This window comes from Haliotis cracherodii, unplaced genomic scaffold (genome assembly GCF_022045235.1).
Source record: "Haliotis cracherodii isolate W230 unplaced genomic scaffold, xgHalCrac1.p SCAF_1, whole genome shotgun sequence".
Lineage (NCBI taxonomy): Eukaryota > Metazoa > Mollusca > Gastropoda > Lepetellida > Haliotidae > Haliotis > Haliotis cracherodii.
Window position 1 is genome coordinate 48,013,893 of NW_027266264.1, and position 134,992 is coordinate 48,148,884.

The following is a 134,992-nucleotide window of genomic DNA, read 5'->3' on the forward strand; positions in this document are numbered from 1 at the left end:
TACCGCATCCGTGGTATAGTGGATAGAATGGTTCGATCTTGGCCTGTTGAAACAACCTGTTAAAATATGGTACCTATTGTTACCCTTCCTGCCGCATGGAATTAGTCCGAATTAGTAAGAACAGGCACACATTTCTATAATCGCGATGAATTGGTTAATTGTATGAATTTCTGTCAGCATCACTAGTCCACACGTTCTTATGGTATAGTCGGAATCCTGCAACTGACTCACCTCTTCCCGGACACCTGGTGTCATCACTTTTTGATAGTGATTCATGCAATCATGGAATTTTCGAATCGTACAATGGGCTCATCTTTTTAAAAAAAAATCACATGATGGTGGAAGGTTTTTTGTCGTTGTTATCTCTATGGTGTTAACCTCTGTTCACAATGGCACCATTGATCAGAACAGATGTAATGAAAAACACTTATATATCAAAACCACACTACATTGAGAGAAAAATATCCATTAGCACCATAATTTCTAATAATATTGATTATAGAAATTAAGCATTTCGACTACTTTTAAGCATTTTCACTTGTATCAGAAAAGAATCTTGGGAATATTTAATCACAATGAGTTATTTATATAACCATGTGTACCTGCCTTTCTCATGTCCAGAGTTTTGATTGCTTGTTATAAAAAATAATTCTTATATCATGGCAGACCTATATGACAAGAATAGGGTAAGAGGAATGCATTTCTACACCGTAATGATCAAAGAAACGTAATGCGGATTACACCAAAATTAGGTCGGTCAGATCTACGTTACATATTTTAAGAGAACTCTGAATGTGCATTGTTTTCAACGTATGCAAATACACACTATACGTAGGCGTCCATTATATAATCAGCATGTTCTCAGGCATGCGACAAACAACGTATAAGTTTTGAAAAAAATCAGGTTTGCAGCAGGTTAATATGGCCACTTGGCATGGACAAGACTGGATTAGCAATGGTCAGAATTAGCTTGCGCTGTGAAGTAAATTTCCCGTTTAGCATTGGCAGCTATCTGAAGAACAGAGCTATTTAAAGTCGTTGTTCGAAGAGCGATTACCGCTATATTCTATTTAGTCGTAATGGCAGGTCGTATGTGAACAGAACGAGTGTGTAAAGAAAATAGCTCTTTCCAGTTAAGATTTACAAATCCCACGATAAGAGGATGAAGCTTTAAAGCAAATCTCCCGTATCTACTTGAGCCAAGAAAAATAAGCACATTTCCTCGCAACATTCGGGATACTCGCCATCACGTAAGCTTCGATACAAAGAACTCATCAGTCTTTTATGTTGATGTTTTTAACGTCGAGATTTTATTGAGATGAATATATTCAGTTACAGATGCAACAATTAAGGTTTTAATCATATGAGGTCTTTTTCAATGATTTTATTCGTTTTCACAGGAATATAATCACATGCACTTAATTTAAAAACACACATGGCTGCAAAATGTTGAGTGTAATATTGGTTCTGCGTATGCTTAATGCAATGGAATATTGATATCCAAGATACAAATATGCAGTGGACATGAGGAAATAACAGTGATATAAGTGTAGCATACATCTGCATGATTATATGCAAAACAGAATAGTTAGAAGGTATAGGATGTTTGAACCAACAAATGTCATATAGAAAGTGTGCATGGATCAAAAGCAAACGTGACCTTAACACAATGCCTTTATTCATGATACTGACATTTAAATAAAGACTGGAATATTGCTACAAAGATTGAAAAACAGTGAAAACTCACTTATTCGTCTTCATCGGCATGCCCCCCATGAAAACCCGGGTAGAGAATAGGGCTTCAGCAACACAGGCTTGCCGTACGGGGAGACTATGCTTGCGTAAGAGGCGACAAACGGGATCGGTTGGTCAGGCTCGGTGGCTTGGTTGATGCATGTCATCGTATCCTTATTGCCTTGATTGATGCTCATGATGTCAAACACTGGATTATCTGTTCCCGACTCAAATATTTACAGAACGCTGTCATAAAGGTGGAATATAACTGAGTGTGGCGTTAAACAACAAAAAACAAATCATTGGCCTGGTCATCACAAGGTGCATTTAACAAGATTCTGACAATGCTTTGTCCTGTGTGAGTAACAACGTTAGGTCACATTAGATATAAGATTAATAAAAATCTCTTCATTATTTCCACATTTCACTTTTAGAGAATATTATATATCTGCAAGAAAAAAATATCTGGTTTTAAATGAATAATTTATGATTGAAAGCAAGTATATTGACCTCCATACGTAGATTAATACTTGCAGGTTGGAATTTATGGTCTTGGGGTTAGCCAGTGAAATGAGCACAAACGTTTATTTGTGAACATGACATACCTGTAGAATAGCCTCTGTGCCAAAATAATTATGATATCAAAGTTTGATGAAGTATTGGGTGTTTGGAAACACCTCTCTCTCCACTCAGATGTCCCTTGAACAAATGTATATTATATATAGATGCCATATTCGCATAGAAACATAGAGGATAGAAGATGCAAGCCCTGAACCGATTGTACATTGGCGCTAAGGAAAACAGAATTAGAAAGAAGCAATAAAAGTGGTATTTGATATCTCTATCGACATCTGTGGGTCCCGTACCCATGTCGATTCTGGTAATAATATGTGTCCCAGCAACCTGCAATACTTATTACCTGTTTTAAAAAATTAGACAAAGCGGATTGATAGCCCTCTACTTACCTATGAATATACTCTGTCACTCAGAACATGGTGTGTCTACCAACAAAGTCGAACTGGTAATCTCCAAAATGCTCAATTTCAATCTGCCACACCAAGCGTTAAGCGTTAACAAGCAGTTATGCAGGTGTTGATAAACCAGACTGACGCAATGAAGTAAGTAAATACTTGTCAAAGGAAAATACTAAGCTTGTATATATTCCATATTAAACAAATACATTCTGGTTTGATGCGGGTATGCATGGCCCGAGGTCACACAAAGTTTTGACAGGATGATTGCTTTGAACCTTGTATATTTTTCGCAATCAATATAATCGTTTAAAGATTCTAGCATGCTTGGGGCCATACCAAAGGCGCCTTCTAAGCATGTATTAGATAACACTAGTGATATCTGTTGCCTCGTGAAACACCGCCTCAGCCATGAAACACCGCCTAACCCATCCCAAACCCGTCGGTAAGAAAACGCGCAGTGTAAATTTCACAATTACTAGTGAAATTATCCATAATAAATTTGATAAATTAACAAACAACGCTACACAACAAGCAAACAAATTATCGCTTAATCATTTTAAGAATCAACATTGGAATCTTACACACCCAGCCTGTGATATTTTTATTAATCTATTTATCTCATGTGACTGAACGTTGTTATTCATGCGGGACAAATAAGTGTCAAAATCTTGAAAGATGCACCTTGTGTTGACCAGGCCAATGATTTGTTTGTTTGTTTGTTTTTACCGCAACACATAACAATATTCCAACGATCTGTAAATAATCGCGTCGAGACCAGACAATCCAGTGATTGATATCACGAGAATCGATCTACGCTAGGAGCCTGACCACCCGATCCCGTCAGTCGGCTCTTACCGCAAGCATAGGTCGCTGAAGACCTATTTAACCCGGATCTTCACGGGTATACTATAAGTATGTATAGGATAACTTTGGATAACTTTTTCTGATGTATTTTATCACTGTTACTCAAATTTTAAACGTACATTCACTGTTATCACTGATTCATCTGTGCGGAATCATAACTTGTGTGATTCTTACCCCCATCAAATGATGATGATATCCAGCAATTGTTACTGTAACATCACACCTTTCACTTCTTTCTGTAATTGTGCTGGACCAATTCATTTCTTTATTACAAGGAATGAGGTCTGGTTAATGGCGCGCTCGACGGTCGGTTAAGTTGAAGATATTTATCTTTTCTATCGGTATGTTTGACGGGGACCACTTATACTATATATTCATGATAATCACTATTATACTCGTTCTTACTTCTTACTCCTGCTTACTTCACATTCATGAGAAGCACTATTATTTCCATTCTTACTTCTTATACCTTCATACTATACATTCATGATAATCACTATTATTCACATTCTTACTTCTTATACCTGCATACAATATATTCATGACAATCACTATCATTCACTTTCTTACTTCTTATACCTGCATACAATACATTCATGATAATCCCTATTATTCTCATTCTTACTTCTTACACCTACAAACTATACATTCATGATAATCACTATTACTCTCATTCTTACTTTTTACACCTACAAACTATACATTCATGATAATCACTATTACTCTCATTCTTACTTTTTACACCTGCATACTAAACATTCATGATAATCACTATTACTCTCATTCTTACTCCTTACACCTACAAACTATACATTCATGATAATCACTATTACTCTCATTCTTACTTTTTACACCTACAAACTATACATTCATGATAATCACTATTATTCACATTCTTACTTCTTATACCTGCATACAATATATTCATGATAATCACTATTACTCTCATTCTTACTTTTTACACCTACAAACTATACATTCATGATAATCACTATTACTCTCATTCTTACTTCTTACACCTACAAACTATACATTCATGATAATCACTATTACTCTCATTCTTACTTTTTACACCTACAAACTATACATTCATGATAATCACTATTACTCTCATTCTTACTTCTTACACCTACAAACTATACATTCATGATAATCACTATTACTCTCATTCTTACTTTTTACACCTACAAACTATACATTCATGATAATCACTATTACTCTCATTCTTACTTTTTACACCTACAAACTATACATTCATGATAATCACTATTACTCTCATTCTTACTTTTTACACCTACAAACTATACATTCATGATAATCACTATTACTCTCATTCTTACTTTTTACACCTGCATACTATACATTCATGATAATCACTATTATTCTCATTCTTACTTCTTACACCTACAAACTATACATTCATGATAATCACTATTACTCTCATTCTTACTTTTTACACCTACAAACTATACATTCATGATAATCACCATTACTCTCATTCTTACTTTTTACACCTGCATACTAAACATTCATGATAATCACTATTACTCTCATTCTTACTTCTTACACCTACAAACTATACATTCATGATAATCACTATTACTCTCATTCTTACTTTTTACACCTACAAACCATACATTCATGATAATCACTATTACTCTCATTCTTACTTTTTACACCTACAAACTATACATTCATGATAATCACTATTACTCTCATTCTTACTTTTTACACCTGCATACTATACATTCATGATAATCACTATTATTCTCATTCTTACTTCTTACACCTACAAACTATACATTCATGATAATCACTATTACTCTCATTCTTACTTTTTACACCTACAAACTATACATTCATGATAATCACTATTACTCTCATTCTTACTTTTTACACCTGCATACTAAACATTCATGATATTCACTATTACTCTCATTCTTACTTCTTACACCTACAAACTATACATTCATGATAATCACTATTACTCTCATTCTTACTTTTTACACCTACAAACCATACATTCATGATAATCACTATTACTCTCATTCTTACTTTTTACACCTACAAACTATACATTCATGATAATCACTATTACTCTCATTCTTACTTCTTACACCTACAAACTATACATTCATGATAATCACTATTATTCTCATTCTTACTTTTTACACCTGCATAATAAACATTCATGATAATCACTATTACTCTCATTCTTACTTCTTACACCTACAAACTATACATTCATGATAATCACTATTACTCTCATTCTTACTTTTTACACCTACAAACTATACATTCATGATAATCATTATTACTCTCATTCTTACTTCTTACACCTACAAACTATACATTCATGATAATCACTATTACTCTCATTCTTACTTTTTACACCTACAAACTATACATTCATGATAATCACTATTACTCTCATTCTTACTTCTTACACCTACAAACTATACATTCATGATAATCACCATTACTCTCATTCTTACTTTTTACACCTACAAACTATACATTCATGATAATCACCATTACTCTCATTCTTACTTTTTACACCTACAAACTATACATTCATGATAATCACTATTATTCACATTCTTACTTCTTATACCTGCATACAATATATTCATGATAATCACTATAACTCTCATTCTTACTTCTTACACCTGCATACTACACATTTATGATTATCACTATTACTCTCATTCTCACTTCTTGCACGTGCAGTCTACACATTCACACACTCATGATAATCACTATTGTTCTCATTCTTACACCTGCACACTTTACATTCATGATAATCAGTCTCTCTCTCTCTCTCTCTCTCTCTCTCTCTCTCTCTCTCTCTCTCTCATTCTCTCTCTACCATTTTCATTCTCACTTCTTGCACGTGTACACTATACATTCATGATAATCACTACTATTCTCATTCTTACTTCTTATACCTGCATACTATACATTCAGGATAATTACTATTATTCTCATTCTTACTTCTTATACCTGCATACTGTACATTTATGATAGTCACGTCTATTCTCATTCTTACTTCTTAGACCTGCAAGCTATGCATTTATGATAATCACTATTATTCTCATTCTCATTTCTTATACCTAAATATTATACATTCATGATAATCACTCATATTCTCATTCCTAATTCGGTCGAGCACGCATTCGGCACTTAAGCCTTTTCAAATGCAAATAATTACAATAATCACACAATACAAACATAGTGGCCGATAAAACTGATAATAATGTGTTAATGTATAATCTACACGTCAAGGAGTGGAGTAGTATTGTGTTTAAAATCAAAATATGAATCAAGAAACACATATAAAATCCATAGACCGCGTTTAAACGTTAAGGAATATGAACCAACTTACCATCTCACACAACACTTGTGCAGACACCCGGGGGCCATATCATATAGCTAATATAGTCCCATAGTTACGAAGCCCAAAGACGTATATAGATACCAAAACATAACGCAGAAATGTTACACAATTCCCCGTAGTTTCTCCGGAGGCCCCGTGGGAATTTAGTGAAATATAATGAAATAAGTGTAGATATATCGATATTGACACATGTAGCAACGTTTGCTGTTTAACTGTATATATTGGTTTTGCGCCCTATAATTAAGTGCACCAATGCACTGATTGAGAACTGTTTCCATCAAATTCAAAAAGTAGTTTGATTTTCGAATACATTCTGGTCAAAGGGGAACAACTCAGCTGAAATGGCAAGTGGACAAAACTGTCATGCTACCGCCTTAAAACGTCAGTAAAATGTCAAGTTGTCAATCAGTTTTTATGAGAGTATCCCACGCACACATGAATGATATTATAGCTCGATGGTATAGTTATTTGACCATCTACCAGAAAAAGCGGTGGTTCGATGCCCTGCCCACGTGGTACACTCCCTTTATGACTATACCCACTAAAACGAAGGGGGCAAAAAGAGCCTACCTGTAGGATAATGGACTGCTCCAGTCGCCATCTGTATCCAGCCAATATATAAATGAACAATGTCTAGATGTCTCTGAGTTGGTATTATGGGATAAAACTAGGTCTGGTCGGCTCGAAAGTCAGTATACTGTGCCTGAGTGTGTTATCATGATAAACTGCGGTACAGTATCTATTTGGGATTGCTCTATGAAAACTTCAAAAGACTTAAACCATATAAGTTTAAGCGTTACTGATTTTTCGAAAAATAAATATCTTACTATCACAAGGATAGATTAGAATGTAGACATACCAATAACAATATCATTACCCTAGTGTGTGTACCAGATGTAGTGTGCACCTTCTGATCATTACACTGACAAACATCACGCATGACAACAAAAGCATACAGATATAGAGCTTTACATTATTCACGGCAACAGTCATGTCTCCAGTTGTCTCTGAAGCAAATGAAACACACCCTTGGATAACAAAATGGCACACTGGTACAGAGAAAAACAATCTCGTACTTCAAGTTATGACACGCTTCGTTTGATATGAACTAGCGCCCGACCTGTGAAAGAATAATCAGGAATACCCGGACGTTTTGTTTCATTAAGCGTGTCACACTCAGGTGCAAGTGCCAATAACAGTCGAATGTCTGCGAATGTCTGTTTTCCACTCGGTTGAACAGCCATTGTTTTTCCCTGATCGCCAATGCTCCCATGGGTATTGTGACGTCCGCGGTTACGTTTATTGCAGCTTGGTGCGAGAAGGGAGTAGGAAAAATAGAAAAAAAGGAGTATATATAACATGTAACAAATGTTATATTTGGGATAACACTTTCTTAGTAAAGTACAGATTCTCGTACTTTTTTTGGGTACAAAAAACATGTTCAACACATAAATGTACAGGTTAACTTTTCCATTACTATTAGCACTTGGTGGATAATTCTAGTTCGTGAAAAATATTTACTAAGCTCAAGAAAAGAAACAGGATGAGACAGTGAAGTTTGTTTGGTGGCTCTCCTACATTTATTTGCCACTGGTAGGTATATTTATCTACAACATCGAGTGGTGATTGTGGTCCATTTTTTATTGTGCTTATCAATAACATGTCTTCCGCTAATAGTCTAGCTGGAGTATACTCTTGCTCGAACACCTGAACACGTTTCAGATGATCTGGACGGTGGATAGGGTCTATTATATACAAAAGGAACGTCCGCTTAGAGGATTCCACAATGTCCAACTTCTTGTTTGACACGGAGTACAGAACTTGTATCGCAATTACAAACAGGCAAGTCCTGATATGAGTGTTTGATCAAGTACCATGCTAGACCATGAACGCCCAGATTAAACAGTTTAAACAAATGGCCATTGTGCCAGATTTGTCAAAGGCTTTTTCAGTATCTAGCAATCCAACTTAAACACTCCCGTTCAGTGCAATATGCAATTGCCCCTTTAAGTACATTACTATTGTTGCAGCGTGTTCTGTTCTTTATCTACACTGCAGTGTGTGTGGGGAAAAAGGATTTATCGATTTCAGGTATGGTTCATGATCAGTCTTGTCAAACGGTATCCTTTCGAATATTTTTTTTATCAAAAGTAGACGTCTGAGTGATGCTTCTTGAACTAGTAAGAACTGAGTTTTTGTCTTTATATATTGTTATATAATTGTGACAAATCTGTTTGTTTCAAGCGTACAGCACGTTTTATTATCGAGTTGATGGCTTAATGTTAGTACAGGTACATCCCAGCATATCGAATATGTTCACGTGTAACAAGATCTGGTCCTGGACCTTTTTAGAAACATTTTCCATGTCGGCAGCGGTTACATCATCAGCCACTATAGGATCTCTGTTATGGTTCTGGTTTGCTCTATTTCTTGCTCTTAACTTTTGAAACTCTCGACAAAATAACTATCAAAGCGTGATGTTTCGAAAGGAAATCACAATAATACTTTGCCCACAGATTACAAGTCTCTGAAGGATTCGACACACATTTATCGTTAAACACTATATGAAACTGCATCGAAGCCTTGTTACTGATTGGTTGTATTTTCACAGTTTTATAGAATTCGGAAAGCTGCGTTAATTTCTAAACACTTTTATTTATACTTTCTTCCAATGTCGTACTTTGCAGAATTGTAACATTTGTAGGAGTAGTTGAGTTTACCTCTTAGGTTTTCATTGTCTCATTTGATAACGAGAAACCTAGGTTTGAAGCTTTCCAATATGGTTTCATGTAGGATCTGTTTACCTTGTGACATAAACAGTGCTCTTGTGTATACAAGTTCATATTACAAATATGTCCCCTGTGGCGATTGAGTTTCTGCATGTGAGGTTACAATTACATACTAGCAAAGTAGACTACAATTCAATACGTAACAGAAATTCAGTCAAGAAGTCTCTTGGATAAAATAACACACAGTGTACATATGCATTGATTTTATGTCGCTGTAAATTACAAACGCAAGCAGCCGATATGAAAATTGTTTTATTGCTGTTGTTGTATCCACAGCTTGCCGGGGAAGTGGAGCTTGAACTGAACCATGAAAGTTAACAGTATGAGATTTACGTGTCTGTATTTCACCTCAACACAAGAAGTGTACGCAAAAATAACCTTTACAGTATTGTTTTGACTTTCATGTTGTTCGTTTCACTGAAACTCCCAAGATGATAAAATCAATAACGATTTTGCGATCGCAAGACTAACATGATCCTACAAAGAAAACGTACAAATGCATGAGACATGAGACGTTAGGATATAAAAGAATGACTGTATGAGAAAATGTTCATGATGAAACTCTATATCTCTACCTAAGAAATCAATAATATTGCGTGTTGTGTGCGTTATACAGACCCGAGTAAAATAAGAATTATTCCTGGAATCGCCAAGACGACAGTATTGATGATGCGTTCGATATTGCATTAATTTAGTGGTTGTCGGAGATATTAGTGACAAAATCTTGTGACAACTGAAAATGACTGACTTGTTAATGATATGTAAGACAGGAAAAATGTAGGGAATTTGATAAATGAACCAACGCGCATTTCTGAAGCAACGAGCACTTTACTAGATTTGATAACTGTAAGTGAAGATGTTTCTGTCGATGAATCTGGAATGACTGATTTGATTATTGACTATTGAGGCACGTATATATTAATGAAAACACATTTATCAACCGAATCATCATTTACTGGAAATGTATGGTGTTATATGGAAGAGCTGAATAAGATCAATTGGACTGATCCATTTAAAAAATGTTTAGGTATATATTGATGAATATATTGAATGTCTTTACTCAAAATTTAAATATAAAAAATGTAAGTTACAATACGACCAAACGATAAACCATGGTGTGATTGTGAATTACGGTGAGAAATGAGGAAAAGGAATAAGGTACTTAAAATTGCCGGATAAACAAACCAAAAAAGGACAGAGACAGAACATAGCGCAAAAAACATAGACATAATAAAAACATAGTAAATAATATGAAATATTATGCAAGGGTGATGTATTCTTCCACTTGAGAGAACTCTGCTTAGAAAATATATCTTCGTATTGAAAATTGTTTGATGTTTAGTGAAGAATTCAGATAAGACATAATCTATTCCCCCTCTGCGCAGGTATGATAAAGACGAAAGTCCAAATATATGCTCAGATTTAGAGAAGCATCTATTTTCATCGGTAGCAGATGGTGATGACGAGATTGCCAAATGTAAAATATCGTACAGCTGAACTATTTAGCCAAATGAGAATATACAAATATGTCAATTAAATACATTAGTTATGTGTACAGAAAAGTGAAGTCAACGGTAATTTAAATAAGTCTAACATTGTAGTAAAGGGGGGTAGGTTATCATCAAGAAATGTTTGGTACGATATGGGGAAATGCATGAAAGTTTTATGAAATAGTAAAATTTTGGCTTTCTGTTTCTGTTGGAAAAAGGCTCTCTTTGACCTCTCATTACGTGGAAGGAAAGCACGAATGGAGATAACTGTAAAACAGCCTGGTACAACCAATCCTCGTGTATGCTTCGGAAGTTTGGGGATTCGAAAGATTTGTTAGTATTGAGATAATACACCTGACATCATGTATACTTAAAGGTTGGACAACGAACATCGAATGCAATAGCGTATGGTGAATGCAGCCGTTTTCCAATTTATATAAAGTTATCTGCCTGCAGCATCAAATATTGGCTAAAACTTTTGTCAATGCACGAAAAGCTTATAATGTGTTATTACATATGGGCAATGCTGGACAGCTTCCGAAATCTGACATTTACTTTTCTCGTATGGATTTGGGTTTGTTCGGCTGTCACAGACTGTTGGAATTCCGTATATGTTACTAATATTTTAAAGATACGCACAATAGTTATTTTTTATATCAAAATTGGAGATCGATACTTGAAGGGAGTTCAAGCTATAGTTTATATAGGAAACTTAAAATCTTGCATGCACCCGAGAAATACCTAAATGTTATTGTTTACGTCAAGCTTCGAAAAATATTAGTTCAATTCAGAGAAGGGCTACGACAAAGATAAACGAAAGTGGGTGGCAAAAATTGACATTTCCCTGAGAATATGTCCATAATTATGTAAAATCGGTGTAGAAGATGAATTTCATTTCAACATTTACATGTTAATATTCTTAATTTTAAGAAACTTCTTCTCACAAATGATATCTATAATGTGAAAATGTTGTGCCTATATATTTACCATGCTTGCGAAAAGAGATGTAAATCCCTATGTGATAACAGGATTGTAAAGATTGCTACGTGTCAACTAAGTTATATAATATATTATCTCACTTTCAATAAAGCTTCAGATCGCATAAGTAGTACAATTTAAAACATACAGTAGCAAGTAAAGTCATATGTTAATATTTAACTGATAACGGGTACCTAAATTCAAGTGTACCACATAGTTCGGTTTTAGTTTTTTTCCTGTGTTTGTGTGTACATCAATGATATAACTGATAAACTGACCCGTTTAACAAGACAATGTGGTGACGATACATCCCCGGGCATATAATTTAAAACTACTACGAATAGTAATCTAAACAAAATTAACGAATGGGCTCCAGACAGGCTAATTCTTAATAATCTCAGCAAAACAAAATCGAATTCTGTTTTCCACAAAAGGACTGCATCGAACTCCAAATTATTTTTTTGGATGAAGAAAAAACTAAAAATGTAAAAACACACAAACACCTGGGTGTTATTTTGTCGTCATCAGGCAAGTGGTCATGTCATATTGATTCAGTCATTAAAACTACACCAAAGATGCTAAATCTACAGTCCCATCGTGTTTCTCATATGGTCTCAGAAAAATATTCATTATACTTTGTACATACACAATAATTATTAAGACATGGTGATATTGAATTAAACATGATTAATTAAGATAAGTTTAAACGAGGATCCAAACCGTCGATGTGGCTGCCCTGGGAAATGTCTATTTTTTTAAAAATTACCTGGAAACGATTTTATTCACTCACTTTCGTTAATTGTGAAATATACTTGTGATGTCAATATTAATTTCATGCTAGTTGACAATGCAGATTTACCTAATCATGTCATCGAAAACATCTTTAGGAATGTACATATATATTTAAAGAAAAAAAAAAGTTTATCTATTTCTCTTTTCCCTTTCTGTCATTAATGTATGAGTTGTTAAAAAGCATACTTGTAAATCTATAGGAGAAGGCGATCTAATGAAGTAGTCATAACTTGTGCCCAAGTTAGATATGTTTAAACTAAAACCAAGAGGCGGCTTTGGTGACAATTGTGTGAGCACAAAATGTGAAGTGGCTCATTGTGTCATTCTACATTGACTGCATTAGTGGGCTGTTTACCTACAGACCACAGAAAAAAGGTTAGAATATTGTTAAACACATTCATTCACACAGTCACAATGTCACAACTGAACGTGAAAACTGTTGATTGTATAACAATTACTATTTACATATAGTGAACATATATAGAAGCACAGTATTTTACATTATACATCACAGTCAAGAGGCATTTTCGTCTGGTGAAGGTAGATAATATGCATTTTCGTCTGGTGAAGGTAGATTATTCACTTTTTTCATATTGTTTACTCACATAGTAAAGTAGGTGTTCCAAATCTGAATATATAGTTACGTATTTGATGCTTTGTGAATTCAGTAACAGTGGGTGGCTCTACGTTAAGATCAAACAAATACAGGATTCCTCAACAAAACCTAATTCCCTCTTATGTTTTGTCCTTACCGAGCCCACTTGTCAATCCTCTTCCACCGACTGAAACTAACATAAGCCGTCCAATATATCACAATGTTAATAAATGCATTCAGGTTGCATACATAAAAGTGGTGGGGAATTAATCAAGGTACGTGTTGGACTTTCGAGTGTGTCGCTTCGATTTGACTTCGCAATGTTCCTACTCTTGGGACAAATATGAACGTTTGCATGAAAGGTTTAACTTCCTGGAATCACAGCTTTATCATCCTCATCATCATGATGTGTATCAGATAACGCAAGCACCAAGAGGAAATTCTCTTGTTGATAAGGAGTTTCTCCTTATTATCGAAGTCAGTCAACATTATCTTGCTCGGTTATGATCACATCTCGTTGTTGGCTCTGTAACTTATCAAACATATTTGGGATGAGTATGGTTTGTTGTTTTCCTTCGTCCTCTCTTCGACACCATTTTCAATCTTTGTTGGCTCTATCTTGTTCTGGTTGTTTACCCTATCCGATGCCTTCACCTCGATCATCTGACGGTTGCTTCCTATATTGTGTTCCACGAAGTCCGCTCCTAACAGTTCGTCCTCTGGGGACAGTCGGAGTCCCACTGTGAGATCAATGATCTTCAGGAACACAAACGAAATAAACGCCGACCACGCCACTAGTGTTAATAGCGCTAAAAGTTGTACTCCAAGGAGGTAGAACCCTCCGCCCTGAAAAAGTAAGAGAAGATATTCAATAGAGATCAAAATCTTTTGAAATTGCCTAATATTGGACATTTGACAACATTGAAAACGCATGTTACATTTTTTGCACCGTCGATATGTACGATGTCAATATTTATATGAAAGAATGGTTGTGTGTAAACATTTTTTCCACCAGTAAGTTGTCTTGTGTTTTGTCAGTAAATGTTCCAATTAACCTTCTGGTAATGGTGGAACGTAAAGAAAACCGCGGTTAGAATAAGCCCTAGGCCAATCAACAACACGGTAAACTAGTACTTGGTCAGTCCATTGGTGAAGATGTGCTGAGAACAGTAAACGGATTCTGAACATCTGAGCCCACACGTAGCATTTGAGAACGCGGTATCTTATATTACCAAGAAAAAAGTCTAAGACAATGCAACCTCCCTTAACAGATCGCCCAATGCCATCGATCTCCTTAAATAATTGCCGTCATACATCGTTTCCGATGTTGTCAAGTTGTACTTCCACTGACTGCATTAAGTTGCGATAGAATTATAGAAACATTAATAATCCTAAATCCAGATACTTTTAGACAAAATAGAATAATAAAATTTGATGGATGTATAGTCGGAATTAAATCAGGAATAAAGAAATAGACATGGTGGATGAAACCAGACAACAAGCAGAAACTTGATTTCTCTCTAATATGACGCTAGAATGGAAAATTGTACTGGGATATAAATCAGATCATTCTGCGGTTACATTATATTAATCTATTCAAATACACTTAGTCAAGAAAGAGGAAATAGTTACCCGCAATCTAACACTTCGAATGCTTTCTATCTTGAAAGACACTAAAGATGAATACTCAGATAAAAAAAGACTCAACTTGCTGAAACAAATAACTTAGACATTAAACTTGACATTAATGAATTTATATTTTTAGAAACTTTATTTGGGGTGCAAAATTGGACGTAGAACAATATACTTTTCATCATACTTAATAACAAAATTAAAACGACTGAGAAGATTCCTTAAGAATAAAATACCAAAAATATAGACGAAAAGTAACTAGCAGAATTATCGAAACACAGAATGTTAATCATTAAAGAATGTAAGAAGTATAGCAATCACAAATAAAATTAATCATATGAAGAAGGTTAAATACTGCTGCCATCAAGAAAACAGGACATTAGAAAGATGTTTAAAGGCACAATTACAGACACAGGTGCTGACATTACAGATGGTACATTGACAGCGAATGAATTTGCGAACTACTACAATTATGTTTATACTGCAGATAAACCTGGCTTAAACGATGTAGATGCCGAAATATAGTAATTATGCAAGAAAAAAACGAGAAAAAGAAACAGATCTTGAAGAAATTGTATTCGCAGTAAAATTCTTTACATTTTTGCCCCGAAAAGAAACAAAATAATGTTTGCGGTATTATCCTGTTATTATTTTCGTATTTTAGTGTTCATGACATAAAGTAGGTTCTTACCCGTACTAAACCGTTGCGCTTTGAAAACGACATAGTTATCCTGTCCTCGTGTGCAAAGAATCCAGGTGCGAGTAATCCCCATGCCCCGCAAACTCCATGAACCGGAAATGCTCCCACTGGGTCATCGATGTGCAAACGGTGTAAGAGAGCTTCAGCTGCGCAGGCTAACAAGGCACCGATGGCTCCGATGATGAGGGATTCCCATGTGCCAGTCACCGCGCAGATAGCTGCAGTACAAGGTAGTTTGAAAACATATATATACATAATATTGGTTAAGTACCAAGAGAACATGATATAATGTATATATATATCACAATACATAAGAATAAGGTACATGTATAAATTGAGAATGTGCGGTACGAACAGTGCCTCACCCATTTCTACATACACCCCCCCCCCCCCCTACACATACACACATACATACATACGATAAACAAGTAAAACAGTGTTGACTTATGGAATGACAGCTTCGAACATCAAACGTCAAGTCAAAATCCACAGATGCTCTCGGCCATCACGTGCTCGAGCGTCACACCGCACCCTTGCATCCCGTGCATGCCCATATGTTTACCACGAAGTGATAGCTACCAAACGATCGATAAACAATCCTATTTGATTTTATCCCAGTCAACAAATCATTAATCATATACATTTGTACGTGTACACAACTGTCTTGTCGCTGCCATCAAAAGTATTACTTCTTCAAACCGAATTCTAAGGTGTTAATTTGTGGTCATGTTGTTATTGATTATATTCATCAACGTGTAAAGATATTGCACGTGTTCTAGCCTGACAATCATGTAAGACACTTTCATTTAAACGTTGTCGTTTCTCTTAAAAAGAAATTGCAATACATACAATTTGTCTGAAAATGTTGAACATTCACGTGTTCATTTAAGTTTTAAAATCTTGCATCACATGAATGGTTAAACTACATGTATACGACGTACTTCTCGTGGATCGGCCATTAAATTCCATATTGAATAAATCTAAACATTCCGAAATATCTTCGTAAATATTCTTATCAAAATGCATAAATTGGATACATGAGTCGTTCCTATTAAATTAATAAAGGCTCGTCTTTAGGACACTAGAATCCAATCGTTATAATAAAAACTCACCCGTTATTGAGACCAAGGCACCCAACACTCCATTCACAATGTAGCCGATTTCAAAAATCCTCTTGTTGACAATAAAACTGAAAATAATTGTTTGGACAATTTATACAAATATTTCTCGAACAGAAACTGCCACAATTATGAAAGAAATGAATTTGCTCTCATGCACTTGTGAATCATTTGCATTGAAATCGTTGGAATTTCTGTTTGCGATTAATAATATGTTGCTGAAAAATCATTACTTTTCTTAACATTTTATAGAAAGATTTGAGCAGTAGTAAACATTCTCGTAGGATATTGTTTACGCTTGTACAGATAACCGATAAAGGTGGATTGCCGTGGAACTATTGATTCACGTTTTAGACTTATTAGTCAGCTCGGAAATACATTCTGGATAAAGATTCACCAGGAGTCATGAATACCATACCATGTTGTGAGACAATCTATCACAAAAGATTGACTGTCGTTATGGCACTGATAGCTCTGACAAAGACTAACAAAATACTAATTTACCTGGCGATGAATGCCGTTATACCACCACCCGAGGCAGACATTAGGGTAGTGGCAGCACTCCTGAAAAAAAGATCTTATTGGTAAATTATTTGTGAACGTGTAGTTATGTGAAATGATTTTGAAAATGATTTGGGGTTTAACGTCGTTCAACATTATTGGACTTTAAAAGTGCAAGTGTGTGTGTGTGTGTGTGTGTGTGTGTGTGTGTGTGTTGGTGCTTGTATTGATCTGGATTCATGCCGGTTTTATAGTGCCTGCCAAGTGAGTTACCATACCGCAGTTTACCATTAATAACCATTCATATACATAATACAGACTTCGAGACGACCAGTCCTTGTTTTTCGTGTATTGTTGGCAAAACACCAAGAAAAAGACACACGTAATATAAAGTTAAAGATTACAGGAAGGTGAATACATTGTTCTTTAAAACTGTGTGTTAGTTACCTGGCAGCGATTTTCCATTTGCCATCACTTATGCCATATGTGCTCCCACAGTTAAACGCAAGCCATCCCCACCTGAAAATAATAATTCATTAGGCGTTAAACCATTATGAAAGTAGGGTTTCCACGGCGAACACAAACTATCGTTTGCGCTGAGAAAAAGGTGTGTAAAGTTATTCAGGGCAAAATCAGCAGAATCACAGCCATACAATGGCCAAGACGGTCTGTTGTCTGAATCAGGCAATCCGATGACAGCGCGAGTAAAGATCCATGTCGTCGAACCACGATGAACACAACCAGTCAATTCATACATTGTGACACTTGTTCCTCTTTAGTCTCCTCTTACAAGTATGGTGAGCTACGCGGGGACATATTCTCACACAGAATCCTCGCGTGTAATTCCGTTTGCATATGAACATATTTTGTTATGTTAATGAGTAGACGCATATACTAAATATTATCCTTTAAATCCTACTTGATATTATGATTGTCCAAAAGCTCGAAAAAATTCGAGACAACACAACTTTGTTTTCAACAAGATTGTATGCTTCATCTCAGAGCATAGATCAAACATATATACCTACCATAACATGAATGTTCCTAATAAAGCATTTGTTGGGTTCCCCATGCGATGGTTGTTCTTGCTTGTGAATCTGTCCACCCTGGGTTTGATCATGATAGCCGCCACTAGGGCCGTGGTGCCACCCACCACATGGACAGGCCCGTCCCCAGCTACATCGACGACGTCTAAATTCTTCAGGAATCCTGTCTCCGCCCACACCCAATGCGCCGGGAAGCAATACACAAATGTGTTGAAAAAGGAAAATATAATGTACGCTGTAAATTTGGTTCTTTCCGCCATAGCTCCTGAAACAGTGAGTGAGTTGGGTTTATACGCCCCTTCGAACAGTATTCCAGTTATATCACGGCGTGTCAACTTGATGTGGGAGGAAAGCCCAAAATGTTGCAGGTTTTAGACGTGTTTTTTAAATTCAAGTAAAAACATTTTCTCACTTACCTGAAACAATTGTTGTAGCTGTTGTAGCAAATGAAGCTTGAAATACGAACCGAGAGTACTCCTCGCCCATTACAGAGTCATCTATAAATACAATAACAATACATGCAACAACAACAATAGCAACAACAATATAAATATAATAATAATAATAATAATAATAATAATAATAATAATAATAATAATAATAATCCTGTTTACCTGGGGAAGGAGTTTTTGACTATCTCGTGGAAGGTCAGGCCCATGCGTACTTAGGGATGCAGATTAAGGAAAACTCCAGAATGCCCATATCAAGGACAAACTCGAATTCGGGCAGAGTACAAATGTAGGCTTAAGAAAATCAGAGCTGAAGTCAGAGCTGAAGTTAAAGCCATATGCTGTACCCGTATTTTTTGTGTGTGGTTGAATTGACGAAACAAGAAATTCAGGGTTTTGACATCCTCACACGAAGAATCATGTCAGACAATAGAACCCACCACCCTCGTTTTTCCCTCAATCGCTTATCATATTTACCAACTATACTGGGAGGGTGTGGTTTGATTAACGTGGAGGCTCTTCGTGATAGATTGTATTGTGCAATTTTGTACACATTTTGTTGTCTTTTCATCTTGTGAAGCATGTCAAGAATTATGATGAAAACAAGGAATTCCATAGTTTTGTTAAACGAGCCAAGGATGTGGGACATAATCTGAATGTCAATGGTGATTTTGTTGATGGTTCTGTACTGCTGGACGGTACACACATGAGTGTCAAACAAGCGAAGTGCCATATCAACTCGGCCCAGACTCAGTGTTTCAAGGAGAGGCTATCTAAACGACCACTGCATCGAGTTTATGTGCAGTGTGTTGAGAAGATCAGCAACCATGCAGAGTCCTTCCCTTGGATGAAGTCGGGTGGCCTGAAAAGTGACACATAAGGTACTCTGTTTGCTGCTCAGGACCAGTCTCTTCTCGCTCGAAACCGTTAATGTGTGATTTTGCATCAAAATGTTAGTATGTAATGTAGATTATGCAATGAATTTAATGAGACTGTCCAACACATTGTCAGTGGATGCCCAGCTTTGGCACAAAAACAGTATCTTAAGCGACATGATGGAGTGGCTCGATCATTTTATTACCGTAATTCGCAATGCTTGTGGTTTTGTCATAGAGGTCCATCCATGTTACGACCCAGAATATGTAGAGGGCGTCATGGAAAGTGATGAATAGATATTGAAATAATTAAGATTCGATTGCACATTTGATTTATGAAGATATTGTAGTTTATTTTCTATATAGTAATTTCTATTTGCTTTCTTTCTATGCGTGAGGCCTCGGAATTGGTAGCGAGCTCGAATCAGTAGCGAAATGTCAGCCGTATTTGGGTTCGAATCGCAGGATAGGGAACTATTTTGATAAAACTACAGTACGTTTGGCTCCAAATGAGAACGATAAATTGCAAAATAATTCAAAATCGAAAATACTCTATTAAATGTCAACGGCAATGAATATCCTGTACCAAACAATATCTGCTGTTTATTGTTTTTTTCCTCATCACTGGAAAAAGTTGTTTAAGAAACTATCATGTTGTGATGTGTATTGAACGGAGGGGGGCTCAAGGGTAGGAGGGACAGCGCAAACACGCAATGCTACACAAAGGTAGAAGGAATGACAGCATAATAGGGTTAGACATGATTAATTTTAAAAGCAATCTGACTCGCTCATGTCACAGCACTGTCAGAATAAAATTGGTATGGACAAAACTATACTTTAGTACACAACAAATGGGTTTTGTTTGTTTGTTGTTTAACGCCGCACTCAGCAATATTCCAGCTATGTAACGGCGGTCTGTAAATAATCGAGTCTGGACCAGACAATCCAGAGATTGATATCATGAGCATCGATCTACGCAATGGGATACGATGACATGCATCAACCAAGGCAGCGTGCCTGATCCACCCGATCCCGTTAGCCGCCGTCATAAAGCCGGAATATTGCTGAGTGCGGCGTTAAACAACAAACCAACCAACCAACCAACCGTTAGTCGCATTTAACGACAAGCGTAGTAGCCTGTTACGACAAGCATTGCCTTCACGGGTACTACACATGGGGTACAGCAAAACTTTATTACTTTTTCAGATGCCTAACTTCAAACAAACCTTGTGTTTTATTAAAGGTGGGTGTAAAACGAATTCTGTAATAAGCGGTGCCTTAAATTGAAAATCCTTGAACAGGACAAACTGACGGTCTGTTCCACCTGATTGACTGTACCCCGGCGTAAAGAGACAAAGTACGTTTTGGACATTGTGAAACACGACTAAAATTGGTAGTTTGTGATTTGACTGAGTCACATTTTATTATCCGTTTTGTGTGTGCTTATTCGTAACCCCATGCAGCAAAAAGAAGGATTTATATAAACGCTTTTATAACAATGTGCTTCAGTTCAATCACAAGTGCATTATGGCGCCGAGCTAAGACTGGTAAACAAGCTTTTAAGCCGACGTTCGGTTGGGCTGGTTGTTGTGAGTTATTTTGTTTTTTGTTGCAAAAATTGCAACTTTGTTCCACCGCTAATGCAAGAAGATTGAAACTGCAAGCCATGGTATACTGTACTTACGGAGTTGGGTACACTACACGACACCGTAACCGACGTGTACCAGTGGCTAGGGGAGTGATGTGGCGTAGCCGTGGGACGAACATGGTGGAAGAAAAGCAACTGCGGTCGTTTCGTTCGGGGGCGGTCGGGTAGCCTAGTGGTTAAAGCGTTGGATCGTCACGCCGAAGACCCGGGTTCGATTCCCGACATGGGTACAATGTGTGAAGCCCATTTCTGGTGTCCCCCGCCGTGATATTGCTGGAATATTGCTAAAAGCGGCGTAAAACCATACTCACTCACTCGTTTCGTTCGACTGCAGTATGTTGCTAAATGCCCTACACCGAGCAACGGGTGTACATGTGGTTGTGAAACTCTTCAAGCATTGCTCATGCCTGTGTCCAGAGACAGCCATAATTCCCAGGCCAAGGGCACCAACGCCCGCCACGGAAAATGTTACGGCTGCTTTGGCACAGACACAGGGGGAAAACCCCGCGGTATGAAAGATGCTTGACATCTTGCTGTATATCTTCCCACGGAACAACATTCAATTATTCCACAAGTTTAGATAAACTATTTCACCGACTGATAATGATGTGGATGCGCCATCTTGATTCCGTCAGTAATAAAAAAATGATATTACCAACGATACGTTAGTTGACGGAGGAGGTAATTTGAACAGCGTTATGACATCAGTCCATTATGACGTAACGAAAAGTTTCTTTGATCTTTGAAGCATCTTAGAACACCCTCTTATCACCCTTGACGAGCAGTCAAATAGACAGGAGGTCATACCAAGACAGCAATGTACGCATAGAGATAAGTGGCCTCCATGTTTCTCACCCTGAAAGACGTTTTGTACGGATGCGGATCAATTGCATACTACTGTACCTGGATTTAGAAAGAAACGCCCAACTCCACAAAATGCGTTAGTTCCTGGGTCAGTTCCAAAACTTAATCCATAGCCAAACATCCAGTAGGATATTCCGCCAAAAATAACATCCGCGACGTTTTTGGCCATGACGTTGACTTCATTTTTACATCCGGCAAATCCACTCTCCAAGAGCCCAAACCCTGAAACAACACAAAGTGGTCAAACGTTTTTTAAATTAACACAACTAATATTTTAGTGAATGCATCCCAATTACTTCACATTGCCTTATCAGGCAAGAGCGATATTAGTGTAGGATGTTACCTGCAACTGTAAGTGAATCAATGTCAGGCCCAATTACCCAATGTCAGGCCGTGCATATACCCCAGGGAGCTAATTATGACATTCGAGTGCACATTGATGCATTGGGTCACAATAGAGTGCTTTCAGTATGCTTTAGTGTGTGGATTTAGCAAATTTCAAATGTGCACATGATTATCCTTAAGTTACCGATCTTCCTTGAGCTATGGATTTGAAGCGCCCGTTCGTGAAGAAAAGATGTCAAAATCACATGCAGCCTGACGCATAACAACACTATATGACGTCAGTAAACTACTTTGAAGTATATTTTGATCAATGAGTGCATTGTTAATACCAATTTTTTTTGGAAGTATAAATTCATCACAGATTGCATTTTTAATACCGTCATTTTTTTATAAATATAAATTGATCACAGATTGCATTAAAATTCCCATTCCGTTCCACATGCAGTAGGATGTGGAAATGATAAGAGTACGGAAGTAAGCTGCTGGCTGTTTTTGATAGAACACGTTTGTGACAGTATACAAAACATGTAAATAGAATCAGTGAGTTAGATCTAACGCCACTTGATAATATTTCATTTATATCTGGGCGCGTTAGTTTGACTTGGGAGGAAAATCCGAAGTGAAACAGGTAGTCGACTTTCACCACTTTGATGAAACCTAAGAGTACGGGTATGATGCTGACAAACCTAGAAGCAGAATGATGGCTAATATAGGATTCGAACCTGCGTTTTCCGGCACACATGAAGGACTCAACTCTACAAAGAGAAGCGAAGCTCTTTAAATGCCTGGGCCACTCCTGGTCACTATGGTACATGTCATCTCCACTTGAAATCATACTTAAAATGGCCTCCGTGGTCTAGTGGATAGAGCGTAAGGCCCGAGGCAGAAAGGTCGGCGAGTCGACCTCTTGGGGGCGTCAAACCCACTTGTTGATATCTGCCTTGTGCTCTGTTTTAATGCGACAAATCAATGGACTTGCCGGCTAGGAGTCAGTGTAATGTATCTGTGTTGTGTATCCATGAAAAAAAGTGGGGCATGGTATTTCAGTGGGCTAGCACTATGACACCGATATAAGTTCGGACTAAGACAAGCACACGCACGCACGCGCGCATACACATACACGCCGACTCAAAACCACCTCTGTTACACGCCTATCCTTCGGATGTGAATGTAAGAAACCCATTTGTAACATTCAAGAAATCCTCTGTTCTTTTCCGTTTCGTAATGTTTGACTATCAATAACATCGTACTTAGCATGTCTGGGTTGTGAATGAACGACTATAAATAGTGTGCATTTCAGACGTTTGACTACACCCACATAATGTCTTTTAAAAACCAATTTGATGTAAAACCAGACCAAAGAAACCTACACACAACCTAATTCTTGCTTACAAAAGAAACTTGTCTTTGGGAAAACCATGCGAACGGATGCGACCCTTGAAGTGAAATTGAGGTTTATTCCCGCACAGAGGTTTCATATTTTATGTGACGTCAATTGCAACCGAAGCGTAAGGTTCCTAATGTTACGCTAAGCGCGGTTAAAATCTACAGGTGCTGTACATTAAAAACACAGTATGTTTATCTCCATTTTACCATGACTAAATAAGGGTCTTTGTCTTTGGTGTTAGCAAATATATTTAGTGAAACAGCATGGTTTGAATCTAGTGTTTTGAATTGCGGAATCATCAACAACAGCTGTCCGGCAGCCGTCGTTATCCAGTGGCTTTGCATTCCTTGTTAGAGAATTAGTAAACCCGTAAATTTTATTTTCCAGTAATCTAATTGCACACAGTTATCATGTATTAATTTGATAAATGTTATTTCATATATGTTTGATACCTTATTCATGTGTTGGAAATGTTTTTTGTTACTTTTTACACATGAGGGGGATCATCTAGTACTTGTAGATACTTCTTATGTATTTATGGTCATTTTTGCCACCTCATAATCGTACGAGCGTACATATCTGATTGTATATCTGTAGTGGTAGCGCTTCTGTTCAGCGCTATATTTTGGTACGTACATCTTCGGTCTTTGTTTAGAAGTTAGTTTGCTTTTCGTGTTTTGCCTATGTTGAAAAACACACGTCTGACCAGAAAATGTTGTTTTCTCCGACGTCTGCGCACACGTATAAAACCTTTGATAAAATCATGTGTCTTGACCGCCATCGTCTACTGCAGTGGTCATTCGAAACTGAGGTTTTGTTCGTAAGACATTACAGGGCAGTGTTAATCTAGTACTGTCTAACTCTGGTTTTATTGAGATACACGTATCAGTTTTTCATAAGTGTTTCAGGTAATCCGTGGATAACCAACCTTCCCGCGATTGTCTTGTGTAGGCCAAGTACCTGTTTAACTATTTGGAATCAAGTAACTCTTTTGGTCAAGTACCCTGTTTAATGATTGTGAGTCTAGATAATCCGTAGATCAAGTACCTTCGTGAAGTTTAAAATTTCCTTGTCCAGTTAAAGTCTTTTGTCTGTTAAACTAGTTTGATATTCAGGCGATTTCCGTCTAATTCATTGTCCAAGAGATTTGTTGTAGGGATAAGCTCCCTGCATTTATTTCCCGCTATTTAACCCAGCCGAGGTTATTCTCTCATTAGAGTGTTAACCGGTCTATGGATCTTGTCCATACCTTGTCAAAGTGTTTTTTAGCTTCACTTATTTTATTACTGTTATACAGTTGCTTTTGTGAGCTATATAATATATAAGTTTATATAATATACCCAACCAAAGATTTTCTTGAGATTGTGGCCGGGTAAATGCTCACGTTTATACACTACTTGAATTGTGTAAATCAACCAATATGTATATTATGAACGGTCGCTTTGGGGATGATATAAGTTTGTTGATAATGTAACTTGTGAGAACGTTAGCCTAGTAGACTACTGTATTGCAACTGTTATTTTGTGCCCATATTAGTAACTTTGAGGTATTAGAGTTTTATCCATGGTTCGCTTTGTGAATTTACAATGAATGTTCACTCGGCGGATACTTTCATGTGAAACATATCCGGAAATGGATCAAGACCTTAGATAGGAAGACTTTAGATAATACCAGTAATGGGACTAATCGAAGAATTGGATTCGATGGCCGCCTTCTCATCAACAGACATTGATCCTATAGTGAAGAAACTTACATTTGAGAAAAGATATATGTGTGCTTTTAAATGTATTCTGTTGTTCTGTTGTATGCAACGATATTGTCATTTTAGACACTAGTTCTAGAGAACTGCAAAACACATTGGATAACTTTGAAGTGTTCTGTAAATCCAAAAAAGATAATAGAATTGTCTTCACTATAAATAATTCAGGTGTTGAAAATACTAACGAATTCTAATATAAGTATCTAGGAATAATACTATCGAAAAATAACAAATTCGTCACATGTAAGAAACAACTTGCTTACAAAGCTACAAAGTTATGTTTTTTGTACTGAAACAAAGTCGTTTACTTAATTTATCATTCCAATGCCAATTTTTTTTATAATTTGAATGTATTGTAAACCAATATTTCTTCACGGCTAGGAAATATGGAGCACGGGCAACAGTGCAATACTCGAAAATCTGCAGTCACGCTTCTCAAAAATTGAAAGTTAAAAACTGCATACCACTTACTATGTTACAGGGGGAAACTTTCCCGTTATCCGTATATGTTGAATTAAGTGTGCTTTGTTATTGGTAAACATTAGTGAAATCCAAATCTGCGAAGTTGTCACATATAGTGTTTAAATTATCACTACATGATGTGAATTCTGCTATCTGTAAAAATAAATGGGTTACTTATGTAAAATAAATACTAGAAGATCTGGTATCTGGTGATGTTTGGCTGTCACAATGCGGATTCGATTGAAAGACAAATGTTTACAGGTCTGAAACAATACAATTACAAACTCATCAAAAATCTCATCTTATAAGATTTTGAAAGACCGTATATCATTTGAGGAATACCTTAAAATTTGGATGTAAAATGTAGAATGCTTCTATTGTACTTGTACCATTGTATGAAAGAAGCTGTCCACTCTGTAATCAAAGGCATATTGGAGATGAATTCCACTATATATAGGTCTGTACTTTTTTCAGCAACGAAAACATCAGACATCTGCCAGCATACTTCACACATCATCCCGAATATTCTGAAATTGCATCTCTTTTCTTGAGCCAAAAAGTTTGTATATCTAGAATCTCAATAGATTTTGCAATAGTAAAATAAAACAATTTAAGTCCTCCAAGTAATTTCAATATCACTGTATTTCTGTAACTATTGTACTCAATGTCTACCCTGTCCACAATCTGGTATATACACACTATTTACATGTATTGTAAGCCTCGTAGGTCATGGTTCACGGCCAGAGAAAAAAGAAAGTTCTATCTGTCTGTCTGATAGTCAGCTTGTGTATTTGCTCTGATTTAAATATTAGTAATCAGTGATCATTGTCAGTGTAAATTTGGCTTTTGGTTATTTATATTTCTTTTGATACAATAACTGATAGTATTAAACCTATGAACCTATTACCACGTTACTTATTATTAGTTTATTCTTGTTTACTAGCACCCTGGTACCTGGAGCACAGCTCCGTGACACAACCTTTAAACAAAAATTGGCGCTGTATATGCTCAAGCAGTTTGTTTCATCATAATACTTCGCTCGAACATATGACAATTATCGAAAGCATATAATCACGGCAACTTGGTAGGCTAACACGAGGTGGTCACCCTTACAGAAAACGAAGCAAGCTCTGCAAAGCTTTCGTTCTACACTGCACGTCATCATTACGACGTCATATATCTAATTGTGAGGCAAAAAATATGACGTCAACTTCCGCGGTGATGCGGCCGTAAAATCGGCTGTTTCAATCAGGAGGAGTTTTATTGTGATTTGACAACCCCTGATCGACCAATCAGCATCGAATAATTTCCAAATGTTTAGAATACTTCATAACTTATCTGTGCTATACACTTCCTGTAAATTAGTCCTCATGGAATTAAAGACATTCTCCATTATATATGAGTGCAGTTCCTGCACGCTGAAAAGGCTGGGGAAAATTCCACTGGGGAATATCGATCACACAATCGATTCAAAGAACCACAGATTCATAGTTGACAGAATAAAAACAAAACAATATCCGTATCAATACTTTGACAATTTGAATGTTTGACTTTACTGGCTGATCCTATATTAGCAGTGCTTACACGTATCAATATACAATGTATATCCCTACAAATTATGTTATGTTATGTTACAACACTTACATGTAAGATCCGAACAATTTCATCTGAATTGATTTCTTTTTTATTTACAAAATTTAAGCGTATCAGGCTATATCTGTTTTACACATATGAATAAGTAACTTACAGTAGCAGCGAGATTTGTAATTCATGCAAGCAGTTCAGTCCAAACAATGCAGATCTACTTGTATCTTTGAAGTGAATCCATTGCTATTTCAAACAATTTACCCATACCGTAGCAGTAACGAAATGACCCTACCTGACTGCATGGTAAATATGATGAAGGAACTTGTTAGAATCCATGTAGCATCGTCCCAAGTTGGCGCGTTCTGGACATCTGCAGCCTTTGTTGAAGATTGGACTGTGGTCATCGACGACGTGTTGTCGGGAAATGGTGACATAGTCGTAATTTCTAGCGAGCTGGTATTTGTCGCCATGTTGCACCAGTTGTAACTTGGACTAGAAACGTCACAGTTTGTCGGAGGCCAGACACTCATATATTTTATATGAACAAGAATATTTATATATCTGTCTTGGATAACACGCGAACACTTTGTCTAAATTGGAAAATGTATTGAAATGTCACATGAAAACGCATAATTGTTATAACAACAAACTGTATTAATCCATACTCAATTCACAGATGGTCAACATGTTTTGTCCAGTGGAGCTACATCCTTATACTTCATCACACATCATCACTGATCCTTATGTCTAACACACCTGTTCTGGTTAAAGGTAATCCCAAACTTTACAACAGCGACAAGATAAAAAATACTTGACTTCAAGTTGTAAACCACTTCAATGAAGAATCCTGTGTCCATTATATTGATAGAGACAACACATGCACGGATTGACGCATCCTAGCGAATAACCCAAGCTAAAGGGAGCAAATGTCTCTTACCTGAGTGGCTGAGGATAGATCGATCGCCAATCCGTGATCAGCACGAGCTACACAAAGCATGCTGTGTCGGTGCCATGCCACTAATCTGAGGCAAATTACATCCCACGATCGCTGTTGGTGTAGATCATAGAGTTTATCGGTTAGCATGTGTTCCTTCTGGAGCATAATGTCTTTTTGTATATTTTTATACTTTAAATGATTCCATGATAGGAATTACGATGTTAGTCGTGCATACAAATACATATGTATATTCATTTATGCATCACTGTCACTGACATGTTTATACTCACATATGCAAGTAGCAGATTGAAACAGGTAATGGGTACACCATTAGTCGTAAAGGTAGTTACATCATTAGTCTCTTATAAAACTCTTGAAGTAATTTTGCACCCGAACAATGAAATGAAGTGACCTATGCATTATGATGATAGGAATGTTTTTACAAAATATTCTTTGCATAAATAAATATACTCTTGTATGGGATTCTCGAAATAACTTAAAATGTCCAAAATTGGAAGATATATTTTTTTCGAGTAATAGTTGTGTGATAATAAAAAACAAATTGGGTACACATTACAGCCGGTCGTGAAGTATGGCAGTAGATGATATCATCGTGAACGATGCCGACCTGAAAGACACAACGTCGACCCGGGATCGTCTCCGTGGTCTAGTGGTAGAGCGTCCGCCAGGAGAGCGGAATGTCTGGGGCCGCGTTATTCCAAATGACGTTTAAAGATGGTACTGCAGCATGGTATCTCAGTGAGCTAGCACTCTAAATTGGCATCAGTCCGGACTAGTACAAGCAGCAACACACACACACACACACACACACACACACACACACAAACACACACACACACACACATGCATGCACATCGCCATATAACTGCAATAATCTTGGACGCGACGTTAAACCCAATTTCACCTCACCTCACAATTTCGACCCACACGCCATAGGGTGTTAGTATGTGTCCCGATGGTACAGCCTCGTGACCCCTCCTTGCACAATAAGCAGTGGGATTCCGTCAGTCCGATACAACGCCAAATCTGTCAGGAGGTCTCAGGATGACTTTGGCATGACGGTCGACTCGACCACGCCTATCAAGGAAGTGCAAAGTGAATCGGCACTAATCACGTGACCAGCAACGATTACCCCAGTTTCGATGTTGTGTACACCATTGACGTCTGTTGACCATATGACGATTTTGTAAGGCACGGCACAACACGTGACCGTCGAACATGGCGATTAGCTCTAATCGTCTGACCCGTAACTCGAACTCAAGTAACCCGATGACTGTTTGCAGCAATTTGATTCGCCGTTTGAGCTCGATTTCGTAGGACCTGGTTTCAGATCAATCGATCCTCTACTGTTGTCGTTGACCTGGGACATCCGGAACGGGGTCGTTCATCAACATTTTGGGTTTGTTTGTACCTGTTCCATAATCTGCTATTCAGAGACTGTAAATCATTGACGTATTGGCTAGTACGCGCTGACTTCTGCCAGTTGCCAGCATGCCATCAGTCCGTAGACGCTCCAATCATTGCAGACGCCGCAAAGCTAGTTCGTACACAAACAATGAAAGAAATCAAATAAACCACAACTGTATGATAAGCAGAAATAATAGTCCACAGAGATTTGTTCAGCTGCAGTTGACGGCCTTGGTCGGACGTAATTCAGCCGTATTTGGATCTCGTCCAACAGGTGCTCAATGGGATTTAAATTGGGACTGAGGGCAGACCACAGTATCGTTCTGATGCCATTCTGCTGGAGGAAGCCTCTTGTTGCTCTCGCGGGGTTGGCACCTGCGTTATCATGCTGAATCTCGTGGTAGCGGCGACGTGCCAAAAGAGGCATGGCGTGGGGTCTCAAGACTTGATCAATGTCCCAAGATTCTGTGACACCATTGCCTCTCCCTGGACCGATGTTTTGGATGACAACAGGGCCGACCCTCTGTGCAAGACTAACTCCTTTCCACACTATGATGCTCGGACCAACCCACGAGTCTCTCTCAACATCACAAGCATCCGAATAACGTCCCCCACGGCGTCGCCAGACTCTCTTTCTCTGCCATCTGCTGTGGAGATACAGTAACGGCTCTCGTCTGAGAAGAGGACTCTTCTCCACTGGTGTTCGGGCCAGTGCTGGTGCTGTGTTGCCCACTGAAGACGGTCCCGGCGATGATGTGGTGTCAGAGTTGGTCTTCGGTGTGGCCTGTCACAGTGGAAGTGTCTGCTCGTCAGTCGTCGACGCACGGTGTCCGCACTAATATGTGGCTGGTCTGTCCCCATGGTCTGTCGAGCACTTTCCACAGCAGTAACAAAGCGATCTTGAAGATGCTGTCGCACAATCTGACGATACTGACGATCCTGACGTCGGATGGTGACCCTTGGTCTTCCACTACGTGGTTGGTCATCTGTTGTGTTGGTGGTCTGGTACCGCTGCTGGAGCCTGTATTTGGTCCTTACGTGGACTTGAAATGCATGGGTTACTTGCCGGGCAATCGTCCAAGGGCTTGGTGTCGGTTTTATTGTCATCTGCTTTGTCATTTATCAGCAAATTTACCGGAAAAGGTAATGTTAAATTTTAGAAACTTGGACAAAAATTACCCAGATATTTGAATGACAACTGTCCATGCAATGTTACTTGGGGTGACGTTTCGTTTGCGGCTCTATATGTATTCTGTGAATGCACAGTGTAGATTGAATGCATCATTAACTTTTCACAGTGGTACATGCCGATCAATGCTGGGTATGTGTGTCTCTATGCAGCAGAATCTCTGCACACAGTACACAGCAGACGAAATTCAAAATTGACATATCGATTTTAGTTCAACAAAATCAGTAAATGCGCAATCGCGTGACTGGGTTTCTTGTCCATCACGTGATTGTCCGCCGTCCTTGACAGGATTTTTGCTGTGCGGTGACAGAAAACAAACTGACACTTACTTTTCTATGCGGCTTGTGTGAGGGGCGGTTCCTACCGGTAGGGTAGACATGTTTGCTCTTTTCGCGAACACCTGGTGCAATTGACTTTCATTGATCAGTTCATATAAGTTTCACCGCTTTTTAGCCTCCTGCGCCTTCTGCGCCTTCTGCGCCATTCTGTTTCGGTGGATAATCGAAACCGTTAACGTTTTTATTTACCTGAAGTGGATGGATGTTTCTGCTGAAGTTCCCATGTTGCATCATAAGCTCAGTAGCATTTATCAATCATGCTGAGTTAAACAAAAAAAATATGTTTGTGCCGAGACATTAAAACTGCCCCCTCAAAATGCTGTAAAACCACAATATTTCTTAAACGTTTATTTTATCTTGTAAGGAGAAGGTTTCTGCGCTTGTTTCACTTAATTCAAAATTAACATAACATTTTAGTTTCGATAGAGTCAGTGGGAGGGCTGTCGCGTCGCTGGATTCTCTTTCTGGTCCATCGCTTGATTGTCTGGCTTGCTAAGAGGCCGCCGTCGCATGACAGGAGCACTGCTGCGCGGAGTCAGGCAACAAACATGCACTTATCTTTTTATGCAAATGACGTGAGTGGCGAGTGCTGCCGATGGGGCAGGATATGCCTCTCCTTTTTGCAAACACATGGTGTCATCACTGATTTTCAGTGATAAGTTTAATATATAATTTTCACCGCTATTTTGCCGTTTACGCCCAATGAAATCTTTTTCGAGGGATAATCGAGACTGGTACTTCTCAGGCGTTGGTGTTGACAGACAGAGAGCCATTTACCATGCAGGAAAATGATTTGCAAGATATCTACATGTAGGTCCAAAGGAAATCGATGTAATTAAGTCTCACTGGGGATGACAATTTCTGCTTCATATGGATTGGCGTATTCAAGCAAATTGTTCCATTTGATTAATTGTTTGCAAAACGGCCTATAGCAACGTGATGCCATTACAACACATTGTCGTAAATAATTGAAGATGGCGTCAACCATTGTTCAAGATTTAACAGTCGGTTTCATGCGACGTTGTTACCAAGAACAGATTCACCGTGCTGAGGCATCCGCTGATTTTAAACTCAGTTTTTCTCCGTTACTCTAATTCGGAATAACAGTTTGTCTGTACCTCTTGACATTATGTTGAAAGTCCCTCGCCAAAGCCGAGACTAACAAAGGTACTACACTCGGATTCCAAAGTTATTTTCGAAATCTCTCCTATACATTTCGAACGACTATCTTAAATATATTGTAGTGCCAAGAACAGTGTTGCAATCATGAATTATAATCGATTATACTCGATCCACAACATACCCTCTTGTTTGTGTGTGTTTCCTGTTCATACAAGTAGCTATGTTGCGAAATGTGTCATTACATTGTGGCAAAGTTTCTTGCCCATTACTTTCGAATGGAATATTTATATCAACAGTTTTGAAACCCTCTTGTCAATAAACTTTTCTATATCAATCGAATTTAATGGATCCGTGTTTGGATGAAAAACACGTTCAATCTCACATTACATTTCATCTGAGGTTGTTTGTATTCACACGTAGTGTTTAGACATGTCCAGTCAGGCAACGTAGAAACAGCATGAAAACGCATTAATACATTTGCTAAATTAGACATACATGAAGATTTAATTACGAAACATGATTCCAGATATTTTGTAACAATAATTTTAGATACAGCTGAAGGATGCATCACTGACATTTATCCAAATATATTAATATTAGATTCCAAACATCTTTCATTTTGGTGTCGCAGTTCAATGACTTACACACTGTTCAAAGCGGCATTAATCCCAACTCACTCACTCTTATTTGCTTAATATGTGTGACATTGAACTAGAAAGGGTAAATTTCAGTTTAGTCACCATGGCCGGGACATGTTTACAATTTGTGTATAATCCTCATTTTGTATGAAATGATTTTAACAGTATAACGTAATTGTTAGCCGCCATGTACACAATCCGTACTGTTGCTATCTTAGCAGCTTACCGACACGATTCAAACAATGCCCGGGTATCGATTGGAAGAGACACAATGCTGGATGAAATGGATCTTTGTTGTCATGGATTGTTTCAGCATCTGTATGCTGTTGTGAAAGCATCAACAAATCTGTCTTTTGAACCTTTCATTTGTATCAATGACTTATCATCTTGTTAATGCAACCACCATATTTAGTACTGTTAGGTAGGGACAATGATAGCGAAATCCCCTCGACATATTTTATGTCTGAACATTTTTGGATCTTTAAAACACTGAGTCAACAGGGATATGCACATTGAAACAGTTTTAAATGTAATTATTATTCTGTGTATGACGAAATCAAATGTTAAGGAATCATTTATAAACACAACATACATTGTAATCTGGTTTCCTATTAGCTGTTTTTTCCTAACAAGCCAAAACATAAGGTAGCTGATCATGTTCATGATGAGATGAGGAAGCTGTAACGAAAGATCGCACATACAGTTTGGCTCGTCATTATTGTTACAGAAACAATCTTGATTGATTTTCCATGAATATTCTACGAAAATCACAGGAGACCAGATACTTTTTTATAAATAATTCTTTTACATTTGATTTTGTTGTTCACAGAATAATAATTACATTTAAAGCTGTTTCTTAGTATACCCACGTTGTTCCTAGGACTAAATGTTTAACGTTCGAAGAGTGTTTAGACATTAAAAATGTCGAGGGGTTTCGCTATCTTTGTCATATACATCCCTTCCTAACAGTAGTCAAAAGGTGGTTGTATTATCAACCTGAGAACCCATACAAAAGGGTGATGCGTTCACTGCAGCCTGAAGATGCTTTGGCAATCCATGACAACAAAGGTCAATTTCATTCATCATTGTATCTCTTCCGATCGATACCCGACCGCTGTTTGAACGTTGTTTGGTTATATAGCAACAGTAAATGAAGTCCATGTGGACAATCTCTAGCTGCTTATTGTATTACTTTCCACATGGATCTTCGATGGACGGCCATATGGTCACAACAGTCGGCATACACCTCTGCTGCTAAAAGTAGACGTTGTATACATATGTTAGTGCAAACTTGGATTGACAAACATAAGCCTTAATTTGAATTAATGAGTAGCTATATCAATACATGTCTCCGTGATACATGTCCTTGGGGGATTAACCTGTCCGATCCATATGGCGATAAACGGATGGGTACAACTAATGATAGGAGTTTGATTTTTTAAAATTTTCTTTACAGTTTAATTTTATACAGTATTTTTTTCAGAAAGATAATGGGGATCTACCCTTTGCCAAAACGACAACCCTAACTCGTCAAGAAACAGAGATGACTTTTAAGAATATATACTTCTAAAAAAACAAATATGACAAAACCCAATACATGACCCAATTTGGAGTATATATTTGCCTTTGGATTCTAAATCAGTTTGCGAATTTACTGGCGCTGTCATCCTCGCACGCTCACGTATGCTATTATCATAAAATTGTATTGTATAACATCAAAAGAAACGAGTCCTTTGTGAGCGTACAAAGTTAAGCTAACCAGAATCCTAAAATCGTGGGATCGATAACAATGTTCGCTCAGATTATGATTCTCGGTTTGACCTCCATTAATGCGGGTTGCCTTCAATGTAAAAATCTGCAGCTGACTACCGTTGAAAGAGTGAAAGGAGCCCAATAGGAATTTGCTCAGTTAATATGGATTATATTTATGGAAGATACGCCTTTGAATACACGTATATGTAAGATGGATTCTTTGCTTTAATAAGAAACTTAAAATGCTATTTACAAACACAATATTCATTGTCAGAATGTACATTATTGTGTAACAACACACTTACGGAATGTTGTGATTGGGTGCTTCTATTCAGTACCACCATTGCCCCATGTCATTGTCCTTTTGAAAAAGCAGACCGTATTGTCGTGTAGCAGGATCTTGGTAATTATCAACTTCAATTTTGTCACTTAAGCACTGAAGCAGGTTATATAAATGTAATATTCTTCTTGTAATACTGTGTCATGACGCAAGGAATAACTCATTGCAGATCGTTACGAATAAAATCATATTGTCATTTGTACTAACTGCGATTAATAAGAAATAACCAGTGTTACCGTTGAATGGTTTGGTCAGTAGTATTACGGCGTGTCTGTTTGGTGTGGGAGGATAACCCGAAGTGGTGCAGACGTATACCACTTTGGTGGAACCAATAAGCATGCATGGATACGATGCTGGCAAGCGTAGAAACATAAGTGGAACATAAACATAAACATAAGTGGAACTCGTATTGTTCTATATGTAAATATATCATACTCCGAGGACTTATTAATCAATAACCAATGAAACAGTGGCATTTATGTCAATGATGTCACTTAACTTGACAACGACCTTCCTCACTTGCATAACCAGCCAGTTTACATATCATTGAAATGTTGCCATACAAACTTAAGATAACTGCGTGTACAAGTCCGCACTTATGCCGGTTCTATAGTGCTAGTCCACTGAAGCAGTTTAACATAACTACCCAACTCAGCCACAGTAGACTGACTCAGTCGTTATGGTATGACCTGAATTCCAAGCGCTAGGAAGCATAACAACAAGTACCACATGTTTATGTCTTTTTGTATGATTCGGTCAGGGGTTCGAACCACAGACCTTCCGCTCTCGTTATATCATTTCAAAGACTGATGGTCAGCGGTACATTGCTGATGTATTGCTTTGAAAATGTCTTATACGATGTATCCTACAATGTACATGGATGCTTATTGACATGTTGTCAAATAATTCACGCATCATCTGACGGAAAGTTTTTATTTCGTCGATAACAATTACATAAAGGTATGCTATGCATATCATGCAAATAGTTTACATTGAAACAGAGACTGTGAGGCGATTCTTAGAATCAAAAAATTAATTCGCCGACATTGTAAACATCTTTCACAAACCAAATGACAAAAATAGCTCATTGATGTATTAACCTGTGTACATAAAAACTTAATAACACTTTAAAACACAAAAATCGGAAATATGAAATATGTACAATAAATAACTACGAATCTAGAGGTTTAATATTACGGAGCTTAGAGTGGTATGATAAAGCTGTTGTGACCGATCATTGGACCAAAGGGTTTGCCAGTAAAGGTAAAAATCTATTATAATCTCCAGAATGAAAACCACGTAGTCTTAATAATGTACGTCAAGCTATAAATGATTTATGAATGCCATGGGATGAGAAGCGGCGGTGATCCACGGAGCAAAAAGGGAAGCATTATCACGGCCTCAGTTCATAAATATTCCATGTAATGGTCAGCAGAAAAAAATTCAGTTACCGTACAAACCACAATAATCCCATGACATTATACTTAAGAATTGACTTTCACTTTGTGTGAGTTCATTGGAATATGGACCTTCATAGAGTGAGGGGTAAATTGTATGAACGTCGGAGCTTGCTATCACAATGTCTTACCTCAAAGGATGTAGGCCAAGATCTATACACAATTTTATTTAGTACGTGTGACTTTATGTTTACACTGACAGCCATACAACAAGTTATATCGCGGAATAAAATAGTTCCTCATAATAGTGGTGAAATGAGCGTATGGAGGCACGACTTGCTCTTCAGAAACATCTTACGCAACACATGTATTCAAATGATATCACCATCAGATGAAAAAGGTCTGTTAAGAACTACCTCAGTAAGTCAGTCACAATGACAGCGCGTCGTAATACATTTACATTAAGTACAAGACGTCAAAATGGCCGACACGATAAACGTGACGGGAGAGATTTCGGAAGTTGCTAATGAACCCATGGCGGTTACATGTTTTAGTCACCATTGATCAATTGGCCGATCATTGAAAGATGATTAAAAATGTGTCAAACAGACGCTAAGGTAAAGTCATAGATAGCTGTAGACAGTCACTGCCAGCCTAGAGACGGATCGAGGCGATACTACCATAGTTTGGATGTGCATTTCTTCGTTGTGTTCACTGGGATGGGTCGTTGCGAGGATATTGGTGAACGATCGTGCAGTGAAACCTTGACGTTTCTCAATGTATAGTAAATACGATCAGAATGAACTCTTCTGTACGTATTCGTGCTATTCGCCGTCATTTCAAGAACACGCTCTCTTGAAAAACGTTTGAACGTCAAATTGTGTCGTTCATACACTTATGAACGTCAATTTCGCGGTCCTGTGACCAACCTCTCGTCAAATGGAAAAGCCGTATCTCGTGTAAACGTCAAATTGAAAAATTATAATCAGAAATACTGCACACAATCAGAACAAACACTATTGAAGTTAAGGCATAATGTGCAGTAAGTGTTCCTCGACAGTTGCAGAAGAGAGGATTGTCGTTTACTTGCTTTGCGGTTTTCGAAAACGTGTAGATGTTCTTCGACGTGCATCCCTTCAAGCTTTGCTCCGACAGAAGCCACACGAACACACGTGATATAACTGAAATCCTATTCAAAGAGGCATTAAACCAAACGCACTGACTCACTTGGCATTATTGTTGCATCTAAGGCGTGTTACAAAAGGCAGCACAAAGTTATAACTAACGGGCACCAACCGACAATATTGTCCCATATGGTGATATGCACACTTGGTTAAAAGTAAAACCCACAACAACCTTGTCAATCACCTTTTATATCGTCAACTGGGTCCGTTTCATCACACTTCTTCTCCTCCTCATCTTTGATAAAACCAAAGTTGGTAAATTGCATACCAGCTGCAGTGTCACTTTGTGTGATTTCACTGATAACATCTTCTTCTTCTTCTTCTTCTTTCCCTCCCTTCTTTACGTGTTTCCTTAAGATATCCAACGCTTTCTTCTCCGTATGGATGTCATCACATTTCGTCTCGTCCTCATCCTTATCATGAGTGCCTCTCTTTCGTCGTATTGCTACAATGGTCTTTTTCTTAATGAAACAGAAGCATAATTTCTCATCAGCAACGACTTGTTCGTCATTGCTCTCATCCTTATTCTTGTTCGAAGACCGCTTGGTCTTGAAGTGCTTTGCAAGAATTGGCATCACCCCATCAGGGGGCATGATGTTGTGCTCAAAGAAGTCGGCACCAACAATCTCTTCCTCTGTTGAGACTCTGAGACCGATAGTCAGATCGATGGCCTTGAGGATGATGACGGACATCACTGCTGACCACAAGATGATCGTTACGACAGACAGAGTCTGCACTCCGAGAAGGTACCATCCTCCACCCTGGAACAATGATAGCATTGGGCATTGACCAATCATCAACTCGTCATGGCAGAGATGAATGGTACAATAAACTTTAAGTGTGTATTAATAATAAAGTTGACTCTGATATCAAACATTAAATGCGTACATGTTAGAATGAATAATTATAATAACATCATGTCATCACATAGTACATATCGTTATTTATTACTAGTCCGTTGAAAATACCACTGTTTAATAACAATAAGTTGCAACAAGCTGATATTACACGGGTGACAGTGTTTAATACCAAAGCGACGGCCAAACTGTTTTTGAGATATTTTAATAACGCTATAAAACATTGTTGACTTAAGTTAGAATTAGCTGAATTATGTATGATAATACTTGTTGACACACCTTTATGTTATTGCAAAGCAAAAACATGAGTTTTGAGCAAAGGAAAATATTCTCGGGCGACATAATTAACTTAACATTTTGAGTTTTCGAAACATATTTTCTCAGTTTTTCTTCCTTAGCATATACTCATGAAAACAGCATTTTGAATTTTGTAAATATCCTTGTCCGAGACGCGTAGACTTTCTGGACAAATGGGTTTACAGAATTGGGAAATGGGACGTGTTATTATTCTGTTAAACTCGATTTGATTATGCTGTTTGCCTATTTACACGCGACAGTGAAAAAAACACTTATGTTAAATAAAAATACAGTAAACTACGGTTATAATGAACACGCTTACAACGAACTGACGGATATAACAAACTTACCTTTTTAGTCCAGACTCTTTGCTGTAGTTATGCTGTATATATGCTTATAACGAACTACGGTTATAACGAACTAAAATTAGTAGTCCCTATGAGTTCATTATTACTGTACACAATTCGCTCCCCTGTCATTACCAATTTTATGAAACTCGTGAATAGTTCTGGTATCTGGTCAGGCACCAGAAATATTCATTCATTTCATAAAATTGGTACTAAACGAGAGCTTAAGTATTCTTTATATGATGGAGATCAAATGTAAAGTTGCGCTCTGCACATATTGACAGGGTGGTCAGCATCTCATAGGCATTCCTTTAAACATGTATGTTACACAGTTAAACAGGATACGTAGCAGAACTTGGCTATCTACTCGTTGAATTTATATTTGCCTACGCTTGACACGCGTGTGGAGTGTAACAAGCCTACAGTAATACGCCTGCAGTAATAAGCAGCAGTGGTATTATGCATTATTCATAATTTTGTTAGGGGCAGGATAAACCAGTGGTTAAAAGCTTTTGTTCATCACGTCGAAGGTCCGGGTTCGATACTCCACATGATTACAACAAGAGAAGCCCACTTTCGGTTTCAAAGCCGTCATGTGGCGGGAATAATATTAAAGGCATCTTTATTTTAAATTATGACGATGCAGATTTGTAAGTGTCGACGGTTAAGACGTACGTTTTACCACTTACCCAAAGTAGGCCATGGTTGAAATTGAACTCCCCTTGAATCTGATCTTTCTGGGCAAAGATACCACAACAAAGAAGACCCCAAATAGAACAAAAGAGGTGGACGGAGCTGGCTCCGACTGGATCATCAATCTTCAGCTTGAACAACAGGAAGTCACTCAAGGCGGCGATAATAGCACCAACAGACCCTATTATTACGGCTGCCCATGTCGTTGTCACTGCGCAGATGGCTGAATTAGGACAACATTATATATCTTCGTGAGGTAGCGAAGTAATGTACATATGTTAATGGGGAAATGGTTTGTTTTTCGTAAACTTTAGAATCAATATATACATGATTCATTCTTATCACTTATACTTAAATGCAAAACCACTTTCCTTGATCGGCGCGGATAATTGAAAAGTTATCCATCGTTTTCAGATTACAAAGAAAGCTGAAGGATAAAAACAAGCTCTTATTATCTTGTGCAAAGGATGGCGTAAAGTGGTTTGCCCCACAGGAAAGCAATGCTATTTATGCGATAAGTGGATGCCCGAAAACAAATTGTCTCTAACGAGAGTTTCCCGAAAATAAAACGCTTGGTGACTAAACTTAATGTGAATTTATAGTCGTTTTGTATAAAAAATACATTTCGTGTATGTATGTCTTATGTCGTCGGCGCAGTTGTGAAATTCTAGCGCACATGCACTGCATATATTCTTGCATAATGCATCCACGTGATGGGAACGTGGACGGCCAAACGTACATATATACAGTAACATGGTGATATAAAATTTAATATGGAGGTTTTATTAATTAATACATACCGCTGACGGATACGAGAGATCCAAGAATTCCATTAACAATCAGGGGAATGATGTATTTTCTCTTGTGGAACACATAGCTGAAATATACAGTAGCAACAACAGAATAACTGACAGGACAAATATTTCATACGTTAAAATAAAGTAATATAAATATGAATTTTGTAATACAAAATATTTATGTTGAATTGAAAGTGAAAAATGTGTATTTTACCTGATTATAAACGCTGTTATTCCACCGCCACACGAGGAGAGAATTGTTGTTGCTGCCGCTCTTTTGATATAAAACATACAATGTATTGCAATCACATTGAAAATTACAAGTAGCTCTTAGAGTGAGGGAATGCTATTTTCCATTGCAATCCACTATATTACTGCTGTAGTGTATAACGGCGGCCTCTAACTATCTCTGTACTAGCAAAATCCTTTCATGTAGTTGATAGCATCTGCAACGATCTCTACGTCGGGTTCTTGAACACACATTCTCAACACCAGACAATAATTAAGAAATGGATAGTGTTCCCTATTCAGCCTAGGAATTCTCATTTTTGTTAATAATCCATAGAAGTTTGATATATTCATGTACGTTTCGCTAGTAGTATTTTGCAGATCCAGATAGTTTTTGTTAATGTCGAAGAACCTGGTATTTTCCTAGAAACAAATGTCGGAAAAAAACTGGTAAAACTAATTTAGCTCCATTTGGAAACATAGATAAAGAGTAAAATATTTAAAAAATAATGAAATTGTCCGAGATATTTAACTAATTTTATGCCAATTATTATTTGAAAACGACTTTTTTCATTTCTTGTAAATAATTGATGGACAAATCAAAGTCATAATGTTATAATTTACGAATTGATAAGTTTTTGACAACAAGTCCATCGACACCATTATTCACTATTTCTTCATCAAAGGTGGTGATATGTAATTCTATTATTGTTAGACCTTTCAATCAAAACTTAACACTACATAATAATGATATGCGTCCCAGTCGGTATGCCCATTGGGGAAGTTCTATAAAATAAAACATACTTGAAAATAAATTTAAATAGTTTTGTGGAATGCATAATATTCAAGTTTAGCGAGTGTCAATTATATGTGCCAGGTCAGGCTCGGGCTCCCGGTTGATGCATGTCAATCGCATATAGCGATGCTCATGATGTCAAAAACTGATTGTCTGGTCCAGACTCGATCATTTACAGACCATCGTCATATAACTAGAATATTGCTGAGTTCGCCGTTAAACGACAAACAAATCAAGATGTCAGATTGATGGGTTGCATTACTATTATACTTACAATGACCTTAACTCTCCAATAATATAATCAGAAATGTTATTATAAAATATATTACTATTTTGAAACGTATTTTGTAAATATACGGATGTGGCGGTGTTATTGTCATTCAAAGTTGTCGTACCTTGTTGCAAGTTTCCATTTGCCTCCGCTTATTCCAAATGTGCTTCCACAGTTGAAACCTAGCCAACCCCACCTGAAAATTAAAGGGCAGTTGAAAATATTTTGAACAATAATAAGAAATTATGATTATCATAATGTTATCGATTTGATAAAATACATTTAATTAACATTTTCTTTCAACAGTTTATACGTATGACATAAATAATAATTGTTAATGATACTTTCTTTGAAATCTACTATCGAACAGGGACACATATATAGAACGAATACCCACCAAAGCATGAAAAGTCCCAAGAGAGTATTTACAGGGTTGGAAGATGGTATGTGCTGGTAGATTCTACTTTCCTTCACAAATCGACCTCTTCTGGGTTTCAACATAACCGCTGCAATGAGGGCGGTAACTCCCCCAACAAGGTGGACCGGTCCTACTCCAGCAACATCGACCACGTAGAGCTTCTTCAACCAGCCCGCATCAGCCCACACCCAGTGTGCAGGAAAAGAGTACACGAACGTGTTGAAGAGAGAGAACGCGATGTACGCCATAAGTTTGGTCCGTTCAGCCATCGCACCTGATAATATGGCGCAAATGATAATATTATATGACATGTCTAATTATAATGAAGGATGCCTGTAATCAAATGATTACATGTAATTCTTGTTTCAAGTTAAAGATTAAGTCTGTTGCTATCAAAATCTAACATGTAGAATTGAGCATCTTAAGCAATGGCAATTACATCGTTTGACGCTCAATCATGCAAAACCCACATATTATACATATTGTATTTCATGGCAGTTACAATGATATAAACTTGTAGATATCTCTAATAACCTGATACGATCAATTGGGAACCCGGGGTAGAATGTATACCCCGCACCCCACTGCTGGTCGTAAGAGCCGACCAAATTGAATGCAAATCCGGGTTAGAATTGATTTTCAGCAAGCCATGCTTGAGACCGTGTGGTCAGCGTCAGTGACGTGGAGGATGCAGGTCCAGATTAGAGCCAGACCGACCGCCATGATGTAGATGGAATATTGCTGAGTGCAGCGTTTAACAACAAACCTGATACGATGGTTGTTGCTGTTGTCGCAAAGGAGGCTTGAAACACAAATTTGGAGTATATGGTACCAATATGTTCTCCGTCTGTAAAAAAAAAAGAGTGAAGAACAATGAACAGATGTGGAAGCCAATGGGACATGGAGCCAATTAAACAGGAAAAGTAATTATTGCTTGATGAGTTCATAGTAGGCGAATGGCTTCATGTCTCATTGGCTTCCACCCATGTGTTCTCTGTCCATCGTGTTGTGACGGTATTATCCCCTTGTTGTCAACACTTACCTATATTATCCCACTCATATATGCAATTATTATTACTGTTAATCATCTGCTGTTAATCCTGCACCTACTATATATATTCTGTACTATGTTCCCATTCAGTATTGCTTGACAACGGCATAAGGATCTATACCGAAACGTCGATTAAGTATTAAAGAAGTTGTTATCCATAAAATTGTGTCTACCTTGTCATCCGTCAACTTCTGACTAATGCCTGTCAAACAATTTATGAAAAATACAGGACAAAATCAGTATTATAAAACCATTCTGTCATCTCGGTGGACACATTGAGGAAGGTGTGTAGCAATAAGGAAAGTAAGTACTTACTGTAACTAAATTTCGACTTTTACAAGATGCTGTACGTCTCAATAGCGAGCTTTTAAGGTAACAATAAAGACTTAAACGTTAAAATGATGACGGATTGAGTAGATTGTACGTTTTATGTGTCAACTATGTTATATTGTTGGGATTAGCTCACCTGGATTGAGAAAGAAGTAACCAACACCTGTGAAACCGTTTGCCCCTGCATCATCACCAAACGTCAAGCCGTACCCGATGGACCAGTAGGTGATCCCACCAAACACAACGTCCACAACATTCTTCAACATGATGTTAACTTCGTTCTTCCTGCTCGCCATTCCGCTCTCCAACAACCCAAAACCTACAATACAACTCAGTTGATATCATAATATATTTCAATTAGCAAAACCAGTTCAATCCAGTTCAACGCACAGCAATGACTGAATAAGGTTTACGCAGATTTTATCAATGTAACCTGTATATCATGGCGGGAAACATGACTAATGGGCGTTACATTGTAACCAGTGTCAGGAAGCGAACCTGGGCCTTTAGAGTAAGGTACTGCCCTGATCCACTGGTCTGCCACAGACTACATTACAATCAACAGCGACAGAGCCTTTTCCACCATCATAACAAATCCCTGCTAAAAGCAGCCCATTGCACGATTCCGACTGCATCACGTGTTTATGAAGCACTATCAAATTACAGGTGTTCGTGAAACGGTCAGCGCATATATCCAGCCCCACTGGTTGCACACGTCACAAAGAGGCATATGCATGATTCCTCTACAGTTCGTTTGAAAGCAAATATATATATAAGCTAAAACATTTTTAACATTAGCGAAATGTTATCACTGAATTGTTCATATATTAAAACGAGGTGTCAAGTGTATGCTTGGTTAAAAGTACAAGCCCCCTTAAATGAACACATTCAAAGTTATATAGCAACGGCAAAATTCACTTTTTCTCAATAAACTTTCGAAAATGCCACAACCTAACTAGGTGTTCTGAAATAATTGCAATTTGATGTTTTCTCAAGTATCATGTGTCACAAATCCAAATCCAAGTGACAAATGCATTTTGTACAGCTGTACTGAAGGTTCTCTATCACGAACTATTTTAGCGGCTTGACCGGTGTCTGGTATTTTCTGTGTAAATATGTTCAAACATGGCATGTGTATATAAAATAACTGATACGTATCAAATATATGCAGGTGTGAACATGAACACGACGCAGACAATCATAAAGTTTGTTTGCTTTACAGCTAATCCCGCTTTAAAATATAAAAAGTCACCGCGAGAGAACAACCATTCTCGACTATCCGCCAAATCGGATTCGACTTGGCACAAAGAGGCAACATAGCTGTGAAGATGTTTTGAATGAATCACTGTAAAGTAGTGATAACACCACGTCCAACTTGCACAAAGCGATCTTAGCCCTGCGACTATTGTAAGCCTATGTTAAAGCATGGGAGTTATGATCATCTTAGCGCTAAGATCGCTTTGTGCAAGTGGGCCCAGGTGTTCTCGAAATGGGTAAGCATGTGTACCTTACTGCAGGCATTTGATATATTTTACATCTCTCTCTTTCTCCATATATTGTTTATATCGGTTATATTTTACATTACCTCTATTAATAAACTGCTTGACTGCTTAATAAACAGACTCCTGTACAGGAGTTTAATCCAGTACAAAATTGTTTTCCTGCTATATCTATAATCACTCCCTATGTCACAACATTTAAATCCAGAGACCTTATCCTGATAGCTGCATTATTTAGATGGATGGATACAATGTAGTCAGGTGCTTTCTTCACGATTTAAGCTGGGAATACCTGGCGGTTACATGCATTGTTTGACGATTTACCAGACCATTATTAAATCAGTATTGCAGTGTGGTTCATGCGACCATGGCGTGTTATTGTAGCCTAGTGTTTATAAGAAAGGCACAATCTATTTACGAACGTGGTATACGCACTGACTGACTGATAAATCGATAACATGTATCTTAATTTTATTAAGTTTTAAACTCACGGGCAAAATAAACGCTAGTTTTATAAACGTTGACACAGTTTTGATCAAAACCTAAAACCATGATTCGATACCATATAAAAACATTCTCCCAAACGCACCAATTATTTTCTAGGGGTCGTGGCGAATCTCCAGCACGTGATTTTCGGAGAAATACGTTTTTTCCCTCTTTTTGTAAAAATTGCATACGGAAAATTTCGTGCTAGATTTAGATATAAATTGTGCACAGAAACCTTCTGTAGCATTGAATCGTTTAGATTTCACCTACAAGAATGCCATGTCTGACGTCAGAGCAGCGAGAGAGGGCAATAGGAATGTTGCAGATGGGTGAAAACTCAGACCAGAGTTGCAGAAATCATGAACTGTCACAAAACCACCATCGAGAGACTGGTGAAACGTTTTAGAGATACTGGCCGGACATCAGACAAACCACGAAGTGGCAGACCACGAGTAACCACGCCCAACGAAGACCGCTATTTGCGTATGTTGCACCTACGTAACAGATTCCTCACCGTGACGTCATTTTGGTTTGAGAGCTTATCGACCTTTGAGGGGAATGACCATGACCCGACAACATAGACTCAACAGATTGAGGTGGGTTCGTACAGTGCAACGCTGGCAAAGACGACATTGGGACAGAGTGCTGTTTACCGATGAGAGAAGGTTCCAGGTTTTCAGTGCTGACGGCCGATTGCGAGTTTACCGGCGTAGAGGCGAACGTACGTCACGTTGCTGCGTTCAGGAAGTGCACCCCCATGGCGTTGGCAGTGTGATGATCTGGGGCGGTATTTGCGGTGACACCAAGACCGACCTGGTGGTTATAAATGGTAACCTCAATGCTAACGGCTATATCAACCAGGTCCTTACACCAGCCGTTCTTCCATTCCTGCAGAATAATCCCAGAACGCTGTTGCAACAGGATAACGCCACTCCACATTCTGCACGTGTTACAAGAGAATTTTTGAATGCAAACAACATACAAGTTCTCCTGTGGCCAGCCCGATCCCCTCACATGAATCCAATAGAACACCTCTGGGACCATCTTGGGAGACGTATTCGGCAACGTCAGCATCCCCCACATGACACACAGACCTTGACGCAGGCACTGCAAGAAGAGTGGCGTCTCATCACTTCAGCTATTGTGAGGAGACTGGTAACATCAGTACGACGTCGTGTCAGGGAGTGCATACGTGCTAGAGGTGGACACACTCGATATTGATGATTAATTGTGATTTTCAGGTGTATTATTGTTTGACAACAAGAAAAAGAACATGATCGAATTATGGACATTCAAACACCTCTCCCCAAAATGCTCATAATTCCTGAACATATCATCACGTTGCTGTCAGAGTTCGTAGACCTGATGTCTATTGTTGTTTCTGTAAAATAAAATGATATCTGTTGACATAATTTTTCATATGTCTTTATTAGATGCGAATATGAGAAGCCAGCGTTTCTTTTGCCCGTGAGTTTAAAACCATCATGGCGATAACGATGTTTTCATGATTAAGTGATTAAAGCCAAATAGATTCAGTTCTATGTTGTGTATGCATAAAAAAAACACATGCCATTGTTAAGCTGTGCAACAGTCCAGGTGTGGCGTAAAATCGCTGAAATCACGCTAGTTTATCATGGCATAGCCGTAAAAAAAACCTACGCAGCATTGTTGTAATGGCGACATATATGGGGTATGGAGATTCAAGAAAGAGACCTTGAATCGTTAACAAGACAATTGTAGTAGGACGGAAACGCTAGGGCAACTACTAAATGTTGTCTCAGTACCTCGCATCCTTAACATGGCAATTGTGCGTACATGTAGGTGATTCGGAGAATTCTAGGACTAACGACAAAACGTTTAGAGACTTGACACCATACATCTTTAATAACGTGACAATTGTAGGTGATTTGGAGAACTCTAGGACACAACGGCGAAACGTTAAGAGATTTAGGTTCTTGTATCTTTAACATGGCTACTGTAGGTAGTTCGGGGACCGCTAGGACCACAGATCAGCTTTTTTTCTAGCCGTGAAACCTATGAAAAAAGTAAGCAAGCATGGATAAGTGCGCTGCCTGTGCTGGTGATGTTTTACCTCCTCTGTCTTACTGAAATCTTGTGGTGTACGGTGCAAATATCTCTATTGGAACTTTCTGTTAAATTGATTAACTTCAGCTGAATTGGCCAGTGAATATCATCATGAGTATGGGAATGTTATCCTTTAGAGCACGATAAGATTGAATTTACAGTTTAATATTATCCGAAACAACTCTTTTAATATGACAACATTACTCACATTGGTGATATATACGAAGTCTGAAACATTTTCTATCTTATGATTGACTGAATGTTTCTCTGTCGAGTAAATTACGTGACAATACCATCATGATCGACGGCGATCAACCAGTGACTCGAGATGCTTGATGAAGCTCTGGCTCTGAGTTTGTGGTCACCCAATGTCCAGTATCCTCTACGGTCATTCGTTCGCATGTGTGCACCTTTGACTAGCAGCAGAACTCATTAATCGCTTGGGGTCCATTTCATGAGAAGCATCCAATCATACTTATAACAGCTGCCCCCATGGGGATCCCGGGCTAGAATAGGTCCCCAACAAACTATGCTTGTCGTTTGGTGCAGCTAGATCAGGTTAGGTGCTCTGATTGACCGCGTGCCATCCTCCTCTGATAACAGTAATTGCTTTGTCTGATCCGGACTTGATTATTTACAGGTCAACGTCATATAGACGGAACAATGCTCAATGCGACGTTATACAAAGAAAGCTTACAAACACCATAAACATAAATAGAAAACTACACTTAACACCCCAACACTTTAAACCGGCCAGGATACACACAGACCTTCATTTCGTGCATTATGCCCTTGGTCCCGATGTAATATGTGAGAAGCTAACATGAAGACATGGGTGCACATCCACAAATGTTTTGTTATCAGACGGGAACAAATTTATTGTAATTTAGCTGACATAATAATTGAGCTGTCTGTCACTGAATTCACGAGAACAAACCACATAGAGTAAAACGGTTAGTGTAAATCGTTTAACTGTTCATGCCAACACTATAAATAATCGTTGCCTTACTCCATATGCCAATCAGCCACTTGCTCCAACTGTTTCCCCATTGCATTAAATCAATGAATATGCTGTACAGCGTGTGCCAGCAGCTCTTAAGATATGCTGTACTGTAGTGGTAAAAAAACCTTCCATGTTGGGTAATACATTGGTGTCTCACAAAACGCTTTTAGTTTTTAAATGTAAACATCCGCGATAGTATCAATTTACACAATTCCCTTAGCATATTTACAAACACTATATGTATGTTATGTTGACGTCATTCTGCAAAATTGATCAGTTGATCATCCATATCTAATATGGATGATGCAAATACAGCTGATCAATAACTGTTTTAATCTCTCTCACCACGTGCAAGTCTCATCAGGCCATAACAATCAAGTAAATAACATTTCTACTATCACATAAGTGAAGAAAACTATATGGGGAATAATTTAACTCTAGTATCTACCTTCAACCCTTATCATGAAAAAAACATTATCCATGGTTCAACGATACCTGCCTATTTTGAATCAAAGTATTAAAATGGAGAAGATATTGAGCAAATACAAAATTATCAACAGCCAAAGACAAACCAAAAATCTTAGAAAACTTTTGACAAGTTCTAAATTTGATTCTGTTGTCATCACTCTACAGGTTTCTAAGTGTGGTGACAGACATTGCCTAACTTTCAGCAATATAAATGAAGGCTGTTCAGTCCAAATTACAAAAGACACTAAATTACTGTAAAATAAAATATGACTTGTGATAGTAGAAATGTTATTTACTTGATTGTTTGTAGTGGATGCAATGAAAAGTATATCGGAAAGACAGAACTTAAATCAAAAAGAAGAATGAATCTTCACCGTTCACAAATAAAGCAGCCACACAACCGCACGATTCCATTCAGTGAACATTAAGATACATGTGGAAGCGGCAACTTTTTAGTTTTCCCGCTATATAAGCTAAGTTTGGATCATGAACCTACATCGTTTCAATAATAAATACGCGCCTAAGTTAAAGGCGTAAGTTATTTGTCCATTGTCACCTTGGTATTGTGACGTCATAGTTCTCCTTAATGTTATGACGTCACGTAACTATATGTTACTACTTCATGTCCGTTTGTATATATACAAAAATGAGGTAAATGTTCACTCGGTGTACATGTAATATATAATAAAATAATAAAGTCCAATTTAATCCATCATCTTCATATCAGTTTCAGACATAGTACTTTTGCTGTCTCATGACAGCTCTTCAGTGTAACTGACAATGGCATATAATATGACGTCATACTATGATGACGTCATAAATTACAACTGTGACGTCATAATGTATTTACACACTCCAGCGACGACACCAAGTAACTGAACAATTGTAGGGAGAAAATTTGAATTACAATATACAGTATTTGTAAAGTAACAGTGTAACATTTACGATTGAAATGACAAATCTATTAATACATTCAATTTGGGTTTCATCAATTGGATAAACATTTGTTCTTTTTCCAGTCTCAGTTGCTTGTTACTTGTATACAACTTATAAAACGGAAAAATAGCAAATTTCCCGTTTCCGCAATCATCAATGTGTTTGCTGACACCAAAGCATCGAACATCAGGGTCTCCAATCTGCTGTTTGTGTACAGTGACTCTTTCTTTTAATTCAATGCCGGTTTCACCGGTGTAGTTTTCGACGCATCCCGAACATATCATAACATACACCACATCTTTGCTGAGGCAGTTCATGTCGGCTTTCACATTGAAACCCTTGCCATTTGCAAAAAGAAAAGTAGTACCTTCACTTATGATGTTACAAGTGCCGTATCTTTGTTAAATTACTTGGTGTCATCGCTGGAGTGTGTAAATACATTATGACGTCACAGTTGTAATAGTTATTCAGTTATGGCCTCATGAGACTCGTAAGTGGTACGAGTTGAAAGCGCTAGCCTGCTAAAATAAAAATGCGTTTCAACAAATTATATGTTCAGCTATACTACCCAAATTAAGGTTGATCAAGTTAGTTCGACATCGGCATTGAGTTCGTAAATGTTCGAAAACAAAAAGGTTTCCAACCACACCACCGACGTTGTTTTGTTATTAAATGTGAATTCAGAATGGCTACCGCTTCTGAAATAATACCTGTGGCGATTTGTTTTATTTCAGGTTATATGACAATTTGTTTCAGAGCTATTTTCAAATGTTCGACACGTATATATACCTATGTATGAACATACTATTATCATTATATATTAAAGACTATAGCAACGCAACGAGACGATAATGGGCTCAGATTTCTTACTTTAATTTGTTTCAACAACAATATTTTACGTGTAACAGAAATGTGACATTTTTCTCAGGCACAGGCTACAATGACACAGAGAGACAATTTATTTATTCCCTTTGATATCCTATTTTCCGAAACATTGTAACAGCACACTTTTACACGTCAATTATTCAAATTTCACTTGCGGTTAAAAGTATCAGCTTATTTTAGGAAAAGAAGTCCAAAAGGCGACTAACAGGATCGGGTGATCAGGCTCGCTGACTTGATTGATGATGCATGTCGCTCATGATATTAATCACTTGATTGTCTGTTCCAGATTTGATTATTTACAGACCGCCGTCAAACAGCTGGAATATTGCTGAGTGCGGCGTTAAACAAACAATCAATCAACAAACCAAAAGGGGCGCATCTCGTAAACGTTGACCATATAGATGAAACCTGCGAGCATGGCTTTGGTAATGGTGGTTGATCAGTTCAAATCTGGCATCCTCACTAATGGTCGGCGGATTCTGACACAACTAGGGGGAGAAATTCTATTCAGAAAATTGTAGTGTTTTAAACCTGCCGTGTCTCGGGGTAATTAAGAACGGATTCTTCATTGTTGTGACAATAACGAACCATCGAATATGAAGTTCACAAAGAATCTAGTTGGCATATTGTAATCACGAGTGTTTAAATGACCTGATGTAATATGCCAACCAAGTACCATGCCTATATGTTGTTTCACTCGGCTGCCTTTTCAAAATGAATGCCTTAAATCCCATGCAGTCGAATTGGGGATCAGAGAAATAGTTCGATTTATCCAGGGTTCGACACATACGACCTTATTCGCGTGTGACTTAGCCATCAGGCTACAGAAAGAGACGAACCACACCGTTCATGTTATGTAAAAATCATTCATATAATAGTATCACGAAATACCGAAAGAAGATTATGCCATTTCTACATTATGCATGTATATGCATTCTACTCACATTACTGAATTATCATGACATCATATTATAAGGCAACAATGCATTAATTTATCAACGTAAACGATAACAGTAAACCAATCGATTTTGCATCGCCATGTCGATACATGGAGCATACATTTCTGCGATATTGGCATAAATATTAGCAATCACTACATCATATTTATAATAAGTCACCTTAGATTAATCGGAAATCCACGAAATAAGAATTGTGTAGCTGGGTATTTTTACAGCGGTGAATCAGACGAGGTGACAGTCTGAATTCATATGCCTGCCATACGTATTTCAGTGACAAGACCATATGCGTATCGTTTAGTATTTGACAGCGGTTGTTCTTGAGAAACTTGGAACACCGATTGTTTTGTTATTTTCCAAATGCTGTATAAATTAGCGAAGTACAAAGAAATCTTGTTTAGGTAATATCAGCTACTACTAGTAGCTCAGAAAAGTTTAATGATGACGACCAGATTGATGTTTTACAGATATGGCGCTAATTTTGAGCATGATTCGTTATGTCAAGCAACGCCTCCTAGTTCAGTACCAAATTACGTTCACTTGACTGCTAACAATAGTAGCATATATCCAACTTTTAGTCATCTCTCTGTATGCTAATTCAGTGAAACTGATCAGTTGTGATTAAAATTTTGTATGAAGCTAAAAGCGAAAAAGCACTTACCAGACTGCATAGTAAATATGATAAAAGCGCTGGTGAGAATCCATGTAGCATCGTCCCAAGGTGAATTGGACTGAGGTGGAGTCAATTCTGTCACATTTGAAATGAAACTGTCATTCCCATACACCTCAGTTACGTTCGCCATCTTGAAACGGAACTCCGCTCCACTGTCTGTGTTGTGAATATGTATGTATAGACATATGACATAGCACTGTAAATACGTATTTTCAGCACCGCATTAAAAATTTATTGACTTTGTTGTTAAGAAACGAAGACTGGAAGACTCTATTGTTGCTTCTAAGAACATCCGCTGAAGCATATTTACTTGATGTACGGTAAACAAATTGGCTTTATTCTCTGAGGATAGGCGTTAAAACCACTTCAAAGTGCTGTTCAACTGCCGCTGAACTGTTCGATAACCATTGTCTCTCGGCTGTCATAGAAGCGGCATCAACACACAAGGTAGAAACAACTCAACGCGGTTTTGACGGTATATATAAATCCCGTTGTGTGCAAATGACCTTCTGTTTCCTACGAGCATTGCCTTTCGTTAATAATTAGAAGCACAGCCCTACCATCAAACAGGTCATTCTGTTTGATCAACAATGAAACCTAGCATTTACTAAACGTATCCATAGATACAAGTGATCAAAACATTAATCATTGATTAAAAAGTAACAAAACGTTGACAGCACCTCAAAATGACCATTGTATATTACAGACATTGTTGGTTAGCAATGTTCCAGCTATATAAGGTATCAGTGAATAATCGTGTCTGGACCAGACAATCCAGTGATTGACATCATGAACATCGATCCACGTAATTGGGATCGATGACATGCATCAACCAAGTTAGCGAGCCCGATAGCCCGATCCAGTTAGTCGCCTCATACAACAAGCATAGTCGCCTTTTACGGCAAGCATGGGTTGCTGAAGACCTGTTCTAATTACAGACATTGAGCAATATGTAGCCCTGGATTTAAGAAACAAACGGTTATCGAACAACAAAACACTGCAGGTAAAATAAACCACTCGGGACTGCGCCCCTTATATTTTATTCTCCATGCAATGTATTATTGTACCATATACAACGACCACGAGTCGTTTATTTCTTATATGAGAGGGGGCACAGGTGGCCCAGTCGTCTAAGGCGCCGCGATTCGCTGTGCAGAGTTGCGCCCCTTGGACACGCCAGAAACCCATGATTGTGGGTTCGAATCCCGGTTCGCCCCTATTATGTTTCTAGGTTTGTCAGCACCATACCCGTGCTCATGGGTTTCACCGAAGTGGTAAACGTCTGAGACCTGCCTCACTTCGGGCTTTCCTCCCACATTAAACTGACACGCCGTGATATAACTGGAATACTTTGAAAAGCGGCGTTAAACCCAACTCACTCACTCACTCTTATATGAGATATAAACATGATGAAATAAACGAAGAATGGCAGTCGTTTGGTTTAATAATACCCCCTGCAGTGTTTCTTTGGTACGAAACAGGTCCCACTCGTCGTTTATTTTTTACATCAAGTGCTATATACAATAGCTATAATGATGAGTCCCTCAATGGAGGCTGACCTCGGCAATGGCGAACGAGTCCATTTGATACACAATGGGTTTTTCATGCATATTCTCACAATCCGCATGTCGATTATCTGTACCTTTTCTCCCAATACCGATTTTGATATCGCCACCACTTTCGGATGCGATCATGCGACCATCGCGTTTATCTGCGGGACCCAGCTACATCTATGAGGAACAACTCACTAGACACACCCCTCTCAAACTATAACGTCGTCCAATATACAACGTCTTCAAGGTGCGAGCGCATGTTCGAATCTCCAGAAATGACGACATGATAGAACAATGTTTTATCGTGAAATAAACCACACTTCGTTCTTCATCGTTCTTTGTGATTTAACGCGTATCTATCTTACACATACACATATAGGAATATACTTTTGCGCTACAAACAAAAGATTATAAATAAACGGACATTAATAGGCATCGAGAAGTGAGGAATGGCTGGGGCTATGGATTTATACACTAAAGATAATAGTCAGTACTCAATTGAAACAAAGGCTACCAACTGTTGGAGCAGTGGGAGTACATTACTTCCTACATGCAATTCACTTCACCTGGACAATGTTACGTGTTTCAGAAGATCAAACAAATCAGTTCGGTGATGGCGCCTATTCATGCCATGTTTCAGATGTGCCATTTTCTTTGACGCGCATTGTCCAAACTAATTTGTTACCAATGTGTTCAGCTGGTATATTATGTTAAACATTGCAAACTAATCACGGTATTTGTGCTCTGTCTAAAAAACTACAACGAAAGACTGGAGTCTCCATTTCCGAATGCTAATGCATGTACTGTCTTAAGGAAGAGACTGTGTCAATCAACTATTAGGATAATAACAGTAAAGATATCTCAAGGACACCTTGATGCACTCCGAATTCAAATATCAATAGTAATGTGTCTATGTGACATGTTTGATAAACAAAGTACTCGGAACATATTGAAAAATCGATATTCATGTCTCATTTCAATTCATAGTATAGATGCAATGATACTAGACTTCCATTTACCGTTGTGTTTAAACTAACAATGGTCTGTGATTGAATGCAATGCTTTTAATGGGTTTTCAAAAGGAACAGAGAATATGTTTCTGAAGCTGTTTATCTTTGTAACATTTTAAAAAATACCAAGGAACACAGCAATTTTGAAATCTAGTCAATATATATAATGCATTCAGCTGTTTGTTTGCAATTTTGTACCAAGATTTGTCAAATCAAAGCAAACCACTTTGTATGGTCATGAATGTTCTTTACAAAATGTTAATATTGTACAAAGAGACCGTTGAGAGATGGTTGCCCATTGTCTATAAAACATTAAGTGTGAGTGCTACGTTAACCGTAGGGCTGAGATCACTTTGGCGGCTGATCTCATCGCAACATTGGAATCATCACTAACATCGTCTATGTTTCTGTTGTATATCTCACTGTCCTTGGTGCTTGATGCTGTCATTTATGATAAGGAGGCGGTGGAGTATGATCGTGGTTGAAGAGTTCCTTTGTCACTACAAAGGTCCGGATGCGAATCCACCTTGTGTGAACTCCATTCCGGCATCTACAGCTATCTTACTGATCGGATAGAGGTAAACATGTACTCAGTCACTCAGCTGACTTTTGTATAGTTGAAGTCATCCCATTTGTTATACAATATTATGGAGATTTTCTTGTCACTCGACATTTTCATGCATAGATTAAATGTGAAACAGACGAGGCGTTGTCATTGGTCTTTTTTTCAGTTTGGGTGGGAAAATCAGTAGGGTGGATATGGCTTTTTGACCATTATTGAAAGATACCAGATCATCGATATACATGAAGTATAAGTTAAATTACTTGTCGAAATTTCCTTGTTTTGATTTTCCCAAATCGCGATTAAATCTCCGATTCGCGTGCACAAAGAATTGAGGAGAACACAGTTGGTGCCCAGATTTCACATATATGTTATTAATGAGGAAGTCCAGCATTTCACATTTCAGAAACAAAACTAACAATTCAAAATTACTTGAATGTCCTTTGCATTAACAGTATTAGTTATTCTCTTCCTGCTATGTTGGGAACAGCTTCCCCAAATGATGAATCAAATGACGACCAATAAACTGAAGTCATACACTTACACTGTCATTTACGATCGATAGGTTTGTATATTGTTTCCATGCAGTTGAAATTATGTCCTATACTTGTATGGATAATATTCTCTTCCCTATTACCATGATATCCAGGAACAACTTGAGTTATTTTTTTATGGATGATCTTACTGACCCTGGAGTGAATGAGTATGGTTTAAAAGCACTGATATTACACCAGAAATGGGCTTCATACATTGCATCCCTGTGGGGAATCGAACCAGGGACTTCGGGGTGACAAGCGAACGCTTTAACCACCAGGCTACCCCATCGCCCAACTGACCCTGGAAGACGATGCAACTAACGAGTACGCGAATCATGAGAGTGTATCACGCGTGACAATAGAACTTTATATATAACACATAATTACGTGGTGGATTTCTGTGACTGAAATAGGCTAAAAAAACCCAGAGAATTGCATCGGAAAAGCCTTTAATATGATAATTTGTTTCTTTCCTCTAGTGGTAAGCATCTACGATCTCCCCCATCTCCTTACACATAAATCTAAAACGCTGTATTTAGCATGAATACTATTTCTTGTTTTGCCAGTCAACAACGTCGAGCTGTGTCACATATAACAATTAATACATACCTTAGTTTCCGGACTTCACATGAAAGTGCAACGCATCTGGAAAACAACTTATACGTGCCTAAGCATCTAACAGCATGCACATAGTCATTTTGATAGTGACAATTCGGTTATTTATCATGACTGTTGATTTGTGATTTTCAGACATTCATGTAAAAGATTATACAGTTAGAACATTTTCTTCTGCATCGTTTCATTATATCATCAGTTTCATGAATCGGTTCTAATTATAGCAATTGAGACATCTCCTATCAAATAAAAAATCGTCAACGCGTCGGACTTTAAAGACAAAATAGTGATGAACTACATATGGATGGATGGATAACAGTTTTGACACCGGGTGTTTGCAAAAAGGGTAAGCGTGTCCTCCTCTACCTGTCAGTCACACTAATTCCATAAGAATATAATCGATACCAGCAATACTCCTGCCATACGATAGCGGTCTATAACACAATTGAGTCTGTATCAGTGAGTGGGTCGGGTTTAACGCCGCGTTTAACAGTATTTCAGTTATGTCACGGCGTGTCAGCTTAATTTTGGAGGAAATCCCGAAGTGAGGCAGGTCTCAGACGTTTACCACTTTGGTGAAAGTCAGGCGCACGGGTATGGTGCTGACAAACCTAGAAACAAAATAGGGGCGAACCGGGATTCGATCCCACAATCATAGGTTTCTGGCGTGCCAAAGGGACGCAACTCTGCACAGCGAATCGCAGCTCACCGAGTCTGTATCAGACAATCCATTTAATAAAGAAATTCTATCGATTGACAGCTCATCTATCATATTTGAAAGTATGCAATAATAATCGACTGAAATCATACACATAGAAACACGTCTCGCAATAATTCAAAATGTATATGATGTTTTGTTTGTTTTTTGTTTAACACCACACTCAGCTATATGACGGACCAGACAATCCAGTGATTGATATAACGAACATCGATCCACGTAATTGGGAAACGATAACATGCATCAACCAAGTCAGCGAGCCTGACCACCCGATCCCGTTAGTCGCCTCTTGCGACAAGCATGGGTTGCTGGATATCTATTCTAACCGGGATCTTCACGTGTTCTTTTCTGAATTACCCAGGTGTAGTCGCATACTGACCATACATGTACATGTATTGAACATAACATGGCGAGGCATGGTGGTTTTCATACGTGATAAGAGGCTCTCTGTTTGCTGTTACCCAAGAATAATGAGTCACTCAAGATTATTTGTAATATTGTGTGATTTAATTTCATTAGTCTTTGATTCTTTCTTGTCGCACAGTGCTGATTAGGTCCTTATGCCAGTTACATGTTGTCTTGGAAATAACAAATAAAAGTATCAAGTAGGCATGCATTTCTAAAGAGCTAAAGACATAAAGTGAACTGAATGAATACGCCACTTTGATTAAAACACCAAGAGTCACGAGTGACATCGGATACCAGGTTGAACTCGTATACAAGAACATGATCAGCCGTTGTAGAAATCATCCTGTCAATATGGGCGAACAAAGGTCAGCTGGAATAACTATTTCTGTCAACCTACATTTCATTGGGAAAACAGCCTCGCGTGTCCAGAAGACCTAGATTTGCTCCCTGGTGTTTACTGAATTCATGAATTACTCCACGGAATCGGCGATGACAACCACAATACATTAGAATAATAGATGATCTGCAAAGAAAATCACTTTGTTGATGTTGTCTGTTGGCTGTGGGCTATGTGATGCGATGTTGCCTCAAAACATGTCTTTCCTTGAAACCGATTCTTTTATACTAGTTTACACATGTCAGACAATTATTTCTATTTAGAAAAGGAAAAAAAAACTACTACATGTACGTGTACATAGTGACACAAATAATCAATTCATACCACGTATTTCAGGCAAAGATAATCAGTTTGATTTACAAAGCATCAATAACTTACCGTCCAATACAGATGTCCAAAAAATAGGCGACAATATGTTTTCAATGAGCCGAAGCAATGCACCCTAAAGGTCTTTTGTACAATGCCATCTATTATGATTTCTTACGACTTTTTAATTGAACTATTTGTTGTTCTCTTTCAATAATGCGTGATGTGTCTTTTTTTTAAAGTTGGGTGTCCCAGTCATCTTTGGCTCCGCTATTCATTGTGCAGAATGCTTTCAAAAGGCAGGCGGGCTGAAACCTATGATTTGGGGTTCGTATTCTCGATTCGACGGGATCTCTTGTCAACACTATACTCCTACTCATGAGTTCAAGTGGTACACAGCGTACATCTGCATAATTTTGAACTTTTCCCCAACCTTCTTCTATTCCGTATGAGTTTTAACGACTTTGATTTCTTATTAATTTGTTGATATTGTTGATGCAAACCATTGGTAGGATAATTATCTAGGTAATGCAATGTAAATAGAATCTCTAAAGATTCAACTCGCAGTCCTATCGACTAAGAAAACATTGAAAACTAATGAGTAACACATAATCACATGATTTTCACAACGTTTGGTTAGTTTCTTCTTTAATATCTATTGGTAAAAAAAGGTCGAAAATGGAGAAAAAAGGCGAGATATAGGTCGAAATGACACATGTATTTGTGTAGCGTAACTCTGAGATCTCGTCCTGTTCAGAAAATGCTTGCACTCTATCTTTATCTGCCCCTCTTAAGAATATCGATTTGGGTCAAAGGCTTTGTTTAAATATACTGAACCGCAAAAGAAACGTCACCCCAAGTAAGATTGCATGAAAAGTTGTCATTTAAAAGTCTGGGTAATTTTTCTCAAAGTTTCTGAAATTTAACATTACCTTGTCCGGAAAAATGAAATTTGATGATAAAAAACCAATGCAGATGACAATAAAATTGATCCCCCAAACGCATCACGGCAACGGCCATGGTAACCCGATGCACGTGAGTTCTGTGCAAATTTAAATGCAAATGCGTTCCCCCATTTCTTGCCCTCTAAAAATCCACCCAGATCGGATAACATTCATTCGTTATTGACTTGCTACCACATGCCAAGATTGACAAGAAATCAGCGACACAAAACCCTTGGACGCAAGCAGGACAAACCGCCCGGCAAGTAGACAATGCATTTCAAGTCCACGTAAGGACAATGCATAGGCTCCAGCAACGGTACCAGACCGTGTAGTGGAAGACCAAGGGTCACCATTCGACGTCAGGATCGTTAGATTGTGCGACAGCATTTTCAAGATCGCTTTGTTCTGCTGCGGAAACTGCTCGACAGATCATGGGGACACACCAGCGACACCGTGCGTCGACGATTGACGATTGATGCAGTGGCCTGCCCTCAGTCCCGATTTAAGTCCCATTGAGCACCTGTGGGACGAGATTCAAAAACGGATGAATGATGTCCGACCAAGGCCGACAACTGCAGCTGAACTGCGTCAGACGTTCCTCAGAGTGTTGGCTTTAGTGCCTGTGGCCTTCCATTAAATGTATCGACGTTACACGGCAGTTATCAATGCACATGGCGGACACGTATACTGATTTGTAATGCCATTTGCTCAGAGTCTTTAGGAACGTTTGACACTTTAATTCCAACCTTGATGATCAGTTTTGCCAAGTTTCATCTTTTTAATATGTCTCAAAGTATGTTTTCAGTGTTTGGACAAATAAGGTGTCTCAGATATGTTTCCATGGTGACATTTCTTTTACGGTTCAGTATATTACAAAATACATATCATAATTAAATAACACTAATTATTCGTAAACGAGTGATGACGGTTATTTCTGGAAGATGAGGTTTATGTACACCTGGCCATGGATATCACAGTTATTGTTGGAAGATGAAGTATATGTACACTGGGTCCTACAGGTATTGCTGGAAGATGAGTGAGTGAGTGAGAGTGAATTGGGTTTATCGCCGCTTTTAACAGTATTCCAGTTATATCACGGCGTGTCAGCTTAATGTGGGAGGAAAGCCCGAAGTGATGCAGGTATCAGACGTTTACCACTTCGGTGAAACCCATGAGCACGGGTATGGTGCTGACAAACCTAGAGACATAATAGGGGCGAACCGGGATTCGAACCCACAATCTTAGGTTTCTGGCGTGTCCAGGGGACGCAACTCTGCACAGCGAATCGCGGCGCCTTAAACGACTGGGCCATCCGTGCCCCCTTGCTGGAAGATGAAGTATATCTACACTGGGTCATACAGGTATTGCTGACCGCCTCCGTGGTCTTGTAGTAGAGCGTCCGCCCGGAGAGCGGAAGGTCCGGGGTTCGATCCCCGGCCGCGTCATACAAAAAGACGTTTAAAGATTGTACTTGTTGTTACCCTGTCATTTAGGGGCTGAAACAAGGACTGGTCGCCTCGGAGTCAGTATACTGTGTCTGAGTGGGGTATTCATGTTAAACTGCGTCATGGTATCTCAGTAAGCTAGCACTATAAATAGCATCAGTCCGGACTAGTACAAGCAGCCACACACACACATACACGTGCATGGGCTATATAAGTGCAATAATCTTGGACACGATGTTAAACCCAATTTCACCTCAACTCACAGGTAGTGCTGGAAGAAGAAGTAAATCTTCACGGGGTCATACAGGTATTGCTGGAAGATGAAGTATATCTACACTTGGTCATAACAGTTATTGTTGGAAGACGAAGTATATGTAAACTGGGTCATACAGGTATTGCTGAGAGATGAAGTATATCTACACTTGGTCATTACAGTTATTGTTGGAAGATGAAGTATATGTACACTGGGTCATACAGGTATTGCTGAAAAATGAAGTATATGTACACTGGGTCAATGTATATATGTGTGTATATATATATATATATATATGTATGTATGTATATATATCTATCTATATATCTATATCTATATCTATATCTATATATATGTAGCTCGATAGTCACTTGTACAAAGGCATTGAAAACTGTTCATTGTCATGTCACACAAGGCCACAAGGTTGCGCTTAAATATATATGATGATATATATATATATATATATATATATATATATATATATATATATATATATATATATATATATATATATATATATATATATATACATCATTATATATCATTATATATAATTATGGTGTGTGTGTACATACACACACACACACACACATTTTCACACACATTCTCACACACACACACACACACTTTTCAAAACAAACCGCATAGGTATATTTTTTAGTAAATTAATTTCTAATTAAGTCGATATACATAATTTGATAGTATCTGCCGAAACAGATTCCTTGTGAACGCCATGACCTGGAGCTGAGGACACCAGAAATGGGCTTCACACACTGTACCCATGTCGGGAATCGAACCCGGGTCTTCGGCGTGACGAGTAACGCTTTAACCACCCAAAGTATGTGATTGGCAGTGAATATCATCAATTAAGAAGGCTGTCATGATCAGCTGAATTAGATACCGACTAGACAATGGTGGTGTTGTACGCTGGCGTTTCATATTTCAAAGAGTATCATGTGCGACAAAAGATGTTGTTTGTTGTACGTTCGATCGGTATCAGAATCGCAAACGCTTTCCCCCGATATTCAATTGCATATTTCAGGGAATCATTAAAACCTATACCCATAATCAAATATGCATACCCGATAAATATTGATATAACTGAAGTCCAAATATAATCCAAATCAGTAAATGTGAACTGACAGGTTGTTTCTGGTTGGAATAGTCATCAGTATTGCTTGCCATGTAGTCATCTGGAAACGGTCGATCACTTTCTCTGTGGACAAACGTTAAAAAACCCTCTCAGATTTGTATCGCCTCTTCACCATAGAAGACTCACCTTAAGATAAATGCATTACACCTCCCTATATACGTTCCTGAAGTACGTCAGAAGGTGTAGGAAGTACACGGGTTTACACAGGAATAGGTGTGATTCTTGGAAGCAGCTGACACCTGAAAACGGTAATCTGAACGTGATCAATCGCAGCAATGGTCATACGTTTATCGCTGAGTCTAATCGAGGAACTACTCCTAAGAACTGTGATATCAGCGAGGGTCTTTCGACAAGTGTTGCCTTACATTAAGATATTCACTATCGATGGGCGGATATGATTCTTTATCAGGAGAAATTCAGGCATGTGCAGTGGGCACATTTAAGCTCGACATTTTACGAAGAGCTAAGGACATTAGTGAGTGATGTCATAAGTGAGGCCGATCTGAAATGCTTATAAATGACCATTGCATATTAATAGAAGCTGGTAGCCAACAGAACAAATGCATCAACAAAGGCATCAAGTGTGAATATGTGGCGAACACATCCCAGCTGGTGGTAATTTGATGATGCATGACGATAAACATTGTCATCAAATGTTTTAGTTGTGTTGCTAAAAGCATTCTGGATCAACTTGGCTTCAAGTTAACTGTTTCGCGACCACCCTTGCTTCCCGAATTGAACGACATGTGTGATAACTGTGCATGCGACATATTTAACACCATGTCCGCTACAACATGGGAGAATGGTACTTTGAGTGACGTAACAACAGCTTTATTCCTAGGAAAGAATTTTCGGGTTAAGTCTCACGACGATGCCACTTGGATACTCAGCAGCGCTTTTGTGGTGTTTACCATGCAGTCAGGTAAAAACATCATTTTGAAGTTCTCATTTCTCAAGCAATCTACATTTGGTTATCGTTATTATTCTCAAAGCTTGGGATTCCAGTATGTTAAAATGTCCCATCATTGTATATGCGTAACAACATTTACATAGCCGTATATTTCATATGTAGTTTGCTGAGTGTATATATTGAATTCTGCTGGAAAATATAGCTACCAAGAAGCTTCAAATATATACTCCATATCTAAAACGCTTTTTAAAAAAAAGATGAAATATACTTCACTCTATCTGATACCTGGATTTGGAATGTTACATTGTTGCATTACAATCGTTTATTAATGTAGCATGTGTCAATAATTTAATTATCCTCTTTTATTTTATCAATGACATTGTCTTCATATAGACTGCTGGTTAATGACAAGACACAATATACAAGATCTGTCGCTTCATCAATGTCCAAATACATTCATTTGTGTGGTATTGCATCTGCAATCAGATTAACACACCATTAGTCACACATATAACCAATGGAAATCCAATCAAATGTTTAAAATACACGATACCAAAGAGGTTTCGTTAGTTGTAATGTATGACGAATGAACACGACTGCCATTATTAATAACAATCGAAAATCAATTACATATGCCAATCGCGTGTCTAACCAGATTCAATAATCGTGAATGATAACGTTACGTTTTCAGATTAAAGCTCTTTAAATATAAGAGCTATTGCTTGGTGCATATTCCTGAACAATGGATAACTGCTCTACTGCGAAGATAGTTCTCTCATGGAACTGTTCTTGTCATGATGAAGACCCTTCATCAGATAGTATATGGATACTTACCAGCACGTTTGTCATCTTCACGATGCAGTCAGGTCGGTTTTTATCTGGGAAGGAATTTCCTTATACGTATATAGATCGTGGGGAAGTACATCTTCTCTGGCAATGTATATATGGCCGATTTGTAATGATTGAATTAGGAGATAAACATTTATGTATTTTCAGCATTCGCTAGTTTTAATGAGTATACGATCTCCGTAAACGTGAATTTTATACATATTTTTATATGCAATGATGCAACAACAGTTTACGTCTCAGGCCTCGGGTTTATAAATTTGTATGAATGTACTTTAATTTATAAGGCTTAAGTAAGTGAATAAAATGATTTGTTCTTTGGGGTTGGTACCTTGAAGAGCTAGCATCGTAAGTACAGGAAATGAAACCTCTTCGATGCGGAAAATAGCCATCGATTGACGACAAAGTGATGAACGATTGCGAAGAAAGTCAAGTTGATGGTAACGAGTAACTGTAGCAACTTAAGTCTTTAACGTTGTCATAAATGTTATTCCCATGTCTTAAGGAATCTGCTAAACGAGTGTTTTGCGTGCCGTGAAGTATATATTGCAACAAAATGAGCCTAAAATGGTTTATTTCTGTAATCAATATACACAGACAATAGTTATGGTCCAGCAGGACGGTCAGTGGTACTGTAAGGATATACAGGTTGTCACAATGACAATGTCTACGTTGCATGATGATAATTGACAAAGTGCACTGAATGATTTTATTTTAAAGTAATTTTGTGCTGGTAATCCTAATGCGGGCTACATTGTTTTGACACATCAAATGAGTTAAAGGTACATTGAGACAGATGTGCATTTTGACATTTATGGTGTTTGTGATAGCTTTACGGCTATGGGATTGCTCTGTGTGTGTGTGTGTGTGTGTGTGTGTGTGTGTGTGTGTGTGTGTGTGTGTGTGTGTGTGTGTGTGTGTGTGTGTGTGTGTGTGTGTACACACACACACCATAATTATATATAATGATAATGATAATGATATATAATTTTTCTTTTCATTTATAAAAAAGCAATACAAAGTGTATAAAACATTTCTGCTTTTAAACAAATCAGATATATATCATAGTTTGTTACAATTGTTTATTGATTCTTGTGGCCATTTTCTCTGGGCAATTTGCATTTGGCTAATTAATGGTCGAGCAGATGATAACCCGGATACAAGAACCGTGAGTGGCTTTATCGTAGGAACTCAGTAATTCTTGTTTATGATGGCATGTCCCAGTGAAAAGCTATTTTGTTGTGTTATAGATTCCAATAATAGATTGACCCATTTACATGATCAAACTGTCTCCGAGATGACGGAAATATTTTCCACTTGGTCATGTTGAGTCACTTAGCAGCATGTGATGTTCATGTTAATCATCTGTCGCTAATAAATACGCACGATTTGATGTGAAGATTCTTGCTTGCAATTGGTTATTGTAATCCTTTTTAACAATATTCAAGCAACGTCATTGCGACTGTGTGAATGAGTATGGTTTTACGCCGCTTTTAGCTTACTTTACTGTTTTCCATTCGATATCGCGACAAGATGCAAAACTAGTATTGAAAGTTTTTATGTGACAATATATCTAGGGTGACCAGTGACATATTGACGCAATGAATGAAATAATGAGGCGCTTAAAATTGGGGCACCATCTGTCTCTTGGTGTAGTTGAGAAAACAGTTCTCATTGTTTTAATACAAATGAAAAGTAATCATGACATTTTATGAACTTTTGGGGGAGTCTTGCATATTTAATTTTTGTCAAACAAATATCGGTAGTGTCGTAACTGCTTTCGGGCGTCCAGAGCGACCCTAATACAGTTACTAAATGTATTGCCGTTCCTGGTCCTCGTGGTCAATTACGCCAAGACATCGCCACTCGCCTTGTCCGCCGCGGCTCGGCTCCATCAAGGAGTGATTGGTCCAACGACACTTACTCCAAGTTGTCTCTATCAGCATTCATACTCACATAATAAGGAAACGCAACACCAGTTTTATACTCACATAGTTTTACTTACTCTCAGCCCATCTATCAATACAGGACAGGATCAGACTGACCAGACTCGTCACTAACTGGGGGAAACTTTGGGATTCGACCCTACCGATTGCAAACCGCGCTCTCCTCTCCTAATGTTGGAGGTATCCTTTATATAGTGTTCGAGCCTGGCCTGTCCGTGTCACATGTCACAATACCTCCTTTTGATTCGTTAAAAGTTAGATCTGACCATGAACTCATGTGTGTCGCAATCGGAAAAATACAGAAGCCTACATGCCATATTGCTCATCTCTCTATTGATATTGTGACACGCATCCGAAAGCTCCAAATGAAATATACCTTGAAATTCTCTATTTGTTTCATTAACTAATGGACGATAGCCAGGAACCAATCCAATGATAATTATGAAATGTCCAGAATACACTTGTGATAAATGTGAAATGTCTTTTATCTATTGATTCCTTTCAAACTAAGAGTTCTGTCAGAAACTATATCTAATGCAACTCCTCATTGCAGCTATAACGGTTACCATTTTCTAATGTTTTTGAGATGCATTTTTAACCTTATAACAGTAGAATATCCTTTCTTTCTACACGATTATTACAACAGTGTGGCAACTGAACACATCACCGGCATAGATTGGAAGCATGTACAAAACGCATGTTGGCTACGTATGCATATACCACCTTTGTGTGATAACTGCGCTGGTTATAAGTCCCTGTTAGGATTGATTGCAAGGTCTTACACACCAGTAGGTATAATGTTATTCCCTAGCATATATGAAAAACATCTCCAGATCTGTCATGCAATGGAAGCTCTTCCGGCGCCCGTGATCCTCGTGACTGTTTTGTTTCAGTCTTTATCACATTTCATTCTATTTTCCTATTTTCCAACTTCAACTGTTTTATTGGAGCATGCTTCACTGTGTATAGTTGATGGGTATTCATAGCATCATCAATATGGTAAAATAAATAAACTATTACTTCATATGAAAACAAACTGTGCACTGACATTTTCACTACTGGCGACGTTGGCCAAGTATCAATGTTAAATCCGCTGCAGATAAATTAAGCTTCACGTTTAACCAGAGGAATGTTGCAAATTGGAATACAAGATATAAAACTAAAATTGCTATTTAAAAAAAGGCATTTATACAAAGTTAGAAAATGTCCCTATGCAGGGGATACAGAAATGAGTCCTTATAAATCTAAGATGAAGGTATTGTATATCCCTCAGCTTAATGTGGTCCAAGGATTATTGGACATGCCAAATATATCCTGAATGATGACCTTATTCGCCTGTCTCCTTGGTAAACATGACCGCCCATGTGCTACTTGTCGGGAAACTTATATTTGTCAACATTTATTGATGACCTTTACTTGACATATAAGTTTTAAAAAGGAAATGTTTCAAATGATGGGTTTCAAACAAATAAACAATTGTTAATATTATTGAATAAATATAGACAAACAAAAACTATATATATGAATAAATGTGAATATAAGTGTTTTTCGCTAATTGTTTTCTCAAAGGCATATTATATTATTTATATGCAGATTGTATACAAACTATAGATACACAAGGACTGCTTGTGACACAAGCTTTCATTTGATATGTTACATGATATGGTTAAACATAAAAATGAAACATTAATTATTTTTTTTATTTTTTTATTTTGATTTACCCCCTTAAGATCATACCCAAACTAAACAATTTTCCCCAACGTAGATTTTTCTAGATTTTTACTATGTTGTAAAGGGATGCTTTTTGTTCATGAAACAGGAGAAATAATGTCTGTTGCAATTTGTGGTGGGTTTGGTTTGATTTGACACTATATTGACCGGACTGCAACTTTTAATGGGCTATCCTCTTATAGTGATTATTGAGGTTATTGTTTCTATTATTGATAAAAGATGGGTTATTTTAAACATTTTTGGGCAGCGACATTGGGGGACATGGAGTAAAGAAGATTTATTTCCAAGGGCACATTTTTAAATTTGGCTGCTGTTTACCTGAAGCAACCCCAGTTTGTAGTAAGAGGTTTTTGTTTTGTTTGTGTGTTTGTTGTGGCACGCCGCACTCAACAATGTTGCATCTATTTGACGGCGATATGTAAATGATAGAGTCTGGACCAGACAATCCAGTGATTGATATTATGAGCATGTATCCACGCAGCTGGGATCACATGCTTCAACCAATTCAGCGAGTCTGACCTCCCGATCCCGTTTGTCGCCTCTTACGGCAAGTATAGTCGCCTTTTACGGCAAGGATGGGTTGCTGAAGATCTATTCTACCCCGTTTCTTCATGGGTCTCTAGTAAGAGGAGACGAACTTGATCGGGGGTCAGGCTCGCTATATTTGTCGATGCATGTCATCGTGTCCCAATTGCGTTGATCGATGAACATGTTGTCTGGAACAGATTCAATTATTTAGAGAGTTGGAATTTTGCTGAGTGTGGCTTGAAAAAACAAACAAGGAAAACTTATGATTGCGTTGAAAATGATATCAGTGTGGATTGATACATATGAACTCAAGGCGAAAGACATAGCGCTAATAGTAGTTTTGACTGGACATCTCTTGTATGAATGTTATTAATTCTGTATTCAATTAACTGTATTCAGGGCACACATTTTGTTTTACGAATATGTTTTTAATTAGGAAGGTGTATACGGTTCGCTCATGAAGTACAAACCTGGTATCAAAACGTACAGAGTAATTAGCATTTCTGAACCCGACATGGGTTATGCAAATCATTGCAGAACCATACCTGTAAAATCATTCAAACGTTTAGGCTAAATATTTCTTTCTCAAGAACTGTTTAGGAAACCCGAAACAATGTTATAGCAATATGGTTACATTTTATAGTTACATATATAGTTATAGTTACACCCCGAGTCATTGATATGCTGAAGACCATCATGTATCAGTGGTCCACATTTTTATAACATTGAAAATAAAAATTAATTTTTTGTCTAATATCTCTTTCAAAGAGGGAAACGTACTACTCATATAATAGCATTACCTTATATAGAACTGATACGGGACAACGACAATAACACGTGTGCTACCGATAGCGCATACCAGTCATGTGCACCAGTTGTGTCTGCATGGTGTTACCATTGTAACGGCACAAGAATTCGTGGGTGCAGTCGATTTTCGATTTTGTTAGGAGTTCCTGATTATGCGAATGTGACAGCTTTGACATTGTCAATCAACTGTGTGTACAAGATAGAGGATCCTACCGGAGCCCCCTACCTTAAAGGGTGCTGTATACAGGACAGTTATATTAAATACGATACCATGGTTATAGTCGCTTTCGCAAAAACAACAACAACAACATACTTTGAAATCCGATGTGTATCATTGGCCCTTTCTGCTACAAACGACCACATGTGTGGTGAGGAGGTCAGCACTGGCAAGTGTTGCGAATGCCAATGCCCATCTTGGTGTGCAGAAACGTCGCGCTGACGATGAATTGTGGCTCAGCTGAACAGACCATTAACGGTTATTATTCCCGGTGCATCAGTGTTGCTCTGTAAAGGATGAGGCCATTGACATGTTGGTGGCATGGGCCAACCATGTAAATATAATTATCACTTTGGCAACTATGGGCACATCGCAGTCTTGGAGAGTGGCACTACAGGGCCAACACGAATACCCCTAAGGCACACGAGGTGTTGGAGCTGCCAAATAGCGAGCAATCAGAGGATAACAATCAATAGCAAAGGTGAGGAATGATAACAGAGGTGTATATTCAGCAGCTGTAAGGCAACCCGAGAGCGTCCGCCAGCACGCTGAAATACCGAAACACAGCCATCATGCTTGAATCAAGGACAGATTGTTCAGTGGCATCGTACTAACCGAGAGTGTACCTTCTACAGCCAGTAACAAGTTTGTAGTTGCCAATGAAATTATGTGAAGGGCATAACTACCGGTATATTTAATGAATTTGATATGACTTAAAACAGTTTCGTTGAATTTTATTGCTGCAGAGATTGAAATTAAATGAAATTATTCCTAAAGAATATATATGTTCTGAACAAAAGAGTGTTCTTTCTGTCTAAGTGTTTTCTTTGCTTTGAACACGTTCATGCATGGCAAGTTGCTCTTATGGTAAAAGATAGGCAGGTACCGGAGAAACGAGCATAAAGCGGAACTGGAGCTTGCCATCGTGTCTCCAGTATTTATAATCATTAATATACGCCACATGAACAAATTGGCACTAACATGAATATTTTGACAAAATAGACACGCCTTTGAAAGAGTAAAGTATGATTTCAAAATATCACTAATAAGGTTTTGTATGGAACCTCATAAACCTTCTCATACCATGTGTGTACAGTCTTCAAACAGAATAGTAATAACATATTCATCTCAAACCAGTGTTTTTGCTTCCAGGGCACTGTTTGTAACAGGTGAGTACATGTGAATATGAGAGAGAGAGAGAGAGAGAGAGAGAGAGAGAGAGAGAGAGAGAGAAAGAGAGAGAGAGAGAGAGAAAGAAAGAGAGAGAAAGAGAATAATGTTTATTATAGTGTCACATGTTATATACACTTCATACTAAAACACGTACACGAACATTAAAATATAACATTCGACCAGGTATGGCCTACGAGACACTTGGACATAAAAGCAAATTATAACGTCATGATCTGGGAAAGGTAAAATAAGACATATACTAACACAATGTTTAAAATTAAGGTTGGGTTATGAACACGCACGCTCGCACGCACACGCACACACACACGCCAAATTACTTATAAAGTCACGCACACTATCATACACAAATACGTAGGTACACACACACCCACCCCACACCATACCACGCACACACGCACACGCACAAGTACACGCGCACACAAACTCACGCACTCACACACACATACCATACATACATTATACCATACACACGCACACACACACACACACCATAAGTACATTATAACCCCCCCCACACACACACACACACACGCACGCACACACACACACACACACGCAATAACACGTTTGTAACAGGTGAGTACATGTGAATATGTGTCATAACCGATACTCATACTAGTACGGTTGATACTGGGTAAGTGCCAATTTGAGCATTTTCACTGAATTAGTGTGCCCTATTTCACATGATTGAAATCTACTGCAATGTACGACAATTGTTTGTTTATTAAGAAAATGAACCGAAGAACCACAATAGACTAACTAACAGTTGCATTAACGACAAGACTACATTACCAACTGATTCACTTTCAATGGGGCAAATGAGAGAAAGATAAAGTAGGAAAGATAAAAATGGCATAAAAGTTGTGTCGTGTGGAGTTCGAAATCGCGTAGGGGTTATTATGAACGACGAAAATGAACAGTTTTATTTCAAAATAGATAAGGTTACTTACAATTCTTACTTTCAACTGTGTGCGTCTCTCGGGTGCAGCATCATGATAACAACTTGTCCTCGTGTGCACCACATGTTATTTTCTCAGACCTTGTTTCCAATAACCAGTGTTTTGAAACCACACTGTGAGATGTGAAAACTGTCAGTAGTTAATACCCCATTTATCATAGGGGTTATAAATAACACATCTCGTCAGTGTGTCTTTCGAAATAGAAAGAGACGATGAACACTTCAAAAGCTACTTTTACCGATTCGGTATATACATTGGATATCAAAAGACAAGTGGGCGATTCTTAACCATATATATATATCATATATAAGCAATGTTACGATTTGGATGTTATTAATATGAAAAATAAGACTGAGGGTGCATCACGGCGCAAAAAATATGGATATGCACTTTTTAAAAATATGACTTAATGTTTTTGGACCTAATCATGTTGTAGATTTGTACGAATTTTTATGAGCTCACTACATTCCTGTATATTACATTTGCGTGTGGTATGAAATTGAAAATATTAATTGGAACGAAATATCGCTCTCTCCTGCACAAAAAGATAAAACCGTTGCAGGTTAGAAATCACGTCAGTGAGAATGAGAAGCGACGTTCCCAATTTGACGTAGCAATTAAAGGTGACGTCACTCTGGAGCGTTGTTCTGCCGTTTCGTTATATAATAATTATCATGTATCATTATAGTCTTGTCTAAACTATTTCGTTAACAGGCCACACTCATGATCATACAGAGGTCAAAATTGTGTGTGTGGCGGGTGCTACGGGAAGAGAAGGACGTGCTTACCTTTTTCGTGAACACCTGGTGTCATCACTTATTTTCAGTTGTGCCTTTTGTGCCTTATGAAATCTGTTTCGGCAGATAATCGGGACTGATAGTTCTCTGGCGCTTACCTTTTGAATAGATGTAACGTTTTGACTTACACTCAGAGCCAAAGAGTTCCATATCGTGATCATTATATTCTGAACCGCAAAAGAAACGTCACCATGGATAGATATACGTGAAACCTTATTTATCCAAACACTGTAAACATTCTTTGAGACATATTAAAAAGATGAAACTTGGCAAAACTGATCATCAAGGTTGAAATTAAAGTGTCGAAATTTCTTTAAGTGAAACACAACACTAGTCTCTGAGAAAATGGCATCACAAGTCCGCCATATGCATTGAACAGAGAACATCCAGTGGTAGACTAGTAAAGCCACCAGCAAGGTTGTTACGACGTAAATTGTAATAACGCGGTAAATTGTAATAAACTGCGGTAAAATGTAATAACACTGCGGTAAAATGTAATTCTGCGGTAAATTGTAATACATACTGCGGTAAATTGTAATAACTTCACTGCGGTAAATTGTAATAAAAACTGCGGCAAATTGTAATAACTTAAACTGCGGTAAATTGTAATAAAACTGCGGTAAATTGTAATAACCATTGCGGTAAATTGTAATAACATCTCCTAATCCTTCCGATTTCAAACTGAATTCAAGTTCCAGTGTTTGTTGGACCTTAACATGATCAATTCCAACCTCCAGCATGTTTAAGAAAATATAAAAAAAGCGATTTTGTTTCAATTTCTATCATTTCTATTGAAACACAGGTGCGGCAAATTGTAACAAACTGTGGCAAATTGTAATACCAAGTGCGGTAAATTGTAATAACATCTCCTAATCCTTCCGATTTCAAACTGAATTCAAGTTCCAGTGTTTGTTGGACCTTAACAAGATCAATTCCAAGCTCCAGCATGTTTAAGAAAATTCAAAAAAGCGATTTTGGTTCAATTTCTATCATTTCTATTGAAACACTGGTTCGGCAAATTGTAACAAACTGCGGCAAATTGTAATACCAAGTGCGGTAAATTGTAATAACATCTCCTAATCCTTCCGATTTCAAACTGAATTCAAGTTCCAGTGTTTGTTGGACCTTAACAGAGATCAATTCCAACCTCCAGCATGTTTAAGAAAATAAAAAAAAGCAATTTTGTTTCAATTTCTATCATTTCTATTGAAACACAGGTGCGGCAAGTTGTAACAAACTGCGGCAAATTGTAATACCAAGTGCGGTAAATTGGAATAACATCTCCTAATCCTTCTGATTTCAAGCTGAATTCAAGTTCCAGTGTTTGTTGGACCTTAACAGAGATCAATTCCAACCTCCAGCATGTTTAAGAAAATAAAAAAATCCGATTTTGTTTCAATTTTTATCATTTCTATTGAAACACAGGTGCGGCAAATTGTAACAAACTGCGGCAAATTGTAATACCAAGTGCGGTAAATTGTAATAACATCTCCTAATCCTTCCGATTTCAAACTGAATTCAAGTTCCAGTGTTTGTTGGACCTTAACAAGATCAATTCCAACCTCCAGCATGTTTAAGAAAATAAAAAAATCCGATTTTGTTTCAATTTCTATCATTTCTATTGAAACAATGGTGCGGCAAATTGTAATACAAAGTGCGGTAAATTGTAATAACATCTCCTAATCCTTCCGATTTCAAACTGAATTCAAGTTCCAGTGTTTGTTGGACCTTAACAAGATCAATTCCAAGCTCCAGCATGTTTAAGAAAATTCAAAAAAGCCATTTTGTTTCAATTTCTTTCATTTCTATTGAAACACTGGTTCGGCAAATTGTAACAAACTGCGGCAAATTGTAATACCAAGTGCGGTAAATTGTAATAACATCTCCTAATCCTTCCGATTTCAAACTGAATTCAAGTTCCAGTGTTTGTTGGACCTTAACAAGATCAATTCCAACCTCCAGCATGTTTAAGAAAATAATAAAAGCGATTTTTTGTCAATTCTATCATTTCTATTGAAACACAGCTGTGGCAAATTGTAATACCAAGTGCGGTAAATTGTAATAACATCTCCTAATCCTTCCGATTTCAAACTGAATTCAAGTTCCAGTGTTTGTTGGACCTTAACAAGATCAATTCCAAGCTCCAGCATGTTTAAGAAAATTCAAAAAAGCCATTTTGTTTCAATTTCTTTCATTTCTATTGAAACACTGGTTCGGCAAATTGTAACAAACTGCGGCAAATTGTAATACCAAGTGCGGTAAATTGTAATAACATCTCCTAATCCTTCCTATTTCAAACTGAATTCAAGTTCCAGTGTTTGTTGGAACTTAACAAGATCAATTCCAACCTCCAGCATGTTTAAGAAAATTAAAAAAAGCGATTTTGTTTCAATTTCTATCATTTCTATTGAAAGACTCAGTCTCGACGACATATTAAAACATTCCAGAATGTTTATAATGTTTTAATGTTTTTAATGTTGAGAACTTTGTCAAAATATTTTTTAAGCGTAGTCTGAAATGAAAGTCACCAGTTTGAACAAAACTCGAGTGAGAAATGGCGATTTCTTGTTATTGGTTTCATTGGTCGGTCAAAGTTGGCGAAAGGACCTTCTGACGACACCCGTAATGTGATGTCCTTAGATCTTTGATGAGCGTTACCGATAAATAAGATCTGATTTTTATGCGGTTAATAATAAACTGTTACATTTTGTATCACTTTGCCATCGATTTTTAATATGCTCGTTGCAATTGTCAAAGTCAAAAACCCTAATGAGATCCTATCTACATGGTCACACCCGGACTGGTGATTGTTAAGAACACAAATCCTATTTACATTCTGACAACATGGCAGTCTACATTCATTTACAATACAACCTTATTATTAGCGGTATCATCCTCTCATTAATTCTTCCAAAACAGATAACGTCTGTAATTTTCAATTAAAGTCAGAAAAATGACACCTGGAATGAAATCAAACTTGGTTGTTTGCAACGTAATATTAGCGGGATCATTACGGTCGTTGTCATGTGATCGACGAAATAAACCAAAGTGCCAAAAAAAACAGATCATGAAACACATGTCGTCTGACGGTTGTCGTGTCGGATAATTATTTATCCTTTGATCGTAATTACAATCAAAGAATCCGTCGGGGTGCGATCGTGCGCTTGGGGTAAATTTGCGTCTCATTCCTTTACCTTTGCCCAGTCCACCTGCATAATTACTTCACTAAATACACTTGGAAGGACAACCCTGAATAAACAATGATCAGTGACACTGATTAGTGACAATATCCCATAAATCTGTTGCTGATTGGATAGAGCAACATGTAAAACTCTTTGGGGCACCTTTCGCTACACCATTATTGTGTCAGCCGAAGATTTTACAATTCCCATAGCATACAACCCAGCAACCAGTCAGCCGAAAATTTGATCTCCAGTGATATCATTCTTCATCGGATGTGAGGATTTTCAGTAAGAGATTACCCGTTTGCAGAACAGTTCCTCATAAGGTGTGAGCAACTTTCAGAAAAGGATTACCAATTAGCAGAACAGTTCTTCATCGCACAACACCACGCAGTAAGTCGGCCATCTTTCTGTATATGTAATGGAGTTTTAATATATATTATATTGCTATGTAACGAACTTTGCTTTTCAGTGTACTTTAAAACAAATAATTCGGTATCTTGAGAAATATAGCTTTCTTAATGTTAATAGTAATGCTTTTCTAATATTAATGTGGAATCTGACTGCTAGTTTCTAATCTTTATAATATCTTTTTGTGAGCCACATAAAAATCTGTTTCGGAAAAATGGATGGAGATTGATTATAATCTGGCACTTTGAATGTTGATGATACTGTTTCAAACCTTTAATAACAAAGTGGCCGATCTCCGCTCTAAATATAAGGCTTTTCAAATATCCGCGGCAGCCTTCCTCTATAGAAAAAGTTTTCTAATATCTATGTTTAATGATATTGATAGGTTGCAACCTTTCGCAAAGCGGCAGCCTTCCGCTATAGAAATAGTGATTTTTCTAATATCTGTGTTTAATCATATTGATAGTTTCTAACCTTTAGCAAAGCGGCAGCCTTCCGCTCTAGAAACAGTGCTTTTCTAATATCAGTGTTTAATCATATTGATAGTTTCTAACCTTTAGCAAAGCGGCAGCCTTCCGCTCTAGAAACAGTGCTTTTCTAATATCAGTGTTTAATCATACTGATAGTTTCTAACCTTTAGCAAAGCGGCAGCCTTCCGCTATAGAAATAGTGCTTTTCTAATATCAATGTTTAATGATATTGATAGTTTCTAACCTTTAGCAAAGCGGCAGCCTTCCGCTATAGAAATAGTGCTTTTCTAATATCAGTGTTTAATCATATTGATAGTTTCTAACCTTTAGCAAAGCGGCAGCCTTCCGCTATAGAAATAGTGATTTTCTAATATCAGTGTTTAATCATATTGATAGTTTCTAACCTTTAGCAAAGCGGCAGCCTTCCGCTCTAGAAATAGTGCTTTTCTAATATCTGTGTTTAATCATATTGATAGTTTCTAACCTTTAGCAAAGCGGCAGCCTTCCGCTATAGAAATAGTGCTTTTCTAATATCTATGTTTAATCATATTGATAGTTTCTAACCTTTAGCAAAGTGGCAGCCTTCCGCTATAGAAACAGTGCTTTTCTAATATCAGTGTTTAATCATATTGGTAGTTTCTAACCTTTAGCAAAGCGGCAGCCTTCCGCTCTAGAAATAGTGCTTTTCTAATATCTGTGTTTAATGATATTGATAGTTTCTAACCTTTAGCAAAGCGGCAGCCTTCTGCTATAGAAATAGTGCTTTTTCTAATATCTGTGTTTAATCATATTGATAGTTTCTAACCTTTAGCAAAGCGGCAGCCTTCCGCTATAGAAATAGTGCTTTTCTAATATCTGTGTTTAATGATATTGATAGTTTCTAACCTTTAGCAAAGCGGCAGCCTTCCGCTATAGAAATAGTGATTTTTCTAATATCTGTGTTTAATCATATTGATAGTTTCTAACCTTTAGCAAAGCGGCAGCCTTCCGCTCTAGAAACAGTGCTTTTCTAATATCAGTGTTTAATCATATTGATAGTTTCTAACCTTTAGCAAAGCGGCAGCCTTCCGCTCTAGAAACAGTGCTTTTCTAATATCAGTGTTTAATCATACTGATAGTTTCTAACCTTTAGCAAAGCGGCAGCCTTCCGCTATAGAAATAGTGCTTTTCTAATATCAATGTTTAATGATATTGATAGTTTCTAACCTTTAGCAAAGCGGCAGCCTTCCGCTATAGAAATAGTGCTTTTCTAATATCAGTGTTTAATCATATTGATAGTTTCTAACCTTTAGCAAAGCGGCAGCCTTCCGCTATAGAAATAGTGATTTTCTAATATCAGTGTTTAATCATATTGATAGTTTCTAACCTTTAGCAAAGCGGCAGCCTTCCGCTCTAGAAATAGTGCTTTTCTAATATCTGTGTTTAATCATATTGATAGTTTCTAACCTTTAGCAAAGCGGCAGCCTTCCGCTATAGAAATAGTGCTTTTCTAATATCTATGTTTAATCATATTGATAGTTTCTAACCTTTAGCAAAGTGGCAGCCTTCCGCTATAGAAACAGTGCTTTTCTAATATCAGTGTTTAATCATATTGATAGTTTCTAACCTTTAGCAAAGCGGCAGCCTTCCGCTCTTGAAATAGTGCTTTTCTAATATCTGTGTTTAATGATATTGATAGTTTCTAACCTTTAGCAAAGCGGCAGCCTTCTGCTATAGAAATAGTGCTTTTTCTAATATCTGTGTTTAATCATATTGATAGTTTCTAACCTTTAGCAAAGCGGCAGCCTTCCGCTCTAGAAATAGTGCTTTTCTAATATCTGTGTTTAATGATATTGATAGTTTCTAACCTTTAGCAAAACGGCAGCCTTCCGCTATAGAAATAGTGCTTTTCTAATATCTATGTTTAATCATATTGATAGTTTCTAACCTTTAGCAAAGCGGCAGCCTTCCGCTATAGAAATAGTGCTTTTCTAATATCAGTGTTTAATGATATTGATAGTTTCTAACCTTTAGCAAAGCGGCAGCCTTCCGCTATAGAAATAGTGCTTTTCTAATATCAGTGTTTAATCATATTGATAGTTTCTAACCTTTAGCAAAACGGCAGCCTTCCGCTATAGAAATAGTGCTTTTTCTAATATCTGTGTTTAATGATATTGATAGTTTCTAACCTTTAGCAAAGCCGCAGCCTTCCGCTATAGAAATAGTGCTTTTCTAATATCTGTGTTTAATCATATTGATAGTTTCTAACCTTTAGCAAAGCGGCAGCCTTCCGCTATAGAAATAGTGCTTTTCTAATATCAATGTTTAATCATATTGATAGTTTCTAACCTTTAGCAAAGCGGCAGCCTTCCGCTATAGAAATAGTGCTTTTCTAATATCTATGTTTAATGATATTGATAGTTTCTAACCTTTAGCAAAGCGGCAGCCTTCCGCTATAGAAATAGTGCTTTTCTAATATCAGTGATTAATGATATTGATAGTTTCTAACCTTTAGCAAAGCGGCAGCCTTCCGCTATAGAAACAGTGCTTTTCTAATATCAGTGTTTAATCATATTGATAGTTTCTAACCTTTAGCAAAGCGGCAGCCTTCCGCTATAGAAATAGTGATTTTCTAATATCAGTGTTTAATCATATTGATAGTTTCTAACCTTTAGCAAAGCGGCAGCCTTCCGCTATAGAAATAGTGCTTTTCTAATATCAGTGTTTAATCATATTGATAGTTTCTAACCTTTAGCAAAGCGGCAGCCTTCCGCTCTAGAAACAGTGCTTTTCTAATATCAGTGTTTAATCATATTGATAGTTTCTAACCTTTAGCAAAGCGGCAGCCTTCCGCTATAGAAATAGTGCTTTTCTAATATCAGTGTTTAATGATATTGATAGTTTCTAACCTTTAGCAAAACGGCAGCCTTCCGCTATAGAAATAGTGCTTTTTCTAATATCAGTGTTTAATCATATTGATAGTTTCTAACCTTTAACTAAGCGGCAGCCTTCCGCTATAGAAATAGTGCTTTTCTAATATCTGTGTTTAATGATGCTATAGAAGTCTTCAAATCACTGATGATATCAGGATAATATTCAGCTTTTAATCCTTTCTAACCTTTAGCGGGGGCACGGGTGGCCCAGTCGTCCAAGGCGCCGCGATTCGCTTTGCAGAGTTGCGTCCTATGATTGTGGGTTCGAATGTTTCCTCCCACATTGAGCTGAAACGCCGTGTTATAACTGTAATAATGTTGAAAGCGGCGTTATACCCAACTCACTCACTCTAACCTCAAGCACAGTGGCAGCCTTTTGCTATATGAATGATGTGACGTTTGTTTTTCATATTGATGTTTTAATGAAACCGAACGTTGCAATCATTTCACATAACCATACATCATAACAATTGGTCTTCTGATATTATCTGAGGGAATAATGTCACTGAAAAATAAAGTAGCTAATACAACACATCCGCTAGTTTAGTATAGTTCAAAGCTTATTTTGCTTGAAACACAGGTTTTATTTAATTTATATCTTTTTCTGTAGCCTAATTCTGAGTATTTCTAACTAATTACAATTAGCTAGATGTATTTGGTCAAGACATTAAATGTTGATTTCTTATAGTATTTGTTATTAATTAAAATCGTGCAATTTTCGCGGCTTGTATTTTCATATGAAGGTTCAATAACAAAGGTTATAAAAACAATGAGATGATTTACTTAATTTGTGATTAAAGTATGTGTCAATATTGCCACTTTTTAGAATCACCAAATCTTGTTCTGGATGTATGTTGGTGTATGAGGTGATGTTGAAAGTGAACCTGTGCCTTCGTTCTCTGTGATAGAACAAAGTCAACTTTCCGCAAACATGCTATGATTGAAAATGTTTGATTAGTTATTAGAAAAAAATATACCAGTATATAACACTATTGTGTCGGAGTAGAGAAGTTATTTTCATCAAACGAACGTCTTTCTTTGATATTATTTATACAGTCAGTCTATACAGACCCAACGCCACTTTTAACAATATTTCAGTTATATGACGGCGTTAAAGTCTATTAAGTCTCCTAGAACTTGTCCATTACCATAGCAAGTAAAAGTTTTGAAAGCAATTTCTACTCCACTGTTTAACAACTGGGGTATCTGACGACAAATGGGGTTTTGACCAATTGGAATATGCCAATGAACCGATGTATAACGAAATATATACAGTACTCTGCATAGACGCCCGTCTGTATTTTGGAAAGTATATGCTTTTGTCTGACTCTGAAAACACTCAGTAAATATTTAGAATAGAATCAGATCAATGCTGACTGTCTTCGTGTTTGTAACTTACTGAACTTTACTCAGTTGATAAATGTAAATTTCATTTATATCAATGTCTGTCCCATCCACTTTACTGATCGGAAATTATCTAGAATTGTCCTATCGCAATATTTCCACGCTTGTCAGGCTGACACTTTCTTGAAATACAATCAAAAGTAGTCTGTGTATTATTGCCTATTGATCCCCTGTTTTATTAACTTATTCTTTACTTTAGTTCTTCAGTCACTATATATTCACTATGATGAATTGCAATTTTCATTGTGTGTATATTTATACACTTGTTTCTCTTTCAACCTCTCTACAGAAGGAAATCAATGTAATAATTATTAGATGAATGAAGTTGGTAGTATATTAATCCAGTAATTCAGTTGAAATATATCCGACCAGATATAACCTGATTTAATCGTTAGGCTCCCAGCAGAGGGCAAGGCGTGAGGCACTAGTTGTTGATAGACATCCGATGGAACAAATGTGTTAGCAAATAGCTTGGTCACCAAATAATTGGTCACCAAACCTGCTTCACCAACCAATATAGAAAACAAGCATTTACTGCATTGTATTACAGAAGGTAAAGTTATTAACTTAGAAGTAGAAGTGGACAGCAAATATTGAATACAGGATGCAATGGTAGGCATTGACTGGATTGTCTGGGGTGAGCGAGTGTAGGCGAGACATCACAGCAGGCAGAGAACACATGATGGAATCTGTAAACGTCATTACGACAATATTGCCTACATCTCTTCTATTATTAGTATAGTAACTTCTTGTACATAGTTTCCATCTTGTTTTATATTATTCTACAAGGTTCTGATCCGAATTACAGCGTCTTGTTTTACTCAATTCTTATGTACTTAAACTTATATATCCGATTTTCTATCGAAATGCTTTTCAATAATTTACAATCTGCAAACATCCCCCCATCCATAAAACCTTAATGTACTTAAAGTTGCTGAGGTTACACATTGCATTTAAAGCAACGCATCTTACAATATAAAGAGAGGTTCTGTCATTTTAGTGGCTACACATTCAGTTTCTTTTGCATTAATTTATCCACAAACACACAGACCACGCCTTCTAGCGGGGAGCTTTAGACGCGTGTGTCACATTGCCCTGAAACACTGATTTCGTATCGTTGTCTAAAGTGTTTTTGTGTTTACGATTAAATAAGCAGATTGTGAAGTTATTTTTGTTACTTTTTAAATCAGAATCGACGATGATTTTTACACCCTGTTTTTTCATGTTATTTCCCCCATAAATTATATTCCCTACATAATATCTAAATCACGTGCTGTCTTCTCCGTTTCAATAAATTGTTAAGTTGATGCTTTTTTATGTAAAATTTAGACATTAAATTAAATATTCGACGTTTACTTCTAATTTAACATGACTTTACTTTTACATACATTTGCGTCCATTTGAATTCACAAGTAAGTTGCTACTTTCTTCCAGTGTTGCCAAAGTTGCTCATTGGTGCGCGAAGGATGTCCAACTGACCCCGGCTTTGTTCAAAGGACGTTCACGTACATTTTCAACCATGCATGCACTCGTTGTAGCAGTTCTGTGCTGTTTGACTTTGATTAACTGTAACGCGGCAGAAACGAAACGCAAATATACGCATAGCTTTGATGAAGAAACATATGATACTATTGTGTTACTCGTGCAAGGTAATTTTGAAACACCGGTCGCCGAAAGGACAAGAGTGCAGCGAAATGCCATTGTTAGATACTGGAGAAGAAAACACGACTTCTCTACAGGACCCGAGCCAAGCAACATATTGTACTTTAGAGGAAAACCAGTCTTAAAACGAAAGGAAGTTGCAAAGCTTGTCGAAAATGTATTTCACAACCAGAAATCAGCAGGCTACAGAAAGTTATGGCATTTGGCAGCTGATTCTTTGTCAGGGCTTACAGAGACCGCAGTACGGAACGAACTACGCACGAAAGAGAAATATTCCATTCACTCTGCCAAGTTTACAAATAAAGCTATCATCAGACCAGTGAGAGCAAAGTGTGTCCAATCACACCACCAAGTTGACCTCGTAGATTTTAGCAAAAGTGCTGTTCGGTGGAAAGGGAAAACATATAAATTCGTCCTGTCTCTTGTAGATGTGTTCAGTAGATATATACGGCTTGTGGCATTGCAAACAAAGAAAAGCAAAGGTGTAGCCAGTGCTCTGCGGGTGATCTACGAAGAACATGGACCACCTAACAAGTTACAAATGGACCAGGGTGTCGAATTTAAAGGACATGTAAATGAACTTTGTAAAACCCTAAAAATCAAACCCATACGCAGTAGACCTTACCACCCTCAATCTCAAGGAAAGGTGGAGAGATCCCATAGACAATTGAAAAAGAAAATAATGTATGATTTTGTAACTATGGGCGCCAAGGGCGTCAACTGGGCGTCACATTTGCGAAGATATGCCTCAATACTGAATAACGAAAAGAAAGAATGTTTAGGATGGCAGAGTTCCTTTGAAGTGTATTTCGGAAGAAAATCTAACACGGCTTTAGACGTTGATTCAGATGATTTCAATGCTGATATGATGATTGAAAATATTCATGAGCCTAACGCAAAGGACAGGTTGAAGCAGAGTAAGTATGTTACTCGGACTAGACATCGGGCTGAAGTTGCTACAAAGAAAACCGACAGACTCAGTATACAAAGACAACGAAGACTGCATCCGCCCTCGGTGTACAATGTAGGCGATGATGTTTTATGCAAATATGGTTCCAAGAAGGGAAAACTCGCCCCTAAAAAACAGTACGTTGTAAAAGGAAGGATTCTTGCACGCAGGTTGAAATCGTCTATGTATAAGATTTCATTCACAAATCCTATTACAGGAAAAGAGGACACGCCTGAATGGATTTCAGTTGATAGGTTGTCAAGTACCACAATTGATGAAGAGGTAAAACGAAAACAGAGGGCTTCCTGGAGACTACAGCGCAGACATCATCGAGCAAAGTATCAAATACCATTATTGGACACAGACAGGCCATTTGCATTACAAGGTGACATCGTGTATGACCCTCCGGGAAACGGTAACTGTCAGTTTGCAGCCTTGTGCCATCTTTTATCTAAAATTGGTATATTCAGATCGCCCAGGACACTTCGAGAACAGGTTGTCAGTTACCTCCTTGAACATCCCTACACTTCAGATGGATCCCCCTTGGAACTTTTCGTGGGCGAAGACTGGGATACATACATATCCGGTATGTTAGAGGAAGGTACCTACGGAGATCACATAACACTGCAAGCAGTCTCAGATATGTTTAATGTTGATATTATCGTGCACTCATCGCTTGGCGGTGATGCTACTGTAAACATCGTTCCTACATACAGTGTAGCAACCCAAACAATCAGTCTTGGCCATTTTGCTGAAGAAGAAGGGGAACACTATGTTGCTCTACAACTACATGAAACCCAAAGTGAAGATCAGCCACGAGACGGGGAAGGAAACAGAAACTTGCCAAGACAAGTCTTTGACAGCGCAAATAGCGGCGACGAAGAACACAACTTATCTCGACAGCATCATTCGCAATGTGATGATGATGAGTTTTTAGACATGCAAGGGAACATAAATGAAGGCTTCAACAGAACCAACAGCAGCGATGAAGAACAAGGTCATTCTCCGAGTAAGGATCGAGAGCCATTGGACATGCAGGGGGACCTAAATGAAGGCTTTTACAGTACCAACAGCAGCGATGAAGAAGTATTCCTCTCATGTCGAAAAGACAAGATGCCACAATATGATACGCAGGTTGCATTCACTGATCTGCCAAACGAGGTGGTGCTTCTAATCATTGAAGTATCTTTACAGCTAGCCCAGCAGTCGTCTGACAGATTATTGTGCAAGACTGTTACATCTTTCCTGCAAGTGTCCCATCAGTTCCATCAACACACAAGATCATTTCTCCATCTGCGACCACGCATTTATTGCCCACACATTACTATTTCAAGAACCGTTAGTGTGCGTAGAATCATAATGCACTATGGAAAAAGTAGCGGTGTTGCAATAGAACTCAAAAGAATAATTAGCCATAGAAAGTGGATCAACGCATGGCTACTTCTAGAAGAGAATGCGTTCGAATGGTATGCAATAATAGACATATTTTGGAAAAAGTAGTTTTAAAAAGACATTGCCATCATATATTGAGCGAGACTGACGATTTTGAAACACCAGGGTTCGTCGAATTGACATCTCTGGCATCGTTGTCACATGGTTGGTTCATCGTTCATTTTGTCCATCATTCTGTATCTCTCTCTTTTCCGTTATCGAATATTTGGATATCAACAATTTCATTGCCTCTTTTTGAACAGTTCATATGTGAGTTTAATGTCTGGACATGTGTCATTTTAGTCTTTTCAGGGAGGGCTGTTCAAAATTAAATTAAATGGGGACATTATAAATGTATGGGATATTTGAAGGATCGTGTTTCATGTCAAAACATGTAATCTTATATATTTTCGATGGTGGTACCAGTGTGAAGTATAGGAATGTCAGGGTTCGACTTCCATGTAGAATACTTGTACATTTTCAACGCACATATATTCCTTCCGTTCAATTCGCAGCAGTTTTTTGCAGTTTGTAAACTTTTGCCGCATCTGATTAGAATAATAGAAATTGAAGCAAAATCGCTTTGTCTTCTTTTTCTAAAACATGCTGGATGTTGTCATTGATCATGTTAAGGTCCAACAAACACTGGAACTTGAATTCAGTTTGAAAAAGGAAGGATTAGGAGATGTTATTACAATTTACCGCACTTGGTATTACAATTTGCCGCAGTTTGTTACAATTTGCCGCACCTGTGTTTCAATAGAAATGATAGAAATTGAAACAAAATCGCTTTTTTTATATTTTCTTAAACATGCTGGAGGTTGGAATTGATCTTGTTAAGGTCCAACAAACACTGGAACTTGAATTCAGTTTGAAATCGGAAGGATTAGGAGATGTTATTACAATTTACCGCACTTGGTATTACAATTTGCCGCAGTTTGTTACAATTTGCCGCGGGGCGGTCGGGTAGCCTAGTGGTTAAAGCGTTCGCTCGTCACGCTGAAGACCCGGGTTCGATTCCCGACATGGGTACAATGTGTGAAGCCCATTTCTGGTGTCCCCCCGCCGTGATATTGCTGGAATATTGCTAAAAGCGGCGTAAAACCATACTCACTCACTCACTCACTACAATTTGCCGCACCTGTGTTTCAATAGAAATGATAGAAATTGAAACAAAATCGCTTTTTTTATATTTTCTTAAACATGCTGGAGGTTGGAATTGATCATGTTAAGGTCCAACAAACACTGGAACTTGAATTCAGTTTGAATAGGAAGGATTAGGAGATGTTATTACAATTTACCGCACTTGGTATTACAATTTGCCGCAGTTTGTTACAATTTGCCGAACCTGTGTTTCAATAAACATAATAGAAATTGAAACAAAATCGCTTTTTTTATTTATTTAAACATGCAAGAGGTTGGAATTGATCATGTTTAGTTGCAACAAACACTGGAACTTTAATTCAGTTTGAAATCGGAAGGATTAGGAGATGTTATTACAATTTACCGCACTTGGTATTACAATTTGCCGCAGTTTGTTACAATTTGCCGCACCTGTGTTTCAATAAACATAATAGAAATTGAAACAAAATCGCTTTTTTTATTTATTTAAACATGCTGGAGGTTGGAATTGATCTTGTTAAGTTCCAACAAACACTGGAACTTGAATTCACTTTGAAATTGGAAGGATTAGGAGATGTTATTACAATTTACCGCACTTGGTATTACAATTTGCCGCAGTTTGTTACAATTTGCCGAACCTGTGTTTCAATAAACATAATAGAAATTGAAACAAAATCGCTTTTTTATATTTTCTTAAACATGCTGGAGGTTGGAATTGATCATGTTAAGGTCCAACAAACACTGGAACTTGAATTCAGTTTGAAATCGGAAGGATTAGGAGATGTTATTACAATTTACCGCACTTGGTATTACAATTTGCCGCAGTTTGTTACAATTTGCCGAACCTGTGTTTCAATAGAAATGATAGAAATTGAAACAAAATCGCTTTTTTTATATTTTCTTAAACATGCTGGAGGTTGGAATTGATCATGTTAAGGTCCAACAAACACTTGAACTTGAATTCAGTTTGAAAAAGGAAGGATTAGGAGATGTTATTACAATTTACCGCACTTGGTATTACAATTTGCCGCAGTTTGTTACAATTTGCCGAACCTGTGTTTCAATAGAAATGATAGAAATTGAAACAAAATCGCTTTTTTTTATTTTCTTAAACATGCTGGAGGTTGGAATTGATCTTGTTAAGTTCCAACAAACACTGGAACTTGAATTCAGTTTGAAATTGGAAGGATTAGGAGATGTTATTACAATTTACCGCACTTGGTATTACAATTTGCCGCAGTTTGTTACAATTTGCCACACCTGTGTTTCAATAGAAATGATAGAAATTGAAACAAAATCGCTTTTTTTATATTTTCTTAAACATGCTGGAGTTTGGAATTGATCTTGTTAAGGTCCAACAAACACTGGAACTTGAATTCAGTTTGAAATCGGAAGGATTAGGAGATGTTATTACAATTTACCGCACTTGGTATTACAATTTGCCGCAGTTTGTTATTATTTGTCGCACCTGTGTTTCAATAGAAATGATAGAAATTGAAACAAAATGGCTTTTTTTTAATTTTCTTAAACATGCTGGAGGTTGGAATTGATCTTGTTAAGTTCCAACAAACACTTGAACTTGAATTCACTTTGAAATCGGAAGGATTAGGAGATGTTATTACAATTTACCGCACTTGGTATTACAATTTGCCGCAGTTTGTTACAATTTGCCGAACCTGTGTTTCAATAAACATAATAGAAATTGAAACAAAATCGCTTTTTTTTTTATTTAAACATGCTGGAGGTTGGAATTGATCTTGTTAAGTTCCAACAAACACTGGAACTTGAATTCAGTTTGAAATTGGAAGGATTAGGAGATGTTATTACAATTTACCGCACTTGGTATTACAATTTGCCGCAGTTTGTTACAATTTGCCGCACCTGTGTTTCAATAAACATAATAGAAATTGAAACAAAATCGCTTTTTTTATTTATTTAAACATGCTGGAGGTTGGAATTGATCTTGTTAAGTTCCAACAAACACTGGAACTTGAATTCACTTTAAAATAGGAAGGATTAGGAGATGTTATTACAATTTACCGCACTTGGTATTACAATTTGCCGTGGTTTGTTATAATTTGCCGCACCTGTGCTCAATAGAAATGATAGAAATTGAAACAAAATCGCTTTTTTTTATTTTCTTAAACATGCTGGAGGTTGGAATTGATCTTGTTAAGTTCCAACAAACAGTGGAACTTGAATTCAGTTTGAAATAGGAAGGATTAGGAGATGTTATTACAATTTACCGCACTTGGTATTACAATTTGCCGCAGTTTGTTACAATTTGCCGAACCTGTGTTTCAATAAACATAATAGAAATTGAAACAAAATCGCTTTTTTATTTATTTAAACATGCTGGAGGTTGGAATTGATCTTGTTAAGTTCCAACAAACACTGGAACTTGAATTCAGTTTGAAATTGGAAGGATTAGGAGATGTTATTACAATTTACCGCACTTGGTATTACAATTTGCCGCAGTTTGTTACAATTTGACGAACCTGTGTTTCAATAAACATGATACAAATTGAAACAAAATCGCTTTTTTTTATTTATTTAAACATGCTGGAGGTTGGAATTGATCATGTTAAGGTCCAACAAACACTGGAACTTGAATTCAGTTTGAAATCGGAAGGATTAGGAGATGTTATTACAATTTACCGCACTTGGTATTACAATTTGCCGCAGTTTGTTACAATTTGCCGAACCTGTGTTTCAATAAACATAATAGAAATTGAAACAAAATCGCTTTTTTTTATTTATTTAAACATGCTGGAGGTTGGAATTGATAATGTTAAGGTCCAACAAACACTGGAACTTGAATTCAGTTTGAAAAAGGAAGGATTAGGAGATGTTATTACAATTTACCGCACTTGGTATTACAATTTGCCGCAGTTTGTTACAATTTGCCACACCTGTGTTTCAATAGAAATGATAGAAATTGAAACAAAATCGCTTTTTTTTATTTTCTTAAACATGCTGGAAATTGGAATTGATCTTGTTAAGGTCCAACAAACAGTGGAACTTGAATTCAGTTTGAAATAGGAAGGATTAGGAGATGTTATTACAATTTACCGCATTTGGTATTACAATTTGCCGCAGTTTGTTATAATTTGCCGCACCTGTGTTTCAATAGAAATGATAGAAATTGAAACAAAATCGCTTTTTTTATATTTTCTTAAACATGCTGGAGGTTGGAATTGATCTTGTTAAGTTCCAACAAACACTGGAACTTGAATTCAGTTTGAAATAGGAAGGATTAGGAGATGTTATTACAATTTACCGCACTTGGTATTACAATTTGCCGCAGTTTGTTACAATTTGACGAACCTGTGTTTCAATAAACATGATACAAATTGAAACAAAATCGCTTTTTTTAATTTCCTTCTTGAACATGCTGGAGGTTGGAATTGTTCATGGAATTTGAATTTGGTTCATAGTAAACGCAAATATTCAGAATTTAATGTTCATTAGTGTTTATCAATCAATCATTTCAAAGTCCGGAATGTGATTTCCAAACATTACTTACTTACTTACTTAATTTGGAGATTTAACGTGCGCTTTCCGACTGATGCGTATTTCGCGCACGGGATTTCCAAACAGCTTGGTCGCACATTTTATATTTCATGCAAGTTTCTTTGTATATTTGCAAATCAATAATCTTTATTACAATTTACCGCAGTGGTTATTACAATTTGCCGCAGTTTTTATTACAATTTACCGCAGTGAAGTTATTACAATTTACCGCAGTGGTTATTACAATTTACCGCAGTTTTATTACAATTTACCGCAGTTTAAGTTATTACAATTTGCCGCAGTTTTTATTACAATTTACCGCAGTGAAGTTATTACAATTTACCGCAGTATGTATTACAATTTACCGCAGAATTACATTTTACCGCAGTGTTATTACATTTTACCGCAGTTTATTACAATTTACCGCGTTATTACAATTTACGTCGTAACAAAGGTTCAAGTACTTTGTGCACATTATGTGATTAAGAGACTGACATTAATTTGTGTTTACATTATCTGACTGCCTCAATGAAAAGTTCTCGTCAGGCTGTTTTAATATATGAGGCATAATCATTTTTCCTATTGGAATTTATTTTGCTGCACTTATTGTTGCTGCTAACAGATGAGAAGTGATCAGCTAGAATATTTAACTGTAGGGGCATTGGCTAACTGGAGCATATTTGTTGGTTTACGTTCACACCTGACTGCGCATATTTCTCTCCAGACTGTTTTATTAGCATCTGTGTTTTTTTCATGTAGAGATTTCCAGAAGGTCTGCCATGACTCTTTTTTAGAATCGCCCATGCTTGCCGTAAAAAGCGACTATGCTTGTCGTAATAGGCGACTAACAGGATCGGGTGATCAGGCTCGTGATATTTATTCATTCTTTGTAGGTGTGAAAAACAGTATTCGCTCCAAACAAAGGTCCGTATTGACACCAATAATTAAGGACACATTTCCACAATTTGAAATAATACTCTGGATAACAACCTACTCATTGAAACAATGAGTGAAGAGACCCGTGTTCAGTTATTGCCATGTCATCATGACCTGAAGAAAGAGGCACGTGTATGTTTTCTACACAAAATATCTTTTCCTTCAATCGATGGCTTCGATCTGTCTCTCCGTGATATCTTCCTCGGTCACTTGCGTGCCCCATCGCTGTAAATCTCTTTGGGTAGCAGAAAGAAATCATCAAGGCCTTTCCCATAGATAGTTCCGAACCGCGTCCACCTAAATACGTCAATATGGTGGACAATTGGCAGAAAACCTATTTTACCAGAGGGAAAAATAAATCTGTTTCAGTATCTCTTTGAGATGATCTGTAATCCGTAAGAGGTGTTATATGTTTAAAACTTTATAACATAATGCTGAGATACAGGCACAGAAAAGTCAAAATTTATTTTGAGTGAGTTATATTTAATTCCATTTGATTATGAGTTCCTAGCTATACTCTTTCTCCGAATCTCTCGAACCTTTTCTTCAACTGAAACATTTACGTGTAATGTAAATTCGTTAAGCCTTGAATATGATCGATTAAACGTTTTACATACTCCTTGAATCAAGGATACAAGAGTGAAGTAAAATTAAAGACAGATCCCTTTCGGCTTTAGGCAAAATAGCGGTGACAATCATTTGAATGAATCACTGAAAACCAGTGATGACGCCAGGTGTTCGCGAACAGGGTATGCACGTCCTGTCCTACCACTCACACAAAGTGTATAATGAAAGTAAGTGGTTTTTTTGTTGCCTGTCGCCGCACGGCAGTACTCCTGCCATACGACAGCTGCCTATAAACAATCGAATCTTGACCAGACAATCAAGTGAGGTACCAGAAAATCCAGTTACACGATAGCATATTTAGTGATTTTGTTGAAAGTAATTATAAAAACAATATCTTAATTTTGAATTATACCTGATGTCTACAAGTGCAGAGATGTTGCTGCTTTTAAGTAAAGAGTAAAGAAAACGTTTAAGAAATATGTTGGACACTCAGGTAAAGTGCAGTGGTCAAAGCACCCGATTGCACGTAATGTATATTGATCTGTAAGTGGTTATTAATCGTAATGGGTAATCTGAATCTTCTTGCATTGAATGGACTGTTTCTCAAACGCAATTTGTCAAACGAATGCGTCTGTTGCAAACAGATAAGACGTGATTTTAAACAGTATGCTTATGCATAAACAAAGAGTATCATGCTTTGAAAGTATTTTGTGGCACTGCCATTAGTACGAACTATGACTCTTATTCCGACTTTCGAGAAAATCCAGTATCACCCACGCACTGATTGTTATTGTCAGTTATGGTTAAGCCCTGTCTATCTCACCGTACACATTGGACCCAGGGGGGGGGGGGGGGGGGGGGGGGGGTGGCTGCCTTCCGGAAGATAACGTATTTGACTCCACATCGTCGGGTATAACTAGGATGGATTATTATTTACTTCGGATGACTTTGTATACACTGAACCATGAATACTGTTAATAAATGAATATGGATTGATGTGAAGATAATTAGAAATGCAGTTCCTCGGATCAATTCAAGCCGAGATTAGAGTGCTGAGTACAAGTTGTAAAAGTAAATAACCATATCGGTCACCTCCTTTTCCTCCAAAATTGAAGCCCGTTATCGAACATATGTTTTCTTTCAAGGTGATTTAATACGGTCAAACATCCGTGGGGGGTATGAACTGTTTCACAATGTTAAATGACGTGTCTTTCTTGGGGACCTTCGGAGCTTTTGTCAAAACATACCGATGTCGTGTGTGTCGTCTTTAAACTACATCTTCTCAAGAAATCAGTGGACCAGTTAAGCTAAATCTAGGAATGCTACATGTAGTTTTAACGTGTGATGAATCAAAATTTGGCCCAAAAGTATGTTTTTGAATATCGATGTAAATTGTAGTGGGGCTCAAATAACGTTCATATTTTGCCTTTGATTTGAATTTTGATCATGGTCTTCAATTCTCTTATAATGCTTATCCTTGGGTATACAGTAAACTACGTTTATAACGAACATGCTTATAACGAACAGGCGGATATAACGAATTTATGTTTTGGTCCCGGCCATTTGTTGTATATATGCTGTATATATGCTTATTACGAACTACTGTTATAACGAACTGATATTAGTGATCCCTTTGGGTTCGTTATAAACGTAGTTTACTGTATTTAGAACTGCTACTGCTGGACTAATGAAGTTGAAATCTGGCCTTCATGTTCCGTTCACAGATGACAGTGCAGATTGAATGAATATGAAACATATTAGCGAGAGGCGTAATACCCAGTTTTGAGAGAAAAAAGTTCAACAATGAAATGCGCAACCGAAACACATGCATGCGAAATATGAATAAAGTGTACAATTGATAGCCAGTATAATTGATCCCGTAAAATACATTTCCTTTGAAACCCTTACATTTTTTTTCTACTAGCCAAACGTATCATATATATGCATTGACATGATTTACTAACTTCGAATTTACCGCTTCAAGAGTGGTTGAATGTACCAAGTAATTTTGTTCTTATCTTACTGAGAAGAAATTGATTTCATTATTTTTGGCATGTTGGTCTAGGATTTTGCCTTTGACTACAGGTAATGTCCAAGTATACAGATAAGGTCTTTATCTAGTCCTGGAAGGCTTCTAAGAGCTAATTATCTGATCCAAGTATTGATATTCCCAGGACAAAGAAAAGCGATGTGAGATACAACACACACTCTACGACCAATTAGTCGTTAATAAACATCAGGTTATGTGTATTTTTCCACAGACAAGAAAGTTAACTCTGTAATATTAATGTGTACTTTTAATATTTATTTACGATTCACATAATGAATAAGTAGGATATACCAACGTATTTAATTAGTTTGGTGTTATCATGGCTGAAAATATTTGCTTCTAAAAATATCTCGAACAGTTCTATTTATTAATGCAAAGCTCAAACGGAATGGTTTGTAGTTCCTTTATGTTCAATACACAGACCTTGATATAACATATTTAAGGCAATGTTCATGTAAAAGAACGGGTCTAATTTCATCATAAAATTTAAGTTTAATCCAAAGAAACGAACATTTGATCTATACATTTCCTGCTTTAAGAAGTTCTATCACCAGAAAGCCTTGACTATAAATCACAATGGCTGCTCCTGTTCCTTGTCTAAACTTTCAGTATACCTCAAGTAGGTAGAGGAGTAGCTGTTAGCATGTCATAGAGTTAAGTGATTTACGGCACTGAGTGTTCGTTAAGTTAGAAATGTCAAGTTCGGCTTACAGAGCTAAGCACAATTAATTCAAATCAACATTCAAGTTCACCTCAATAAGCACTCGACAGTGGGTGGAGATGGGAGCGGGGGTGGTTAAATGTATCAGTGCATCTTATATTCTCACATGTATTTATATTCAGTAGCCTGATAATACTAACACAATTGACAACATGGATTCTCTATATTTTGGAAGTATTGTTGATATTGTTCAGTATTTCTAATAACAGGAAATAATGTATTTGTATTTTACGCATTTGAGTCACTAGCTGTGATCGATATGCTACATGTAATGCGTTGTACTTTGTAACGCACTTTGTAAATCATCAGCACTGCCGCTTGAACGAGCTAAACTAACATGGTTCATTGATAAGTGAGTGAGTTGGGATTAACGGTGCTTTGAGCAGTACACCAGCAACATCACGGCACGTCAGCTTGATGTGGGAGGTAAGCACACATTGATGCTGGTGTTCGACGTAACCACTTTGGTAAAACCAACAAGCACGGGTATGGTGCTGACAAACCAAGAAACATCATCACAGCGTATTTGAAATTCGAACCCACAAACGTGTGTTTCTGGTTCTCCTAAGAAACGCAACTCTTCAAAGCTAAATGCGGCGCATAAGACAAATATGCCATCTGTGCTCTCACGTAATATGAAAATAATGGAGGATGTGATATTTTTTGCACATACAGTTGAAGAACATCTTCAAATGGGACTGTTATATCTTTGACACTCTGAAAGATAACAAAAGGCATTCGTGTATAATTTACAAAATCTCCAGCTAAAATAGCAGCTGATATGATAAAATATGTGGAAGCAACACGACCTTTTCCATACCATTGTTGTATTTGTATACAGCTGTTACCATGGAAATGTATTAGCTATAGGTTCGCATCGGCAGTTGTAAGTGGTATCTCATTCGATAACATTACCGGTGGAATTCATTGAGGTTCTCCTGGCACACGGTCATGCAGGACATGAACAATTCTGGCTAAGATGCGGTACTAAAGTAACCTATTTCCTGTATTCACTTCGTGCTGCGGATATCTACAGAGTATTAGAGTAGCAACTTAGTTTCAATTTGAATCCTGTGCACTCAACCATTACCAGTCCAGGGGATATCAGATGACGTTTGTCGCTCGTCTCTATGGTAGAAATAATATCTCATATCTCTAGAAATTCGAACATTTGTCGACATGTTTAAAGCATTCTCAGCTGGAGCTCAACTACATTCGGATTAGGTTTTGGCCATGTAACTTGAACTTGACTGTACACCTTTGTCATATTTATATAGTAATACGGTAAGGTGCGATTTAAAAAAAATAGAACGTAGTGCATAAATATATTTCGTGCTTTTTTTAGTTGCGACCGGGCACCCATCTTCCTATCGTCTGTACCATCGTCATTTTACGTGAATATTGCCCTTTGGGACGTATAATTATATTCACCCAAATCAACATCAACAATATAGATAGCACTGCAGCTAATATCCATACGAAGTGGAACCACTGTCCTTACAAAACTATATGTCTGCTGATGTCAATGCCTGAAAAACTCATCTACACACTAATAAGATGTATTATCATATTTCAATGATATCCCATGAGGGTCTTGTGACGACCAATTATTGAATATTGAGACGTAATCAACCAGCCAGAAATATGAGAGGCGATTTCCAGATCGTTCAAAAAATGCCATTACATCTATGATGACGTAGAATGAAAGGGGATAAAATGTGCGTTCATTGTGACATGTTATATTTAATCAGTTTTTGTAGGGATCCGATTGTTGTGTTCTAAGTCATATTTTCGAATATAATAGCTTAAATCAACGTGAAATAGGAGAAAAGTTCAAATCATTGACCATTTCTGTGGTGTACGTATCCAGTGTTATGCTTTTATTTGTTGCGGCCGGTACACTTCTCAATGTGCTTTATTCTGGAACAGTGCCTCCGTAGTCTAGTAGATAGGGCGTCTTCCCGGAGAGTAGAAGATCGATCAGTTGCTCTCTCTCTCTCTCTCTCTCTCTCTCTCTCTCTCTCTCTCTCTCTCTCTCTCTCTCTCTCTCTCTCTCTCTCTGCCACGTCATTCCGAAGGATATATAGATGGTTCTTGTTGTTACCATACCTGGGGCTTGGCATTAAGGGAATAAAATAACCACTGGTCGACTCGGAGTGTCTTTGTCAGAGTAGGGTATCAATGTTAAACTGCACGCACGCACGCACGCACGCAAGCACGCACGCACGCACGCACGCACACACACACACAAACACACACACACACACACACTGTTTATTTGGTCATAGCCGAAAGGAAGAGACATATTTTTCATGACTAAATGACTAATATACAGTCATCTATATGGTACGGCATTAAATTAGTCACTCCACAACAGCTTTATTGAATCACTACATTCCTAACTTGCAGTAGTTCAGTTTACCATTAGCCATTCATTGGGGATCCTTGTTAAAAAATGCGGCATGGTACGTATCTCATTGATGCGTTTTTGAAATATAGTCACTTAAAATTCTATAAAAGGGCCAAAGTCAAGTTCCAAAAGGGCCAAAGTCACTTTGCCAGATTTTGGCCCTTTTAGCTCTCATTTCCGTGTGTGGTTGAGACTGGTTGTCTGAGAGAGATGTTGAAAGTTTGGACACATTTTTATTATATTTAAACTATTTCAACAAAGTTGGCATTAGTTTAAATCATTTAAAAGTACTTCAATAGAATGTGTTTGTACTTTAAGTAGTAGTTTATATATACGCCATAACACTTAGGAAACTATGACGTCATAATACCAAGGTGACAATGGACAAATAACTTACGCCTTTACATTTAACTAAGGCGCGTATTTATGAATGAAATTTTGCTCTTTTTGAAACAATGTAGGTTCATGATCAAAATTTAGCTTATATAACGGGAAAACTAAAAAGTTGCCGCTTCGACATGCTTCTAAATGTTCACTGAATGGAATCGTGCGGTTGTGTGGCTGCTTTATTTGTGAACGGTGAAGATTCATTCTTCTTTTTAATTTAAGTTCTGTCTTTCCGATATACTTTTCATTGCATCCACTGCAAACAATCAAGTAAATAACATTTCTAGTATCACAAGTCATATTTTGTTTTACAGTAAATTTAGTGTCCTTTGTAATTTGGTCTGAACAGCCTTCAATTATATTGCTGCAAGTTAGGCAACATTTGTCACCGCACTTAGAAACCTGTGTAGTGATGACAACAGAATCAAATTTAGAACTTGTCAAAATCTTTCTAAGATTTTTGGTTTGTCTTTGGCTGTTGAGTGAGTGAGTGAGTGAGTGAGTTAATATTTAAAGTCACATCGGCACTATTTCAGCCATATCGTGACTTGAACAAGGTAAACATTTATATTATATATATAAACCTGTCGCCGAAGGACAGTACAACAATTAGCAATATATCACAGATTATAATGTTAAAAACTAATTTTAGAGCAATAAAACGATCAAATTAAATCAGACGACACAGTATAAAAACGGGCTGTAGATCGCCAGCAACCAAAGCTAGGCCACCATACTAGGGACCATGGGGACTTACGGTACTTCTGCTACCTACATGGTCCCCAGCAGGATTTATACCATCCCTCGGGCTACTGGCGATGATCAGAAAGATTAGCCAAACAGTTAAAATCAACAAAAATGCTACGATTAAAATCACAGCAAAATGAAAAGATACTTTGAATGATACCGGACGTACGTACCTTCCCAGGGGAACAATTGTTTTACGATACTTCAACCCCCTTTGAAGAAACAGCCACTAACAATCCAAGTCATGAATTTTATTCACCAAATTAAAATCACTTCCTATAAACTATACATATTATAATCAAAATTTATCTATTAATTCTATTTCTTTTAAAAACCGATGAGTAAATGAGCACTGATACTAAAAAGATCCTTGATGGACGAAACTTTGAAATACTTATCCCTTGTAATGGAAAAATCAATACAGTCAAGCAGGACATGCTTGACTGTGATTCTCTCATCACAAGGGATACAAAATGGAGGATCCTCACCTTTTAATAGATATTCGTGTGTATATCTTGAATGGCCAATACGACATCGTCGTAAAATGACCTCTTCAAATCTGGACTGACACCCCAAGTAGGTGTAACCGAAAGTTGGCTTAATTTGATGTAATTTATTGATACCTACTTGGGTGTCCCACTTCATTTGCATAAGATCTCTGATGTAACATCTGATCACAGGTTTATAATCACTGAATGGAATTAGAAGTGGTGTCACAGATTTGTTGAGGGCTGCTTTAGCAGCAGCATCAGCCATTGTGTTGCCTTTTATGCCCACATGACTGGGCAACCAACAAAAGACGATGTCGTATTGGCCAGTTGAAAGATTATTATAAAGTTCTAAAATGTTTAAAATGATTGGATGACTAGAAGAGACTTTTTTTAGTGCCTGAAGACAAGATAAAGAATCAGAAAAGATTATAAATCGTTTATATACAGATTGTTTTTGAATGTATCCCAAGGCTGTAAGGATAGCATTGGCCTCAGCAGTGAATATAGAGCTATTATCTGGTATTCTGGACGATAAATGTTTTGATCCAATGACGGTGGCAGATGCTACTTGGCCACCATCCTTGGATCCATCAGTAAAGATTGAATGGTGAGGGTCGTATTTATTTCTTAACTGTAAATATGCTTGTTTATAAATTGATTGATATACGAGTGGATTGGTCTCAGATTTTATAAAACGTGTGAGGGAAATGTCTACTTCTGGCCTCACCAACTGCCAGGGAGGAGAAGACAAAAGGCGGTAAGGAGAGATGAGATCTAAATCTATATGGGCAGCAATAACATTTGATTTAATCCGAATTCCAAGTGGGGGAACCAGCTTTGGTTTCCTCAGAAACAGTTCTTCATATTGAGGATGAAAAACGGAGGCATATGCAGGATTAGAAGGGTTAGAGTGTAATTTTGTGATATATTGAAGAGATAATTTAATACGGCGTAGTTTCAAAGAGGGTTCATCAGCCTCGACATAGAGACTGTCAACAGGAGAAGTTCTAAAAGCACCAAGGCACAGTCTAAGTCCCTGATGGTGGATTGAATCTAACTTTTTTAAATTACTCTTGCAAGCTCCAGCATACACAATGGAGCCATAGTCTAATTTAGAGCGGATTAATGATCGATATAAGTGAAGAAGGGTTGTCTGATCCCCTCCCCACTTAGAATTCGATACGACTTTCAACAAATCAAGGGCCTTCAGGCATTTAGTCTTTAAATATTTAATATGTGGCAAAAACGTCAAATGGTGGTCGAAAATCAATCCCAGAAATTTGGCTTCTTTTACAACCTTAATTGGAGTACCATCTAAAGAGAGCTCTGGGTCTTTATGAGTTTTATATTTCCGACAGAAATGTATACAATTTGTCTTTGTCTGTGAGAACCTAAATCCATTCTCAAGACACCATTTATGAATTTTATTAAGACACAACTGTAACTGTCTTTCAATTGTACGCATATTTTTACCACGACATGAAATATTAAAATCATCCACAAACAATGACCCATCGATTGAGTCATTTAATACTTTAGATAAACTATTTATTTTGATGCTAAACAAGGTAACAGACAAAATACTGCCTTGTGGAACCCCCTGATCCTGATTATAATGATCAGACAGGGTTGATCCAACACGAACTTGAAATTGTCTGTCAGTTAAAAATTGTGATACAAATTGAGGCAACCGGCCTCTTAAACCAAAGTCATGTAAATCTTTTAAAATACCATGCTTCCAAGTGGTATCGTAAGCTTTTTCAAGATCGAAAAAGATAAATGTACAGCATGTTGTTTGTTTATAAAAGCATTTTTAATGAATGATTCTAAACGAACCAAATGATCGATTGTACTTCGGTTTTTACGAAAACCGCATTGGATATCACTGATTAAATTGTTGGTTTCTAAAAACCAAACTAAGCGATTATTCACCATGCGCTCCATGGTTTTACAAACACAGCTAGTTAATGAAATAGGTCGGTAATTGGATGGATCTGTATGATCCCTGCCAGGCTTTGGTATGGGTACAACGATGGCATTTCTCCACGAAGGAGGAAAATGTCCCGTTGTTCAAATATCATCAAAAATATTCAGGAGTGTTGTAAGACAAGATTCAGGCAAGTGTTTTAGAAGCTGATAATGGATATCATCAGCACCAGTTGCAGTATCATGAGCTTGAGCTAAAGCAGTGTGTAGCTCATGTAGTGAAAATACTTCGTTATAATCTTCACCATTGTCAGAAATAAAATTGACTTTTTTCCTTTCTTGTTGTTGTTGATACTTCTGAAACTTTGGATTATAGTTTGACGAAGAAGAATGATTGGCTAAAGTTTCACCCAGTTTGTTTGCAATATCTGATTTTTCCGTCAATAAATTATGGTCATCTTTGAGATGATGAATACTTGATTTGGAACCTTTGCCTTTGATTTTTTGGATCATGTTCCACACCTTTGACATAGGCGTGCGAGAATTTATTTTGGAAACATAATCCTTCCAGGTCTGTCGTTTATTGAGTTTAAAAGTTCGTCGAGCCTTAGCATAAGTAATTTTTACAGTATTCAAATTATGAACAGTAGGATGGCGTCGAAAGTATTTCTCGGCCTTCTTCCTACGCTTCCTAGCTTGTTTGCATTCATAAGTAAACCATGGTTTACGAATATGTGGGTTCACAGAGGACTTAGGAATAGTTTCATCAGCTATACCTTTCAGTTGATCGGAAAACAACTGAATCGGGTCAGGTACATCCATAAAAAGTTCATGTTGCAATTTGTCAGTACATATGTTCTGAAATAACGGCCAATTTGCCTTAGAAAAATTCCATCTTGTTATAGGTGGATCATCAGTTGGGTTTATAGCTGTAAGCACTGTCGGAAAATGATCACTTCCACAAAGGTCATCATGGACTGACCTCTCAAAATCATTATATAAGTTAGAATCTGTGATTGACAGATCTAATGCAGTGTACGTACCTGTTGCAGGATGTAAATATGTGTTCGAGCCGTCGTTGAAGATGCATAGATTATTGTTAGCAATAAAATCCTCAAGGATTTTCCCTTTATTATTTGAAGAGGAACTTCCCCATAGAGGGTTATGCCCATTAAGATCACCCATGATGATACAGGGCTTAGGGAGTTGGTCAAATAAATCCTGAAGGTCAGACTGCTGCAAATTTGAGGATGGAGAAATATATAGGGAACAAAGTGTTAAAGTTATTTGTAGAGTAAGACGGACAGCAACAGCCTGAAGGTTACATTTGAGATGAACAGGACTGTGGATGATGCCCTGCCTCACCAAAATGGAAGCACCGCCAGTGGCTTTATCACCCGGAGGTGAAAAAGAATGATAAGAATTGTACTGACGCAATTCAAATTTATCAGTATGCTTAAGATAGGTCTCTTGTAAACTAAAAGCTGATGGTTTATAGTCTTGTGCTAATAATTGAACTTCATTAAAATTATTCCTAAGTCCTCTGCAATTCCACTGAATTAATTTAGGACAATGTGTCATGGTGGTTCTATGGGGGATCTCTCACGGGCACGTGGGGAAGAAGGACTCCTACTATTGCTCTGGGACGATGGGGTTACATCCATGTCCAGAGCACCAAAGGAGTTGTGGAGAAGAACCTCTGAAGACGAGGATTTTATGGTAGTCTGTTTTCTGTTTATTTTTTTTTTCTTTTCTTGTTAGAGTAGTAACGGCAGATTTGATAGTAGCTGGTTCTGCAGCCTCTGGCTCTTTAGGACCAGACTCAACATCAGATTCATCAGTCAATGGTTCAGATGAGCTTATTGTTTGAGTTGAAGAACTATTGGAGGTTATGGCAGAAGATATCCTAACAGGTTGATCTGACGTAATCCATGTCAAAACAGTCTGGATAGAAATTGAAACTGTGAGAGGAGTTGAAGGAGTAGAGATAGCTGTAGCAGCAGAATAGGTTCTGGTCAGTGGAGTTGGAGGAGATTGATTTTCAATAAGCTTCTTAGCTTCGTAAAACGAGATATTGTTCTCATGTTTGGGTTTCAGGATTTTTGATTGCTTTTGCCATTCAGGACATAATCTTGATGAAGCCAGATGTTGACCTTTGCAGTTTACACATTTTATGTCAGCTGTACAGTCGGTGTTGTCGTGGCCGTCACCACAGCGTTGACAGACGACAGAGTGAACACAAGATTTTGATCCGTGTCCAAACCTTTGGCACTTGAAACATCGGAGTGGATTGGGGACATACACCTCCACTCCGATGTTAAGATAACCAGCTTTAATAGATGTAGGTAGGGTGGACAGTGCAAAAGTTAGCATATAGTTGTTAGACGGGATGGTGCCACCGTCTCTAAATTTCATTGTAAAGCGCTTAACTGCAGTTACCCCTTGACTTGTCAATTCATCTGTAATGTCTTGCTCCGACATGTCCGACAGGCAACGAGCTCTGTCTCGAACAATGCCTCGGCAAGAATTCAAGGTTTTGTGCACGGAGACAGCAACCTCAATATTAGCAAACGTAGTTAAAGATAGCAGATTCAGAGATTGCTGTCTACGTGAACACTCAACAAGTAGAGCGCCACTACGAAGCCGTGTCACATTTTTAACCTCTCCGCATATTCCTGAAACAGTTTTTGAAATAGCAAAAGGATTAAGCTTCAAGGGTTCTTTATCAGCTGCCTCGATCACAATCAATCGTGCCCAGGAGTCCAGTCCACGAGATAATTTATCATTTTGATCAGTGTCATCTAGATCCACATGTCTACGTTTTGATCGGTTTGAACCAGGGTATTGGTGAGACATGATGAAATAAAGTAATTCAGCACCCCTGCTCCCCACCCACCACGGAGTGTTACAAAGAACGGTGTTTTGGTGCAACGGATATCCAAGATGCAAACACCAGGGATACAGGGATGTTATACTCCAGCAAATATGACGCAAATAGCAATATTTGTATACCAAATTAAATGCCAGGCTGGCTCGGCCCATGACAAGAAATTGGACACATACCGAATTTGGAGGTCAATATCACCAGATTGGCCCATGAGCCACCGCCTTCAGGCATAAGACTCTAGGCAAATTGTTACATTAATAGTTTGAGAATTCACGCATGTTATATACAACCAAGTCAAAAGAATACATTTATAAAAATCACGTGTGTGCATACACAATTTTATGCACAGGGCTTGGCGTGACCAGCCGATTGATAAGACCGGGCCCATCTTACCACCCGTCTAGGCGAAGTAAGGGTCGAAGTAGTGTGTTGGGCAAAGGAACACTGTTCCAGGAACCAGTGCCCTCAACTACCAGACTCCCGTCCTCCGCCGACACAGGGACGCAACCCACGGCAAACGGGCTGCCCACTTTGGTCGCCTCTTACGACCAGCAATGGGAGGCTGTGGAAATATTCTACCCCGGTTCCACACGGGGGAAGAGCTATTTGCGTCACCCAGCACTCACCACGAGGAGGTTGCTCTTCACGAGTACCCTTTGGCTGTTGATAATTTTGTATTTGCTCAATATCTTCTCCATTTTAATACTTTGATTCAAAATAGGCAGGTATCGTTGAACCATGGATAATGTCTTTTCATGATTAGGGAAGATCACTTTGCTTTCTGGAAAAGTTGAAACAACAAACGAACTGTTGAAAGATTTATTGACGGTTGCAAAGGAAACACAGATGAAACAAAACATTTATATATATATGTGTGTGTGTGTGTGTGTGTGTGTGTGTGTGTGTGTGTGTGTGTGTGTGTGTATATATATATATATTAAATCCCATGCAAATGCCTGAGGGTAAAAATTTGCCCTTTCCACCTTTACACAAATTAAAAACGTAAGTTTATTTCCTTTTTTGAATGTTTTTTATAACAATATTCATCACTTTTCTCAAAACAGACTCCATATGAAATTTGCCCTTATGGCGCTAAGCTCTTCATGTATGTACAAAAACGTCTGTATATTACAGGGTTTGGTCTGTTGGAAAGTGGCTCCGTCCACAGTAAGAATGAAGTAAACATCATGGTGAAGAACGCCGTGGATGTCATCTGTGGAGGACTGACATACTGGATGTTCGGATATGGCCTGAGTTTTGGAGAAGATGAACGCTACGTTAACCCTTTCAACGGCTGGGGGGACTTTTTTGTGACGGCGGACGAGGAAAGTTTGGGATACGTGTATTCAAAGTTCTTTTTTCAGGCGTCATTTGCAACGACAGCTACAACGATCGTTTCAGGTAACGCATTTCTACACATGCATGTGCTATTAACTCGCCGTGTATACAACAATGTAACACTATAATGTTCACTTTAAGGTACATGTATGTATGTGTATGAAGAGAAATGTACACATAGATTGGAGCGGTGAAAAACCATGTTGCTGAAAGCGGTCGCTCGTCATCTGAAGGCCCGGGTTCTATTCCCAATATGGGTACAATGTGTGAAGTCCGTCCTGATTGTGTTGGAATATTGCTAAAATCTGGCTAATAACTCATTATCACTCATTTTAAAACGATTGTCTCATATGTGATGGAGTGAGTGAGTGAGTGAGTATGGTTTTACGCCGCTTTTAGCAATATTCCAGCAATATCACGGTGGGGGACACCAGAAATGGGCTTCACTCATTCTACCCATGTCGGGAATCGACCCCGGGTATTCGGTGTGACGAGCGAACACTTTAACCACAAGGCTACCCGACCGCCCCCATATGTGATGGAAACGTACAATCCCATAGCCATACCCGATGTCTATTTGCATACGCCAATCCTTCCATGTCCGTTGTCTTCTCGTGGTTATCCCGTGGTAACTGAATCTCTGAGTTTGACCCTTTACTGTTCCTGGTGTCAGTTGGAATATTGGGGTTACACACGATGTAAAAGTAAAACTTTTTATTGTTCATTATGTTTGTGGTCATGCCACAGTAAGATCTTCCATAAACAAGATACCACAGACGTGAGCAATAAAAGTAATTACTTTTACATATATATATGTAAGATACACTTTTTGATGGTACTGGCTGGAAAATATCTATCAAACCCATTCAGTATACAGTCGACTCACGAAGGAGACGATTTGGTTATCCCGGACACCTAGTTGTACTTTCGTTGTATATACAATATGTGTACTGTATTCAAATATGTTTGTATATGATTGTCCGACAAAAATAAAGTACTGGCCTCTCTGAGGTCATACAATTCTCAATAATTTGTAAACCCGCAACACATACTCTGACACATTCATTCGGCAAACCATGGTTTACACAAAGTATAATGACGCATGCTATAAAAGCAGGTATGATATTCAGTTACTGAAGTTTGTATTTGATAAACTATATTGTTTGTTTGTTTGTTTGTTGTTTAACGCCGCTCTCAGCAATATTCCAGCTGTATGACGGCAGTTTATAAACTATATTGGTTTTAGGTATGAATACACGATGCCATTGAGAAAGTGGTCAAACGTAACATATGCTATATGTGGGAGTACACTTTCTCTGTAAAGTACATATTCTAGTACATTTTGTGTTGAGCCCTATCCGGGACTTGAAATTAATATACTCTCAGAGTGAGACACCTAATCAACCCAATATGTACTAGAATCTGTACTTTACAAAGACAGCGTAATCCCAAATATAACCTATATATTACTTGGTAGTGAATATCTAACGCTTGATTATCATCACAGGCGCTATGGCGGAGAGGACAAAGCTTGAGGCGTACATCATATTTTCCCTACTGAATACATTCGTATACTGTTTCCCTGCCCACTGGTTCTGGGGTAAACAAGGATGGTTACAGACTATGGGTGTGATTGACATCGCTGGAGCAGGACCAGTGCATTTAGTTGGAGGGGTCACTGGCTTGGTGTCCACTCTTCTTTTGAAGCCTCGTCACAATCGCTTCAAGAGTAAGAAAGCCCCTCAAATGGGATCGCCTACAAATGCAATGCTTGGCATGTTTATGCTGTGGTAAGCTCACTATAAATACGATCGATTTAAATATACTTCAACATATGTTACTGAATATATGAATATATTTAAAGGGTTGAAGAACTCACAGTGGAAAAAAATTAAACAAACAGACCAGTAGATGTTAGAATCAACAACATGTAGAAATAATATATATATATATATATATATATGTGTGTGTGTGTGTGTGTGTGTGTGTGTGTGTGTGTGTGTGTGTGTGTGTGTGTGTGTGTGTGTGTGCGTGCGTGAGATCAAGAACTACATGCTAAGAGTGTGAGAACTTTGGTGTTTAAGGTGGGGTTGGCTTGGATTTAATTGTGGAAGCACTTTTGGAATATCCGGGTTGAAGTGGAAGTTGGCAGCCAGGTACTGTACATTATACCTAGAACGTAGAACGTAGAAAGTATGAAGCATTTTCCCCAAAGTAGAATCAATTTGTTGTGGCCTTACCATAATAGTGTTTGTAGTTCCATACCATCTGCTCTAAAAGTGTTGAAAGGAAATACCTTTTGTTGAAGTGGAGTTTGACAGCCAGGTACTGTACCACATGTACATGTATATAATTGCTTAAACATCTTTAATATATACATTTCCTAATATAAATGATGACAACTCTGTGGAGCAACTCCAAAGTATAACAGGATCCAATGATGTGTTTGAGTTGAGTGCTCAAATCTAACGCATTGAACTCGAAATAAAATATTTAGAGAGTGGCGGTCCCCAGAGCATATTTAGATTGTCGCTGCCATTGACGTTCTGTCTAGCTTTTGTCATAATAGAATAGACATCTAGCCCGTGGCGTTCGAGGTAGATCTATAGAAGATCGGTCGCTGTTTGGAAACACTTGTTATGAGAACGCAAATTATTGTCGGATAAATCTTTGTACACAGAGTTTAGCGAGTTTGAAAATGTCATCATGACATTACATTATTGGAATCTGATGCAACCACAGATTTTGACAGTCACACCTTCCAAGCAAAACCTCAATTAGACTTCAGAAACGACAATGGCACGATGTGCAGGATGCAAAGCCATACACTTTCCTTAAGAGTGTTGTAATTATTATTGATAAATCCAAGTTGTTGTCCCAACCCTACTTGGTGATAGAAGAAATGTCTCTAAATTGCAAGGCTTTGGCCTTCCATCTATAGTCAGGATCAGAAGTAGGTTCAGAACCAAGCATGGAATAGTAACAGCTTCCACAACGTCCAATTCATTACGTACTGGTATACCCTTCTTGTAAAACTAATGGGAGTATGTACTGCAGTCTTATTGATTGAAAAATGTAATTCAATGGGATTCGAAGCCTGGATTCACTAATTTAGAAATAACGTGCTATTCGGTTTCGTGGATACCACGTCAATTAAATTAATTTAAATCAATTTATATCAGAAGAACTTCGACACTTTTATTTTGTCTGTGCACATTTTGCTGACCAAGTCATAACGCATATGTAATATCCTTCATTGTATAGTGACGTCATAACATCCCAGGGCGACGTCAAGTCTGTCTCACAACTGTGAGAATTTACATCGACAGAGTTGTTTTTGAAAATAACTAATATCTTTAGTAGTTTACACAATCATGTATGATCGAAAGTTTTAGAATCAAATACTCAATACATCCCGCAAATATGAAAACACCACGTTTATTCCTGATTCAAATGAGCAGATCAGAATATAGTTGTAGAACAACAGCCTTTTTATTGGTTCCTAGGAATCTCCGCGTCTTTTGATATCGGTTCCTTGCTTGGAACTTGGCCAAAGTGAGCACTCTGCTAAGGATCAACATATAGAGCGTAAAAAGTAAATCGAAAGAAAATAGAATCAATTGAGGCCTTAATATGATTGTGTTTGTAGTTCCATATTACCTGCTCTAAAGTTGTTAGTAGGATACTTGTCTTCGAAAACCATCCTATAAAGAAACATATAAATGGGTACACGGCATATTTTATTTACTATATTCTAAAAAGTCACAAGAACAGTGATAATGGTGATACACAACCATCGATACATGTCACTTTAATTTTTGTTATGTATATAAATACAATGTTTTAATTCACTTAAAGATATCCCGAATTTAATAAATTAAAGTTTTCATGAAGAAAATTAAATCGTAAAGGAAACCTTTTTGCGATTAATATTTTTCTGCAATGAAAATAATACACGTACTGCATGCGGATGCTCAGTGCGTACGGTATGGTTTATGTGAGTATTGTGTTTTCTATGCCGATGTCAAATTTATTGATGTTTCATATTACAGATCGGCTGTTTCGACTATATGTGCATCGACATCTGGAGGGATTGTTGGACTCCTCCTGAGGTATTTGTAATATTATCATGCTTGAAACAGTCTTATCACTATCACTGGTATACTTCTAATCATGAGTAAGGAGTGGTGTTTAAGCTGTTAACACTGATAGGACCTTAATGTGGTGGTTGTTCGAGGTTCGTCGTTGAGATCATAATCATAGTCTGCAATCAAGTGGATTAATTATGCTTACCCTAATCATATTGATTGATTAAGGACAAAATATATGGTCTTGGTATTCAATGAAAAGGTCCTTTTGTATATTTGATTTCCTCCAGATGGCTTATTTGTTAAAGCCAATAATCTTCAAACAAATCAAGGGTTGCATGCGTTCCGGTCGGCATGATGCTCTCAAAATAACCAGACAACTACAAGATCACAGAAACGATCTTCATATTGTTGTATGCATCTTCACATCTGTCCCATTTGATTGCTGAGTCATCGACTGTCATCGAATAGCAAACCTATGACGTGGACTCCCACGATGCGCAGGTTTCACTTGCATGTGCCCTAGCTATTATTTCTGTACAGTTTAATACATGGAACTGTTGCACGTTGTTACATTTGATACCTTATGAAAGACTACTCGTATATACCCATACAAAAAGTGTAATGCACTCCACTCGTAAACGTAGGCTTGAGTACGTATGGTACTTAGGTTTAGATATCAATACTCTTTCAGACTAGTGTAACGAATATGATTATGTTTTAGGCGCGGCTCTGCTTTGTTCAAATACATTTGCTGGAACACATCCATTCAAATATTGTGATATGTCATGTGAAATAAATATGGGCATGGGGTGGATGATATGAATCCACAATCGTAAACTGAACCACTGCAAGTTATAAATGAAGTAATTAGTTTAGTTGTAGTGTACTGGCAAATTTCGTATCATATAGATGAGTGTATATTAGTCATGAGAATTTTTTTTCACCTTTTCGACTATGACCAAATAGACTGTACATTATGATGAGAGGTACGTATAATACCAATTGGGGCGGTCGGGTAGCCTATTGATTAAAGCGTTCGGTCGTCACGCGCCGAAGACCTGGGTTCGAATCCCGACATGGGTACAATGTGTGAAACCCATTTTTGGTGTCCCCCGCCGTGGTATTGCTAGAATATTGCTTATCGCAGCGATAAACCAAACTCACTCACTCACTCACCAGAATACTAATTACCACTACAAAACGTAATAATGTTAAATTCTGAAGAGTATGCATCACTTCACTTTGTGGTCTTTGACTTTCGTATTTCGAAAAGTACAGCATATCTAGATGGTATACATACCGCTGCACATGACAAAATCAGATGAACATAATGCGTGTACGTATACCAGAGACAGGTGAGTGATTTCAACCGTTCTTATATGTTATATTTCACATTGATGTGATTATTTTTGAAATATGAGCGACACTGATCGGATCACCAATGACGCCTAGCTTCAAAAAGTGATGGTAGCAACGTACCATGTGAAACTGACGCATGTACAATGAAAAGGGATATATATATATATAAAAGTCCAAAGATGAGCTGTATAATTTACTCAACCGGTTTCACGCATGTTGGTTGGTTGGTTTGTTGTTTAACGCAGCACTCAGCAATATTCCAGCTATATGACGGCGGTCTGTAAATAATCGAGTCTGGACCAGACAATCAAGTGATTAACATCATGAGCATCGATCCACGCAATAGGGATCAATGACATGCATCAACCAAGTAAGCGAGCCTGACCACCCGATCCCGTTAGTCGCCTTTTACGACAAGCATAGTCACCTTTTACGGCAAGCATGGGTTGCTGAAGACCTATTCTTTACAAGAGCCACTGGAAATCGCCTTTCGTATTGCTGGCTGGTTGATCAGGTCCCAATAATTGGTTGTCATCTGACCCTCGCGAGGTATTTTGGAAGGGATTGTAATCTGGGATCAAGTGTAAGTAATCCTATGGTCAATATCAAATTAAGTCAGTTTAAGAAAATAATTACTTGTGTCCTAACGGGTTCCCGTGAAGCCAGAAGATCAGGTGACAATAATGCTTTAACTTCACTAATGAAATGCGGCTGAAGATGTTCGTCCTGTTCACCTGGCATAGGTTACTTCACGTTTCTTGTAGTTGAAATGATCAGATTTCGCCGTTGCAGAAGACTACATTCCTTCGCCCTCGATGCGTACTTCGTGGGTTCGAATCCCGCTGGCGACACACGTATTTCGTGAAATTGTTCTTTCATCAGCACATAGTTCCGTTATTGGCAAATGGTGTTTAACTATCAATCCAGCCTGGTCAAAGACAAAAGGGGGCATGTTTTAAGAGACACAATGTCTACAGAAGTCATTATCATTGAACACGTCTACAGTGCAAATGCTATTATTAACAAACATAAGACATCCGGAAGATCCGGGGTAGAATAGGTCTTCAGCAACCCATGCTTGCCGTAAAAGGCGACTATGCTTGTCGTAAGAAGCGGAATCAGGTGGTCAGGCCACTGACCTGGTTGATGTGAAGTCATCGTAGCCCACTTGCAAGGATCTATGCTCATGATGTCAATCACTGAATTGTCTGATGCAGACTTGATTATTTACACACCACCGTCATACAGCTTGAATATTGCTGAGTGTGGCGTATAAACAAACAAACAAACAAACAAACGAAACATAAGAACAACCTGACGTACTTCCCAAACTTATTCAATGCTAAGTTTTACGCGAGTGAATATTCACAGATAGACATCGATCACATACTTATATGTCACCTACGATTGTTTAGCACATCACTGTTTTTTGTTTCAGCTACATTGTGAAGAAGCGTCAGTTTGATGTGGGTTATCTGATTAACAGCATCCTTGGATCACTTGTTGCTATAACTGGTGAGTCTAATGCCATTTGCGCAGCAACTGATCTACAGGTCAAAATGATATAATATAATTACCGATGCGCATGGAAATTTTTATTCCATTAATTACATTAGTTTTATAAGAATCGCGCGAACATGTTGTGAAATAGAGGCAACAAGATGAACACCATTACATCGACTGACTTCACCGCTAATTTGCCTTTTCCGCCAAATGGAATATGTTTCGGCGGATAATCGAGACTGGTTATCTGTGGCGTTGACGTTTTAAAGTAGACTTCAACAGCTCAGCCAAAGAAATACTCAGGGCCCATCTATGCTGGATATTTGTAAAATGAGTCATCCGCCTAAAGCCGGTTTGACGCATAAGTAGATATTAATTTCTTGAGCATTTTGACTCGTTAAGCATTGTTTATCTGAAACTAAGATATCGGGCAGAACTATTTTCTCTATTTTTTTCATTTTTGTGGCTATGATGCGGATGACACACAAGCCTGGCACACAATCAACGTAATTGACTCATTCGATAAGCATCAGTTGCTGGGGATGTATTTTAACGTGGAATTCCCACGGGGCTATCCACTGGTCCAGTGTTAATGGTTAATTGATATTAGGAAATTCTTCTTAAAAAATCAGTGAATATAGCCCGGCGATGGATTTTTTTTACGAAATATACATGCTTCGCTTTGAATGTCGTGTGGCTACGTTAGAGTAGAATAACGATGGTTTTATTTTAGCCTTAAGAAATAGTTTAAGAGACTCCGAAAATGATTTTAGAAAGACCTTAGGCCTCCGCTGAATCACACATGTGAGGAAAAACAATATACTAGGACCTTAGTTTACATGGAGATAATTCTCTTCTATGAATATTTTGTTCTTTCACGTTCACAAACATGACATACGAAAGTCTTTAGTATGCCATTTAGTGATATCTGTCATTTGATACATGCAACAGTAATGGATCAAACTACATCTAGAAGACCAATTCAAACACTGGCGACGAAAGTTATCTCCTTTATTTCCGGATTTGACATTATAAACCGAAACAATGGCTCAAATCTTGACAAAATTACATCTAAATAAGTGAATGAAGGTTTAAATTACAACTTGCTAACTAAAATAGTTAACGAATCTGATCGCTTGTTGATATATAAATATTAAATGATTTAGTAAAAATCGAGGAATATCATTAGATACCCATCAGTTTAAGTGGGTAACAAAACTAAAAATGTCTGTCTCTGATTTTCTTGGAGGTTGTTTTGGAATGATAAATAACATTTTCACAGAATCCTTACAACAAAATCGTTTTTATATAAAATGTGCATGAGTAATGATAACCTTTGCACCTTTTGTGATAGTGAAATAGCAACTCATGAATACCTTTCTTTTCTGTGTGAGAAAACAAATTATTTCATTCAACAAGCTGCAAAGTATTATCAATACAGAACTAATTCTCGTTTAGATACTGATATAAACTTTTTCCTGCTTGAAGATCCCAGGGCAAGCATTCCTGCGAATCGCATTTTTATTATTTATCAAAGAATATATTGCTATAAAATATAGCAGTATTGATGTTAACCATCTAATTCACTCCAAAACCACAATTTCAATATGGAAAGTATAGAGTCAGGGATCCTAACTTCTGCAGCAAACGGTCAAATATATTCCTCCTTAAAGACTAATTTGTGTATCTTATTTTTCTCCTTCTCTATCAATTGCTTATGTATGTTTATGTGAAATATTGGTAAGAACAATTCACGAAAAAAATGTACTTTCACACTAGCCTTTCGCCTATGCATTCAATTCCACATTATTTCTCAACAATCTTAATTTTTGTAGTTCAATAATGATTAAATATTAAAACGTTAGGGTTATTCCAGCCACGTGGGACCTCACACTAGCTGCTCTATACTTCTAATTAAACCAAGAGTTTAAAAGAGGGTCACGAACACGTCAAGCGAGGCAACTTGCCAGCATGTTAAACCACTGCGACACTATTACATCACGAATGAGTATCATTACCCCTAACGGATCAGTGTGCAATCCTATTAATATTGCGTTCTCAACTCTCTGGAGATCATACACCCAAAACTGCCATAAACCGCTTGATGGTTTGCTTCCACAATAAATCTCATCCTACCGGGTGCCATTGTTTCAGTGGGAGGCAGAACAGAAGCTCGCAGGAGTTCCGCTGGCTGAGAGCAACCTCCATCCACCTATTCTTCATTTTCTACGTTGACTAACTTATATGTTAGGGGTGGAAGTGCTTGTTTTGCTATCATTTGGGAATTTATAATCAATACATGTACGTAAACATATAATCGAAACTGTATCTCAATTTGCAATTCATAAAGTTCACGGGCGGTCGGGTAGCCTAGTGGTTAAACCGTTCTCTCGTCACGCCGAAGACGCGGGTTCGTTTCCCGACATGGGTACTTTTTGTGAAGCCTATTTCTGGTGTCCACCGCCTTGATATTGCTGGAATATTGCTAAAAGCGGCGTAACACCATACTCACTCACTCATTAAGGTTCATGCGACAAATGAACGAAATAATGCGATCAAATAAAACAATTATGCGATCCAAACTGATCATTTGTCACAAAAAATCAGGCTATTAATCACTAATTATTTTATGCGGAAATGAAGAAAAATCGTGAAACAAGGGGATTAATTAGTTATCATACCTGCACATGATGATGATATTATCAAAGGATATATACGTTGCAATCCTTTAAACAAGAACTCAATTGTACATTTCAGCCACGTGTGCAATAGCCCATCCTTGGGAAGGGTTGTTGATCGGAGTAGTTGGGGCATGTCTCACAATACTTGGTATCATCGTCCTCGAGAAGCTCAAGATTGATGACCCTGTTGGTAAGAGTCTAAGAACTAAATATCTATCATATATCTCACCCTGCTATGCGCCATGATTTAGTTTTCTATCGCTGTGAAAAAGCTTCCATCACACTTCCTGAAAAAACTCATGACCCCGGGTAACAGGGATTATATTTTTATCATTCATTTGATATCCCCATCTCATTATGTGTCTGCATGCACTGAAATGAATCATGTTGTATTGCTCAATTAATTTAATCGTCTCTTTGCAGTGTGAATACGTTCATTGACATATGACATGTTTTAATTGTCATTGGGATATTTCGTTTATATGACCTCGAATTGTATGCATGAAGTAACGTAATTCCTCTGTCAAACTTAATTCCCCTTTGTTGATACAATTTTAGACTCGTTTGTACCCATAGTAGTGTCTTCCTAAACAGGAACAAAAGAAAAACAAATGTCACAACGCACGACTTATATCTTTATGAAAATGGTGAATTCTGAGTGGGCGACAAGCAACCGCCATCTGAGAAATTGCGCATTACCTGTCTTGCAGGCTGTGTTGGAGTCCATGCTGTGGGCGGTGTTTGGAGCTTGCTCGCGGCAGGGTTTTTGTCGAGAAAGGACTCATTTGCAAGCGAACTTCAACTTTACAACGTGCACGATGGTGTCCTCGCTGTAAGAGTTAAACACTTATGTTGATTTTAGTATGTTTCTATCAGTTTATGTTTAACAACAGTGCGAGAGGAAGGTGAAACACATTCATTCATACGCTTCAGATTAAAATCTAAATATACCCTTTACAGATCCGACGTTTGGTTCTACAAGATTTAAAAATGGAAATAAATGTTAATTGTAAAGACTTCAGTTTTCAAAAAATGTATGCAATCTGTTTTTTACTTTATTAAGAAAGATACATACAACCAAACAAACGGTTGTTTGTTTATACTGAAAGGTGTGCTGAAAGAGTAGTCGTAATGGAAATGGTTCTATCGCTTTTATTATATTCATTGTCAATAGAAATCTGACACTATGTCAATGCCCTCACATGATTATATCTGAAACACATGTAGGCATATTAACTGACCCTTATTGCATTATCAGCCTATGTTATTTAGATGAACCAAGGGGCATGTTAGATGATACTAAATCCAGATGATTACCTTTATCGACATTTGTTATCAACATCTGCCATTCACGAGGCGAAGCAGAAAAGAGTGGCACTGATTTGAACTCATGCTCGAAATCTTGCTCGGCAATGAAATGAATAGTCTACACAGTGCCAGAACGGATAAGTGGCAATTTGATAAAGAAACATGTTCATGTTATTTTGCATGTAGAAAGCAATGTATGCCAAATAAAACGTACACAGATTAACCATTTAAATGCTTATACGTTTAGTGTAATTCAAATATGCAATGTGTTGCGTCAATTGATTTAAGTTTCTCATTTGTTTACAGGGCGGAGGTTTTCACCAGCTTGGCATTCAAACTCTTGCTGTAGTCGTTTTGATCGGATGGTCTTTTGCGACCTCATTTATATTTCTGAAAATAATTGACATGGTTATTGGTCTTCGGGTCCCTTTATGTGAAGAGATACTAGGGGCTGATATGATCGAACACGGGATTGGTGAGGCTACCTACGACAAGAAAACAAAGAAGGTTGTGTATGATGACGAGGAGGATTTCCTTGTAGGCCGGACCAGTGGTCAACGCACGCATAGCCTCGGTAAACATACAGACCAATGCTACAAGAGATACCAAGCACATTACCAGATGCCCAAGAGGCGCCTTCTCAAAAGATTTCACTTCTACATGAAAGGTCGCCTATGGAAGACTCATAAACTAGATCCAGATGACAAACCCTGCGATCAAGGGCAGGCTTATTCAAACGACAGTGGTGGCGTTCCTAGGGCCGTAGGGGATGGTTTCTTGTATGAAGACTTTGGACATTCAGACAGTAAAATGAACGGCAGCTTTCACTGTAACACGCCGAGGCAGGGCCCAGATATGAACTGTTACAGCATGTGGATCGACGGGCCCAGGGAAACAGGGAGGGACAAGATGACGGAAGGTACACCACAGGCACTTCATTCAGATCATGCTGTTCGTCCCAAGATGCCTGAAATGACATACATTTGACTGCCTTTCCTTGTGGTAGCTTTGGTATTGCCTTGTGCTTGACCCTGATTGACGTTTCTGACAAATGAGGGCCCGTCCTTATACGACTGCAGCATAATTTATACTTACTGTTAATACGCATGTTGTCTTTGCGTATGTAGGCTAATCCAAACAGTGATCATAACTTTTTTAGACCAAATATATATTATTCAGTTGAGAATTATAGTCACATCAGCAGTATTTCAGTCATATTATGACTTATTATTACATTAATAATTCATTTATTTAAAGGCTATAAATCTCGTTGACAAATGACAGTAATGAACAAGATTATCACATATATAGATATGAAACTAGTATAAAACCACAAAAATTGGACTATTCATAACAAGACTTTATAACAACAGGCTTTTGCAACTACAGGCCACCACACTTTGCACCATGGGAACTTACGGTACATCAGCTTCTTGCATCGTACCCCAGCAGGATTCTGTACTTTTAAATATTTGATACGTATAATATGATATTTTATACCATGTACATAATAGTACATATGAAGTACCTTTATAAGTAGTGAGTGAGTGAGTTTGGTATAACATCGCTTTGAACAGAAAATGTCAGTTCTGTCACGGCGTGTCAGCTTGTTGTGGAAGGAAAGCTCGAATTGGTGCAGGTCTCAGACGTTTGGTGCTGAAACATCATCAGAGTGAACCTGGCATCTCCACGAACATAATATGTGACCAACCACGATATAAGGGACATTATGGGCATAAAAAAATCACATTCTCATTATTTTTAAAAATTCAGGATCTAATATTAGGAACACGAAAATACAGCTCCAAGGCATCGCATTGTTTAAGTAATAATTTCAGTATTTAGATATTAAGTCTGATTTTTCTGCTTTTATGCTGAAAGGTTTTGAAATAATGGTTTTATTACATAACGAACTAACAAGAGTAAAATTCGGATATTTCTCTGTAGTCTGCACACATAGCGATTTTTACTGCAGTACGTTGACGTCAAACGTCTTTATGACGTCACAGCAGAATTCGTTCGTAACACCATAAGGTCCATTTTCTCCTGGTGGGTCGCAGGCAATTTTAAGGGACACAACTCCGACAAATAGCGAACTGCCCTATTATGAGTAATAGATTCGGAAAAGGTCAGGAAAATGATGTGTTGTAAATGGCTCCTCATTTCACAGAAAACTTGTGTGTTTTAAAACAGTGACCGAAACACAGAATGCTAAATGGTAGTACTATAATAGCAATAACCCTATCAAATGTTGTACAGTATATAAACGTTATGAGTAATGGTCATAGTCGTCTCATTGTAATGGCTTTACAGTTTTAAACATATACGCTGGGTCAATTGTTGAACAGCTGTAATTACATCTAAAGTTATATTGTTAATTTTGTCGCACTCAGCTATAGTGATAACATGTGTAATTATCGTTTGTTTAATGTTCACATAATAATCATAGATGCATAATATAATCAACAGTTTGAAGATACATGAAGTCGTGTATATATAATTAAGGCAATCGATAATAGAACGTTCGTTAAAAGTCACAAGTAAATATTAGTTGTCGCAGAAATGATGGGTTCATAAACTGTTTATAAATGTTTATAATCATGCTGTACTGTACACAGATTGTGTAAAACTTTGTGAATTGTATCTGGTAGTTTAAATCATATATTGGCTGTTTCTTTTTGAAGTATTGATATTTAGAATGCTACTGTGGATAATGTTTATACTAATGCAGCTGTGAATTGCAAATGCTTGCTAGCTCGGCACCAATGGGGTCTTAATCAATGGCTGACCGAAGATGAAGAGGGTTTATATACCAACAATCTCATCTGAACCGACAAAGTACAAGAACGTGTGTTATCTGTAGACACTGCGTTTACACAGGGACTAAGTGAGGACACCTGTCACTGTCATGCAATCTCGGTTCAGTTTGATACACTGTCCAACGAGAATACGTTTGTTTTGTAAGTTTGTTACTTGAAAGCATCTTGAAATAAATATTATGAGTCTTTCCGAATTCCTCACCCATATGCATGTTCAACCACTCCATGGTATTATTGATTGTGTAACATGTGTTAAAATTCTGTCAGATAAATGGAATATATAGCATATGATATTTTATACATTTATACACTCCTGCCGGACGCCTGCACAATGATAAAACAATTCTCATCTGTGTGATATACGGAAACCCTACGTTATCTGTAAAATCAAACGTGTCCCGACAGTTACTAATATCCTGGCATCTGTTATAAATCACTTATTCGCTCGTGCAGCTGTCACTCTATTCGTTAGGCAAACAATTACGGGCGTGAGAACAGACAGGTATCTCAACAATCCGTATAATATGTGTAGATGATATGGATATCATATTGTAAAATATGATCAAACATGTAAATTTCATTTTCATCCGCAAAACTGACATACAGGAAACTGGCACACACACGCAGGGACAGAAACATACATGCACACGACCAGACTATGAATTCTAAGCAGTTCCTCACAGAACCGTCGGTGAGCCTAGACATTATAATTAGATCCCAGGTGATTGGGTATTGGGTATTGGAAGTTTACAATCAACCATAATCGCGCTATTGGGGTTTGTCTGCTCAAAACAGCTCTTAAGTACCTATTAGTAGGCAATTTAGTAATTTAGACTTCGCAAGCTATGGCCGATAGCACATTGCACGACATGATCGGGTAATTCACGATTTGAAAATCGAAAGCATCACTCTTGTCATACAGCTGGGTACAGAGGAATACTGTTTACAACGGCGTTAAACCCCAATCACTCACTCACAGATACAAACACTACACAAACAATATTAGGAACTTTGAACAAAGGCTGTATCACATCTGCTCTGGTATAATAATATGTACACTGACGATACGAAGAAGCTTATTGTTGTATGAGACGGGGTTAGCTCTCCGAAAAAATAAATATGATTATCATTGTTATCATTGGGGACTCGAACCATGCCATCCACATTCCCGTCTTTACATTTGGTGGTCGCATAATGTTTAATGATAACTGCAAGGGTAAAATATGAAAGGGTCGTTTCGTAGTTTTGCTAAACAAATAATTTACCATGTGACGTGATATAAATCCTTTCACAAAAAAAAAGAAAAAAGTTTGTCTTCAATAATCACTTTACTTAAATTCCTGTTGTGGCGACATCGTCACAGACAGAAAGTACTCCTACATACACGTAGAAGATGAAATGTCGAATAAATGTACAAGTTAACATAGATGCAGAATATAAATTATACTATTGATTTATTCCTTTTTGTCTTATATCAGCCGGTTCGTCGGCGTCATCAGTGTACATGTGCAAATGTGAGTAATAGATTCAAGGTTGTAAATGTATCATATCGGCATGTGTTTTAAATTGTCACGTCCCTCTTGGTGCACTGTCTACGTACATAATTTACATAACATTTTATACATCATCAAATTAGACATCAAACCTAGACCATATGGAATACATTCACCACATCAAAACTAGATCACATGTAAAACATTCACCACATCGAACCTAGATCACATGAAATACATTCACTACATCAAACTTAGATCACATGTAAAACATTCACCACATCAAACCTAGACCATATGGTATACATTCACCACATCAAATCTAGATCACATGTAATACATTCACAACATCAAACCGAGACCATATGGTATACATTCATCACATCAAACCTAGATCATATGAAATACATTAACCACATCAAACCTAGATCACATGAAATACATTCACCACATCAAACCGAGACCATATGGTATACATATATCACATCAAACCTAGACCATATGAAATACATTCATCACATCAAACCTAGATCACATGAAATACATTCCCCACATCAAACCTAGATCACATGTAAAACATTCCCCATATCAAACCTAGACCATATGGTATACATTCACCACATCAAACTAGATCACATGTAATACATTCACAATATCAAACCGAGACCATATGGTATACATTCATCACATCAAACCTAGATCATATGAAACACATTCACCACATCAAACCTAGATCACATGAAATACATTCACCACATCAAACCTAGATCATATGGTATACATTCATAACATCAAACCTAGATCACATGTAATACATTCACCACATCAAACCTAGATCACATGAAATACATTCCCCACATCAAACCTAAATCTCATGTAATACATTCACCACATCAAACCTAGACCATATGGTATACATTCATCACATCAAACCTAGATCACATGTAATACATTCACTTTATCAAACCTTGAATAAATAGAATTACCCCAGTCAAAAGAAATGCCAAATGAGATTGCTATACAAATAGACATATCGGAATATACACGTCAGAGGTGTTTGTTTTGTGTATATTCTTTGTCTAGTGCATAACAATGTATATCAAGGGTTTGCTGCATAATATGCAAAAAGCGTCATTTCTTTTTTTTTGCATATGAACTGAACATTGTACAACTTTGGAAGTGTCGAACGTAGTTCTTTCAGGCGGTTACTGACTATGTCGTCATACTGAGTAGCGTACACCAGGTAAATGACTCAAGATAGCTGTTAGACCTCAGTTGGCAATGTGTGACAGCGTTGTAAAGTCACACCCTTGTGCTCCTTGCAATGTTTGCAAGTTATTAAGAAGTAAATTATCTTTTTAAAAGTATGTCAAATCTTAGTGTTCTAGTAAAAAGAGATCAATTCAGCCGGCAACGACAGTCCTTGAATCACTTCACCGTTGTGCTTCACACGTTCGTGATTTGCAGCTAAATATAAATATGAGTCCCAGTGACTTTGGCTCATTCTCATTCTTAAAACAACATTCAGCGTAAAATTAAAACAACGCACGAGAATTGTCGCCATTACCGATTCTTGTAACAACACCAGCAGGTCAATTCCAGCTCATTTCTCACAACAGAATTCTGACACATCATACAGAAACCGGGCGGAGGGGTAGACCAGTGGTTAAAGCGTTCGCACTTCATACCGAAGACACAGTTCGATTCCCCACCTGAGTACAATGTGTTAAGACACAATTCTGGTGTCCCCCGCCGTGACATTACTGGAATATTGCTGAACGTGGCGTAAAACCAAACCCACTCACTTGGTATATATATACTTGAAATTTCCGGATTATTTTGCAAAGAAATATATACACATGTGGTCTTCCAAACTATAGACCTATACACATGTATGTCAACTTGAGGTTAGTGTCTATGCTCTTTTTCAGTCAAGGAATCTTTATATATATATAATATATCTCAAATAAATACGATATAGCAGTAATGCTATCCAGTGCAGCTGTTTTACGATAACATATTGACTGTCATATTGATTGAAGTACATTGCGCGTAGTGGGTCGCTGCAAGTGGTAATTGCTTGCCACTATTTCCTGTTATATCTTACACTGAGTACACAATATGCTGTTATCTATCATGTGTGTGAAAAAGTGTAAGTAAGCATTATACATAATAAAATGTCGTATATTATGATATACCTTAGGATAACAGTGTAAATTTGAATACATTTTCGAAATCACACGCTCATCCTTCATGGATTAAAAAATCACTTTCAGTGTTTGTGAGTGAGTGCGTGAGTGAGTGAGTATGGATTTACGCCGCTGCTTTTAGCAATATTCCAACAATACCACGGCGGGGTACACCAGAAATGGGCTTCACACATTGTACCATGTCGGGAATCGAACCCGGGTCTTCAGCGTAAGACGCACGCTCACCCACTAGGCTTCCCTTCCGCCCCCCAGTGTTTGTGAACCTATCTAGACTGAAGAACATGAAATAACTACGGATGTCACTAGACACCTTACTTCACATGTACAGCATAAACACCTGCAGGTACCTCGGTTTGAATTTTCGAAGAATTATTTTTATTCTGTGAGTAGTTTTGGACAACAAATTAAATATTCTTCAAAAACAATATGCTTTATAATTTTTTTTCTCTCATTGCCTCATTGCCTTAAATTATCATTTAACCTCTTTGTTTCCAGAATGTCACGGCATCTTCTAAAATATTAAATGAATTCGACATATTTTGCGCAGGTTCCATTCAATAAGATACATGCCAAGTATTGGGTAGGGAATACACTGTCCTCGTAAGTTTTGGAAGAACGAAATTTCCAAATTGAAACGCAGAGGTTCATCCAAAAATCGGTTTGCAAAGATCTAAATTGTGAAATCAGTACCTGACTACGCAAAATCAATGAATAATCAATAAATTGTATTTAAATACATTTTAGAGTTACTATAAAAAGGGCAACCTAATAGGTCCAATACGTGACAGCAGCAATAAGTAACATGAATTAGAATTGATGCAAGTTGAGTCACTGTTTAGTGTTTTGTATCCCAAATAGTGTTGGAAGCTCACAGGAATTATATGTTTTCAGAGGGGTATCAAACCGCACAAGGGTTAGTAAACGCCCTTTTGTCGCTCTTATATGTAGGTCCCGCCAAGCTGATAACCCAAATTACAGTACAAAAATAGCCTTGTATGCTCCACTCGACGCCTTTGTTCACATCGGTTCAAATCTGGCCATGACATATTTTACACTAGCATTTCAATCATTCACTGACAACCACACTAAAACCACTTGCACATCACACCCTCCCTCTTCATGATAAGAAAGTTTGAATGATGTGAAAACCTCCTATAAAATGGACAACACCAACGAGAAAGTAGACATAAGATACTCTGTTAAAAGGACAAAAATACATGCTATCTGCATAATGAGCAGTTCCTAAATACACATGAAATATGACGAGGAAACATTCTAGCCTTGTGGGGAATCGACGTGATGAACGAACGCTTTAACCACTAGCTACACACCGCCCCAACATGTAAAATATAGACTGGCCCAATCACGTTACTGACCTAAGATTCTTCGCTAAAAGATCAAAGGCACTGTGCGAGTTACAGCAAAATGGACAGCTATAGGTTGACCACCGAAAAGGGCAAACACACCCTGCCGCATCGGTTGTTCGTTGGTTTGTTGTTTAACGCCACACTCAGCAATATTCCAGCTATATGACGGCGGTTAGTAAATAATCGAGTCTGCACCAGACAGTCCAGTGATTGACATCATGAGCATCGATCCACACAAATGGGATTCGATTACATGCATAAATCAAATCAGCGAGCCTGACCGCCCCATCCCGTTAGTCGCCTCCTACGACAAGAAAAGTCGCCTTTTATGGCACGCATTGTTGCTTAAGACCCATCTGCCCCGGATCTTCACGGGTCCCGCCGAATCGGCAGCACCCTCTACTTGCACAACCTGCATAAATAACCAAGTGCCTGTCCGTCGCCCGTGAATGAATCATTCAAGTTACAGTTTATCTTTAATTGTTGCATGACGAAATTTAACAAAGTTTTACATTGTTTGCTAATTTTGCACGCATCAGTCGAAGAGTCAATTTACCTTGCTACACATTTGTTGTTTTATTCCTGCACGTGGGGACATAGTTTCAAACGTCCAATGAACGTACTTATACCTACCCCATTCAACGTCCGCTGTGAAAAACAGAACAATACATTGCATGACTGATTGACCGGTTGTATGCAACAATCAGTCCGTTGTTAAACGTGTGGGATTTGAGGATGGTCACTCTCGCGTACTTCTATCACTCTTCAATCATACTATATATCAATTGTCAATCAAGTAAGTGAGCGAGTTTTGTTTAACGCTGATTTGAACATTATTGCACGTCTTCCACAGAAACCTTCGCAAGCTTGTAAGTTCCATTCGTACACTAAAGTTTATCAAAAACAATAATGCCACAGTTCCTTAGGTATGCAAGTAAATTGAACTGCGGGTAAAGTGTTAGAATACATAAGAACCTTGACGACAACTTTGTCACGGCCCAACTGTGACATTATCACTTCAGTTACAAACCATTAGGCAAGACACTCACGTGTAAAGTAGTCGCATTGTTTAAATAGCCGTCAGCATCGCACCGTGAACGGAAACAGAAAAGATACAGTAGTAAAATAGCTAATGTCCAACGGAACTCCGTCAAGCGGATCGCTAGCTCCTGTCCCACAAGCATTGTTCTGCAATAAATGAACTGAAGTATGACTATGCTCCACTGCATGGTGCCTGTTTCAGTCGAGGTCTGGGCTAATGGAGAGCTATATATAAATATGAAACATTGTATCCGTGTAAATAGGCCTTTCAATAATGTACATAAGAAAATTTGCGTTTTCAGGTTTTGAAAGTGTTGGTTTAAACTTTCTAGGACTGACAACTGGACCGAATCTAGCTCTCCTTCACGTATTACCAATGATGTGAGACCCCAGTGCAATATAAATAATTGAATCTTCAATATTGTTGTTCAGTTACATACTGTCCCTTGATGTTTGCTGATGATAAGGTGTTCACTCAGCTTACCATTGTGCGGTCGTATAAGGACGCTCACAACCAACTGAAATAACGCCCGTGGAACGCTCTGACGTGTTCTGCCTCCTACCCTTGGTGAGTCAGGGATCGCAGTGACATTGTTATGATCAGCAGCTGCCGCATGGGAGGATCAATAGACGTATATCAATAATGTTCCTACCTCATTGGTTGTGACGAAACTTCATCGATACGTCAGTTCCCAGTTGTTTTTCGTCTCGACCGTAACGATCTCTATCTCTAGATATTTAAACACGTTGACGGCTATATTTCAAATGGATACTCGTCAGCAGGAAAGTCTTTTTCTTTCACACCAAACTGAATTAAACACGAAAAAACACTGATTTGTATCTCAATTGAGAACACATTTATTCATGATATGTAAAACATTCGGGGTATTAAATCGTCCTTAAAAATTATCCAAATATGCTATCATTGAAACTCAAATAACACGGATGACAGTACTACCTCCCCAGAAGAATAAATGTAAAATGCGCATTTAGCATTTAAATTAAAAAGAAATTAGCAAACACAAACACATTACATACACTTTGAGGTAAATGCGTATTTTCCCTCCGCTTATCAACGGCAACATCCATGCATGTGCATACAGTGTATCTGCCCATACATTTTCTTTTATGTAAAGATGGATAAAATGGCCTTAAACAGATATGGCAGTTTCCTGTTTTAGCAACATGTATACATGTGAGTCCAGTAAAGACCACTTGTACTGTAAAATTGTTTTGTATGGCTGATAATTACAGATAACAGTGGCTCTCAGCTCTATTACACTGACTGAACCGAGCGCTACAGACAATAATCGATCCTTAATGTTGTGTGACACTGCACTGTACGTGTCGTCATGCCATCGTAAGGGAAGTTAATGTCAAGTGAAACATTTTTCATCGATACCTAAAACACATACAAAAAACAACAGCTACATGTACATGCTTGATCTCAGCCATTTAACAACCCCTTATGTACGAACGCCAATTGATAAAGGTCGTGCCATACACTGTCAATGTAAATATGTTCCTTCCGGTTTCTACAAATTACCACCATGTGAACCTGTTCGACTTTATCTGTGGCCTTCACTTAAAAACCTTTTAGGCTCAACTGACAATTCAGCTTCAAGTTGCTGGTCTATATTCTTAATGAAGAGAGGCGTTGATATTTTATTTACGCTTCTGTCAGGTTTTTTTCACAAGTTTAATAATATTTCATTATGTAAACAAAGAATTAATGCATTGTATACTATTGATAACTCTGTCGTCTCCCATGACCACGATGACTCACGAGCAGTCGACAGTTTCTCAGATCCACGAACATACCGCCTCTATCATCTCTGCACAAACAGCTACAAAACTGCACGAGAGTTGCATAACATTATCGGCGTCCTGCTCCCCACTGTGTCATCTGAAGACGTTTGGTTCAGGCAATGTTTCATTGCGTCAGCTTGGTTCAGGAAGTCGGCCCAGTTTTGACGTTAACAGCAGACGACGGGTTGCCCATCCTGTCCTCGCACATCCAATATGGGCCGCTTGGTTTCTCTTGACACTTTCCCTCGAGCAATATTCCATCAGCTCCAGTCTTTGGCGCGTACATTTGAAGGTACACTCTAGCATGCGCTTTCTTCCAAAGAGCGTCACACAAGTTTTACTCATAAGTTGGTTGATAATGGTGACAAAGGTTAAGACCTCAGTTAACCTTTTAAAATGTTTAATGGAAGACATATGTAGGACATTTTCAAATTTGACAACAAGATGACTATTACTATGTGTTCCCCTGTTTTTGGTTCAGGTGAACAATTGACTTGCCTTTGTATGTGTTTGCCACCGGTGGAATGGTTTTCTTTTGATTATGCCACAACACTGGTTTACAGATAACAATGTTGCCGTGGGGGTTATTTCTACCGCTTCATCCCACTTAAAACATTTGGTGTCTCACAGAGGACATTGTTGAGAAATTGCAGCCTGGAAAGATTGTGCGATGGAAGGACACGATCATGGTTGAATATTACCATAGGTTGTTTAAAGACGTATGGACCAGTCTGGCGTCAGAAAGGTTGCTCTTACTGACCCTTAATAATGTCCCAAAGAAAGGAGTCTTACAAGCTCATATGTTTTACAAAATCCGAATATTGTTGCACAATGCTATATAGCTGTGGCAGTCAATAGTAATTACACAAACGTAACATGACAATCGACAGAACATGTTTACGGTGTATTGTAAGGATGCAAACAACCAAGAAAGACGACAGGAGTGTGTAGTGAAAGAAATTAACGTTTGAGATAACTTGATCTATAATGAGTCATGCACCCACAATTGGTATAACATTCGTTTATACGGCATGGCATGATCCGAATCATGACCACTTGAGAGTTCTTGCCCACTCTTCTTGTAGGATCTGGCCCAATTCGGCTGACGTAATGGTGACCTTTCACGTCGGTGATCCCGCCTATTACAGACCCATCCACAAATCTGTCTACGACTATCAAGAATGTCCAGAGTGTATCTGGACTCATCTGAAAACATTACACCATCAGCAATTCCCCCAGTTGCTACGCTCTAAACACTATTGGCGTCTGTGCAGAATGTGATGTTTTATTAACGGAGGTAAAAACGCGCTCGCCGAAAACTTCTAAGCGTCTGGTCCGTAACTTGAACTACAGTACCCTGGCGCAAGTGAACAACGATTTGATTGGTTCTTTGGGCTCGGTTTCTAAAGCCCGGTTTCTGATTCATCGATCCTGGAATGTGATCTTGCATTTTACGGGGCCCATCATTAACATGCTGTGTCTGCAGACAACTGTCACAAAGTCTGCAAATACTCTGAACATATTGGCTACCTCTCGCTGAGTTCTACCAGTTTTTAAGCATGCCCTTTGCCATTGGGCGTTCATCACGTTGAAGACGACGCATTCCCAATCTGATCACAAATACAAGAGCAAGAGTAGATATATTACGTGTTACTGCAGATAATACAAATCAACAATATTACTGGCTTAGAACGACTTGACGACCTTTCTCTGAAGTATCAAAATCAAGAATAACACCCCTACTTAAGGGGGAACTGCATGGTCCACGTTCAGTGTTTCGGGTGTGTTGGGGCGTTAGTTAGGTTTTGGTACCCAAACCGTTTCTATCACTGGCAGTCGATTTTCAAGGCTGATCGTTCTTCTGGCAACCAAGATTAAGCACATGATCAATGACATCCAGGTACTGCATTGGTGTCTTTGTTCCCTGTTGAAAATGGTCTTTTGGTCATTTGATACGATTTTCCAGCTCTCTATAGAAATCTTCTGGCAAGGTGGTACACCGAAGTAGAGTTGTCAGTTTCGCCTTGTCTACAGGCTCGATCTTCTTGATGGCCTCGGTGGACATGTAGATGTTGGCATGACGGTAAAAGTTGGTTCCTTCAAGGCTTTTGCCTGGCTTTAGACCGACTCAATTCATTACAATATGGCCACATCGTCACAGTGAACAGCAGGGCAGTGAAGAGAGAAAAGGGCTCACAATCTGCACTTTTCTTAACCTGGTTAAAATGACAGCACATAGACAGCACATGTACTAAGCTAAAGCCGGAGTGATATTTTATAGTCAGTTTTATTTGATTACTTATAAAAACATTGATCACTCGGTTTAGTCTACAGTAAATCTTTAGATATGGCAGCCGCGCATATCGATAAAAATATATTTGCTTTATTGTGAATTTAATTATATCAACTTTACATTTTTTCATTAATTTACAGTGTAAACTGTGACTCAAACACGCTCAGCATCTTCTCTCCTGCAGACCGGCCTAATTCGACGTTTAAAATTTCTGAAATCTGCAGCTGGGTTTCGTTACACAACACCAAATGTCATGGTCTATGGTGAAATTGTACAGATAACCACTGCATAGTAAAATGTATAAACACGTTATAATAAACACATGTTGGCATATAATTGCGACAGATAAGGAAATCCTTAAATTAACAAACATTTAATACCAGTTATCAAACCCATATTGCTGATAAATTCCTATGGATTTGTTTTGTGAAACAAACCTTCAGTGAATGTTGACCTCTGAATAGTTTGCAAACCCATTGATATGTTTTACCCAATGGCTTCAAAGGTAGAAGAAATCTTTCAAAATCAATATCTGCAAAACTGACTCAGCTCTATTATAGACAGTTCAAGGGCTTTGTCCTACATTTACCATATTCTCAAATATAGAACTAATAACCATAATTTGCCCATTGAAACCGGACGCTGGCACACCATTCTGAGAGCGGAACGAGTTTAGTAACCACCTTCTGTCGGGTATGAATTTCACTACATGTTCAGATTGAAAGCAATCTCTAAATTGCCAAATATGTTCGAATTTAAAAAATGTTCTCATTACAGAAAGCGAAACCTTCATACAATCTTTCTTAATTTATTAATGTACTGTGAAAATAAACTTAATTTCCAGTCCTGTAATCTTCCTTGTATTATTTATGGAATGTATATATGAATATGTATGCTCATGTACAACTGTTGGTTAGTTTTCCATTAATAAATCGAACTGAATTGAAATATTGGATTATTCCATGACAACAGTAGGTATTGTCTTAATTGATCAGTATGTCCTCTGTGCGACAACTGGTAAATCTGAGTGTGTGACACCTGTAACTAATGGGAGGGAATTACATATATTATGCTAAAACTTAAATGACATTTGAGGAGTTTATATGGTTTGTAATGTATTATTAATGCGCTGTTGACGACTGCTGTCCGTTGAGAGAATAAGACAGAGTTGACATGAGTTTCAAATTCTTTGTTGTTTCAATTCCACGTTCCGCTACAGATGCTGATACCTCTATCAAGCAGTGCTAGCATCTGTATCGAACCTTTGCATTGAACTAATACAGAATTTTAAAATCCATGCCAAATATTTCCTAATTGGTACTACAACTTGTAAGATTCCGTTTAAAGATACGGTGGTGGATCGCAATTTGATAAAGATCATAAATACATTTGCACATTATACTAAATTGATATACAGAGGAAGGATAACAGTTTATTAACGAAACGGCTATTAAGATACTGTCACTACGTGGGGCAGTGGGGTAGCCTTCCGGGTAAAATGTTCGCTCGTCACGCCCGGTCCGTTTTCCCACATGGGTACAATGTTCGAGGCCCATTGCTGGTGTCCCCCGCCGTGATATTGCTGGAATATTGCTACAAGTGCGTGAAACCACACTCACTCACTAACTCACTGTCACTGCGTATGTATGGAAATACCCTTATGTATTGGATAAATTACGGGGTGAACACGAACAACGAGAGGCTAAGGTAAATAAGACCGAAGTCCATCCCCGAGTTCTTGGACAGAAGGTCCTGAACTGAAGAGATTACACTCCTACGAATACACGAATAACTGAGATGGAGTGTTTATCTGGCTTGAATTGTTTGATAGGCATTACTTAGAAGTTGACGGATGACAATGTAGACACAATTTTATGGATAACAACTTCTTTAAGAAGTATTAAAGAAGTTGTTATCCATAAAATTGTGTCTACCTTGTTATCTAGCTTAAAAATCGAAAACGGAACAGCGCTATAAAGGTCAAGATAATTGATGAAAAAGATGTCAAATATCGGCCAAAAACATTGCATAGAAGTTATCCCGATTCTGGAATAATTGGAATAATGTCCCTTCACAATAAGCTCGCAGCTATTTCTTGACACAGGATAGAAAGAAATCATACATGATAATAACATTTAATCTTTCCAAAGCAACTTTCTAACAGTCTTGGTTGAGAGTTTATATTCATTAGAGAAATCATGCGGCTAGAAACGCAGGAATGGGAACGATTTTAATTCCGGTTTATGACAGGTTACTGTAGTGTTAGTGGCAGAAGTTGTTAGGTTTTAAAGGGCTTACCAACGAAGAAACCTATTTCCGGGGAGGTAAGGGTTATTTACTGCAAAAATTAGAAATATCCCGTTACGTATTTTGTTACTTTAAACTTAGTGAAATATAAGACAAACAAAACAGGTATCACATAGTCCTATGAGATATCCTGTTTGCAATATATTATTGGAATTTTAGTGTCCACCACAAAATAAAACGACGATCTTATAATTTCATTTGACAAAAATGATCATGATCAAGACAACACGTTAACGTATATTCCCCTACACGTGTGGCAGTGTGATTCCACCATCCCACACTTGTACTCGGGATAGAAGAGCGTCTCCAGTAGACAGTAACGGTGAGCGTTCAATTTCCTTTGTAAAACTTCAGCCATGTAAGACTACAATCCTCTGCGATTGCAAGAACAAATAATGAACTTAGATACACACATCAGCGGGTTTCAGTGGTTTTGGAAATAGGACATGGTTCAATAAACCAGTAGTCATTTCAGTGTCAATAGTGTCTGTAACCATGAATCGTGTAACAACGACTCACAATCACTTGTCATATAATTGTTCAGTTTCTACAGAGATACTGCAGTGTCTCCGTGCAATGCGATGCTGGAGTCTCCGCAGAGAAAGGCGGATATCAAGTGCTTTATTTATAATTGATCGCTGTTGGGCTCTATTGGGCTAGCGATGTGACACATGTTATATACTCGATCGGTTTAGGCATTCGTTATACAATGACAGGAACAAGTGGAAGACAATACCTACTGATATCTCATGAACCATAGTCGACAACATAAAAATCATTGGGCATTCAGATGAATTACGAACAAGCGGATATAATGAAATAACTCGTAACTCAGGTGGCCCGGGACAGTGCCTAATACACCGAGCCTAGTCGTGAAGGGTTGTGTCCTTTAATTGGGCCAAACTCCGCTCATGTTGAATCTCAGAGTCGATCCGATTATGAACTTCCGTCTGCCAGCACCATACCTATGTGTTCCACTGAAGTAATAAATGGGAACAGGCTGCATCACCAGGACTTTCCTCCCACATCAAAGTGGCACGCAGTGACGAACTTAGTGACTAATCAAAGCGGCAAAATAATTACGCACTAATTCACAAGGAAACATATGTATGTCTCTTATTGACATGATTGCACATGTGGTTTCTGTACTTCTGAATCGATGTAAGGATTAGTTCAGATAACATGATAATATACTTGACATCAACTCCCCAACACTGATTACTATAATGACGACTGTTAAGTCTTGTGACATTGGCTTGTCATGGTAGATGAAGCTTTAATTGACATAGTTTGACATGCACAGTTATCTATTCATATATTTGCACTTAAGTTATCACAACAGCACGTGGGTTTCTGGGTTTTTATGTGGGTCATAATGCCACTAATGTATATCAGCTCCACCTAATTGGCTCACGATGCAGCAATTAAGTTATCTGAATTAACAGTGATCGGATTATTGACGTCATTAATCAGCAGGGTACGTAATTGGCAAGGGAAATTGTTTTGACTTACTTTCCTGTACACTTCACTTAACTGTTCAGTTTAACTACCTACATATAAACACATTCCCTTCGAATCATAATGTCGCTATAATTATAAATACCTTACGTCATTGAGGATACTGTCTATACGTCAGCATTGCTTGGAATCATTAGTTGTAGATTTGTCTTACTAAACGGTAACAGTTAACTGTTAGTACACGGCAATAACACCGCAAACGTCCCCGCACGTCTCCTTTTTGAACTTGGCAACCCTCTGTTATATATTAGATACTAAATACTGAACTTGACAACCAACTGTCATATTAGATGTTTGTTTGTTTTGTTCCACAACACACTGAATAAAACAATAGTTGTCAGCGTCTGACAGCACGTTGGGGTTGACTGGTTCAGATGACGCATATCCTACACTAAGACCAATGTATCGCATGCACGATCCTTCAGACGAAGTATAACAGAGAAATTTAAAGCTGGTGGCAAGGAAGTATAGAATGCCAAGGTGTTCGTAGCTTCGTAGCGACATTAGGGTAAAGAAAACCGTTATCGAGGTCCATACCATGCGCGCGCGTGTGCATGCGTGCGTGCGTGCGTGCGTGCGTGCGTGCGTGCGTTTGTGTGTGTGTGTGTGTGTGTGTGTGTGTGTGTGTATACCTACCTATCTACCTGTATGTACCTTCCTACATGTACACACCAACATGTACCTACCTACTTAACTACATGTATTTTACGTCCTTCCTACATATATCTACTCACCTGCTTACATATACCACCCATATACCAACCTGCACGCACCACCTATCTACAAACCTGCAATGAATGAATGAATAATCTTTATTCCCTTCATTTTTATATATAGGAGAGTACAAACTTTGAAATTAATTAACCAGTATGTACATGCATGATAACAGATATGTATATAGCCAGGTTACAGATAGGGGAATAGACGTCAGCTGCCATGAGCATATTTCTTTGCTGACTATGCTTATGAATTGAGCCCAAGTATCGAGTGTCATCTCCTCTACAAGATGCGTAATGCCACCAAGTGGTGTCACAACTCTCACTTCGTTGACTGTGCAATCTTCTATTTTAAGATATTGGTGAAGGCACAGTATATCAAACAGTTTCTCATGGAGGTTATTACTTTCTTGCACCAGACTGTAACAGTTTACTAACTGGAGCAGTACAACATCGTTACATTCTTCTTCACACGTAATACATATACCAGTTGTTATAGGTAAAATACCTAGTTTAACTAGAGCATATATTGGCCTGCTATACATGTTGTAAAGGTCAACATATTCCACAATCTGTGTGGAGCGGGTATCATATGAAAACGTTTCAGATCTAGGCGTGTAGACACCATTTCTGTCTTCCAAGACGAGCTCCCGTGTTATTGACGATTCCTTTCTATGTTGTATTTGGTGGAAAATGCCCTTCGGTGAGATACGTTTCTATGAAATGGAGGACCTTGTCCTTCTTAGTAATGCTTAGCAGATCATGTACAACAGATGTATCTGAGACACAGTTGTTGAGATACTATCCTAGTCTAATGTAAAATAGGGTTTTAACAAAATAATCTGCTTTACATCTATGGAGTCTACCGAAATAGGCAAGTTTAGTTTTGTCAATCACTGGTTCCACTGTCCAGAGACCAAGTGTTTGAGTAGTAACATAGGTTGGGGAGGGATCTTTTGGGAAAGTTCTGTATTGAACTGCCTACATGCGCCACCTATCTACCAGCCTACATGTACCATCTATCTACCAGGATACACGTGCCGGCTATCTACCAACCTACATACACCACCTATCTACTAACCTACATACACCACCTATCTATTAAATTATATGTACCACCTATCTACCAGCCTACATGCGCCGCCTATCTACCAGACTACAGGTGCCACCTATCTACCAGCCTACACACACCACCTTTCTAACAAGCTACATTCGTCACCATCTACAACCCTACATGTACCACCTATCTAACAGCTAACACGTGCCGCCTATCTACGTGTGCCCACCTACCTACATGTACCTACCTATATATGCCTTTCTACCTACGTACATACGTACCTAGAATATTGCTGAGTGCGGCGTTAAATAACAAACAAACTAAACAAATCTTGTACAAAGCTAAGTACCTACACATATTTGAGACAACTAGAAAGAAATGAATCTTGCATGTTCTTATTCGTTATCATTATGGTAATTCAAGATTAATTGAAATGAAAGTAGTGAAAAACTGTATTAAAGGGAGATGAGCTTTCTATTTCTGTAGATCATCCATCCACTTTAAAAAGTGGAAAACAAAAATACAATATAAAGGATGCCGATTTTAAAATTTCAATTTATTTACTTGAATGAATCACCAGCTTAAAAGAATACACATATCACTCAAAAAGAACGCCACAATTCAACCCATCTCTAAAATATGTCCCTAAAACTGAACAATTATTCAAGGCGAATGTGTCACT

The 134,992-nt window shown here is 37.8% G+C and overlaps 3 protein-coding genes across 3 annotated transcripts; 1 reads left to right on the forward strand and 2 right to left on the reverse strand.

Moving 5' to 3' along the window:
- Nucleotides 1-13,509: 13,509 nt before the first annotated feature.
- LOC139464944 (putative ammonium transporter 3) lies at nt 13,510-28,830 on the reverse strand. The gene is made up of 9 exons (XM_071246573.1): nt 28,279-28,830; nt 22,486-22,668; nt 19,027-19,107; nt 18,593-18,875; nt 18,012-18,083; nt 17,568-17,627; nt 17,058-17,134; nt 15,937-16,163; nt 13,510-14,459 (listed from the first exon to the last, which is right to left on the reverse strand). Exons 1-9 carry the CDS (start codon nt 28,514-28,516, stop codon nt 14,121-14,123), a joined length of 1,560 nt encoding a protein of 519 aa, XP_071102674.1. The 5' UTR covers nt 28,517-28,830; the 3' UTR covers nt 13,510-14,120.
- A 7,913-nt stretch (nt 28,831-36,743) lies between these two features.
- LOC139464952 (putative ammonium transporter 3) lies at nt 36,744-53,528 on the reverse strand. Its single transcript, XM_071246585.1, has 9 exons — nt 53,376-53,528; nt 44,533-44,715; nt 43,782-43,862; nt 42,995-43,289; nt 42,722-42,793; nt 41,517-41,576; nt 41,306-41,382; nt 40,502-40,728; nt 36,744-39,072 (listed from the first exon to the last, which is right to left on the reverse strand). Exons 1-9 carry the CDS (start codon nt 53,515-53,517, stop codon nt 38,488-38,490), a joined length of 1,722 nt encoding a protein of 573 aa, XP_071102686.1. The 5' UTR covers nt 53,518-53,528; the 3' UTR covers nt 36,744-38,487.
- Nucleotides 53,529-64,031: 10,503 nt separating this feature from the next.
- Nucleotides 64,032-116,667, forward strand: LOC139456081 (putative ammonium transporter 2). The gene is made up of 9 exons (XM_071237596.1): nt 64,032-64,209; nt 104,535-104,801; nt 106,246-106,528; nt 106,823-106,894; nt 108,791-108,850; nt 111,627-111,703; nt 114,449-114,562; nt 115,083-115,204; nt 115,987-116,667. The coding sequence occupies exons 1-9, from the start codon at nt 64,032-64,034 to the stop codon at nt 116,665-116,667; spliced, it is 1,854 nt and encodes a 617-aa protein (XP_071093697.1).
- The last annotated feature ends 18,325 nt before the right edge of the window (nt 116,668-134,992 follow it).

Excerpts from the sequence above, each read along its gene's own strand:
- LOC139464952 (XM_071246585.1), bottom strand. The coding sequence starts at position 53,517 with ATGGCGAACGTAACTGAGGTGTATGGGAATGACAGTTTCATTTCAAAT. Across the intron at positions 42,794-42,994 it reads TTGGGACTTTTCATGCTTTG|GTGGGGTTGGCTAGGTTTCA; the intron begins GTGGGTATTCGT and ends TTTAATTTTCAG. Across the intron at positions 41,383-41,516 it reads ATAACAGCGTTTATAATCAG|CTATGTGTTCCACAAGAGAA; the intron begins GTAAAATACACA and ends TGTATATTTCAG.
- LOC139464944 (XM_071246573.1), bottom strand. The coding sequence starts at position 28,516 with ATGAGTGTCTGGCCTCCGACAAACTGTGACGTTTCTAGTCCAAGTTAC. Across the intron at positions 18,084-18,592 it reads TTAGGAACATTCATGTTATG|GTGGGGATGGCTTGCGTTTA; the intron begins GTAGGTATATAT and ends TATTATTTTCAG. Across the intron at positions 14,460-15,936 it reads AGCGCAACGGTTTAGTACGG|GGCGGAGGGTTCTACCTCCT; the intron begins GTAAGAACCTAC and ends TTACTTTTTCAG.
- LOC139456081 (XM_071237596.1), top strand. The coding sequence starts at position 64,032 with ATGTGTGATAACTGTGCATGCGACATATTTAACACCATGTCCGCTACA. Across the intron at positions 114,563-115,082 it reads CAAGATTGATGACCCTGTTG|GCTGTGTTGGAGTCCATGCT; the intron begins GTAAGAGTCTAA and ends CCTGTCTTGCAG. Across the intron at positions 115,205-115,986 it reads TGCACGATGGTGTCCTCGCT|GGCGGAGGTTTTCACCAGCT; the intron begins GTAAGAGTTAAA and ends ATTTGTTTACAG.